Raw genomic sequence first — 144179 nt, 5'->3', positions numbered from 1 at the left:
AGTGGTAGTCTGCCGCACTGACCGCTACACCGCTGAAGCCAAACGCCAACTCGAGGACACCTCTTCCTACTGCCCCCTCGACCATGACCCCACCCCCCATCACCAAACCATCATCTCCCAGACCATACAGAACCTCATCACCTCAGGAGATCTCCCACCCACAGCTTCCAACCTCATAGTCCGGGAACCCCGCACTGCCCGGTTCTACCTCCTTCCCAAGATCCACAAGCCTGACCACCCTGGCCGACCCATTGTTTCAGCATGCTCCTGCCCCACTGAACTCCTGTCTACCTACCTCGACACTGTCCTATCCCCCCTAGTCCAGAAACTCCCCACATACGTTCGAAACACCACCCACACCCTCCACCTCCTCCAAGACTTCCATTTCCCTGGCCCCCAATGCCTCATCTTCACCATGGATATCCAATCCCTCTACACCTCCATTCGCCATGACCAGGGCCTCCAAGCCCTCCGTTTTTTCCTCTCCAGACGTCCCCAACAGTACCCTTCCACCAACACTCTCATTCGTTTGGCCGAACTGGTCCTCACCCTTAACAATTTCTCCTTTGAAGCCTCCCACTTCCTCCAGACCAAAGGGGTAGCCATGGGCACACGTATGGGCCCCAGCTATGCCTGTCTCTTTGTTGGCTACGTAGAGCAGTTGATCTTCCGTAATTACACCGGTACCACTCCCTACCTCTTCCTCCGCTACATTGATGACTGGATTGGCGCCACCTCATGCTCCCGCAAGGAGATTGAGCAATTCATCAACTTCACCAACACATTCCACCCTGACCTTAAATTTACCTGGACATTCTCTGACACCTCGCTCCCCTTCCTGGACCTCTCCATCTCCATTAGTGACGACCGACTTGACACTGACATTTTTTACAAACCCACCGACTCCCACAGCTACCTGGATTATACCTCTTCCCACCCTATCTCTTGCAAAAATGCCATCCCGTATTCCCAATTTCTCCGCCTCCGCCGTATCTGCTCCCAGGAGGACCAGTTCCACCATAGAACACACCAGATAGCCTCCTTCTTTAGAGACCGCAATTTCCCTTCCCACGTGGTTAAAGATGCCCTCCAACACATCTCGTCCACATCCTGCGCCTCCGCCCTCAGACCCCACCCCTCCAACCGTAACAAGGACAGAACGCCCCTGGTGCTTACCTTCCACCCTACAAACCTTCGCATAATCATCCACTGACATTTCCGCCACCTCCAAAAAGGCCCAACCACCAGGGATATATTTCCCTCCCCACCCATTTCCGCCTTCCGCTAAGACCGTTCCCTCCGTGATAACCTGGTCAGGTCCACACCCCCCTACGACCCACCCTCCTATTCTGGCACTTTCCCCTGCCACCACAGGAACTGTAAAACCTGTGCCCACACTTCCTCCCTCACCTCTATCCAAGGCCCTAAAGGAGCCTTCTACATCCATCAAAGTTTTACTTGCACATCCACTAATATCATTTATTGTATCCGTTGCTCCCGATGTGGTCTCCTCTACATTGGGGAGACTGGGTGCCTCCTAGCAGAGCGCTTTAGGGAACATCTCCGAGACACCCGCACCAATCAACCAAACCGCCCCGTGGCCCAACATTTCAACTCCCCCTCCCACTCTGCCGAGGACATGGAGGTCCTGGGCCTCCTTCACCGCCACTCCCTCACTACCAGAGGCCTGGAGGAAGAATGCCTCATCTTCCGCCTCAGAACACTTCAACCCCAGGGCATCAATGTGGACTTCAACAGCTTCCTCATTTCACCTTCCCCCACCTCATCCTAGTTTCAAACTTCCAGCTCAGCACTGTCTCCTTGACTTGCCCGGACTTGTCCGACCTGCCTATCTCCTTTTCCACCTATCCACTCCACCCTCTCCTCCTTGACCTATCACCTTCATCTCCTCCCCCACTCACCCTTTGTACTCTATGTTACTCTCTCCCCACCCCCACCCTCCTCTAGCTTATCTCTCCATGCTTCAGGCTCACTGCCTTTATTCCTGATGAAGGGCTTTTGCCCGAAACGTCGATTTCGCTGCTCGTTGGATGCTGCCTGAACTGCTGTGCTCTTCCAGCACCACTAATCCAGTATTTGCTTTCCAGCATCTGCAGTTATTGTTTTTACCTCATTTATTTCATTAGAGGACTTTGGTTATGTAAACCTTAGCGATGTTAAAGTGACCACAAGTCTCAAACTAATTGAGGAACAGCAGATTTGCATTTGAAGAAACAATCTGTTTCAGTGTTTTTGCAAATTGCAAATATAACCCTTCACAATCGCACCTACCCAGGGGCAGGTAAACTTACAAATTCATTCAAAGATGAGTTGTGTGGGTGATAGTTCAATGTTTTACTTACTTTTCACTTTCTTTGAGGAAGTGGAATTGAAGTAATTAATACACAAAGAAAATATTTTCAGGAAAATGTTAATCTGTTTTAAATATTTGGTAAATAAAAATTACAATTTGTTATTTGAGTGGGGCTCCACTCCACACACTCCAACATTTCTAGATTTTACTCCTTTATGTACAGTGGGTTGTATTATGAGATTGTGAATGTATATTTTTAAGCCAGTGGGTCAGGAAGAACTTTCAAATCCATGGAATTTTGTCTTCTCAAAGTTCAAATTCAATAGCTGATCCATTGAAGTGATTCCAATTACTTTTCTCTTTATTATTTGATGGGATGTGGGCACCACTGGCAAAGCCAGATTTGATGCCCATCCCGAGATACCATTGAACTCAATGGTTTGTTAGGCTATTTCAATGAGAGTTAAGAATCAAATATGTTGCTGTAGACCTGGTGTCAAATGTAGGCCAGACTAGTTAATGGCAGCAGGTTTCCTTTCCTAAAGGACATTTTTGAATCAGGTGGCTTTTACAATAATTGGTGATCTTATCATACACCTAATATTTGAAGCAGTAGTATCCATATGCAGCAAGATCTGGACTACATCCAGGCTTGAGGTAAGAAGTGGCAAGTAATATTCTTTCCACACAAGTAGCAGGCAATAACCATTTTCAATAAGAGACAACATAATCATTGCTTCTTGTTGTTCAACGCCATTCACTGAATTCGCCGCAAACAACATCCTGAGGTTGTCATTTAACTTTTCCAGATGGGTTACACTGAAAAGATTAATGCCATCCAGGACAAAGCAATCCGTTTGTTTGGAACCCACTCACTACATTCAACATTCATTCCCTTCACTATGTATGAACAATAGCAGCAGTGAGAGTTATTATAGTACATTGTGTGGATGTCTCACCAACTCTCCATCCAAATCTGTGACCTCTACCAACCAGAAGGACAAGAGCAGCAGATGCATTAGAATATCATTATCTGCATTTTCGATTCCAAGCCAAACACTATCCCGAGTTGAACTATATTGCCATTCCTCCTGTGCCACTGGGTCAAAATCCTGAAACTCCCTTCCTAACTGGGGGAGCCCCTTCATCCCAAGGGCTTCAGTGGTTCAAGAAAGCAGCTTACTACCACCATCTCCAGGGCAATCAAAAATAAGCAATAAATGCTGACCTAGCCAGTTTGCCGACACACCACAAACCCATAAATGTTTTAAAGAATTATTTAATTGCAAGATGGGGTGTATTTTAATCAATCTGTAAAAGTACCTTCATATGCTTACCTGGTTAGCCATTTGCAATATCTGAAGTGCTTGGTTATGTTCCAATCTACAACTTGCTACCAAAATTGCATGGAGAAATCGTTGGAAGGTCATAAGTCAGCAAACACTTCTTTATGCAAAAGGGAGTGAAAACACTGGAACCCACTTCCCTTATAAAGCTGTTGATGTTTTATAATCTGGAACTGATATTGCAGGAATTTTCTAAGATTTTTTGTTGAGGAATATGCAACCAACGATGGTGTTCAGATATACTTAATTCAGGCTCTAATCAAATGGTGAGAACAGTTTGTGGGCTGAAGGGCCACCTTATGATTTATGAAAGTGATTGAGGTATTTATCATGCTGGATTTTCTTTCATTAAGAATTTAATTATTTTTTAAGGTTTTTAGATATTTTCTCAATCACACCATCGGAGCACATGGGACTTGAATCTGTGTCTCTTGGCTCAAAATTAGGAACAATATTATTGAACCACAAGAACTCTTTAAAGTTTTTATTGATCCTGTGTTGACCATAGTCAGCTGACCCTTTCATTGGACAGTATATTGAATCTGGTATTAGCTGTGGAACATTGGAACAGAAGCTTGTCAGGTAGCCCTGCAAGACTGTTCTGCTTTTCAGATGATTGATCTTGAAACGGGAAACAAAGAGTAGTGATAAATGGCTCCCTTTAGGAATGGCAGGTGGTGACCAGTGGTGTGCTGCAGGGAACAGTGCTGAGACTGCAGCTTTTTACAATGTACATTAATGATATAGATGAAGGTATTAAAAGTAATATTAGCAAATTTGCTGATGGCACAAAGCTGGGTGGTAGGATGAAATGTGAGGAGGATGTTAGGAGAATACAGGGTGACCTGGACAGGTTAGGTGAGTGGACGGATGCATGGCAGATGCAGTTTAATGTGGATAAATGTGTGGTTATCCACTATGGTGGCAAGAACAGGAAGGCAGAATACTACCTAAATGGAGTCAAGTTAGGTAAAGGGGCAGTACAATGAGATCTAGGTGTTCTTGTACATCAGTCAATGAAAGCAAGCATGCAGGTACAGCAGTCAGTGAAGAAAGCTAATAGCATGCTGGCCTTCATAACAAGATGAATTGAGTATAGAAGCAAAGAGGTTCTTCTGCAGCTGTACAGGGCCCTGGTGAGACCGCACCTGGAATATTGTGCGCAGTTTTGATCTCCAAGTTTGAGGAAAGACATTCTGGCTATAGAGGGAGTGCAGCGTAGGTTCACGAGGTCAACTACCGGAATTGGGGGCATATCTTACGCTGAAAGATTGGTGCGACTGGGCTTGTATACGCTTGAGTTTAGAAGACTGAGAGGGGATCTGATTGAGATGTATAAGATTATTAAAGGATTGGACACTCTGGAGGCAGGAAGCATGTTTCCGCTGATGGATGAGTCCCAAACCAGAGGACACAGTTTAAAAATAAAGGGTAGGTCACTTGGAACGGAGTTGAGGAGAAACTTGTTCACCCAGAGAGTGGTGAGTGTATGGAATGCTCAGCCCCAGAAGGCTGTGGAGGCCAAGTCTCTGGATACTTTCAAGAAAGAGTTGGATAGAGCTCTTAAGGATAGTGGAATCAAGAGTAATGGGGATAAGGCTGGAACAGGATACTGATTTGAGGATGAGCAGCCATGATCATAACGAATGGTGGTGCTGGCTCAAAGGGCAGAATGGCCTACTCCTGCACCTATTGTCTATTGGTTGATTCGTAACCCAAAGTCATCTATCCATTCTTCAGACTCCTTAAAACTTTTTGTTAATAAAATGCTGACAATTTCAGTTTTAAAAATAGGTGTGTTGGAGTTGTCAGATATTCGTATTCAGAGAGTTTCTATAGGAACCAATCTGTCAGAACTCAGTAACATAGTACAAACTTGCTTTGAAGGTTCAATATTCTGCCGCCAGAAGCAATGGATTCAATGCTCAGACACCAAGAACTGATTCACAGGCAGAATCTGGTTAGATGAGTACAGGCTTGCAATCATAGAAGTGGTGCATTGGCTGTTTGATCTTATGAATGCTGACCTTTCTCTACATCTAGTCAAAAAACAATTTACTGCATAGATTCTATATATAAGAAAAGAGCTACGATCATAATCAACTTCACAGTTTTTATCTGATTGTGTTTTCAAATCCCTCCAATGACTCACCATTTTCTATCACTTCCAGACCTACAGCACACCATGATCTCTGCAATCCTCCAACTCTGGCCCCTCACTGATTTTAAGCAATGGCACCCATGGATTTCGAGGCTGAGACACTTAAACACTGGACATCCTTTTTGAAAAATACCCACATTTCTAGTTTTCCAAGAGATAATCTAAAAACATTTAATAATACAAATTTGAGCAGAAGCAGTCCAGTTGGCCCCTTGAGTCTGTTCCGCAATTTGATAAGATCATGCTTTATCTGGTTGTGGCCTGAACTCCACTTTCCTGTCAACCACCATGCATTCTGATGTCCTTGTTAGTCGAGAGTCTATCTAACTCTCACTTGAAAATATCCAAGGACCTGGGTAGGTAATTCGAAAGGAAGCCTGGCTAAATTGTATAGAACACTAGTTAGGCCACACCTAGAACACTAAACAGGTTTGTGCCCTTATCTAAGGAAAGATATATCGGCATTGGAGGTAGCCCAGTAAAGATTCACTCGGCTGATCCCAGGTATGGAGGGATTTTCTTATGAGGACAGATTGATTAGGTTGGATCTGTACTCATTGAAGTTTAGAAGAAAGAAAGGTGACCTTACTGAAACATTGAGATTCATAGGGGGTTTGACAGAGTAGATGTGGAGAGGTCATCTTCCTTTGCAGCAGGACTCCGAATACATAATTGCCTATTTAATTCTTTACCACAGTGAACTGTCGAGAATGGGTCATTTGTTATATTAAAGTCTGAGAGAGACAGATTGTTAATCAATAACAGCATCAAGGGTTGTGGGCAAAAAGCAAGAAGGTGGAGTTCAGGATTGTCAGATTGGTCATGATCTCAGTGAATGGTATAACTGATGCAATGGGCCAGATGGTCCATTTCTGCTCCCTCATCTTATGGTCCTCTGTGCTTGCCCACTGCTCCAGTTAGCTAACCAATCCTCTTTCTATGCTAACATATTACCCCTACACTATGACTTCTTATTTTGATGTGTCACCTGTTCAAATGTCTTACTGACATCTGAACTCCCTTTATCCATGTTGTCTGTTACTTCCACAAAGAACTTTAATAAATCAGTCAAACACAATTTCCCTTTCACAAAACCATGTTGGGACATCCTGATTCTGCGAAGATTTTCTAAGTGTCCCGCTATAGCCTCCTTATTAAGGATTATGACATTTTTCTAAGATTGCCACTTTCAACTCTTCTGTTGTTTTGTCCAACATTCTTACACTGTCCCGCTCACTCTTCTTGCCTGTCACATTGTTCTGTCCTGCTGAAATAATTGCACAGAGGGCAGTATCCTGTCACCCTTTGTTTACTTGTGCACAGGGCTCGGGCTCAGGCCTGCTGACTCAGAGTCAGTCTCGTGAACTGAGAAGATTTTAAATCTCCTGTTAATATTGGTCAGCCAGAGTTTTCCTGATTGTGGTTGTTAATCTGGACCAATCAAGGACCTCATAGTTAATGAAGTCCAGCTGGTTCTAATCACTACATTCCTCCACCACCTCCCCAAGTCTGAATATGTAGGCCTGGTCATTCTCTTCTAGCTTTTCCTGTGACATTTTTGTCCCAGATCCAATTCCTTTGACTCAGACTCAGACTCTGTGTACCAGATTATACTCCATCTCTTGTGTCATGAGCATCTCAGGGGAGTTTCCCCCTCACTTTCCAGCATCAATGGTATGGAGGCTGCATCTGTCTTGGACTCTGAGGTTTCCTCACCACTAGATGGAAGGGGAGAACCTGTAGTTTCTTTCAGGCCTTCTGCTGTTCTGAAGGACCAGGTATATTTTGCCTTGCCACATTTTCATGTTAACAGCTTTCAGGTGATCCATATGTTTATTCAGGACTGTATCCTTTCAAACCCACCCATGCAGGGCCACTTCCATAGTACCAGCACAAAAATTATTCCCTTGAATTAAATTCTCTCTCTCTATCTCTCCCAGAGGATGCCTGTGTCAGCATTGGCATTCCTGCTGCCATTTCACACTCCGACCTTCCCCACATGTGTGGGTATATCAGGATTAACCTGGTGTGGAGTCTACTCCCCCTCAGCAATTCTGCTGGAGCTATACATGTTGTTGCATGCAGAGTGGTCCTATAATCAAGCAGGAACTGGAACAGGTTGGCATCAAGTGATGCTGTAGGCTGCTTCTTTAAGCCTGCCTTCATCATTTGGTCCAGTCTTTCTGCCAGACCATTGGACAATAGATGGAATGGAGCTGTCTTTATGTGCTGAATGCCATTCAACTTCAGGAAATACTCAAATTCTCTCCTGTTAAACGATGTCCCATTGTCTGTGACCAGTACATTCAGGAGTTTCAACTCAATCTCATTTAAATGCTGGAACAGGCTTTTAATTCTGTTTAAACATATGTTGGGCTTGTCACTATAAAAAAAAATATAAACAGGGAATTAAGGGCAGTGCTTGTCACTGGCCACTCGGGTGTTTTCCCTTTTGAGAATTGGAAAAAAAAAACATATGTTGGCCATTTTGTGTCTCCGCTATGGAAAGCCCTAACAACATGTAAAGTGCCTTTGGCCCCCTTTAATAATCACACTCATGTCACCACTGAAATAACTGCACAGAGGCCAGTATCCATCACCAAGCCACCCTTTACTTACTTGTGCATAGTACACTGTCTGTAGTCAGCCTCCTGAACAGAGGAATTTCTAAATTTCCTCTTAATATTGATGAGCCAGAGCTTTCCTAATTTGCCCAAATTAACAACCCAATCAAGTAGTCAATGCTGTCTACCTGGTTCCCTCCCCAAGTCAGAGTATGTAGGCCTCTAGCTGCCCTCTCACCTCTTAAGTTATCCTGTCCACCCATCTCAGGCCTTGCATGGGTTATCCACCTTTGTACCATTTCTTACCACCAGCAGTGTTTCTTGCACTGTTCTATCTACAACCCCTCTCCCTCCCCACCTTTTGCACTGTTCTGTCACTTCTTGGCTCCCATGCTATTCTTGTTAGCAGGCTGACTATGGGATTGGGGTCTATTCTCTACAATAACACAGTGAGAATGAAAATTTTGTTCTTTAATTTTCATGGTGCTTCGTGGAAAGCTTGGACGAATGCATAATGGAAGCAAATTAGCAGCTCATTTTACATTATATTGATTTCCTTTTCTTTTTATGCTGCTGAAGACTAAATTCAAGTTGTCCTTTCTCTCTTGTTATAGCATTTTCTGTTTGTCATTTTAATACACCAGCATTCCATTCCAATTCAAATTAAGATATTGAGCTTTGAACAACTGCTAATATTGTGACCAATCTTATAAAGTTAATATATTTCCCTGTCGGTAAAATATTTCAGATTTGAAGACATTTTCAAGGTACTCCAGGTCTATAAACATTCACTGTGGACAGGACATCCATTATTGAAACTATCTAATCTCACTTCCACTGATTTCTGTAATGGGCAACCAATTGAAAATTCCAGAATTTATGCATAGACAGCATGGGAAAAACAATGTGTGTGTTTATGTCAATTTACCCCTTGTCTTTATTCTATGTAGAGAGAATCAGAAGTAGTATTTTTTTAAAACATTATCTATTATGAGGCAGGAATCTTTAATCTAAAGTGATTGAATTCAATTCTAGGCTGGAAGTGGATGCATTACTCCATCAGAAGGTGCTGGAGAACACTCATCGAAAAGGCCCATTGAGAGTGGAAGTGCCTTTCCTTTGTCCTGTCATTTCAACAGATGCCAATGCATATCACAACAGATACAGGCTACCCAAAGGTCAACAAACCAGTGAAGCATTCCTCCATCAAAATGCATTGGGCAACATTAGTGTCGATAATAGCCTGTTGGTAACATCCAATCCATATCATCTGATTAATACATTGTGCAAAGATAGGAATCGGAGAGGCATAAAAAGAGTGGCCACTCAGAAGAAGGCAGATGATGATTATAGTAGATCCAAAGTCCAAATATAAGACAAGAAGCTGAACTGCACCTCAGTAACAGCAGTGGAAGGAAAGGAGATTGGATGCGAAAATGAGTCAAAGTTTTGTCTTTCAGCTAAACCAAACCAAAACAAAATGGACATAAACCTACTATGCCCTTTTGGATTAATTAATGGTTATAAAGAAAGTAAGCAAAGATTGAGAAAACATGGCAGTAGCAATGAGAAATTATTAGAGACTGACAATGGTAATACTTCTTACACTGGAACTGAGAAGATATGTTCAAAAGCTGTGCCACATAAGTATATATTTCCTTCATCATTGCCTCTGCCAGCAATACCTTGCTGATTTCAGATACAGGAAGAACAGTAATGAAATCAGGTAGGAACTTATTTTCCAATGCATTGAAGGTTTGTTATAACAACTGCCTTAATCTTGCTTTATGATCTACTATTTATGCTTATTGGTTATGATGAATGGACCTGTCTGTGTGCAGTACGTGCTCACATAACACTTAAAAATAAAATATGAATTGAGTTCCAGAGAACAATCATATTGCATTCAAAACGTTTCTTTTGTTTCTGTCCCCATAGATGTTTCCAGACTTGTTGCGTTTCTCCAGCAGTTTCTGTTTTTAATTGAAATTAATTCATTCTTAGGGCATCTCAGGAACATGAGAATCAAAACAAATATATATTAGAACCGTACACTGATTCAGCAGAGAGAGAGACTTTTTCTCCAGCATGTCTCTGCTGGCCCTCTTCAAGAGCAAATTGACTATCGCCTTTTCTCTGAAGCTCTGCAAACATTCACTCTTCAGTTAATTATCTAATTGTCTTTTGAAAGCCATGGCTGAATATGCCTACACCATGCCCTCATGCAGCTAATTCCAGATCCTAACCACTGTCTGTGTAAAGACATTTTCTTTGTCTCGCTTTCGGTAATTTTACCATTCACCTTAAATCAGTATCCTCTTGTTCTCAGTCCTTTCCTAATGTGAATGGTTTCTTCCTACCTACTCTGTCCAATCCCCACATGATGTTGAACAGCTCTATCACATTTAATATTAACCTTCCCTTTATCTAAGGAGAACAGACCAAGCTCCTCCAATCTTTCAATGTACCTGAATTTCCTTATCCATCCAATCATTCTTGTCAACCTTTTCTATGATCTCTCTAATGCTTAATTAGAGTCATAGAGATGTACAGCATGGAAACAGACCCTTCGGTCCAACCCGTCCATGCCGACCGGATATCCCAACCCAATCTAGTCCCACCTGCCAGCACATGGCCCATATCCCTCCAAACCCTTCCTATTCATATACCCATCCAAATGCCTCTTAAATGTTGCAATTGTGCCACTTCCTCTGGCAGCTCATTCCATACGTGTAACACCCTCTGCGTGAAAAAGTTATCCCTTAGGTCTCTTTTATATCTTTCCCCTCTCACCCTAAATCTATGCCCTCTAGTTCTGGACTCCCCGACCCCAGGGAAAAGACTTTGCCTATTTATCCTATCCATGCCCCTCATAATTTTGTAACCTCTATAAGTTCACCCCTCAGCCTCCAACGGTCCAGGGAAAACAGCCCTAGCCTCTTTATCTTCTCCCTATAGCTCAAACCTCCAACCCCAGCAACATCCTTGTGAATCTTTTCTGAACCCTTTCAAGTTTCACAACATCTTTCTGATAGGAAGGGGACCAGAATTACATGCAATATTCCAATAGTGGCCTAAACAATGTCCTGTACAGCCGCAACATGACCTCCCAACTCCTGTACTCAATACTCTGACCAATAAAGGAAAGCATACCAAACGTCACCTTCACTATCCTATCTACCTGCGACTCCACTTTCAAGGAGCTATGAATCTGCACTCCAAGGTCTCTTTGTTCAGCAACACTCCCTAGGACCTTACCATTAAGTGTATGAGTCCTGCTAAGACTTGCTTTCCCAAAATGCAGCACCTTGCATTTATCTGAATTAAACTCCATCTGCCACTTCTCAGCCCATTTTCCCATCTGGTCCAGATCCTGTTATAATCTGAGGTAACCCTCTTCGCTAGGAGACAGTGAGGACTGCAGATGCTGGAGATTAGAACTTAAAAATGTGTTCCTGAAGAAGGGCTTATGCCCAAATCGTCGATTCTCCTGTTCCTTTGATGCTGCCTGACTTGCTGCGCTTTTCCAGCAACACACGTTTAAGCTCTAACCCTCTTCTCTGTCCACTACACCTCCAATTTTGGTGTCATCTACAAACCTACTAACTGTACCTCTTATGCTCGCATCCAAATCATTTATGTAAATGACAAAAAGTAGAGGACCCAGGACCGATCCTTGTGGCACTCCACAGGTCACAGGCTTCCAGTCTGAAAATCAACCCTCTACCACCACCCTCTGTCTTCTACCTTTGAGCCAGTTCTGTATCCAAATGGCTAGTTCCCCCTGTATTCCATTAGATCTAACCTTGCTAATCAGTCTCCCATGGGGAACCTTGCCGAACGCCTTACTGAAGTCCATATAGATCACATCTACTGCTCTGCCCTCATCAATCTTCTTTGTTCCTTCTTCAAAAAACTCAATCAAGTTTGTGAGACATGATTTCCCGCGCACAAAGCCATGTTGACTATCACGAATCAGTCCTTGCCTTTCCAAATACATATACATCCTGTCCCTCAGGATTCCCTCCAACAACTTGCCCACCACCGAGGTCAGGCTCACCGGTCTATAGTTCCCTGGTTTGTCTTTACCACCCTTCTTAAACAGTGGAACCACGTTTGCCAACCTCCAGTGTTCTGGCACCTCACCTGTGACTATCGATGATACAAATACCTCAGCAAGAGGCCCAGCAATAATTTCTCTAGCTTCCCACAGAGTTCTCTGGTATACCAGATCAGGTTGTGGGGATTTATCCACCTTCACCCATTTCAAGGCATCCAGCACTTCCTCTTCTGTAATCTGGACATTTTGTAAGATGTCACCATTTATTTCCCTACAGTCTATGTCTTCCATATCCTTTTTATTTCTAACCAAAGCAATAGAGACAAGTTAAATGAGTCAAAGTGAGATGGACAGGTTAAGTGAATGGGAAACATGGTGGTAGATGGCGTGTAATGAGGGAAATGTGAGGAAAGATGAACAATCATTTAGGACTGAAATGACAAGAAATTGCTTCACTCCAAGGTTTATGAATCTTTGGCATTCCCTCACCCAGGGTGTTGTGGATGCCCATTTTGAATATTTTTAAGGCTGAGACGGACAGAATTTTGGTCCCTCGGAGAATCGAGGTCATGGATAGCAAGTGAGAAAGTGGAGTTGAAACCAAAGATCAGCTAAAATCATATTAAATGATGGAGCAGGTTTGATGAGCCACGTGGACAATTCCTGGTTCTATTCCTTATGTTTTATTTTTACATACTTAAATTTTTATATCTTTGCACTCTTCCTAAAGTGATGTGCTCAGATTTGAACACAATCTTTCAGTGGAGACCAACACAAAATTCAATAAAAGTTCATCTTAATTCCTTTACTTCTTTACTTTATGCCTTCATTCTTAAAAGCCCAAGACCCTTATTAACCTCTTCTTCAGCCTATCACCTTCAAAAGTTTGTGCTCCTATAGCCCCAGGGTTCTCCTCCTTTAGAAATTGTACCATTTAGTTTATATTGACTTAATAAACATTGAAAGGACTGCAGATGTTGGAAATCAGAAACAAAAGCAGAAATGGCTGGAACAGCTCAGCAGGTATCTGAGGAGAGAAATCAGAGTTAAGGTTTCAGGTCCAGTGACCCTTCCTCAGTGTTTAATTTCTCTCCACAGATGCTGCCAGACATACTGAGCCTTTCCAGCAATTTCTGTTTTTGTTTCATATTGAGTTTCCTTGCTCTGTCTCCCAAAATGTATCACTTCACCCTTTTAAATGTATAATCTGTTCTAATTCAATATGTTTCTTTAAATATTAATTAAATATATAAATTCTTGTTTCAACTGCTTAACAACCATGTTAATTCTTTTAAAAGGAACCGCTTAATTTCATCATTAATCAATAACTAGATTTTGGAATAGTACATCAATTTCCTCCTATAATATCATCTTACATAAATTCGTTCATGACATATATCGAGAGTGGTTATAAATTCTGACAGAGGCTTTCAATAAATTACTGACACATTTCATGTCTTCTCGACCTCCAATTCCCACAAGGGCAAAATGACAACTTACTATCTTTTCTTCAGCGGGACTCCATACTGTCGTCTTACCAGAAGAAGATGAAAACATTCAGAAGTGGACAGTGGATGATGTTTACAAGTTTGTCAGCCTCTTGCCAAGTTGCTCAGATTATGCTCAAGTAAATGTTTTCCTTTTCAATTCCATGATGGCTTATTTTGTCGCTTTACATGATTTATTTATTGAATGCTTCAGTGGAGGCAAATATAGCAACCAGCATGGCCTCACAAACAGAAAATGAGAGAAATGGCTAATTTGCCTTTGGCATGAGGGATAAAAGTTGGCCAGGACTTGGGGGGAATTCCATATTGTGGGTGAAGTACCAACACAGGAAATTTTACCTCCATGTAAATATCTAAAAGTGCTGCTCTAGGTTACAGCAGATTTGATGGAAACAGAAACTTAGTTAATATTTTATGTCAATGACCTCTTATTTTGCTCAAATGAAAGGTAATTGATGCAGAACACAGGGCTCAATCTTACTGTGGGCCATGAAGCCGCTACAGCACTGTTTTAGTCAGTTGCAGGATTCTGACTGTATTTCTCAAAGTTCCAGCAATTAATTAGCTGTCATCAAATCTTCTGTCCCTTTAAAAGAAGTCTGTTTGGCCCAAAAGCTGACAACCAGAGCGTGGAGAACCTGCAGTCTCAGCAGTGCCATTGTAACCAGTGGCAATTGATGGGACAGCATCTGCTATAAGAGGTCTTATGGAAGGACAAATAGGTAAGTGTGATCTGGAAGAACCAAGGTGAGAGGTGGGGAAGGAATGGACGGTCAGCAAAGTCGGCTCTAGCAAGAGGATGAAAGATGGTGGATGGAATGGGGAGGCAGCACCCTAACCATGGACCCCCCCCCACCCAGATTGCCCATGCAATACTCCAACAGGATGGTCCATGCCACCACCCCAAGGTCATCTCTGCCCACTGCAGAAAACCTAGCACTACTGACAATGTCAGTGGAGAAGAAACATATCAATTGCCAATTCTAATGGCTAACTTAGCCTCTGTGCAGGAGGCACACATTCCAACCTCCCCACCCTTAGTAAAATGGCAGTGGAGTAGAGCTTTTGAGCACAGGGCTTATCTGCTCCATCCGCTTTTCTTTTTATTTCATTTCTTTTTTGTTCTCTCTTACCTTTTCTTTCCTCTTCTGTTTTATTTTACTTACCTCTTGGTGAAAAACTCAGTTGTGGTGACAGCATCGGCGGTGGCAAGTGAGCCCAGCACCACAGCCTCAAGTAGGCCCAGCTGCGCAGCCTTGAGTAGACCCAGCAGTGCAGACTCGTGGGTGGCAGCTGCAGAGAGAGTTTGGATTCCTGGTGGCTTCTGCATCATCAAGGTGGTCGAAGCACTGACTCATGGTTGCTACAGAGGCACGTTTGGATGCCCAGTGGCACCTGTGTCTAGTGCAGATTCATAAAAGTGGCAGCAGAGGCAAGTTTGGGCCCATAATATAGTATCAGCAGCAGCTGCATCGGCAAGGTGGGCCCAAAGCAGACTCATGGCAGCAGCAGAATCGAATTTGGGCCAGTGCCATACCTGGAGGCATTGGTGGCCTCTGCATTGGCAAGGTCCAGCGAGGGCTCAGTAGCAGGGGTGTTAGTGGAGGTGAGATGACACCAAAGAGTGACAACTTTTGTTCCTGTGACATGCAAGAGGGATCCGTGCCTCACCACCAGGCCCATAACCCTTTATATTCTATGTTTTGGTTTATTTTTCTGAGTTTTAAGTTGGTACCAAAGCGTGGTGTCACTATACAACACTTTTCACTGTACTTTGTAACAAGATGCACATGACAATAAATAAACCAAATAAAAATGGAAAAGCAATTGGAAGACAACAGAACTTCCAGCACCCACCTTCCCTCACCATTTCATGGTCTCATCAGCCTCGCAACCACACTCCCCACACGGTGAAATCCAGCTGATAACTCGACTGCTCTGTCCACAGAAAGTGCCCACCCTGCTAGCTAACCCTGTCTTTTTATGGCTTTATTACAGATACCCAATATCTGTGATACTTTGCTTCTGCCCTCAGTTTAATGTCCTTAATAATAGATCTGCCAAAGGCAGAACTCCTTACATAACAAATGCTTGGAAAGAACAAGATCTCAGTATTTGCTCCAACATGCACCTTCATTTTCATTAAAATCAACAATTCAGTAGACATGGATGAATGAATGGAAGCAGCATCTGTTCTGAAACAAAGAATAAGCGGCACACATAACCAGGAGACAGTGAGGTCTGCAGATGCTGGAGATCAGAGTTCAGAGTGTGTTGCTGGAAAAGTGCAGCAGGTCAGGCAGCATCCAAGGAGCAGGAGAATCGATGTTTTGGGCTGGAGCCCTTCATCAGGCACACGTAACCAGATACAGCCTGAAGAAGCAACCACTCATTTTATTTTTCAAAGCCACCATTAGGCAAGGACAAGCAAAATAAATCAATAAAAAGAATTACTGAATCCTTCATTTAATAACCATGACCTAGATTTTATTCCAGTGGTGCCACACCACCCACACAGTCAGTGGAGAATGCATTGACAATGATATTGATGGTCTCTCAACCATTTAACCCAATAAGAGGCATTAATTGGCTGGAGATAGGATGTCAGCCCCGTAACTGGAAGAAATATCAACTAAGAGAGCTGCCAGCATATCTGACCCGCTCATCCCAGGAGCCCTCGATAGAATGATTAGATTAGATTAGATTAGATTACTTACAGTGTGGAAACAGGCCCTTCGGCCCAACAAGTCCACACCGCCCCGCCGAAGCGCAACCCACCCATACCCCTACATCTACCCCTTACCTAACACTACGGGCAATTTAGCATGGCCAATTCACCTGACCTGCACATCTTTGGACTGTGGGAGGAAACCGGAGCACCCGGAGGAAACCCACACAGACACGGGGAGAATGTGCAAACTCCACACAGTCAGTCGCCTGAGGCAGGAATTGAACCCAGGTCTCTGGCGCTGTGAGGCAGCAGTGCTAACCACTGTGCCACCGTGGGAGAGAGAGTATGTGACAGTGAGTGAGTGTGAGAGTGAATCAATGTGGAAGTGTGAGAGTATGAAAGTGATTCTGAGAGTGACTGTGATAGTGAGTGAGTGAGTCAGTCAGTCTTTGAGGCAGGCAGAAAATAGCCCTTTAAGTGCTTAGTTGAAAGTAATGGATGCTGAAGACATGAAATAAAATTAAAGGTGCTATAGCAACTTAGCAGGTCTGGCAGCATCTGTAAGAGAGATAAACAGCTGATGTTTTGGATTCAATCTTCTGAACCAAATCTACTTATCTCTATTCAGATGTTGCTGGTACTGTTGAATTTCTCTCACACTTTCTGCTCTTATTACTTAAAGGCTAATTAATTGGCCAGTTATTTTGCCAATCAATGCATTTTCTTGGTTCTGACTATAGTGAATCTGGAGGGGGCATTGGTTTAGGGGCTTGGTCAATATTCATACTTTTCATTCTCCTAACCCCTAGACCTTCAAAAATCATACTATTGACGGGGTGACTCTTCTTCTTCTCACTGTAGGACATCTTCTGGATACAATGGGTCTGAAGCTGGGTCCAGCTTTGAAAATCCAATCACAGGTACATTCCAGGCTGTCAGATGGCCACAGCTCCAATATTCACCATCTCCATTAACAACTTTAAGGCAGAGGTAGATTTTTCTTGATTATCAAGTGGATGAAAAGTTATTTGGGGTATGTAGAAATATTGAGTTGAGTTTAATATCATATCAGCTATAATCTTAATGAATGGCAGAGGAGGTTCGAAAGGCTAAATGGCCTACTCTTGTGGTATGTTTGTTAGTTCATGGCTCAGATAGACATGTTCAAATTCATCATAAAATCAGCAATTGGCATTTCAAATGAATTTTTTTTGTGACACCAAACTAGCAAATACACTACCACCTTGTGGGAAAATTGTAAATAATCTGTTACTATTATAGAGTCATAGAGTCATAGAGATATACAGCATGAAAACAGACCCTTTGGTCCAACCCGTCCATGCTGACCAGATATCCCAACCCAGTCTAGTCCCACCTGCCAGCACCCAGCCCATATCCCTCCAAAACCTTCCTATTCATATACCCATCCAAATGCCTCTTAAATGTTGCAATTGTACTAGTATTAGAACAGATGGAATCACATCTGATGAATATGTATACATTTCTGAATGGCAATGGTTCCAACCTCATCAGCTGTTTTCAAAATTCAAGAGTGAAGATAAAAGTGTTAATTCACTGGGATTGAGTGTTTGTAAAGAATATTGCTGGGATAAAGGATGTTTTTGCAATTTATGATAAAATCTTTCCAAATTGTGTGGTGTATGTTTTTCTTTTCTTTTGTGGACTATATTTATGTTATTTGCTGTAAGTGCATCTTCTGAATGTTTTCAGTGACTGACCACCACAATAAAAAAATTGCAAAAATAAAACTTATGGTTTATCAAACAGATTTCATTCTGGGATCTGACTTGTCAGCATAATCATCAATTGGGTTCATAACACTATCACCCTAACTTCCTTAGACTTAAAAGTTGATTTGAGGACATAAAACTAGACTGTTACAATTCTTACAAAGGTTAATTGCAGAAAAGCATTTCAATGACTGTAGAGAATTTTAGAAGATTCTTAAACTGTGAAAACAGTGTTGAGGATTCTGCCAATTATAAGAATATGATATTTGCATTTTCACTGGCCTGTTTATAGGCAAAAACTCAACAGAAATCTGACAAAACAAAAGCATAAATTGCTGGAGAAACTCAGCAGGTCTGGCAGCATCTGTGGAGAGTAAGAAGAGTTAACATTTCAGATCCAGTGACCCTTCTTCAAAACAGTTCTTTGTTTTATAGAAGCAAGATAAATACTGGCTCTGACTATATGTTAAATATTTTAATTGAAAGCAAATAATTTAATTGTAAAGTTCTAAGTAATGACAAGCACTAATACTTTTTTTTTATTCATTCTCATTCCAAGTGTCTCAACGTGTAGGGAATGCATTGTATGTGATGAACTCTGCAGTCTCTGCACCCTTGCAAAGTGCTTTTGGTGAAACAGTCAATCAGACGTCAGATGGAATTTCACCCATAGCATCTGCTGGAGGTGATGACCTGTGGAGAAGTCCAGGTGGACGAGAGCAGGAGAAATTCAACAGAGTACAGTGGAAACACTAGACAAAACACCTGATGAGCAATGTCATTTACAGGCTTCTGAAACCATCTTGGTTGAATTGTTTGATCTGGATTCAATGTGTATATCTCTTGAGTTTTGTGATACTTGAGTCAGAAAGCAATATTAATCTTAAATTGTAAATAAGCTACCTATACGTGTGATTCGGTGAGTAACAGCTTTTGGACCCCAGAAGTTTAATGCCCTTTCATTTGAAAAATTGCAAATAATTTCACATGGTACAGAAATTGATCCAAATTAACAGATAAATATGTAACAGCTGGGGAATTTGTCGAACATATGAAGAAAGTAACAAAGTTCATTCTTAACTATAATTCTCTCCTCTCATTTAATTTTTTTCTTCTCTCATTTAATATATATTTATTCTTTCTTGCTTTTTTTTATTCCCATTGTTTTCTTTGCATTGTATTTTTCCCTATTTTCTCGTTTCATTCTTGTCTTTCACTTTATTTCTGGTTTTATAACTTTCTTTTCAAATATTGGGTTCCTCCAAATAATTATATCTTTTATTATACAGTGTTTCCAAATAATCAAATCAATTTCTCCAAGTTTTTATTCTACTAATTGACACAACCCAGACAATATCAACAAATAAAAGTCCAGGGACACTGTAGAGTAAAAGAATCATCCTCATTGGCTCTAAAGCATCACAAAATTTAAAGAATCCAATTTTTTTTTCCAAAACAGTGCCTTCATTCATGACTGACAGGGAATGTATTCTAGCTTCCTTTGAGAAGTTGGTGGTGAACTGTCTTCTTGAAATACTTCTGTCCAAGAGGTGAATTTCCATAGTGCTGGCAGGGAGGAAGTTTCAGAATGTTGACATAAAGATGACAAAGGAGCTAACAATATAGGTGTAAGTCAGAGTGTCATGTTGGTTGGACAGCAATTTGCTGGTGGTGGAGCCATAATGAGCCTGTTGCCCTTGTCCTTCCAGCTGTAGATGCCATAGATTTGAAAGCTGCTTTCAAAGGTCATATAGCAAGTTGCTGCTGTCCTTGATGACACATACAGGATGTTAGCAACAGAGGGAGTGAATGTTCAAGGCGTGAATTAGAGGTGGATACTCTGGGAAAAGGCAGATGGCCTGAAAAGGTTCTCTCAGAAGCTTTGGAAATATTTCTACTCAGTGATATATAAATGACTATCACTGGGAGGAACTGCTCTAAGCTTAGACTATAAGACCATAAGACATAGGAGTGGAAGTAAGGCCATTTGCCCCATTGAGTCCACTCCACCATTTAATCATGCTGATGGGCATTTTAACTCCACTTACCCACACTCTCCTTGTAACCCTTAATTCCTTGCGAGGTCAAGAATGTATAATTCTCTGCCCTGAAGACATTTAATACCCCGACCTCCACTGCACTCCATGGTGCTGAATTCCACAGGCCCACCACTCTCTAGCTGAAGAAATGTCTTCTCATGTCCATTTTAAATTGACGCCCTCTAATTCTAAGGCTGTGCCCATGGGTCCTAGCCTAATGGAAACAAAGTCCCAGCGTCCATCCTTACTAAGCAATGCACTATCTGTAAGCTTCTATTAGATCTCCCCTCAACCTTCTAAACTCTAATGAATACAATCCCAGGATCCTCAGCCATTCATCATATTTTAGGCCTACCATTCCAGGAATCATCCGTGTGAATCTCTGTTGGACACGATACAGTGCCAGTATGTCCTTCCTGAGGTGTGGAGCCCAACATTGGACACAATATTCCAAATGGGGCCTAACTAGAGCCTTATAAAGTCTCAGAAGCATATCGCTGCTTTTATATTCCAACCCTCTTGAGATAAATTGTCAGTTTGTTGTTAGATATTAGTCAGTTCCACTGTCAACAGTCATGTAGCACTGACCTAGTTACTATTTCTTAGGAGATAACAATGTCTCTTACCTAACGTTAACATAATTAACCAGTCTTAAGCTAATGAGGGAGTGTATGAGTGAATTAGACTTTTTAATTCATAGTATTATATACTGATAGTTTATAATTGGTCATGTAGCTCGAATCTAACTACATGTAATGAATAGTTATTCTTGTTCAGTACAGAAACCTGGTCTGTGTTTTCTATCAACCTGGGTCTGAAGGCATGTAAATTGGGGAACTTTGCATAATTTTAAAAAATCTTTAACTTTTGTGATGACTCCAGAGTAGCGAGGCTCAATTTTCAGCACATGACCCTTGTGAGTTATAACAAAGGGAATCTGCAATCCATTACTGGATTGGATTATGTTCGGCCAAACAAGTCCACACTGACCCTCCGAAGAGTAACCCACCCAGATCCATTCCCCTGCCCTATTACTCTACATTTCCCCCTGACTAATGCGCCTAACCTACGCATCCCTGAGCACTGTGAGCAATTTAGCATGGGCAATTCACATAGTCTGCACATCTTTGGATTGGAAACTGAACCTGTTACTCTTGATCCTCTTCTCCTTTTTCAATTTAACCTATCCTTTTCTTTACTTTGTGACCCTTGTCCTATTGTATTGCTACCTTTCCCCTCCAGTTTCAGATACTCTGCCCTTCCAAATGTTTTGAGATGTGATCAGATGCTGTACACATGAAAATGTATAGTTATTTTTATATCCTTTTTTTGGATAACATTGAAGTGTAAGAAAAAAATGAAATGGCAAAAGACTAGTTAGATTCAACACTTGTATGAATGGTAGCCCACTGCTTCATTGATTTCAGTAAAAGTCTTTACATTTTCTGACAAAAGTTTATAAAAATACTAATGATCTTCAAAGACCAGAACATCCAACATTAATTTTTTTTTCAGTTATTCACTCATTGTTGTTGGGGGGTCAGTTCCAAGATTACTAAAAATACGTTGGGAGGAAATCTGCATTTATATAGTTCTTTTCACAACTTCATGATATCTCAGTGTGCTTTATAGCCAATGAGAAGTATAGCCACTGTGGAAATGCTGGGAATTACAGAAAATGTGTGCACAAGATCCAGCAATTAGAAATCAAATTGGTAAGTAGATAATCTGTTTTAGTGCTTTCGGTTGAGGAGGGTTTCAAGAGAACTGGCTGATTGTCTGTGAATACCATCTTCATCCTTCATACTGCCTCCCAGATAAGCCAATACCACCTGGTAACTTATCGAAGTGAACATTATTTGCCCTGAAAGGGAAGTGATAACAGAACATTTTGTGCAGAATAATGGGATTATCATGTTTCCTTTTGGCATCCATATCCTTCTGCTTTGGGAGGTAATGTCGAGCGAGGTTTTGAATTATACAATTTTTCACTAATCTTTATTCCTGTGTTATTGAAGCGAATTGCCCCCATCTCCTCCTGCTCCATGTCTCAATTATCTGAATCCGTGATTTGACTAGGATTTACCTGCTTTTCTCAGTCCTGAAAAATAATAAAGCTTTCATTGAACCTCACTTGTAAGACAGGACTGCATCACATTTAGTGACATTGTGGGGATATTTTGAGGAGAAGACATGGATACTACCATTACACGTGGGAACACCATTCCCCCATGTACATAGCAGGTACTCATGTGACTCAGCCAAAGTTATCTATTTCATATGCTGCAGGCAAGGATGACCTCTCTAATTAGTTTGTACAGTTTTGGATTACTTATTACACTCTCTCACACTCACACAGACCTCTCACAAACACACACATTCACACTCACCTGCACACATGGTCTCACATTCACACAGTCTCTCAAGCACATACACACATACATCTACATAAATCTATGGGGTAAATCATTTCATTGAGGATTTTTGTTTATTTGTAGGTACATTCTATGTTGTTCAAAAGACACACAATTTGTAGTCACAGTCAGTCAGTGCGGCATTTTATAAATTCCCGCTTTTGGAACAAGATTGGCCTGATTTAAAACTCAGAGACAGATTCTGAATGAGGCCTCACAACTACAATTCAGTGTCTGACCTAAGATATCTTCTTTTTTTATCTCTGCCTGACTGAAGTTTAGAAAGTTAGGCAGACACTGATAAAACCTTTAGTTATCTGGGGCAGTGACTTGAAACAGATTCTGAATTTGCATCTTAATCAATCAAAACTGGAATCTTCTTTCTAACAGAGTTCTCCATTGACTATTTTTGGTTTGTTCACTCCACTTACACCAATTGTATGATCCGCCTAAATTGGTGTGCCCTCTCTCAATGCATCTGACAAAGAAGTGTTGTTTCAAAAGCTTGTGATTTCAAAGAGCAGATACGACGTGTCCATTATATGTATGTACCTATCAGGCAGGAAAGAAATGGTCGTGTGAGGGAGCCTTGGTTGATGAGGGAGGTTGAATGTCTAGTAAAGAGGAAGAAGGAGGCTTACATAAGGTTGAGGAAACAGGGTTCAGACAGAGCAGTGGAGGGATACAGGATAGCCAGAAGGGACCTGAAGAAAGGGATTAGGAGAGCTAAGAGAGGGCATGAAAAATGGATTTGGTACTCGGTAATGAACCGGGACAAGTGGTGGGCTTGTTAGTGGGTGAACATTTTGGTGATGGTGACCACAATTCTGTGACTGTCACCTTGGTTATGGAGAGAGATAGGTGCGCACAACAAGGTAGATTTTACAATTGGGGGAAGGGAAATTACGATGCTGTAAGACAGGATTTGAGGAGCATACGTTGGGAGCATAGGCTGTCAGGGAAGGATGTGGTGGAAATGTGGAACTTTTTCAAAGAGCAGATACGACGTGTCCATGATATGTATGTACCTATCAGGCAGGAAAGAAATGGTCGTGTGAGGGAGCCTTGGTTGACGAGGGAGGTTGAATGTCTAGTAAAGAGGAAGAAGGAGGCTTACATAAGGTTGAGGAAACAGGGTTCAGACAGAGCAGTGGAGGGATACAGGATAGCCAGAAGGGACCTGAAGAAAGGGATTAGGAGAGCTAAGAGAGGGCATGAAAAATCCTTGGCGGATAGGATCAAGGATAACCCCAAGGCATTTTATGCATATGTGAGAAACCTGAGAATGACGAGAACAAGGGTAGGTCCGATCAAGGACAGTAGTGGGAGACTGTGTATTGAGTCGGAAGAGATAGGAGAGGTCTTGAACAAGTACTTCTCTTCAGTATTTACGAATGAGAGGGACCGTATTGTTGAAGAGGAGAATGTGAAACGGACTGTTAAGCTAGAAGAGATATCTGTTAGGAAGGAAGATGTGTTGGACATTTTGAACAACTTGAGGATAGACAAGTCCCCCGGGCCTGACGGGATATATCCTAGGATTATGTGGGAAGCAAGAGAGGAAATTGCAGTAACGTTGGCAATGATCTTCTCGTCTTCACTGGCAACGGGGGTGGTACCAGGGGGCTGGAGAGTAGCGAATGTTGTGCCCCTGTTCAAAAAAGGGAATAGGGATAACCCCGGGAATTACAGGCCAGTTAGTCTTACTTCTGTGGTAGGCAAAGTAATGGAAAGGGTACTGAGGGATAGGATTTACGAGTATCTGGAAAGAACTGCTTGATTAGGGACAGCCAGCACGGATTTGTGAAGGGTAGGTCTTGCCTTACAAGTCTTATTAAATTCTTCGAGGAGGTGACCAAGCATGTGGATGAGGGTAGAGCAGTGGATGTAGTGTACATGGATTTTAGTAAGGCATTTGATAAGGTTCCCCATGGTAGGTTTATGCGGAAAGTCAGGAGGCATGGGATAGAGGGAAATTTGGCCAATTGGATAGAAAACTGGCTAACCGGTCGAAGGCAGAGAGTGGTGGTAGATGGTAAATATTCAGCCTGGAGCCCAGTTACAAGTGGAGTTCCGCAGGGATCATTTCTGGGTCCTCTGCTGTTCGTAATTTTTATTAATGACTTAGATGAGGGAGTCGAAGGGTGGGTCAGTAAATTTGCAGATGATACGAAGATAGGTGGAGTTGTGGACAGTGAGGAGGGCTGTTGTCGGCTGCAGAGGGACTTAGATATGATGCAGAGCTGGGCTGAGGAGTGGCAGATGGAGTTCAACCCTGCCAAGTGTGAGGTTGTCCATTTTGGAAGAACAAATAAGAATGCGGAATACAGGGTTAATGGTAGGGTTCTTAGTCAGGTGGAGGAACAGAGGGATCTTGGGGTCTATGTACATAGATCTTTGAAGCTTGCCACTCAGGTGGATAGAGTTTGTAAGAAGGCCTATGGAGTATTATCGTTCATTAGCAGAGGGATTGAATTCAAGAGTCGTGAAGTGATGTTGCAGCTGTACAGGACTTTGGTTAGGCCACAGTTGGAGTACTGTGTGCAGTTCTGGTCGCCTCACTTTAGGAAAGATGTGGAAGCTTTGGAGAGGGTGCAGAGAAGATTTACCAGGATGTTGCCTGGAATGGAGAGTAGGTCGTACGAGGATAGGTTGAGAGTTTTCGGCCTTTTCTCATTGGAATGGCGAAGGATGAGGGGTGACTTGATAGAGGTTTATAAGATGATCAGAGGAATAGATAGAGTAGACAGTCAGAAACTTTTTCCCCGGGTACAACAGAGTGTTACAAGGGGACATAAATTTAAGGTGAAGGGTGGAAGGTATAGGGGAGATGTCAGGGGTGGGTTCTTTACCCAGAGAGTGGTGGGGGCATGGAATGCGCTGCCTGTGGGAGTGGTAGAGTCAGAATCATTGGCGACCTTTAAGCGGCATTTCGATAGGTACATGGATGGGTGCTTAATCTAGGTTAGAAGTTCGGCACAACATCGTGGGCCGAAGGGCCTGTTCTGTGCTGTATTGTTCTATGTTCTATGTTCTATGTTCTAAATAAACCTGATGGACTATAATCTGGTTGTGTGTGAGATTTCTGACTGTCTACACCAGCACTTCCACTTTGTTTTGGTGAAAGAGGAGTCAGTGTGAAGGGGGTGGAGCATTTCCGTGTGTTGGCGGGGGAAGTACCACGGGGATCGTGTTGCGAGTCGTCGGAGCTGCTGGAGACCATTGCTGGATCGTGATTGGACATTGGAGGATCGTTTGGTTGTGCTGACCTGCTCTTGGTGGATCTTCATGCTGGCTTCGGCCGAACGCCAATTCAGGGACCAGCCAACCTCTGAGCTATGGCCTCAGCAGCTGCCCGCAGCCCTGGGCAGGGGGTTCGAAACACAGTCAGGGTGACTGTGAAGAAGATTGAGGATCATACACCACTCGACCGCACCCTGTTTATCAAGAAGGTACTGTTGGGATGCTGTGGGTTTGCTGCTGCGGATGTCCTGAAGGTGCTGGGTATTTGGTTCGGGGGGGGCCTGGGGCGTGCACCAAGACCTGGGAGGAGCGGATCAGGAAGATGAGACAGAAACTAGGCAGATGGGGGCAACGGTCGCTCTCCATCGCGGGAAAAAACCTGGTCATCAGGTGTGAGGTACTCTCAGTATTGCTATATGTGGCACAGGTCTGGCCTATCCCCAGGACCTGTGCCGCCGCAGTCACCCGGGCCATCTTCCAATTCATTTGGAGATCAAAGATGGACTGGGTCCGAAGAGACTCTATGTACAAAGACCGGTGCAATGGGGGAAAAAACACGCCCAGTGCCACCCTCACCCTGATGGCCACCTTTGTGTGTGGCTGCATCAAGCTGTGCGTGGATCCCCGGTACGCAAACACCAAGTGTCACTACGTACTGAGGTTCTACCTGTCCCCGGTGTTGCGAAGGATGGGCCTGGCCTCGCTGCCGCGGAACGCTCCGAGTAGTTGGACCGTTCCGTATCACCTGTCCTTCGTGGAGAAATTTATGAGAAAAAACACCTTTGACCACAAGTCCATCAAGAAGTGGTCAGCACGTAGCGTCCTTGAGACCCTTCGGGAAAAGGAGAGGGCGGATCCTGTCGAGCGGTTCCCTGAGCAGACTGTCAAAGCCATTTGGCAGAATGCCTCATCGCCAGAACTTTCCAACAAGCACCAAGACGTGGCTTGGCTGGTGGTGAGAAGGGCTCTGCCTGTGAGATCCTTTATGCACGCCCGGACTCTCTGCCGCACCGCACGCTGCCCTCGAAGTGGCTGCGGGGGGGAGGAGACTGTCACACACCTCCTTCTGGAATGTGCGTATGCTGAGGAAGTCTGGAGAGGAATGCAGTGGTGCTTGTCGAGGTTCGTCTCGAGCAGCGCCGTGACGCAGGACTCTGTGCTCTACGGCCTGTTCCCCGGGACTCACACCGAGACGAACATTAACTGCGCCTGGAGGATCATCAACTCGGTGAAGGACGCTCTCTGGGCGGTCCGAAACCTGTTGATCTTCCAGCTGAAGGAGTTGACCCTGACTGAGTGTTGCAGACTGGCACATTCCAAGGTCCAAGAGTACGTGTTGAGGGACGCGCTGAAGCTTGGGGCAGCTGCCGCCAAGGCGCGGTGGGGAAAGACCACCGTGTAAGATCGGCCTGCCTAAAGAAGAACAGGGGGCCCATACGGACGTTTGTTTGGGCTCTGCTGATGCCTCAGCCAAATATATGTATATGTACAAGATTGAAAAATGCACAGGATTGTAAATGACATTGATAAATTCGAATCTGTGTTTGTAAATGTGGACATATGTATGGCATGATCAAATGTACAGACCATAAAATCCTTTTATGAATAAAGTATATTTTTGAAATAAAAAAAAGTATACTGCCTGCAGGATTTCCCTGGGGCAGGCTACTTTGATGTGACCTTCAGAAGCGTGAAGCAGTGCGAACAGCTCCTGAAGGTCTTCAAGGAGAAGGAAGGGGAGCTGCTGTTTTCCATCTTGTAAGCAACCCCATTGTGTGTGCTTCCTGTACAGAGGAATCGGGTTGTTACAATCCATATGTACAACCCTTACGTTCCAGCCGCTGATGTCCTGACCTTCCTGGGAAGGTACGTCCAAGTTGAGGGAGAAGCCACTGATGTGATTGACCCCTTTGGGATCTGGACCAGTAAGCGGCAGGTCAGGGTAACTCTGAGGGCTGATGATAGTGGGAACATCCTCCACCCACCCTCGAGCTTCGCAATTGGAGGGAGCAGAGGCTACCTGACATATGCAGGGCAGCCGAAAGTGTGCCGAACCTGCGGAAAGTCGGGACACGTGGCGGCGGATTGCAAAGTGACCATCTGCAGGAACTGCAAACAGGAGGGTCACTTGACTAAGGACTGTCAGGAAGAAAAGAGCTGCAACCTGTGTGGAGAGGCGGGCCATATGTATAAGACCTGCCCAAGACGGGGGGGGGGGCGCCACTTACGCACAGATGGCGGGAGGTGGCAATGTGAGCTGTTGACCCCCAAAGACCAGTAAGGTCCACCCAGACAGCAGGGAAACGGAGTCTGGTGACACCCAGAAAGAAGACCAGGCTGGAGTGGAGGAGGCGGCAGCCAGCGGAGAGACACAGCAGCTGATCCTAGCTCTAGACGGGCAGATGGAAGAAATGGAGGAGGAGGAGGTAATCAAGCAGGCAGAGGAGTGGATACCTGTTAAAAACAGGAAGAGGAAATCTTGCCAAGCCCCCAAAGCCTCCCAGCAAAAGGGGAAAAGACAGCTGCATGAGGGAGGGACGGCCAGCTCTTCGGAGGGGGAAGATGGACGCAAAGAAGGCCATCACCACCAGAAGAAGAGACAGAGCGCCATCGGTAAAGAGGAGGGCATTTCCTCCCAACCAGGAAACAGCGGACCCCCCGAAGTCCATCCTCCACCCAGTGAGAACCAGGAGGTACCCACTGCCCCACAACTATAGGCAACCGAGAGCTGTGATCCTCTGACAGTCCCATTGTCAGACACAGAACTGGACAGGGAGGACCCTTGCCTTGGCTCAATGACACCAGAGCGGGTAAATGACCCCAGTGAGGAGCTGGATAGCTACCTCAGCCCAGCGAAGGTCCAGCAGTTCGTGCTTACGATGGGGATGTAGACAAGCTACCCCAGAGACAGGACAGTCAAATGGACAATGGTAACCCCATAAACTGGAGGTTAAAGAAGTTTCATTTGCTTTCATATAACAGGGCACCCACTCAGTAGGTGGGTTCCGCTGAAGCCACAGCCAAATACCAAGAGACTGGATAGTTAATAAAGGTAACTGTTAATAGGATAACTGTGAATTTGATTAATTCAATTTGTTCTTTGTAATGTGAAGACATGCAATGTGTATAACTATGAACAACATGGAAAATTGTACAAGTACCAAAGATTTATTTACATGAATAAAGTATAATTTGAAATTAAAAAAAGCACTTCCACATCAAGGACTGGTCGACTGCAGCTCCCCCTCCTGGGAGGACGTGATCTTGTGCCTGCAGTCCCCCATTTTGGGCAGCAGGGAGCAGTGTGACTGCAGTTGACTCTTTCTGGGCAGGAAGTGGCAGCGGGACCAAAGCAGCCAGGCTACTGCCATTCAGATGAACTGCAGAAATTTACTAAGGTTCCTTAAACAACCTGCAAGTACTTCCACCTAGAAGGACAAAGATAACAGATACATGGGAAAACCACTACCAGCAAGTTCCCGCCAATCAACTCAACATTCGGGTTTGGAAATCGTTTGCTGTTCCTTTAGCATCGCTGAGTTAAAAGCTTGGAATTTCCTCCAGAACAGCTATGTCGGTCTACCTAAAGCACATGGATTGCAGCAGTTCACCACCACTATCTGAAGGCCAACGAGGAACGAGAAATGACCAGCGAGGCCCTTTTCTCATGATTAAATAAGACTCTATATCTGCCAATGGCACAGGAGAGGCCACTCTTACTGCAGTTCCTTCTGCGGGCAGCAGGGGCGGTGTCACTGCAGTTTCACTCCCCGGGTTAGCAGGTGGCAGGGAAACCGTAATTCCTCTTACTGGCCGGCAGGGGGAAGTTAGTCCAGTTCCACCTCCTCGGCGACAGGGGACGCTGTAGTTTGCAGTTTCTCCTCGAATATGACGTGGTGCCTGAATTCCTTCTCTTTGGTTCCTCCTCCTGGGCGGTAGTGGACTGTTGCAGTTCCTCCTCCTCCTGGGCGGGAAGTTGCAGTGTTGGTGTAATTCCTCCTCCTGGCCGGCAGGAGACGTTGTTGGTGCAGTTCCTCCTCCTGGGCGGTAGGGGAGATTGTGTTGTTGCAGTTGTTCCTCCTTCTAGGCAGCACGGGGCTGTGTTTGTGGTAGTTCCACCTCCAGGCCGGCAGGGGACGCTTATGATGCCAGGCCTTGACTCTCGCGATGTTTGGTTGCCCCGTTACACGTCACTTGGGGCCGGGGAGATGGCGGAGCGGCGCAAACAGAAGAAGCGGAGTCAGGTAGCGGGAGCCGGGAACTGGATGAGGCTGAGAGCCCGGGGTAGAGAGGAAATTCAGGCAGGGACATGACAGAATGGATGGGATTAGGGATATAGGGGAAACGATGGACTGGCCAGGGGCGAGAAAGGAGTGGGGGTCCGGTGGATGCAGGATGGGATGGGGGGGGGGGGGGGGGGGGTTGGTGAGTGTGGGATGGGGGGGTGGTGTTGGTGAGTGTGGGATGGGGGGGGTGGTGTTGGTGAGTGTGGGATGGGGGGGGGTGTCGGTGAGTGTGGGATGGGGGGGGTGGTGTCGGTGAGTGTGGGATGGGGGGGTGGTGTCGGTGAGTGTGGGATGGGGGGGGTGGTGTCGGTGAGTGTGGGATGGGGGGGGTGGTGTCGGTGAGTGTGGGATGGGGGGGGTGGTGTCGGTGAGTGTGGGATGGGGGGGGTGGTGTCGGTGAGTGTGGGATGGGGGGGGTGGTGTCGGTGAGTGTGGGATGGGGGGGGTGGTGTCGGTGAGTGTGGGATGGGGGGGGTGGTGTCGGTGAGTGTGGGATGGGGGGGGTGGTGTCGGTGAGTGTGGGATGGGGGGGGTGGTGTCGGTGAGTGTGGGATGGGGGGGGTGGTGTCGGTGAGTGTGGGATGGGGGGGGTGGTGTCGGTGAGTGTGGGATGGGGGGGGTGGTGTCGGTGAGTGTGGGATGGGGGGGTGGTGTCGGTGAATGGGGGGGGTGGTGTCGGTGAATGGGGGGGGTGGTGTCGGTGAATGGGGGGGTGGTGTTGGGGGATGGGGGGGGGTGGTGTTGGTGAGTGTGGGATGGGGGGGTGGTGTCGGTGAATGGGGGGGTGGTGTCGGTGAATGGGGGGGTGGTGTCGGTGAATGGGGGGGGTGGTGTTGGTGAGTGTGGGATGGGGGGGGGTGGTGTTGGTGAGTGTGGGATGGGGGGGGTGGTGTTGGTGAGTGTGGGATACGGGAAGGGGGTTGGGAGTGTGTTGTGCAGAAGCAAGTGTGGTGGGAGTGAGTGAATGTGGTGGTGGGAGGAAAGAGTGAGTATGGGGAGGACCAGAAGTGTGTGAGTTTGAGGGGAGACGGGGTGAGGCTTCAGGAGAAATGGAGAGTAGGTGTAGAGTGGGGCATTCCTGATGAAGGGCTTTTGTCCGAAATGTCGACTTTCCTGCTCCTCGGATGCTGCCTGACCTGCTGTGCTTTTCCAGCACCACTCTAATATTGACTCTGATCTCCAGTATCTGCAGTCCTCACTTTTGTCCAGTAGAGTGGGGCATGTTGAGGTGAACATGGAGCATGGGGAGAGTGAGCTAAAGAAAGGAGGACTGGAAGAGAGGTGATGAAATTTGTGGTTAAAGTATAGGTAGGGGGAGAAAACAGGAGACTGGTATGTGAAATTGCAGCGAGGACAATGGGGAGCAATGATAGAATGGGAACGAAGGGGAAACGATAGGAGGGTTGGTGGATATTTTCCGATCAATTTGTCCAGGGATGTCATCACTGGAGCAAGAGGTACTTGAAACTGGGCCTCCTGACCCAGAGGCAGGGACACTATCACTGCACCAGAAGAGCCCTTAGGAGGATTGGTGGAAAATGGGGCAAAGCAGATGGTGGTGAGAAGGAATAGCAGAGGTCTAAAGTGTAGGGATATACAAGCTAAGAGGAGCAGGAAGGAGTGATAACCAGGGATAGGAAATGGGATGAGAGAGAGGGATGCAGAGGAGTTGGGTGAAGAAGAGAGTAGATTAGAACAAGGAAGGAAGTGATTTCTGCAGAGAGAGTAGCAGTGGAGAAGGGGAGACAAGAGCAGGGCAATATGAAGTATTAATTTGTGGTGGATCACAAGCTGTGGTTGTTAAATACTATATCTCGTTAATTTTTAAATTCCATTTGCCTCTGATGTATGTGCTGATTTTGGCACCAGTTCATGTGCAATGAGGTAATGGTGACAGGTATTTCTCTCCTGGGATACTGTAACCAGCTGACTGAGACTGTGTTGAAAGCTCCCAGTCTATACAGTTACAGCATATAACAGATGATGAGATGGTGAATAAATTACACACCCTGCATACAACAGTCTGTTAGTTGATTGCACACAGGTTGAACTTTTATTTATAACTGTGACGCAACCACTTCATTTTGTGAACTCTCTTAACGTCTGAAATTGAAAGGTGTGGAGTGGGAGGAAGCAATTCTCCAGGTTCCTCATCAAGGCAGTTCAATCTACTGTAAATAGTTTATCCTCATGCTTCTGTTTATTAATGCTCTCTGCTAGCTTTGTCCTAACCTGTTTCATCACCCACCAACAACATGTTTGTCCATTCATGCCTCTCTGCTGTGTTTAACCAGTTTCAGTAACACAACTTTAATTTTTATGATGCCTTTAGTATAATAAAATATCCAAGCATTGTGGTCAAACAATATTTGATACTGAATTACATACAGAGCTATTAGGACAGCTTGGTCAAATGGATAGGTTTTTAGGAACGTCTTGAAGGAGAAGAGAGAGGGACATGAGTTTGTCGTAGGGAGTTTCAGACCTTAACAGTTTCTCCTCATGAAACTCTAATATTTCTCAAAATGTTTCATACTCTTTTACCACTCTGTAGCTAACAATTCTCCTAAGCTCTTTTTGAACTTATTTGTGATGATTTTGTTGACAAAGGGCTCTGTTTTTGGACTCTTCCCACCACGAGTGAAAATGATTTGCAGAAACTGTGCAATAGCCAAAGCTGTTTAAGCTAAAAGATGTTTTAGCAATGCAAGCCTTTTGCTTCTGTCTGTCCCATTGCAGCCCTTGATTTGTGCTGTCTATTTTGTATCCCCAAATTTGTTTAATTTCAACCATCTTTTTTCAATCACTTGCTTCAACTCCGTAATCTTATGCAGCCTTAGAAATTCACGCCATAGATTTAATGCAGGCATTTTCTGCGTTCTTCATTCTGTCTCACTTTTGTGGAAAATTTCCACCTACTACTTTTCATAATCTTTCAACTTCCTATCTAATCTTTCTGGTTGCATGAGCATGATTTTTCTGACTGCTAATGTAGATCCCTGGTGCGTTCTTTACATTTCAGGTGCTGTATAAATAAAAGTTGTTTACCACAGAAATCGGTATGCATTTGTGTGGTGTCAGCCAATGGGTAGCAGTCTTGGTTTTGAGTCTGATGATTAGTTTGTGTCCCAAAAAATAATGTAGGCTGACAGTTTCAATACAACACATGGTGAGGTCCCAGCTTTCAGATGAGTTATTAAACTAAGGCTCTTTCCTCCCACTTGGGTCAGTTTGAAAAGGTCTTAAGGTGCTATTTGATAATGACCAGGGAAGTTCTCCCCGAGTATCTGCTCAGTACTCATCCTACAGCCAAGAGTTAAAACAGGTTTTCTTGTGTTCGCTGCATTGCTATTTCTTTGTGTTTACTGTGTACAAATTGGTTATTAGGTTACCAGAATAACTACCCTTCAGAAATACTCCATTGGTTGGAAAGCACTTTTGGATGTTCTGTGATTGTGAAAAGTGATTTGAAGATCATAGTTGACCTTAATTTAGAGATTAATGAAATATTTCCTTTTTCGAGCTGTTTATTTTTCCAGCAACAAAACTAACACTACTGTCATGTGACTTCATTTGCACCAGTTCGTATGTTAGGACTTCTTCGAATATGCAAACTAAAAATATGCATCTTATATTTTCATTTTATTTGCATGAAAACAAGCAGTGTTGACAGATCTTATTTTACAGCGGCACTGTTCCAGTGCACCATGAGAATGAGGGGCTTAATGTGGTGAGGGACAATTGAGACAGTATTTGGCAGCCATTCTGTTGGTCTTAGTCCTTTTCAATCATTGATCAAGAGCTTTCTTCGGCTTCATTCCCTGTCCCACACAGTAAGGAGTGAATAAGGTACTGCTGTCAACTTGGATATTGCTTCACTGTTCGATATGATTAAATGGTGATTGGATCAATTTAGGGTGGTGAATTTGACGTAGTGGATTCTTAGCTTTTCTTGTTAATAACCTTGTGCCAGTGTTGGTGATATTCTTCTATCCACCTAAATAGTATTGTCTGTTATTTGGGTAACGTTGGCAATTGTGACAAGTGAGGGAGGTGGAAGTGGGACCATACAAGCACACTTTAAAATAATCTTCAGCATTTATCTGGATGTCTAAACTACATGGGAGGTTCGAAAGGGCCCGGTGCCATCAGTACATTAATGTGATTGTAGTAGTTAATTGCGGCCAATGTAGCTAGAGTACTTGAGTGACTTAAGTATGCATGCAAAAAATAAGCCTGGAGCAGGATTGTGACTGACACTTGGATCTCAAAAACAATGACTGCAATAGATGCAATTAAATAGCATCATTAACATAGTAAAATATTAGAAGAAACGTAACGACTAGGAACAGGAGGAGATAATTCAGCCCCTCAAGCCTGCTGTGCCATTTGATATAATCATGGTTGATTTTATCTTGACCTTGACTCCACTTACCTGCCTGCTCTCCATAACCCTTCAAACCATTACTAATTGAAAATCTGTCCAACTGTCCTTTAAATTTACCGGCAGATACCACGCTCCAAACGAGTGATTTATGACCCCTTGAGAAAAGTAATTTCTCCTTGTCTCTATTTTGCCTTCTGACCTTTACCCTGAAACCATGACTCTCATCCGAGATTGCCCCACAGGAGGAAACATCTTTTCTCCTCCTACTTTGTCAATCTGCTTCAGCATCTTAACTACCTCAATTAGATCGCCCCTCATACTTCTAAACCCCAGAGAGTATAGTCCTAAATTGCTCAAGCTGTCTTCATAAGACAAGCCTGTCATCTCTGGAATTTATCCTGTGAACCTCTTCTGAACAGCCTTCAATACAACTACATCCCTCCTCAAGTAAGGTGCTTAAATTTATCTACTAATATACCAGGTGCAGAAACATTGCCAAGCTTCAGAACAATTATATTGGGATGGGTAGCAAAAGCTTCGGTCAATGAGGTGATTTTAAAAGAAGTATTCAAGTGGAGGAGAGAGGGGCAAGGACGTTAAGGAAGAAAATCCTAGAGTTTAAGGCCCAGAAATCTGGGATGCACAGGCATTAAAATTGAAGGAGCAAAGCGCCCTCAGAAGATTGTAAGAGTGCTGAAGGTTACAAGTGGGGAGGGTGAGGAAAATGACAGTTTCAAGTGTGAAGTCATTGCCAAATTAGGGACATTGTAGTTTGGTGTATAAGACAAATAAGCATACAGGACAACTAAGGTCATAGATGGTATGTTTTCACTTGCTAAGTTGCAAGTACTTAACTGATCTATAATGCAAATTTGGTCTTAATCAAAAGAGGAGAAAGTGAGGACTGGAGATCAGAGCTGAAAATGTTTTGCTGGAAAAGTGCAGCAGGTCAGGCAGCATCCAAGGAGCAGGAGAATTGACGTTTTGGGAAGGCTCATGCCCGAAACGTCGATTCTCCTGCTCCTTGAATGCTGCCTGACCTGCTGCACTTTTCCAGCAAAACATTTTCAGCTCTTACTCAAAAGAACTGAGAACTGCAACAGCTGAGTGATTTGTAAAGGCAGCCAACGGACGCTTCCTGTTGCTTAAACTCATTATGCTGATCTGGTTGTCTGAAGGATGTCTGTGGCTTCTGAGAAAATGTTGTTGTTTCCTAACACACCCAGTTCCATTCACCCATCGTTCCTTTACTCACTGGCCTAAATAAGTTGCCTCAATTTTAAACTTTTCATTGTATTTAAATCCATTGGTGGCCTCTCCCCTTTCCATTTGATTAACCTTCTCAAGCCCTATAATCCTCAGGTCTGTGCATTTCAAATCTGGCCCTTTGCTCATACCTGACTTCATGCTTTCAAATGCCACGGCTATAAGTTCTAGAATTCCCTGTTTATGACTCCCAACCTTACATTTCTCCATTAAGATGCTGTCCTGAAATTCTTAATTTTAGATCAAACTGTTGGTTAGCTATCCAAATATCTCCTAACTTAGTTTGGTGTTAAATTTTGTTTGAGAACCCCTACCATGAACTGCTTTGACTATTTTCTTATGTTACATCAATTGAAGTTGTTTGCAAGAGGCTAAGCTGTGAAACTAGGGACATGCCCAACAGATCTACAGAATTATTCAAAATTGTAAAATGTGGAGGTATCACAATCATCCCGATGAATTGAAATGCCCAATATCAGGCTTTGTCCTTACAAACTCTGTGTTATGAGAGAGAGAGGGTAACGTTAAAGTATTGTGAAAATTAAGAGTTTTTATCCATGCAAGAGAGAGCTGAAAGTGATGAAAATGATTGCTCCTGTAACCATTTTGGTGTTGCTGTACTTCGGCAGGTGTTCTTTTGCTTTAAAGATCGTGCTAAAAACCCCATTGTGTTTTTGACTATCATAATTCTAGTTTTGAAATTACTGTTAAATGGGTATCATATTAAAATGAGTCAACCGCACAGGGGCAATACTGTTTCTGGAGATTTGAGCATGTGACAGTGTCCGTGAAATGAATGTGTTAATAAAATCACTTCAATATGTTAAAGTCCTCTTGAGACAGCGACTCTCTGTACTTGATTAGCAAGTATATTTCTACACCACCTGAATGACGCAGCGGGTTACGTTTCCAATTGCATTGACCACTTCAACTTGTTCTCACTCTTACAGTGGTTTGAGATTTGCATCAGTAGTAAGTAGTGATGCGCAATTTGAAATCCTTATCGTGTGAATGATATGAATTCACACATAATAATTGTAATCGATCTGTTCACCTCTATGACCATCCGAATCTGAAGTGGGAGCTGAAGCCAAACCTCCTGGCTCAGCGGTGTGGAGGTTACCACTGCCTCAGTGAGAACAGTGCAGATTCTGTGGATATTTTCTAATCAATCTTTTCAGAGATTTTGTCTCACACCTCTAGAACAGGTGAGGCTTGAATCCGGATTTCTGATAGTCTATGGTGGCATATTCTGTACCATTAATCCTTCAGTAGCCACAAGATGAAACAACAGCAGAAATGTGTTATTGACAAAGAACCTTTCCAAAGTACTACGTACTGGTACAGATGGCAAATAGTACCAATGACCAAGTATGGTCACTGGGAAAATACATAGTGTAAGTAGTATAGGTTAAAATTCTTGAATATGGTAGTAGCTTGATGTTTTAAGTACAGTAGTGGTTATGGTTAAGGTAATTTGGAGATTGATGAGCAAAATGTGTACGTTGCCTTTTTATTATGAAATTCAAATTTGGCATTCCATCCAAGTTTGATCTGTTCATTGTTCCAATTGCAAACTGGTTTAGCCATCTGTAGCACTCTGAACTCTTAGACTACTCTGCATAAACATTAAATGTAGCTTTAGCAGTATTACCCTCATCCCAGACATACATACATCTCTCCCTGCTGGTTTAGTAACTGTTATCCTGTTTTTTTTCTGGTTGAGTAATTTCTTCCCCCACACAAACGGTTTATGAACAGTTAATGGTAATTTTGCTCACAGATGATACTTGGTGATTTCTTAACAATGTCTCCAGCCATCATCATCTGGACACTTGTTGCTAGTGCATTTAGTCCTCAGTATCATTCCTCCTCCCGTGTCTAACATACTAAGTGTATGTGCTGTTGCAGAAACAGTTTGGAAAACAACCTGAACTTCAGAATGGAGGCTGCATGTTTTACATCTTTATGGGCATTTACTCCCCTTCAGGATTGTAATCTTGTCGCTAGTCACTATCTGGATTGTCATTAAGACTTTAAGCATTCAAGGGATGCACATGGCTATAACAGCGTTGTTGCACATCCCTAACTGCTCTTGAGAAGAACACGTGGAGGGTGGCAAGGACACATAATGTACTCTGGTGGGGGGAGACTTCAATGTCCACTACAAAGAGTGGCTCAGCAGCACCACTACTGTCTGAGCCAGTCCTTAGCTGTTGCACTGATTCAGCAGCAAGTGGTAGTGGAACCAACAAGAGGGAAAAGCATACTTGACTCAATCTTTCCAAATCTGCTTGCCACAGATACATCTGTCCATGACAGAATCGATAAGGGCTCTCCCATTTTAGACAGATGAAAAGGATTGTATTTTCTCAGTGGGTCATCAGCATTTGAATGTGTCTCCCTCAGTGAGCAGTGGAGACTGGGACACTGAATATATTCAAACTAAGTTAGTCAGATATTTGCTTAACAGTGGAGATGAGGTTTTGATTAGATTCCCTACAGTGTGGAAACAGGCCTTCGGCCCAACCGACCCTCGGAAGAACAACACACCCAGACCTATTCCCCTACATTTACCCCTGACTAATGCACTTAACACTGCGGACAATTTAGCATGGCCAATTCATCTAACCTGCACTTCTTTGGACTGTGGGAGGAAACCGGAGCACCCGGAAGAAACCCACACAGACATGGGGAGAATGTGCAAACTCCACACAGAGATGGGAATTGAATGCAGGTCCCTGGCGCTTTGAGGCAGCAGTGCTTACCACTGAGCCACTGTGCCGCCCTCATGGTTATGGATATACTGGCAGGAAGGTGAAGTTAAGGCTGGATCAGATCAACCATGATCTTATTGATGACTGCTACTGTTTCTTACAAAATTAATGGGCATACAATGTTTTGTATGTTTGGAACTTGGATAGTGACATGTCAGTTATGTTTGCCCCAGGATAATCACAGATTCAGTACAAGCTGGATGGCCTCTTTGCTGTCATCTGGCAATGAGCATCCGCTCATTTCGCACAGAACCCATACAGCAAGTAGAGCAAAGTGACTAATTGGGGCAGAAGTCCACTGCATGTATCACACTTAAAAATGGGGTTAAAATTTGTATCTCAGCTTGCATTTTGGATTTTCATATGGTTTTTCTTTTTAATTAAAAAAAACTAATCCAGGACTGTGAGCTCGATGTAATGCTGGTCCAGAGTCCTAATTTATTACTTTTTGGTGTATATAAATTTTGAGACAAGGAAACCTTGGTAATTTTTATCAAAATCTCTCCAGGCATATTTAGACTTAGTTGCACTAAGATTTGTAGAGTTGATGGGTCTTTGTCTGCCTGCTCCTGAATTGCACTAAGTGCAAGTTCTACACTCTTGTTTGTTAATATTGCATACAAAACTGACAAGATTGCAGGATTAGTTTGTTTACTGCACATTTTCCATTATCCTGCTGGACACAAACTGTGAGCTGAAATATTTTCTGAAATACCAATCTGTCGCAACCAAAGGCTTTTGCAATTTAACCTAATCAAGTCTGGTCAATTGCTATGAAAGATTGACAGGCTGTAAGAGGTAACTAAAATTGGAGAGAGAGAAAAATGGGGAGAGTAAATCTATCCTTCTACTTGTGCAAGCTGTAGGTTCCTCCAGCGTAGAGGTGTCTCCAGGAACTACAAGAGAGACAATTTGAATGATGTAATACGAAGACTGGATCCTGTTAGTTCATGTCAACACTTATTATTCTAGAAAACTTTGTCTGGGAAGATAATTTAAAATTTGATTCAGTCGTCATTAGAACATTTTATGGATGCTATATAGTCAGATAGCACTGCAGAGCATCTGGCTGCTGACTCAAAGACTCTCTTGTCAATTTATGTTTAAATTCAACTTCTTGCTATCAGGAACCCTCATCACCTGTTGCTCCTGATGCAGTACCTTCTGCCAGAAAGTCCTTCTCCTTCCGAGTGCGTACTTGCTACCAGGGGAATCCTTGGCCTGCATCTCTCATCTGTAATAAGTTACCAAAAACTAGCTTGCTACCAACAGCATTTTATATAGTTGATGACTTCAGTTGTAGTATCTCCAAATCGTTTTCCCTAAGTGTTGGCACGTTATATTTGTCAGTCAATTGCCTCCTGTTGTAATCCTTACTAAGTCTGCCATTACCAGCCAACTATTTCTCATGCAATTATAATGTCTGAAATCTAATGGAATTTGGAATTGCAATTCATTCCACACTATTTTCTGTACACAAAGCATTCTCTGCAGTAAATTGTGAATCGCACACTGGATTACATTGTCTCAAGTCTTGGAGTTAGATTCTCATGACTTGGAAGCGAGAGTATTGTCCATTAGTCATGTTTTTTGTAGTGCAGAGTGTCAATGTCTGAGTCAGGTCACAAAGTTTGAGGTTTATTGCCTAAGGATAGATATTAATGCCATTGTTAAAGCACCTACAATCACCTAAAACACACTGGTATGTAAATAATATAAAAGGTAGGTTTTAAACTGGGAGACATCAGAAATACTAATTATTTTCAAACTAAAATTTCTTTCATATATAAATGTTAGGGATATAAATTTATCACCAAGTATCTCCCAACCCAATTTCAAGTATTCATGCCATAAGCAACATGATTAAGATAAGATGTAATAATTCAATTCAATTGCCATTATGATTAAATAGCCTCAGGTCTTTTCGCTTTTCGTTCCCAGTCCACTAGTTATGTGGAATTCTCAGTGGCAGTGCAGAGCCTTTGTTAATCATTATCCTATCTGGTCTGTAATGAACGGCATGTTGACAGTAAGGGTTATTAAATTGTAAGAATTTTTTTTATGTGTAGTCCTTAGTGTTCAAACTTTGTCAAACTCTGAAAAGTCTTACTTGCATATCCTTTAGCTAATTCCTCAGACTTCAGTCCAATTAAGTACATTTGAACTGTAATAAAATTCGCCATAGTTCTACCAGACTATGAGGCTGGTGTCAATACAAAGAGACAATTGATGGTGGTTTAACCAGAGGGTCATCATGCTTCAAGTGAGGAGAGAGGTTGTGAAGGAGAGTCCTTCATGATAACCTCACAGGTGCTCGAAATGATCCCACATTGGCATCACTGATTCACAACCAATTAAAGTATGATTGTAATATAATGAAGAAAACATGTCAGTTTGCATCTGGCAAGCTTCCACATATAGCTAAATGTTGCTCATGATTAACTCATTTGTTTCCTTAAGTGAAAATTGTTTTATAAAGTGGAGTGCTCTCAGAATTCCTTACATGTTTTGGGGATTTTTAGCTGGTACAATCAGGTTGCCAAATTTTAATACCTAAAGGATGCACACTTAAACCACTAGTAAACTCAGCATAGGATTTTATTTTCTTCTAAATGAAGGATCTTGGATGTTTGAAATGTGATTCTCAGAACAGCCTTTAAATTACGGACTGTGGGTTGAAATGAGCAAGTCATGGCTTCTCAAATTCCCAAATGATTACATCAAGTGCAGAGAAAGAAGCAGCTTTGAAGCAGTTTTTTGTAGTGAGACATTGCTGTTCTGAGCTCACCAATGTATGTTGCAGCTATTGGAAGCCAATAGGGGGAAAATGTCACAATTTGTTCCAGAAATCCATCAGCCATCTCCTTGACAATAATACGTGCAATATAAGTGTGCTGGAATTAAATGAACAGTGGAGGCCAAAGACTCAATTTTAACTGAACTGAACAGAACTTGTCATCTTCTGGCTGTATCAATCTATTAAATTGGTTCATTCTTCCTGTGGAAAACTATCACTTTCTAAGTTGTTCTCAAGTGCATCAATTGGTTGAAAGTTGCTGCCTGGATGAAAAAGATACAAAAAATGTTCAAATAGGAATTAGATTTCTTTCATGGGTCATTAGACACTTGAGAACAAAACTGTTTCTCATTGAGGGAGACTCCATTCCTGTATTTAGATACTTCTATTCATTTGGTTTTATTCAAAGTCACTTATTGCATTTTTAAAAATGTAATTTGTACTGTAAACATTAGAGACTTTGAATATGCACATAATAGAAACAGATTGTACTTTGGAACTACAGGAAGCCTGGAATTTATTGCTTTAAAAAATTGCCAGGTGATTTGAATGCATCTGCTGACTGCAATCCTGTGCCTCCAATCAACACATTTGCTACCAGTCATTTTGAGCCTCATTGTTAGGATTTAGCACACCCAGAAAACATCCTTTATTAGCAGGTGGAAAAGTAACCAGCAAGGAGCAAGTTAACTGTCAGTCACATTTACAAATATTATATATTCCATGGCCCTATCTGGGAGTATTATTGACAGTGATATGCAAGTTTCATGTCCGGTCTCCTGAACTAATATCATTAAAGGATAACTGAGTAAATCATCAGCTTCAAATATCATTTTAGTTAATTACAGCCTAATAATTTGATTTTTTTCAGGAAAAGATGGACTTTGAAACATTGTTCAGTTTAAATAATGTCCAATTTAAATACTGTGTTAGTGTGGCCGGTTGGTCTAAGGCACTGGAATTAGGTTCCAGTCTCTATTGAGTCGTGTGTTCGAATGCCACCGCTACCAGAGTCATGGGTGATATAGGTCCAGTGGATAGGGTGACACGGTGGCTCAGTGGTTACTACTGCTGCCTCGCAGTGGCAGGACCCAGGTTCGAATCCAGCCTCGGGTGACTGACTGCGTGGAATTTGTACATTCTCCCCGTGTATGCGTGGGTTTCCTCCCACAATCCAAAGATGTGCAGGTTAGGTGAATAGGCCGGCACCCCCGTCCAACACCGCTTTCCAAACCCGTCCAATCCTGTTCCCCGACCCCTCTCCAGGGCAGCCGGACTGGACACCAACAGCTGCTGCTGCTGCCTTTGTGGGCTAAGTCTCCAAATTGCGGTGCGCACAGACAGACAGACAGACACATACACACACACACACACACACACCTTATTACTGCAGCGTTTTGACAGGTTCCACCTTCACCCGGTACAGGACAATGTTGGAGAGATTATCTGGGTAAGGGGGGTTTAGAGTACACCCCTCTGGGAAAGTGTGGGGAGAGAGGGAGGGCGGGAGGTCAGTCATTTGGAGACGGTGCCTGTTTAATCACTGTAAACAAGAGACGCGATCACTGTTGGAAACACGTCTTTGATGAAATGTTTCTATCAGGACCTCTACATCTCCTTCAGATAATCCGATATTCCAAAATCAAGGTTCCTCTGTAATTGGGGAATGGGAATGGGTAGATTACTCTTTGGATGGTCTGTGTGGACTTGATGGGCCAAAGGGCCTCTTTCCACACTGTAGGAATTCTAATTCTAATTCTGTAGAAATTCCATTGAAAATGTCAGAGTTGATGAATTTCTAACAATTCTTTTCTTGAAAAAGTCATTTCAGGGAGTGACTCAAATAGTATGCTTTTGTAGACTTATGACCATGCTTTTTAACTTAATTTGTCTTTATTCTATCAAACTCTTCCATGCTTTTAGATCCTTCCATTTTTAGTGGTATTCATAACAAGGGACCATAAATAAGATAGTCAATTAAGGAATGCAAGCAGAAATTCAGGAGAAAGTTCTTTATCCTGATAGTGGTGAGAATGTGGAGCATGTGACCACGTGACAAGTTGAAAAGCATAAATGCCTGCTTGGACCAGGACCTGGAGCTAAATGTTCCTTGGCAGAATACAGAATGGACATCAGTGAGCAGGTTGTTATTGAGTAGCTGCTAATGACATTTTCAATCACTTTGTAGCCTGATTGGATGTGTGCATGCTATCAACAGGTCAACCTGCACAATTTTCTACCATAAAGGTCACTAACTAAATATTTTATTTAGTCCCATATTGCTCAGTTTATGACCGCTACAATCTTAGTGAAAATTCTTGAAATACCGAGCAATTACTCCATAGCCTCCGTTAAAATATCTCTCTTAAAGAACTAAATTAGACTGTTACAGTGTGTGCTGCACTGACCTTACGCTGCTCAGGCCCTGTATTGAGTTGTACATATTATTCAGTGAATTTGTTGGTTAGGGTCCATTTTAATCTCTACTCTGATGCTTGTAGTGATCAGTACTTGGAAGGAGCAGTTCCAATTTAAAAACTGTATTGTGTTTGAATGCACTTATTGTGTGCCATTGTCTTTTGTATTTCAGGAGGTTGGAGAACCAACTAAAGAGGAGAAAGCAGTGGCCAAGTACTTGCGCTTCAATTGCCCAACTAAGTCGACCACCATGATGGGCCACAGAGTTGATTATTTCATTGGTAAGATCACGGTGCCAAAATTAAAATAATTTCTGCAAGTACCAAATGCATGTATGTATATTTGTACATATGCTTGTGTTGTGCCTATGTTGGTTCATATGCATGCGCATGTGTGTGCATATTAGATAAAAATTAACGATGAGTGCATCCGGACAGCTGCTCCAAGGATCAAGTGATTTGCATGCCAATATTGTTACCAGCATTAGCTTCAGGTTTCAGAAATCGTTACCCCGCACAGATCCCGGAGGTCCACACAGATTAGAGGTAATGTAGCCTCTTAGTGCCTATGTTTGCACCCAGAATATCTGGTCAAAGTTACTCAATTGATATCTATTTAAAATTATCCACCCTAGCTCCTGGTACCTTTGCCAAACCAAAATCTTTTGATCTCGGTCTTGAAAACTTCAGCCTCTTTTAAGGACAATTGTGGATAAGGTATTCCAGCACTTGGGGGGAAGAAAAAAGCTGTACCCCGAAGCAAAGTCTGTGCATTCTCTTGAATGTTACTTTACCTTTCTAACGTTTCACTATATCCCTCAATCCCACACTCTTCTTCTTAGCCCATCTCCACTTGTCTCGTGCATCACCAGTTCTTCACAAGTTTATGACATTTTGCAGAAAATAATTCCATTTGAAAACCTTTCTTTTTTTGTGAATATCTAATGTTTAATTTGTAGTCTGTCAAATTTAAACTTATTGCCATGTGGAGATTTTGACAGGAACAAGCATTTGACCACATGAAATGCACACAGAAGTAGACCTTTTGGCACTTGGTCAGTTGCACCATTCAGTAAGTTCATGGCTGACCTGTTTGTGTTTCAAGTTCCACATTCTCAATGACCCTGATAACCTTTTGGTTCCCTTGCCTAACTAGAATCTATCTAAGTCTGTCTAAAACCTATTTACTGACCCTTGCTGCCTCCACCTTCTGAGGCAGTGTGTTCCAAAATCTCTCAACCCTCAGAAAATTTCTCCTAATCTCTGTCCTAAAAGGGCAATCCCTAACTTCAATCATTGCCCCTTAGTTCTGGATTGACCCACAAGAGGAAACATCTTTTCCACATTCAATTTGTCAAGGCCATCCATAAAAACATAGAAAATAGAGCAGGAGTAGGCAAATTGGCCCATCAAGCCCACTCTGTCATTCAACATGATCATGACTAATATTCTAATCTTAAAGCCATACACCTGTCCTCTCCCCATTTATCTTGACATCTCATTTATAGCTACTACTGGAATGTTTTTTGCGTCCTTTATAATTAAGGCAGAACAAAACCTTTTACCATTTCTTCAGCAACATTCCTTATCTATTGTTAATTACATGAGGGAGAAAGGAAAGAAGAAAAGGGATAGGAGGACACTCCTATCACCAGCATGAACTTCTTAGACTGAATGGCTTGTTTCTTTGCTATAAGTACAGTGTTAATGTTGTCATCGCTTTTCAGCTTCCAAAGCAGTGGACTGCTTGCTGGATTCAAAATGGGCAAAATCAAAGAAAGGAGAGGAAGCAGTCTTTACAACTAGAGAATCAGTAGTTGACTACTGCAACAGGTGAGTGGAAGTTTGTAAGTGCTAAATTTGTAAACTCTGTTTTCCTCTTGTTCATATCATTGCGCCTCCTTAAATCAGCAGGCGATATTGAAATGTGGTTGGAATTATAAAAGCCTTTGGCTCATTGAGTCTGCATCCAGTCAAAAACAACCACCCAACTATTCTGATCCAATTGTCTAGCACTTGGCTTTGTCTGCCATATTAGCAAGCAGAGTCACTTCGAGCATTGTAGCTCCATGATTACTGATAAAAGAGTAGAACCAGTGGTAAGCTTGGCAACTCAATATTTGAACAAGGCTGGCCTTCAATACTGCTGGCTTATAATTAGAATAATTAGAACCATTGCCATAATGGTTAAGATGATCCTGGTTGGACTCTCCAGCAGTGTGCTTTCCAGTCTGTTTCCACTTATGCATTTTTATTTAACATCTTATCGTATAAATGGTTAAATATTTATTCATGTATATTAAGTAACAATATATAATTGCATCCATAACACAGAGTGACAAAACCATTTCTCAGCTTGATAAAAATGGCCACAGAAATAGCAGCATGATTCCAGGATTTCTCTGAAAGAATTTTGCAGTGGACATTTAGTAATGAGAAGGCTTTTATATGTATGCTACCTATCCTAAGCTCATGATGGCCCAGAATGTTTTACAACCAGTGAATTCTAAGGTCTGGTCACTGTTAGAATGTGTGAAATACAGCAAGTAATTTGCTGACAAGTTTCCACAAACAGCAATGGGATAATGACCAGATTAATTTGTTTTTGTGTCATTGGTTGAGGGGTATGTTAATCAGCAAATTGAGTTGCCAGATGGCAGTAGGTATGTCCACAACCTTTCCTGGGCAAGAGTAAGCATCACCAGAGAAAAGGAGGAAAATAGATATTTTTGCAATGACCACAATATATATTTTTATTCTCTGATGTCGATAGGCTTCTGAAGAAACAGTTCTTCCACCGTGCATTGAAAGTGATGAAAAAGAAGTCTGAGAAGGAGATCAAAAAAGAGAAAGGGAAAAACGACAGCAGTAAGGACGAGGAAAAGAAGAGCAAGAAAGAAGTCTCAAAAGATGAGAAGAGTAAGAAAGAGAAGAAAAAAGACAGTGAAAAGGAAGAAACTAAGAAGGAGAAAAAGGTAAGAGACTTGATTGCTGAGTGAAATGTACAAAGCGTCTTTTGCCACATGAGTATATTTGTATTGCACCTCAACTTAATAAAGCATTTCAAAATGTTTCACGGCAGCATTGTCACGCAAAATTTGACACAACCATATTTAAGAAATATTATGACAATTGATCATCTTGATCAAAAACATTTTAGGAACAGATTAAAACTGGAAAAGTGAGATAGAGAAGTTTGAGAGAATTCCCACCCTTAAGAACAGAGTAGGTCATTGAGCCTGCCCTGCCATTCAATATGATTATGGCAGATAGAACATTTCATTACCTTTTCACCTACCTCACCCCTGTTACATTGTATACCACTGGTCGTCAGAAATATGTCAATGTCAACTTAAACATACATAAACATACTCAGTCTGAACTTCCACAGTCTTCCAGTTGAGAATTTCAAAGGTTCACAATCCTCTGAATAAAAAAAAATCTTAATCACAGACCTAAGTGACAACCCTCTTATTTTTAAATTGTGTTCTGTGGTTCAAGACTCACCAACCAAATGAAATCTCTTACAGGCACTAACCCTGTCTCTCTCTTTTAAGTATTTCGTAAATTTTAGTTAGATCACCCATGATTGTTCAAAACCAGAGGATGCAGGCTCAGTTTGTCCATTGTGTCTTCGTGAGACAGTTCCACCATCCCAGGAACAAGTCTGGTGAAACTTCATTGCACTGCTTGTATGGCAATAAAATCTTTTCTGAGGTAGAGACCAAAACTGTGCATAGTACTTCCAGGTGCAACCTAACCAAGCCACTATACAACTAGACCATTTGGCACTTCGTCTGCTGCACCATTCAATAAGTTCATGGCTGACCTGTTTGTGTTTCAAGTTCCACATTCTCAGCTACCCCTGATAACCTTAGGTTCTTGTTAGGCAAGGGAATCAATCTAAATCTGTCTTAAAATTATTTACTGACCACTGCCACCTCCACCTTCTGAGGCAGTGTGTTTCAAAATTTCTCCACCCTAAGAAAATTTCTCCTAATCTCTGTCCTAAAAGGACAACCCCCTAATTTCAATCATTGTCCCTTAGTTCTGGATTGACCCACAAGAGGAAACAAATTTTCCACATCTAATTGATAAGGTTCCCCATGGTAGGCTTATGCGGAAAGTCAGGAGGCATGGGATAGAGGGAAATTTGGCCAATTGGATAGAAAACTGGCTAACCGGTCGAAGTCAGAGAGTGGTGGTAGATGGTAAATATTCAGCATGGAGTCCAGTTACAAGTGGAGTTCCGCAGGGATCAGTTCTGGGCCCTCTGCTGTTTGTAATTTTTATTAATGACTTAGATGAGGGAGTCGAAGGGTGGGTCAGTAAATTTGCAGATGATACAAAGATAGGTGGAGTTGTGGACAGTGAGGAGGGCTGTTGTCGGCTGCAGAGGGACTTAGATATGATGCAGAGCTGGGCTGAGGAGTGGCAGATGGAGTTCAACCCTGCCAAGTGTGAAGTTGTCCATTTTGGAAGAACAAATAAGAATGCGGAATACAGGGTTAATGGTAGGGTTCTTGGTCAGGTGGAGGAACAGAGGGATCTTGGGGTCTATGTACATAGATCTTTGAAGGTTGCCACTCAGGTGGATAGAGTTTGTAAGAAGGCCTATGGAGTATTATCGTTCATTAGCAGAGGGATTGAATTCAAGAGTCGTGAGGTGATGTTGCAGCTGTACAGGACTTTGGTTAGGCCACATTTGGAGTACTGTGTGCAGTTCTGGTCGCCTCACTTTAGGAAAGATGTGGAAGCTTTGGAGAGGGTGCAGAGAAGATTTACCAGGATGTTGCCTGGAATGGAGAGTAGGTCATACGAGGATAGGTTGAGAGTTCTCGGCCTTTTCTCGTTGGAACGGCGAAGGATGAGGGGTGACTTGATAGAGGTTTATAAGATGATCAGAGGAATAGATAGAGTAGACAGTCAGAAACTTTTTCCACGGGTACAACAGAGTGTTACAAGGGGACATAAATTTAAGGTGAAGGGTGGAAGGTATAGGGGAGATGTCAGGGGTGGGTTCTTCACCCAGAGAGTGGTGGGGGCATGGAATGTGCTGCCCGTGGGAGTGGTAGAGTCAGATTCATTGGCGACCTTTAAGCGGCATTTGGATAGGTACATGGATGGGTGCTTAATCTAGGATAGAAGTTCGGCACAACATCGTGGGCCGAAGGGCCTGTTCTGTGCTGTATTGTTCTATGTTCTATGTTCTATGTTCTAATTTGTCAAGGCTACCCTTGACAAATCCTCTTGCAATAAAGCTTCACTGGCCTTTCTTTAAGGGTTTTATAGCTAGGATGTGGGTTGATTCTTAACTGCCCTCTGAAGTAACCTAATCCACTTAGTTAAACAAAACCACGATAGAAATGTTAAAAGAAAACTGATGGACCATCCAATGTAAACATAGCAATGGAAACAACGAAGGAACCTGCTCAAGGTCTTCTCACTAACATGACATGAGAAAAAATTGTGAAAGCTGTCCTGTAGTCTAGTCAAGCAATAACTTGACATAATCATATTCTCAGAATAATAGCACTCAGCCTTAGATTCCACCATCCAATTGCACCAGAAACAGACCCACTAGAGCTGGTAGCTCAAAGATATGCAGCTGAAAAACTCTGGCAATTCTCAGAATCGACTCCAGACGCCATTAGGTCAAATGAGGTCAAGGAAACCTTGTGGATTACCACTTATCGCTCTCGCTCAGTGGATGAACCAGTGTTCTTACATGTTAAATTTGGAAGAAACACTGTAGATAAGTGCAAAATATACTGCAGCTGAATGGGATCGCAATTCAATAGCACCACCATCAGTTGAGATTGCTGAGTCCTAAAGGGCATAACTGGCAGACAGTCTGCAGAGTATCGTGGGGGAATCAACAGGAGGAAAAGCATACTTGATCACACTGTCACCAATCTGCCTGTCACAGATGTTTCTGTTCATGAGGTATTGGGAGGAGTGACCACTGTACAGTTGTTGTGAAGACAAAGGATACCTTCTACCATGTTGTGTGGCATTACCACCACACTGAAGATATTTGATTTTAAACAGATCCAGCAACTCAAAACTCGTTATCCATGAGGTGCTTTCGGCCATCGGCAGCAGATCTGCGTTCAGCCACAATCTGCAAACTCCTCTCTTAGCATACCTTCCACTCTGCTGTTACCATCAAGTAGTTCAATCCTGAGTCAATGAAGAATGCAGGATTATGTGCCAAGAGCAGTGTCTTTCTTAACCAAAATAACATACCAACCTGGAGAAGTTATAGCACAGTATCACGTGCAAACTGATAACAGAATGACTGTGATAGAACAAAGTCATCTCTCAATTAACAAATTTGTCTGAGCTGTACAGTCCTGTCAAATGCAGGTATGCATGGTGATGAGGAATTAAATAATTAACCAAGTGGGAGGCTTCACAAGTATTCTCTCCCACAATGATGGGGGAGTCCACATCACTGCAAAAGACAGACTGGAGCACTTGCAACTACCTTTAACCAATTCAATTCACTCAGCATGATATGAAAGAAGTGGTTGAAAGCATTGGATACAAGAAATGCTTTAGGCCCTGACAACATCCAGCCTGTGGATTTTTGCATATGGTGTTGAGTTTGAAAGAGTTATTTTTGGAGATTGCATTTGGTTCCACCTAATCTGATGACATCAAATTGTCCTGAGTGCAGAACAAAGAGTACGTCTCTGGCTCTTGATGGTGGTCAGGTATATAATTTCGAACAAGTAGCTATGACTTTTTCTTATCGATATCCTGCAATAAGCTACATCTTTAAGACATTCCTCCTCTTAAGATTCACAAGTGGTTCATCCTCTGTCACTTTTAAGCAAACAGGCCCTTAGACCCAGTAAGTAAACAAGGATTGGTGTTAGATTCTCAAACTGAACCACAAGCTGCCATTTGTTAGTTCGACAGACATGCAACATGGTGATCAACAGTTGGGATTACTGCTTAAGTAATTCAATGTAACAGCAGTGGAAAACTACAATAAAAACAGAATTTGTTGGAGAAACTCTGCAAGTCTGTGGAGAAAAAATTGTTAATGTCTCAAGTCCAGTGACAAGTGAGTTTACTGCTTTAAGAACACACAGTCAGCAGCTGGAAGCAGTTGAGCAGAGGAAACAGACAACCCATGGAAGAAATGGCAATAGTTCAGGCTAAAGTCTTAATTTCTGATGTGGTGAGAGGCAAAGGAAAGATAATGTGGGTAACAGTGCAGTGTTTTGTTTAAAAAAAAGCTAGTCACTTTTCTCAGAGAATCATTAGAGTAAAAGGATCTGCAGGTCCATTCCTAATTTAAGCTCTGATTGAGGAGCAACAGTTTTAGTGTTTCAGGAATAAAGTTCAACATTTCTGTGGGGACGTGGGGGGGAATATTTTCACTTTTGCAGTGCAATGGACTTAGTTGGGAAAGATAGGGACCAAAAAATGTCACCACTATATCAAACCCCTATTATGAGGCAAGACTGTTAGAGTGAAGTAAAAACCAGAAAATGTATGTGTCAAGACTGCAACTACAAGAATATCAGATTTTAGGTTAATAAAAGAGCAACTTGAAATTTAGAAGACTTGTGAGAAAGTTAGAAGAATTTCAGGATTTTGACAAAATCAGGAAAGAAATAAACAGATTTGAAAGGAAGATTTATTAAGACCACAGCCGTAACATTATGTAAAAATTGGGAACAGAGACTTGTTTTGAGTATTAGGCCATGAAAGATGAGAGAGCATAAACTTACCTGGAAAGAAGGGGAATAATCCATCCAAGCTGCAAGACAGCCTCCATTTTGTCAGCAGAAAACCTCTATTTTAATCACAAAAAGGCATCAAAATCCACAGCAAATAATAGAGACTATTTGCTGTTTTAAGAAACTGAAATATTATTGGAATGAACGTAATATAGCATTGGTATTATAAAATTTAGGAGCTTAAACTTATAAAACAATTTTTAAAATGGAGACACTGCAGGTTTAAAATCTTCAAGGCATTACTAAAGAGTCATATATCTGGCTGAAAACATGAACTGTTTCCCTCTCCACCAATACTGCAAGACCTACTGAGTTTCTTTAGCATTTTCTGTGTTGGTTTCAGCTCTGGATCTTAATGGGTCATCTCTGTCTCACCTTTGATTTTTGATAGGATATTGTAATTATGTTTAACTTCACTAAGTTAAATTTAAAAAGTGTGATAATGAGAATTCAGAGTCATTATGTTCCTAGCAGAGTGAAAGGTAAAGCTAGTCCAATAGGGGAACAATGGATAAATAATGATATTGAGGTTCTAGTCAAGAATAAAAAAATCATATATTCGATATAGATAACTTGGTTCAAATGAATCTGTTGACCATTATAAAGAGTACAGGGGCATTCTTAAGAGGGCAATCAGGAAGGCAAAGAGGGGATATGAGATATCTTGGCAGAAAAGGTTGAGGAAGTTCAAGAGCATTTCTGCAAGTACATTCAGAGCTGGAGAACAACGAGAGAGAGAGGGGAGAGTATGACCTCTTAAAGAGACAAATGGGGGCTAGAGAATTCATATATTAATATTGATGTTTTGAAAACAGTACACATTACAGAGGTAGTAATGCTGGAGGTCTTAGAAAACACAAAGGTGGATAAATCTCTGGGACCTGATCTAGTGTATCTGAGGGTGTTGTGGGAAGTTGAGGAGAAAATTCTGGAGCCCCTTACAGAAACATTGGTATCATCTACAACTTCGGGTGAGGTTTCAGATAACCAGAGAGTGGCTAATGTTGTGCCTTTGTTTAAGAAAGGATGTAAGGAGAAGCATGGGAACTATTGACCTGTGAGCCTGACTTTAGTGGTAGGTTGTTGGAGGTGAGTCTGAAAGATAGATAGAATTTATATACACTTGGAAAGACAAGGAATGATTAGGGATAGTCAGTAACGTTAAGTGTGAGTGAAAAAAATCATGTCTCTCAAACTTGATTGAGTCTTTTGAGGAAGTAACCTAAAAAATAGATGTGGGCAGAGTGGTAGGCATTGTTTATTTGGACTAAAGCCTTTGACAAAGTTTCACACGGTCGACTAATTTAGTAAAGTTCACGGTGAGCTTGCCAATTCGGTGCAACATTGGCTTAACGGCAGGAAACAGCATGATAGTGGTAAGTGTTCAGCCTGGAGGCCTGTTACCAGTGGTGTTCCACAGGGATTGGTGCTTGGTCCACTTTTGTTTGTCATTTATGTGAATAATTTAGATGACAATATTGAAGACATGGTTAGTAAGTTTGCAGATGACACCAAAATTGGTAGTATGGTGGACGGTGAACAAAGTTATCTAGGATTGCAAGCGGATTTTGATTAATTAGGGAGTTATTTGTTCAGCCCTTTCCTAGTTGTCCCTGGAAAGCTGATGGTGAGCTGCCTCATTGAACTGCAGCAGTCCGTGTGCTGTAGGTAGATCCACAATATGCTTCGGGACGGAATTCCAAGATTTTGATACATTGATATGACACTGAAGGAACGGCAGTATGTTTTCAAGTCAGGATTGTGAATGGTTTGGAGGGAAACCTGCAGGTTGTGGTGTTCATATATATCTGTTGCCCTTCTCCTGCTTGATGGTAGTCTCGTGGGTTTGGAAGGTGTTGTCTGAGAATCTTGGTAAATTTCTGTAGAACATCTTGTAGATGGTATACACTTCTATTACAGAACATCGATGGATGTTTGTGGATGTGCTGCCAATCAAGTGGGCTGCTTTGTCCCAGATTTGCTTGAGTGTTGTTGGAGCTGCACTCATTCAGGCAAGTAGGTAGTTGTACATCACACTCCTGACTTGTGCCTTATAGGTAGTGGACAGACTTTGATGCAATACTCCTAGTTCGACAACACATTTAATGTTTGTTTGAGTTCAATTACTGGTCAGTTGTAACCTTATGTTGATATGGATATTCAGTTATAACGCAACTGTATGCCGAGGTGTTATGGTTAGATTGTCTCTTATTGGAGATGTTTTTTGCCTGACATTTGTTTGGTGCAAATGGTACTTGCCACTTCTCATCTCAAGCCTGACTGTTGGGAAGGTTAGTGAGTGCTATTTAAGTACTTATCTCGAAGCCAGTGGTCTTTTTTGCAGCAGAGAGCAGCGGAAGTGGGGTCTGAGCACAGAGGCTGTTGGGAAGGTTAGTGAGTGCTATTTAAGTAGGTGTGGCTAGGCCCCAGGTCCTACACAGCAGGGCCTCCCTCCCACTCTCCTCCTCTAACTTAATTAAGAGTCCACAGACTCTCAGCAAAAACAAAAGGGTCGAGGAAAGTGCCTGGTGAGAAAAATGCGAGCCTTTGGCTTACGCCACAGTTTGAAGAGAGTGAAGACATGGCTGTCAGGCTGATTCAGTGTGCTGCGTGCATGATGTGGGAAGTCAGGGACACTGGTGGTGTCTCTGGCTCCTATAGCTATGGAAAGTGTGTACACATTCAGCTTCTGAAGGAGCATGTTGCAGCACTGAAGTAAAAACTAGATGACTTCAGGCTCATCCAAGAGAACGAGAACTTTCTGGACAAGACCTTCAGCGAGGTCATTACACCAAGCATACCAGAGGTGAAAAGGGAGATGACGATGAGGAAGGAAGAGATGATTCAAGTACAAGAGATCCCAGGGGAAGTACCTCTTGTGAACAGGTTGACTGTCTTGGAAACTGTCGAGACAGACAGCACTGCCAGTCTGAGAGACGGATAGGTCGGCCAATGGAAAATTGGCATGGAGGCAGAGCCGAGGAGTCAGACATCATGCGGAGCCGTGGTAATAGGGGAGTCCATAGTGAGAGGGATGAAAGAGGTTTCTGCGGCAACAGGCGGGATTTGAGGATGGTGTGTTGCCTTCCTGGTGCCAGGATCCAGGGCGTCACCAACAGAGTGCAGGGAATCCTCAAGAGCGAAGGTAAAGAGCCAGAGGTGGTGGTGCATGTTGGCACAAATGACATTAGGAAGAAGAGGAGGGACATTCTACGGCGGGACTTCAGAGAGCTCGAAAGAAGGCCGAAAATCAGGACTTCCAGGGTGGTTCTCTCCAGTTGGTTCAAGTTCCTTGGGCTGGAGAGGGCAGGAACAGGGCGATAATGGACTTGCATGTGTGGCTGAGGAACTGGTGCAGGAAGCAAGAATTTAAATTCTTGGATCGCTGGGGTATGTTTTGTATTAAGGATAAATTATATAAGAGGGACAGGTCCCACCCTAATAGGTGGGGGACCAGCATTCTGGCAGGCAGGTTTGCCACTGCAACACAGGTGTGTTTAAACTAAGTAGGGGAGGGGACAAATTGGAAATTCAAGAAGGAAATTAAAGGGAAAATGAGAATGAGAGAAGTTAAAGACAACAGAATCAACGGAGCAGATAACTCAAGAAGGATAGGGATTGATAGGAAGGGTGAGGGGAGTAACCAATTGAAAATATCACATGAATGCACAAAGCATAAGAAATAAGGTGGATGAGCTTGCGGCTCAGTTGGAAATTGGCAAGTACGATGTTGCGGGGATAACTGAGACGTGGCTTCAAGTGAACAGGGCCTGGGAAATGAATAATAAAAGGCTATACATGCTATTCAAAGGACAGACTGACAGACAGAGGGTGTGGCGTGGCTGTGTTATGAGGAATGATATTCAGTCCCTTGCGAGGGGGGTCATAGTATCAGGAGATGTAGAGTTAGTATGGATAGAACTGAGAAATTCTTAGGGTAGAAAGACCCTAGTAGGAGTTATCTACAGGCCCCCAAACAGTAGTCTAGATGTAGGGTGTAAGTTGAATAAGGAGTTGAAATTGACCTGTCACAAAGGTATTACGACAATTGTGATGGGGAATTTCAACATGCAGATAGACTAGGAGAATCAGGATGGTACTGAACCCCAAGAAAGGGAGTTTGTGGACTGCTTCCGAGATGGATTCTTAGAACAGCTTGTACTGGATGGCAATTCTGGATCTGTGCAATGAACTGGATTTGATAGGGTCCTTGAAGTAAAAGAGCCATGAGGAGGTAGTGACCATAATATGATAAATTTTAATCTGCAATTTGAGGGAGAGACGGGAGAATCGGAAGTATTGCAGTTGAACAAAGGGAACTGTGGAGCTATGAGGGAGGAGCTGGCCAAAGTTCAATGGTTTAATACCCTAGCAGAGATGGCAGTTGAACAACAATGGCAGGTATTTCTGGATAAAATGCAAAAGGAGCAGGATCAGTTCACTCTAAAGAGCAAGAAAGATCCGAAGGGGAGGCAGGAACGGCCATGGCTGACGAGGAAAGTTAAGGACTGTATAAAGATAAAAGAGAAGTATAACATAGCAAAGATGAGCAGGAAGCTGGAGGATTGGGAAACATTTAAAGTGCAACAAAGGGGAACTAAAAAGGCAATACGCGGAGAAAAATGAGGTACAATGGGAAACTGGCCTAAATTATAAAGGAGGATAGTAAAAGCTTCTTTAGCTATGTGAAAAGAAAAAATAACAGTTAAGACTAAAATTCAGCCCAGAATTGGACCCAACAGCTTCCTTTGGAAGAGAATTCCATAACTGAGTAAAGAAATTCTTCCTCATCTCAGTCATAAATGGCTTACCCCTCATTCTTAGACTGTAACCCCTAATTGTTGTGGTTCTGTTCGCCTAGCTGGGAATTTGTGTTGCAGACATTTCGTCCCCTGTCTAGGTGACATCCTCAGTGCTTGCGAGCCTGCTAGGAGGCTCCCAAGCACTGAGGATGTCACCTAGACAGGGGACGAAACGTCTGCAACACAAATTCCCAGCTCGGCGAACAGAACCACAACAACGAGCACCCGAGCTACAAATCTTTTCACAAACTTGTAACTCCTAGTTTTGAACTTCCCCAACATCGGGAACATTCTTCCTGCATTTAGCCTGTCCAGTCCCATCATCACTATTCACCACCACCAACATCTTGGGGTTATTATTGACCAGAAACCTAACTGGACCAGCTCTCCAAATACATGGTTACAAAATGCTGCATCATGTTCAGGGTAAAACAGCTCATTTAACTGGTACCTTATCCTCCATCTTTAAACATTCACTTCCTCCTCCACCTTTTCACAACACTGCAGTGTGTAACATCGAGAGATGCACTGCAGCAGCCTTATGAGCCACCTTTGACAGCAGCTTGTAAATTTGTGACTGAGTGACATAGAAGTAGAATTAGGCCATTTAGCATGTCAAGTCTGTTCTTCCATTTGATCATGGCTGATGTTTCTCAGCCCCCATTCTCTGCCTTCTCCCCGTAACCCTTGATCCCCTTAATAATCAAGAACTAATCTATCTCACTCTTGAACAGACTCAGTGACGTGGCCTCCATAGCTCCCTGCAACAATGAGTTTCATGGATTCAGCACCTCTGCCTGTAGAAATTCCTTCTCGTCTCAGTTCTGTAGTCCCTTCACTATGAGGCTGTGCTCTTGGATCCAAGTCTCTCCGAGTGGAAACATTTTCTCTACATCCACTCAGTCCAGGCCTCTCAATATTCTGTAAGTTTCACTGAGATCCCCCCTCATCTGCTCAGCCTTCTAAACCACATCAACTACCAACAGAGTCCTCAATTGCTCCCCATGACAAACCCTTCATCTCTGAAATTATTCTTGCAAACCTCCTGTGGACCCCCCTCCAATGTCAGCACATCCATCCTTCGATACGAGACACAAAGCTGCTCATAGTATTGCAAATGTGGTCCGACCATAGCCTTATACAGCCTGAGCAGTTCATCCCTGCTGTTGTATTTTAGCCTAATCAAAATTAATGCTAACATTGCATTTGGCTTCCTAACTGCCAACTGAACCTACGTGTTTACCTTTAGAGAATCCTAACTAAGATTCCGAAATCCCTTTGTGCTTCAGATTTCTGGAACCTTTCTCCATTTAGAAAATAGTCTGTTCTTCTGTTCTTCTTCATACTTTCCCACATTGTATTCCATCTGCCCTTCTTTGCCCATTCTCCTTGCCTGTCCAAGTACAACTATGGCCTCACTGTCTCCTCAGTGTCACATATCTCTCCACTTGTCATTGTGTCATCTATAAACTTAGGAACAATGCCGCTGGTTCCTTCATTCAGATCATTAATGTAGAGCATAAATAGTTGTGGGCCCAATACTGACTCCTGTGGAACTCCACTAGTTACTGGCTACCATTCTGGAAAAGACCTTACTGTCTTCTGACAATTAGCCAATCCTCTAACCGTGTCTGTACCTTGCCCCTAACACCATGCGCTCTTGTCTTTCTTAGCAGCCTCCTGCGTGGCATCTTGACAAAGGCCATCTGGGAATCCAAATAGATCATGTCCACTTGCTCATCACCTCCACAAAGAATTCTAATGGATTTTTCAGGCATGATCATGCCTGACGATGTCATGTTGACTTGGCCCTATTTTACAAGGCACTTTCATTGAATATCTACAGTGTGAAAACAGGCCCTTCGGCCCAACAAGTCCACACCAACCTTCTGAAAAGTAACCCACCCAGACCCATTCCCATACCCTATTTTCCTATATTTACCCCTGGCTGATGCACTTAACCTACACATCCCTGAACACTGGCCAATTTAGCGTGGCCAATTTACCTAACCTGCACATCTTTGGATTGTGGGAGGAAACCAGAGCAGCTAGGGGAAATTCACGCAGACAGTGTGTAGAACATAGAACAATCCAGCGCAGAACAGGCCCTTCAGCCCTTGATATTTTGCTGACCTGTGAACATCATCCATATACTTATCCAAGGACTGTATAAATGCCCCTTATGAGGCTGAGGTAACTACATTGGCAGGAAGGGCATTCCACACCCTTAACAAGCTCTGAGTAAAGAACTTGCCTCTGACATCTGTCTTAAATCTATCACCCCTCAATTTGCAGCTATGCCCCCTCGTACAAGCAGACATCATCTTCCTACAAAAAAGACTCTCACTCTCCACCCTATCTAATCCTCTGATCATCTTGTATGTCTCTGTCAAATCCCCTCTTAGCCGCCTTCTCTCCAGTGAAAACAGACCCATTCCCTCAGCCTTTCCTCCAGACCAGACAACATCCTGGTAAAACTCCTCTTCACCGTTTCCAATGCTTCCACATCCTTCCTGTAGTGAGGCAACCAGAACTGCACACAATACGCCAAGTGATGCCGCACTAGTGTTTTGTATAGTTGCAGTATGACATCACGGCTCTGGAACTCAATCCCTCTACCAATAAAACCGAACACACTGTCCGCCGACTTAACAGCACTATCAACCTGGATGGCAACTTTCAGGGATCTATGTACATGGACACCAAGATCCCTCTGCACATCCACACCACGAACAATCTTTCCATCGACCCAGTACTCTGACTTCCTGTTAATCTTCCCAAAGTGCATCACCTCACATTTATCTGCATTGAATTCAATTTGCCACCTTTCAGCCCAATTCTGCAGTTTATCCATGTCCCCCTGCAACTTGCAACATTCTTTCACACTGTCCACCACTCCACCGACTTTAATATCATCTGCAAACTTACTAACCCATCCACCTATGCCTATGTCCAAGTCATTTATAAAAATGACAAACCGCAGTGGTCCCAAAACAGATCCTGGTGGCACACCACTAGTAACCAGGCTCCAGGCAGAATATTTTCTATCAACCACCACTCATTGTCTTCTTAAAGAAAGCCAGTTTCTAATCCAAACTGCTAAATCACCTTCAATCCCATGCCTCTGCGTTTTCTCCAATAGCCTACTATGTGGAACCTTATCAAAGGCTTCACAAAAGTCCATGTATACCACGTCAACTGCCCTACCCTCATCCATATGCTTGGTCACCTTCTCAAAAAACTCAATGTGGTTTGTGAGACACAACCTGCCTTTCATGAATCCATGTTGACTATTTCCAATCAAATTGTTGCTTGCTAGATGATTATAAATCCTATCTTTTATAATCCTTTCCAAAACTTTTCGTACAACAAACATAAGGCTCAATGGTCTGTAATGACCTGGTCGTCTCTACTGCCCTCCTTGAACAAGGGCACAACCGTTGCAAACTTCCAGTCCTCTGGTACTAAACCTGTAGACAATGACAACTCCGAGATCAAGGCCAAATGCTCTGCCATCTCTTCCCTAGCTTCCCAGAGAATTCTCAGAAAAATACCATCTGGCCCAGGGGACTTACCTACTTTCACACCTTCTAGAATTGATAGCACTTCCTCCTGACTAATCTCAATCATTTCAAGTCTAATAGCCTGTACCTCAGTTTTCTCCTCTCCAATATTCTCCTTTTCCTGAGTGAAAACAGATGAGAAATGTTTGTTTAACACCTCTCCGATCTCCACAGGGTCCACACACAACTTCCCATTTCTGTCTTTGACAGGCCCTATTCCTACCCTAGTCATCCTTTTATTTCTCACATATCTATTGAAAGCTTTAGTGTTCTCCTTTATTCTACCTGCTAAAGACTGTTCAGGTCCCCTCCTTGCTGTTCTTAACTCTCTCTCTAAATCCTTCTTGGCTACTCTGTAACTCTCCATCACCTCATCTGAATATGCAAACTCCACACAGACAGTCATCCGAGGCTGGAATCGAACCCAGGTCCCTGACGCTATGAGGCAGCAGTGTTAACCACTGAGCCACCCTGCCACCTCAAAGTATTATGCAATCTCATCCTTAATAATGGACTCTCAAATCTTACAAATGACTGAGGTCAGGCTAACTGGCCTGTGATTTCTTTCCCTTAACAGGGGTGTTATTACGTTATCCATTTTCCAGTGTTCTGGGACTCTCTTTTACTCCAGTGATTCCTGCAAGATCACCACCAATGCCTCCAATATCTTCATCAGAACCTTGGGGTGTAGTCATCCAGTCTGGTAATTTATCGACCTTTAGAACTTTCAGCTTCCCAGCACCACCTTAGTGGTGGCTGACACTCATCTCTGTCCCCCAACTCTCTTCAAGTTCTGATATGCTACCGGTGTCTTCCACTGTAAAGGCAGATGCAGTTCCTCCACAATTTCTTTGTTCCTCATTACTACTTCTCCATGCTTAATTTCTATGGACCAGTGTTCCATCTGGCCTCTCTTTTTATAAATCTTGCAATCTTTTATATTGCTAGTTAATTTACCCACATTTTTATTCATATTCCCCCTTACCACTGCTGTAGTTATTCTCTGGTTTTTGAAGGCTTTCCAATCCTCTGGCTTCCCACTAATCTTCCCATCATTGTAAGGTTTTTTTTCTTCTGCTTTTATGAAGTCCCTGACTTCCCTTGTCAGCTATGGTTGCCTCATCCTCCCTTTGGTATGGTAGTTCTTCCTTGAAATGAATCTCTACTATGCCTCTTGAATACCCCTAGAAACTCCTGGCAGTGCTGCTCCATTTTCCCTGCTCAGTTCCCCTTTTGATCAACTCTAATCAGCTCCTTTTCGTGTCTTTGCAGTTACTTTTACTCAATTGTAATACTATTACATCTGATTCCAATTTCTCCCCCTCAAACTGCAGGGTCATTTCTATTATATTGTGGTTTCTGCCCCCTCTGGGTCCTTTACCTTAAACTGTCTAATCAAGCCTGCCTCATCACATGTTTACCAAATCTAGAACTGCCTGTTCCCTAGTGGGCTGTACCACACACTGCTGCAAAAAAACCCATCTTGTAGACATTGAATAATCCCTTTTGTTGTAATCAGCTACCAGCTGAATTTTCCCAGTTCAGCTGCATATTGAAGTCCCTCCATAATAATTGTAGTAATGCCTTTCATACGTAACTTTTCTATCTCTGTTTATGTTCTGCCCCACATTCTGACCGCTGCTAAGGGACCTATACACTCCGGTTCAGAAGAATGAGAGATCTATTTGAGCTATATACAATGCTAAAGTGAATTAATAAAGCTGACGTGGAGCATCAAAAGGTCTTTGTTTTCGGTTTAGAGGTGATAGATGTAAAACAGAGATGAGGAAAAATTGCTTCTTTCAAAAGGTTGTGAATCTGTGGAATTCACTACCCCAGAGTGTGGTGGATACCAGGGCTGTGAAGAAATTTGAGGAGGAGATAGATGGACTTTAGTGAGGTGTTGGAGGGTTATGAGCAATGAACAAGAAGGGTAGGGTTTAGCATGGGATTAGATTATCCATGATTGTGATAATTGTCATAGCAGGATCAAAACACTGAGTTGCCTATTCCTGCTTGTTCTTAGGCTCTTAAGACAATTAGTCACCTTCTTCCCCTGTAAAGAGGATACTCCTCAGTTACGTGTTGCATTGTTTGTGTCTCTCCATAAATGTAAAGTGGGTTTAAACTGTGGCTCTAGCTGTGGATATCGGTAGTGTAGTGGTCACTGCTTGACCTGAACAAGGAAGCTTGTGAACATAGACTTTTTGAGGTAGTCCTATGCTGAAAATTTTGTAATGCTTTGAATGCCAAAGTCATAGGATATTCTCATTTGATCTTTATCTGTCAATAGCTTCCTTTCTGATTGTTTTGACAGGATGAAGCTCCAGGAACACCAAAGAAAAAGAAAGAGACAAAAAGAAAATTCAAGTTGGAACCACACAATGATCAGCTTTTCCTTGATGGAAATGAGGTAAAGAAACTCCATTGAGCTTTTGGCCTGGAGGATCACTCTTTGGTTAATCCTATCTGACAGCTTCTTGTTAGCACAACACAAAACTATTTCTACTCCTGTACTATCTCCTGTACTTCTGTGCTTTTATACACCCATCTTTAAAAGTAGCAGTCATCTCTGCCTTATTCACTTGTAGTAGTGGAGCATTCCATGCTCCAGCATTGTCACCTAAAGGGTAGCATGGAAGCTCAGTGCTAGGAACCCGGGTTTGATTCCAGCCATGGGTGACTGTTGAGTGACATTTATAAGTTCAATATAAACTCATTGCAATTGTGTTGTCCCTGTTAATGTAACCTAGGTTTTTGGATGCTTTATTAACTTCTGTCAATCTTTCTTAACATATGCATAGATATATCCAAAGTTCCCCTCCTTCTGCAGCATGTGAATTGTTGCCTTTATCTTGTATTGTGTCTCTATGTTCTCCCTACTAACATGAATCAGCAGACAATTCTCTCCACTGAACTTGTCACCTGTCTGCTGGTGTGTTCTTTCATGTTTGCTACATGTCAAAAGAAAAATCCTGTCCCTCAGCAAGCTCTCCCCCACCTTTCAAGTTCTACACCATCTTGCCTTGAATCCACATCAACGTGGCATCACTGTCATTTGGTCAATATTCTAGAACCCCCAAAATGTAGTGTTCGTGTTCCTACGCTTCAAGAATTAGTGGTTCAAGAGACGGTTTGTATCACTTTTCCAGGGCAATTAGGGATGGGCAATAAATGCTGGTCTAGCCAGCAATGCCTGCATCCCATGGATGAATGACAAAAAACTGTCCAATTTAAAATATTTTACATTTGTTAGATTCCTACATTCATTTTATTTTAAAAGCTACTTATTTTACCAATTTAAAAATGTGCAAGAAAAATGCAACTTGCTCCTCCTTGCCAGTGATACTGTTTACCAAACCTCCTAATTGATGATCCTCTGAGTTGCTCCCTCCCTTCCTGATCATCAACCCTTGATGACTCCTCCCCACTCTCTGACTCCTGTGTGGTGGCCTCTTCTTCACTTCCCACCTACGAGTTATGGCCTCTCCTAGCTTCCAACATCTAAGTTGCAGCTTATTCCTTTCCTACCTATCTCGCCACTTCCCTCTCTGAGGTTGGTATTCCCATTCAATGTCGAGGGTCAATCCAGAGATGGTGCTGTGATACAGAGGAAGTGAAAATTCATGATGTGCTGAGACTCATTCAATCTGTTTTTCTTTCAATGGTTTTGCTTCCCTTTCCCTCCCTGCTTTGAGGTGGGGCTTTAGAGAAGAGCAGGGTGGTAGAAATCACCAGCACATCTGAACCATCAAAACTCTCACATTTCCACAGCATCTGAATACGAGTCAAGGATTGGGAAATGATATGTGCGTGAGGTCATCAATCCGATATTAGGGCAGAGGAAAATGCCATAACTGGGAAATAGGGTGGTAATAGGCCTTAAGTCTTAAAGTGGAGAAAGGCCGTAAGTTGAAGTTCAGAGTGGAGAAGAGACCACAAGGAGGAGGTCGGGAGGAGAACAGGAAACTAAGTCAGAAGTGAGGTACAATTGAGATATGTATTTGGTATTAAAATGAATTGCAACACTCATCAAGATTATAAAGCCCCATTAACATACTGACATTTGAAGGGGGAAACCTTAAACAAAGACTTGCTGTGCTTGACATGGCAAAGCAAACGTGAAAATGGCGGTGCAAAATGTTCTAGGCTTCCAGCAGGAAATGTAAGTTATTCTGAAAAAGGTTATTGCTAATCTGTTCTCTATCTTTTGTGCCTATTATAAGTTTTAAAGGTATTGTCTCTGAATAGAATGAATGAGCAGCTTTTAAAAGTGATCTGTGTTTTCTCACCATCTCTACTTCCCTGCATAATAGGTCTGTCAGGCCTATGCAGAGACTTTGGAATGTGTTGCTTTACTGTCAAAAGGAATTCTCAGTTTGCCCTTTTCTTTGACTTTCTTTCTTTCTTTCTTTCTTTAAGGTATACGTGTGGATATATGATCCTGTTCATTTTAAGACATTTGCAATGGGACTAATATTAGGTACGTTGCTCAAATACCAGCATATTTAATTTGTATGTGTTATCCTGTATATGCTCCCTACATGTTTCTCTGTCTGTCCCTCTCCCTCCTCTTTGCCCATCCTATCTTTCTGTCAACAGGCAATGCAACTAACCATTTTTTGGTCATTTAACAGTCATTGCAGTGATAGCCGCTACACTGTTTCCCCTGTGGCCTGCAGAAATGCGAGTAGGTGTTTACTATCTTAGTGTTGCAGCAGGCTGTTTTGTTGCCAGTATCCTCCTCCTCGCTGTGGGTAAGTAACGATTCATGATTGAAGAATTTGTATCTTGCGTTTGATTCATTTTAAAGATTCTGAGAATGTGTAGATTTTACTGCATCCAAATGAAAACTGTCAAACAAATAAGAAAATTAAAGGAATGTCAAAGTTAATTACATCTCCTTTTAAAAAAATTACTGACTTGTATCCAGATCTCGGGTAATAACCAGCCTCCACCAAAAAAAGTGCCTATGCTCCTTCCCTTTTTACAATCTTGTACAACCTTCCAAGACATCTTTGTTCCTCCATTCCAATGTATTGGACTACCTTGGCCTTAATCACAGAACCATTGGTGATTGTGCCTGCAGGAGAAAGTGAGGACTGCAGATGCTGGAGATCAGAGCTGAAAATGTGTTGCTGGAAAAGCGCAGCAGGTCAGGCAGTATCCAAGGAACAGGAGAATCGACGTTTCAGGCATAAGCCCTTCATCAGGAATTGCTTATGCCCGAAACGTCAATTCTCCTGTTCCTTGAATGCTGCCTGACCTGATTGTGCCTGCAGCCAACTGACCTCTGGAAAAACAGGAATATCAACATTTCTATCATCCTTAAAAGAACTTTTTTTGACCTGGTCATTGCTAAGCTGTCTTAATACCTCAAGTTCCAAAAAAAAGTCCAATTAAACTTTAAAAAAATTTGTGTATCTCCACAGATGCTGCCAGGCTTGCCCTGAGTTTTTCCAGTGCTTTCTATTTTCATTATTATCTCCTTATGTGGCAGTCACCAAATTTTGTTTGATAGCAATCCAAGCAGCTTGAATTATTTCAATAAGCTGAGCACTACATGGATGCAATTTGTCAGTGTACTTCCCTATCCTTTTGTTGCCCTGGCATTGTGCTGGACTTAATCCAAGCTGCCTTCATGCTTTGTTTTGTTCAATTCCTTGCTGCCATGACATCTGGCGGTATCCACTCAGTACTTCATTTCACTCATGCACTGTTGTCTCATTGTACCCATTCCTGCCAGCGCGGCAACTTAAAGTTTCAGCTCTCACAATACTGCTGACCTCAGGGGAAGGTGTTGTCAATGGAGGACCATAACCTGAGGCTTAAGAGAACCTGTCAGAACTATGCATAATCTGGAAGAATTGTCGCAACTCATCGGGGTAGTGTGCTGGAAATCAAACCCCGCTATTGTCGAAGTCATCACACTATGAAGGGTTGGTTTCACAATCCTGGGTTTTTTTCCCTTAGGTTTTAGGATTATCTTTTACAGCATCCAAGATTTGAGTCTGCTTGCTCTTTCAACAGAAAACTGGAGAGAGCAACTTGACAAGGGAAGGTGGAAAGATATTGATATAGCCAACTTCTGGGAGCTTCCTTACTCAAGTTCATTTCACTCTGAGTCTGTGTTTCAAAAAGTGGTCGCAAAATGTACTATGGTCTCACATTATCATGTTAGCTTTCCTTGTTTCTCCAAGGTGTCAACAACTTTTTGACATCTCCTTTTCAAAAGTAGCCATTTTCTCATTTGCAGTCTTTAGTTCAAAAACAAAATGAGATCTCTTAACAGAAACTGAATTTTAATCAAGATATTAAATGGTTAGGGTGCGATGTGCTATCAAAAGCAGAGTTATTTCTCCAAATCAATGCAGTGAGTGCAGCATGGTTATGAGGCACAACAGCACAATCTTTGTGATCTTTAGGGAAGAAAATATTCTGTCGATATCTAGTCTGACCTAGCACTAATCAACCAAAGCAATGTGACTGCCTCTTAACTGCCCTCTGAAATAATTTATGCAAGCCACTACATTCAAATGCTAATCTCACCAGTTCTGCCTGCATCCCATTGGAAGTACAGACTAAGTTTATTACCAAATCCATTTGTGCTCTGTCTGGAATTTGTGTTGTTCGTATATGCTATTTTACAATTAAACAGCGAGACACCCCTTTCAAATGTACAGTAATCACTTGTCTGAGGTGAGAGTCAATAACTGATACTAACAAAATTTGAAATGGATGGCAGGCTTGATTTTAAATTTCCATTCAGTTCCAGTGTGAGTTTTGTGTTGAAAACGTTTTGGAAACTGGTCTGGAGACTCCATACAGTTTGTATGACTTTGGCCTTGATAACCATTCATAGAAGGCAGGTTGCATCTGGACCTGTGCCATATTTACAAGAGCTGGCGCCTACCTACATTTACATAGCTATTATTCTCTTTTTTTCTAAAAATATTATTGGCTTATTTGAAAGAAAAGAGATAAATTCGGTAGGACTGTAGGTAACATAAAGGGGGGGTTTGGACTGGGTCAGTAGTTATTGTGGAGACTTGGCATGGACACAATGGATTGAATGGCTTCCTTCTGTCCTATAACAATTCTATAATCATTAACTTTCATGTTTCTAAATGACGCAGCAGTTATACCTCGTAATATCACTCTTCGAAATAAATTTATTTATCGGTGATTGAGTTAGATGATTTTTTCATGCCGATGAAAAGAAGCCAGACAATTGTTCTGTGGATTACCACTGATCTTCCTGTAATCACATGCAATGTATAGTACTCTGATCAGACTACACCTTGGGTGTCACACTATCTCTAGTGCATAATTGAGGTTATTTGGTTCATCATGCCTTGAAAGAACTATCCAGTTAGTTCCATCCTTTAACTCCTTGTTTTCCCATACCCCTGCATATTTTTCCTGCAAAGATAGATGCAGAATTCCCTTATATGAAAGTTGCTAGCGAATGTGTTTCCTCAACCCTTTTGGGCAACTTATTTTAGGTCACTGCATATTTTTAAAAGTCCTCTCATCCATCTACGCTGCCTCTCTGCCATTTATTTTAACCATTTATCTAAAATTGTGTCCCAATAGTTATCTGACCATCCCTCATTCCACTTCTAAACCAGCTTTTCTTTACTTACTGCACCAAAATCCAAGAAATGTCTTTAGAAGGCAATTTTTGGAATAACAAATCAGATATTTTAAAAAAAATGCATCTTCTGACAATGATTTTAATCTGTCTGTTAATATTGATAACTATTTGATTTTCTTCGCAGCTCGTTGCATTCTCTTCCTATTAATCTGGCTCCTCACTGGTGGTCGACATCATTTCTGGTTCTTACCAAACCTGACGGCAGATGTTGGTTTCATTGACTCCTTCAGACCCCTGTACACACATGAGTACAAGGGGCCCAAATCGGACTCCAAGAAAACAGATGAGGAGACTGACCCCCAGAAACAGCCACAGCCTGAAGGTGATGAGGGAAAGGAGGTAGAAGAGGAAGAGACAAAAGTAGAAACAGCAACAGCAGAAGAGGCAGCAGGCAATTTGGTTAGGGAACGACAGTCAGATACAGACAGTGACCGAAGGGACGATGATGGTTCCCAGCATAGCAGCGGCAATGGAAATGACTTTGAAATGATCACTAGAGAGGAACTGGAACAGCCAACAGATGATGAAGAGGAGGAGGAGGAGGAGGAGGAGGACGAAGACGACGACGAAGAAGAGGCCCAGCCATTACACAGTAAGTCGTAAAACAGGATAATTCCATCTCCAGCAACCGAGCATGAGTAGCTGATGTTGAAAACAGTTCCACACTGGGATGGAGACATGTACCCGGCCCACTGTGGATGCCACGATGAGATATTGTGAAATGTTAAAACTGCATGATAATCATAATATTTTAAAACTCCCTCATCCCAGTCACAATGATCATAAGCCACAATATTTCGGCAGAGGAGTTAGAGATACACTAGGAAAACTTGTTAGCATCAGCAGATTTCTATGGCAAGATAAGTTATATTCCACACCACAGCACATACATCATGATCTTTCAAAATTCTAAGACAAAGCCAAACAATGCAGTGGTCCAGAGTTACATCTGCAATATCATGTCTGTGTATATTCTTACTCAGCTGAGACAGCAGGCCTTAAATTGGTGCTGGTTTTGCCACTGCTTGAGGTGTTTGTTGTATTGCACTCTGTTCCAGGCTCACATGCACCTGTACAAACCTGGTGTTGTGCACTGGAATCCTGTAGTTTTGGTACATTGGTGTGAAAAGATGAGGGACTTGCTGCATTCAGGCAATTGATACTTAACACCAAAAAAAATCCACTCAAGTTTGGAAAATGTGCAGATGAAAAGCCACTGCTTTCCACAACACACTTGACCAGAAATCAGGTACTAGTGGGAAACAGAGCCATATCCATTGCTGCCAAGCAAAATTTCTGGCATGTGGTAGCCTTTTAACAAAGCTTTTACCACCATAAATCAGAAAAAAATTATAAGTGACCCAGTCTGTGAAAAAGGATACAGCTGTTCCTTGAGCAGCTGGAATCTGAAAATAACCCATAAAAACATCTCAATACAGAATCAAGCACCAATGCTTTGTGTAATTGTGTAAAATTCCCTTGTTCAGTTCTGTCAATTTCAAGGCGACTGTCAAATATCATAGAATAAGTACAGATACATATTCTGGTAATGGACGGATCAAGTTCAGTGTATGAAGGTACAGTATTCAACAGAAGGAGGACCTTACTATGGGGCTTACAATAATGTGCCAATTTTATGCAGGCATGCACACAGGAAAATATGTAATAGTTTAGAAGTTGGCTTGTTAAGACTGCAGTTAAATTGCCTCCACCTCTTCCAATCTTAGATTTTGATATCATTACACTAGGACCTTGACTGTGTTACTGAGGAGAAGCAAAAAAAAAGGGTTGAGAGATACACATTCTTAGCTTTGTAAGGATCATACAGAAGTTACTTTGTAAAGGATCTGTTTCAATGGTATGAACATTAGCCTTAATATGATCTTTGCATTACATGTAATTGAGTGTACAACCAGAAAGATGCAGACGTTTCCATAAGTGTCACAGAATCTTTAGTCTCTTCGAATGGTTTGAAAAAACTAGAGAATTTAAGGCATGCAGACAGGAAGCTTGCTGCAGCTGTAAGTAACATTGTTTTATTATTCTATATCTTGCAAAACAATCCCTAATTTCACAGGTTTATTCACTGATCTCTCAATGCACAATGCATTTATTTTACAAGCTGAAATAATTTGTACCCCCTCATTAGAAATCTGTTGGAAAACGTTGAGTCAGATTCAAGCCTTCCTCATTAAACCTCTGCCGCATTATTGGTAGTCTGAAGGATCGAGTTAAATGTGGAATTTAATGGGTTTCCAGCATCTGCTCGTCGTGCAGTAATTAACCGATCTCTGACATTTCACAGAGTCACCTGAGTGTGGACCACAACTTTGTAGTTAACTGTTTAATTAACCTAATAGCACAGGAAAAAAAATACTTGGTAGTGTAGAACTTTTCTATATTCATATGCTTTTCCTAATGAGATGACAAAAGCATTTTTTTCTGTTATCACGTGTCTTTCTTGGAGAAAGATTTGCCAGTGTGCCGGTGGTTTTCTGGTAGTGAGTATCTCAACCTGCTCTCAAATGGTATTTTGAGTATTTGTACATCGTATAGTGTAGCTACAGGTCAATGCTACTTCACATTTCACCAGAGAGGGGGAGAGGAGTGGTGGAGGGAATGTTTGCTCCTTACTCTTGTTCAAACCCAGTTATGTCCATATTTGGATTGATACATAATTTAAAGACTTGTCTTTGATTACTGGAACATTATTTAAACAACTGTTTTAGCTATTTGAAGAAGTAAATGCAATTTAAAAACTAAACTGTGTTTATGTGTATTTTCCTTTTCAATCAGCGAATAGGTAAAGTGACATGTTTCTCACCTTTTAAAGCCATGGGATCGAGAGAAAACCTATTCCTCTCAAACAAGATTGTCCTTTAGCTTGAATGTGTTCCCACATATAGGAACTTCAGATAAAATTATATTAAAATATTTCAAAAGAACAAGGGATCAATTTGCATAGTTGACTTAAAGGTTGTTGGAAGCTGTTTTAGTAACTTTCAAGCTAAATACTTAGCCCTGCAAGGTTCTCCTTCCTTTGGGGAAATGAGTAAAGGAAATAGGACTAACTGAATAGCTTTCAAAAAGCCAGCAGTCACCAAATTGCTTAAGTGCTTTAATTCTGTTGCATAATTTCCTTTTCTTGGTGTAGCTGTTATGAGTTCCTTACCAAAGGTTACCACTGAGTCAGGTGCATTGTTTGATCAGTGTGGATGCAATGAGCTGAGGATCTTGTCTGTGTTATCTATCATTATACAATTATAGCTTTGTGAAGTAGGTTGTCTTAGCAGTTAAGAGATTACAGAATTAATTTATCTTGGCAATAGACACACTGAAGCCTCTTGCTCTGGATTGCAGCTGTGAAAGTAATGACTGTGACTGAGTCCCTTTAAATACTAAAGAAAAATTATTGAAAATAGTTGTCAAATGTGTTCTGTATATTACTGGAAATGTAACTTGTCTGCAATAAGTTCAACATCTTTCCTCATTGTAATGTCATTTGTCCAATAAGAGTATAGTTATATTGTTTGATACTTAATTTTATTAATGATGTCAAAATAATTCTAATTGGAAATCACTTGTAAGTCATCCTTCAAATTTCATGCAGTCAATGTTTGAAAGAAAATACTGAACTTTTTAATCGCCATCAACATAAGTAATCCAGATTAGGTCTAATATGCATCAACTTTAAGATAAAAACAATGGTAGGGTTAAAATATACAAGTTCCCTGCTACTCTTATCCGCGTATTCTGAATAATATTACCTAATGCACCAGTTTGGCCCTAAGATCTGCAACTGAGATTGTTCACAATACAAATAGTGCTAGCCCAAACTCAGTTCAGGTGTACCCTCTTGAATCACAGTGGATGGAACAATGCATTAGAACCTGGTGTCATCCCATTCTAAACAGCAGTTAAAATGGGAGGTGCAACTGACAATGGCCTGGCTTGATGATGGTTGATACATTCAGAACTTGGTTCTTTGGATGTATTTTTTGTACAGTTATTCAGAGATAAAAGTAACTATCAATGCAAAGTGTATAAAATGTTTTTTCCTGCAATAGTAAACACATTTGTCCTTGCAGGTGTTAACATTTGACTTGAGGTTACCAACTTTCTCTCCACATTCTTGGCACTGACCTCTAAGGTATAGTTGAGGTTCAGCAGATAAATGAAAGCCTGCTCCCAGCAAGGAATTAAACTTATCTTCAATGCCTGACTTTTCCATAAGGCTTAATAAATAACAGGCAAAGTCAGAGCATGGGCTTATTTGCTCTTCTGTAATGAAGGTCAACCCCAGCTATGAAAACTGATCAAAGGAAATGAAGCTACTTCATTTTACACCTGATCTGCAGCAAATAAATTGCAATGACAGATTCTACTGTACAAGTTTGATTATTGATAATGGTTAATTAAGGCACCTTTAAAAAAAGCAACATGAATTCAAGCTCACATTGAAAAGAGCTGGTGCATCTTCATTACTCTTTCCTCAACTTTGACACAAAGCCCAAGATAATTATGCTATCAGGAATCTGCTGGGCAGAGGGAGGCAGGAAGATCGTACCCGTAGGAATGTAAATGTACACTACAATCGGATACAAAATACTGTCTTCCATTTAACAATACAAATAGAAGAGATATTCCAATAAGAACAAAGTATTATCAAGTTTTGCTAAGGTGGCAGGGTTTGGGGAAAGGGATGCATCCATTATGGACTAACATTCCGTATCTGAAGAATCAGTGATTTCTTCGAACCGTGACTGCTTTTTCCGCACATTCCAGTGAAGGCACTCTGCCAAACTCTCAAACCAGTCGTACACGAGGTCATGGCAACAGATCGATGGCACTGGATAGCATGATGTTGTTACTGTTATGCTTAAAAACAAAACAACTTGAAGTTATCCCACTATTCACTACAACAGTCTGGCATACCAAGTATATTAAGTTTAATTAAGTCAATCATCTTTTAAAATAGGCATTTTAAAGCTTTTCAGTTTTGGGTAGGAAAAGACAATAAGTACAGCTAATGGTTCTGCTGTTATAATTTATAACTCAACTGGACTCTTTAGATTCCAAGGAGAGTTGACTTCAAGTACCTAAAGTGACAGTAAACTCAGGAAGGTTGTGGCAAAAAAGACCATGTATCACTTTTCTTACAGATTAGTCAGCTCAAACCACAGGGCATAAAGCTGCAAGTTAGATTCTCAACATGTTTCAAATGAAAATGTAAAAACCAGGACCTGTCTGCCACCTCAAGTGAATGTAAGAGTTTAAGACACAATTCAGACAGCAGGATTATTATCCAACATACTTCTAGGTATTACTGAACGCAAGTTCCTGTTCTCATGGCAATGCACCTTCCTCAACAAAATGATTTATTCACTTTATGCACAGATTTGTTGATAGTCAATTAATTAAGAGTGATTATACTTGAAGTAATTCATTATTTCCTTTGCCTGGGAGCTATCTGCAGCCAACTTGCCCAACTCTGACCATCAGACATCTTTTTTAAAAAAACATGTTCATGGGATGTCAGCAAGTCTGGCTGGGCCAGCATTTATTGTCTATTGTTTAATGTCTAATTACCTCGGAAAATGTGGTGGTGAGCTGTTTTCTTGAACTGCCACAGTTCTTGCTATGCCAGTTGGGTCTTCCACAGTATTGTTAAAAAGAGAGTGTTCCAGGATTTGAGCCAGCAACAGTAAAGGTATTGTGATATAATTTGAAGTCTTAATGGTATGTGGCTTCAAGGGACATGGTGCTATGCATCTGTTGTCCAAGTCAAATTTCAGTGCTAACTGTTATTCCCAGCTTCTACAAAGTAAGCATTGGTGATCCCTAACCCTCTAGGAGTTCCCTTTGAATGAGGAAGTACCGAGGCTCTATATGGCAGATGTCCTGGTGATCGAATTGAAACCAGCAGTTAACATGTAACTGTTACAGAATCAATATACTATGGTACAAAGTGTCTGGGATCATACACATTGTGGAAATGATCCCCAATATTAGATCCAGGCTGCTGTGCAATTTTACCATAGATCTCAATGAAAAATCAAAATGCTTTCACAAAGCAGTACTATTCTCCAAAAAGAATTTGCTCACAGTTCAGTAAAAAATTTCCCCGGTCCTTCTCTAAACTTTCCTCATTTCACCTTGAACCTGTGCCTTCTTGTAGTTGACCTTTCCAACCTGGGAAAAAGCCTCTGACTATCCACCTGCGTGGATGCGTCTCAATTTTGTAGACCTCTATTAGGCCACCCTTCAGTCTTTTAGTGAAAAAGAGAGTTTATCCGATCTCTTCTCATACCTAAAGCCCTCCAGATCAGGCAGCATCCTGGTAACCCTCCACTTCATGCTCTCCAAAGCATCCATGCCCTTCTGATATTGCATGCAGTTCTGGTCACTACACTATTTCAAATGTGGCCTAACTAAAGTTTTTCTACAATTGTAACATGATTTGCCAACTTTTACATTTGATGCCAAGCCCAATAAAGACAAGTGTGCGGGATGCCTTCTTGACCACCTAATCCATCTACGTTGCCATTTTCAGAGATCTGTGGACCTGTACACAGCGGTCCCTCTATATTAATGCCCTTAAGGGTTCTGCCATCTATTGTCATTCTCACTTGAATTTGATCTTCCGAAATGCATTTCCTCACATTTGTCCATTAAACTCCATCTGATATTTTGTTGCCCAAAGCTGCAATTTATATCCTGCTGTATCCTTCGACACCGCCAATCTTGGTATCATCTGTGAACTTATGAATCAGACACACCTACATTTTCCTCCAGATCATTTTTTAAAATACATATAAACAATAAAAAGGTCCTAACAATGACCCCTGTGGAACAGCAGTAGTTGCTGATTTCTGTTACAAAGAGCACCTTCCATCACTATGACCAAGCTAGTTCTGTATCCATCTAGTCAGCACACCCTGGATCCCGTGACACTTTACCTTTTGTACCAGCCAGACATGAGATACCTTATCAAATGCCTTAAATTGCATGTCAACAACATCCACTGCTTTTCCCTCAATCATTCTTGTCACCACCTCAAAAAAACTCCAATCAAATTGGTGAGACATGACCTTCCCCACTCAAACCCATGCTGCCTATCATTAACAAATCCAATTACTTCCAAAATGAAAAAAATCCTGTCTCTCAGTATCTTAGCAGCTTCCCCACCACTAACATCAGGCTCACCAGCCTGTAATTACCTGGATTACCTCAGTTTCATTTCTAAAATAAAGAATCACTGGCCATTCTTCAGTCCTCTGAAGCCTTGCCAGAAGCCAAAAAAGGATGCAAGGATGTCTGTTAAGGCCCTGGCTATTTCCTCCCTTGGTCTCCCACTGTATTCTTGGATAGATCCATCTGGCCCGTGGGGACTGGTCTACCTTAATCCATTTCAAGACACCAAACATTTCCTCCTTTATTATGTTGACCTACCCAAGGGAGTATTCACACACCTTTCCCCAATCTCAATCCCTCGTGTCCCTCTCATTAGTGAAAATGAATGTACTCTGAGAATCTCACCTATTTCCTCTGGCTCCACACATCACCTTACTCTTATCATGGAATGGTTCCTACTCTTTCCCTAGCTACTATCTACTCTTAATAAATGTAGAAAATGCCTCTAGATTCTCCTTAACCTTGCTGGCCAAGTACATTTCACAGCTCTTTTTAGCCGTCCTAACTCCTACTTGCTCTATATTCTTAAAGGACTTTGGCTGCTTTTAGTTGCCTGGTCCTTCGGTACACTTCCTTTTTTGTTTTGATTAAGCTGATAATTTCCCATCATCCAAGGTTCTTGAAACCTGCCATTCCTGTTCTTCATTTCCACAGGCACATGACTATCCTGCACACAAATCAACTAGTCTTCAAAAGACACCCACGTCAGATGAGGATTTACTCTCAAACATTCACTCCCAATGCAAGACTTTTATCCAAAAGGTCCACTTTTGTCCTTATCCATAAATATCTGAAAAAATAGGAAGTTATGGTCACTATTCTCCCTCCCCCCCCCTAAACTATTCACATGCTATTTAAAAACCCTCTTGGACACCTAAAAATTTGCTCCCCATCCAAAGCCCCAACACTAAGTGAATCCCAATCAATATGGGGGAAGTTAAAATCATTCACCACAACAACCCTGTTATTTTCACATGTTTGCAGAACTACCTCCCACTGGCAGTTCAGACATCTGTAATACAAGCCCAGGATTGTGATTGCATCCTTCCTATTCTTGTTCTACCCACAATGCCTCATTGCAGATCCCTCCAGGATATCATCAACATAGCTATGATATGCTCTCTAACCAGTAATGCAGCTTTCTTCTGGCTCATCTAAAATATTGAAATCCTGGAACATTAGGCTCCCAATCCTGTCCTCCTTTCAACCTCATCAAGAACATTATTACTGTATGCATTAATCCAGCCTCTACATTCACCAGTTTTAATACTTTTGCATTGAAAAAAATGCAGTCTGAGCTTCCAGTTCCTGGGAGTGGTCATCAACAAGCTTTCTTGGACTCTTCATATGGACACACTGGTTACAAAGGCCCAACATCTCTTCTTCCTCAGGCAGCTGAGAAAATTTGGCATGACCGTGAATACCCTTGCCAACTTTTATAGGTACACCAGAGAGCATTCTGTCTGGATGTATCACTAGCTGGTACAGCAACTGTACCATTCAAGATCAGAGACAGTTACAGAGAGTGGTGAACTCGGCCCGGACAATCACAAAGGCCAACCTCCCAGCTACAGAATCCATCTACCAGGCCCGCTGTCAAGAAAAGGTCACCAGCATTCTCAAAGGTCCATCCCACCCTGTCAATGCTTTTCTACAACTTCTACCATTGGGAAGAAGGTACAGAACCTGAACACCCGCACCAGCTGGTTTCAAAACAGTTTCTATCCTACTGTTGTTAGAATACTGAATGGACTCAAACTCCTTAGCATTTGACTATACCTGTGTTTTTGTTTTTGCCACTGATTACCTATTTAGGTATCTATGCTACTTCAGAATGTGATCTGCCTGTATTGCTCACAAGACAAAGCTTTTCACAGTGCCTCCGTACACGTGACAATAAATTCAATTCAGTGCTGAGCTCAGCAGTCTCTCCCCAACTGCTCTTCTTTAAAGCTATACATGCATTAGTCTCAAGACTTAGACATGCTGCTCCAATCATCCACCTCCATCACCACCCCCTCCCCAGATTGCCTGCCACTAATTAAACCCTCCCATGAGCTTCTCCAGAAAGGCTGGAAAAGCCAGTGAAATTGAACATAGGGCCTTCCTACTATGAATGCTTTTGATGTTCACTGAACAACAAATTTACGTTTGCGGACCCTGTGGACGACGGATATTATTAAATTGGGAGGGGTGAGAAGAGATTTCAGATTTGCTTAACTGGAGGATTCAAGTTAAAAAGGATAGGCTGAATCAGCTAGGACTCTTTCGGTGGAGCGTAGGTGGTTGAGAGGTGACTGCCAGAGGAAGTGGTAGATGCAGGTAAAATTACTTTATTTAACAGGTACTTTATTTGGACAGGTACATGAATAGGAAAGGTTCAAAGGGATATATGCCAAAGGCAGGCAAGTGGGACTAGCTTAGTTTGGAAAACTTGGTCAGCATAGACAAGTTGGACCAAGGGGCTGTTTCTGTGTTGTGAGACTCTGACTAAACTACAAAATGTGCCTCATCGTATCAAGGGACTACATTTCCTTGAAAGCACAAACTAAATAAAGCGCAAAGAACAGTTTCTCTTTAGTTTACCAGAAAATTGTTACATCATGCAGCTGCACAGAAATACACATTTCAGGTCCTAAGAACTACTTCTAAAGTGAGCATCTGTGCTGTCACCCCTCAGTTATTGAGTATATAAACAGTAATAAAATGAGAAGTGCATATTGAGCAATGAGATGTTTAGGTAACGTGACCAGAAGTTATATGGTTAAACAGGCAGTTGCTCAGGTAGCTCTTACAGGAAGAGAGTATGTAAAACAATAGAAGCGATTCAGAAAGGAAGTTCAGATAATAACACGGAGGCAACCAAAGGCCCTGAATATTTGAACCGGAACAAATGGGAGATTTAACCCACAAGGTAAAATTCAGTGACACTGAAAGGTATAGACAGGCAGAGCCAATAAAGGAGTTGCAGAGCTGATGGAGTGAAGCTATGGCAGAGTTTATAAAACAGGCAACTTATTGAACTGGAGAATGGGGAACAATTGGAAGTAAGTGGGATTTGACAAAATGCAGTACCCCACTGTGTCAGATTTGCCCAGTTGAAGCCAATGCAAGTTTGATCTCTAAATTATGATTGAAGACCAAGATTAGTTGCATATGTCCTTGTTTCAACATAATTTTAAAAATGCTCTAGACCAAAGCAAACGCTGTAATCTTAAAGTGGGGGACGGAATATTAATTGGCCCACCATGTTAGTTAGTAAACAGGCCAGCAATTTGAAATTGCCATATCCCTTGTTCAAGTGATCTTGCCTACATGGTATATTCAATAACTACCAGTATAAAATAAACTTTTTGCAAGGAAGGGAGGAAGATGATAGCCATTGTGCTATACTTGCCTGTCAGTATGTTGAATTTCCTGTCTTCTCCTACCATCAAATGAGACCCATGCTGCATTCCTGGTATCAGGTGACAACATTATCTTCAGAAAGCAAACAAAGTGTAGATTGTAAACTTACAATTTTTCTCATCATCCTAGACAAGTTCACTTGCACTTTCTAGAAACTGACATTTTACATTTTTGGCTATTAAGATATTCGAACATCTTTTCTTAGAAAAGAATGTAATGGGTTACATGCAGGTAACTTGATAATAAGCATCAGACCAAAAAATAGAGTTGATTCCGCAATCATAGTTTTGAACCTACTGAAGGATGGAGCAGGCTCAAAAAAGATTAAATGGAATATTCCTGCTCAAGTCCTATATTCTTACATAACAAGTTCAGATTCACAAAAAAATCTGATGTTTGAGGACAAGGCAACTTTAGTGGATTTATATACTTTCTTCCCTACTCTCGCATGGCCAGAAGTAGCTGGAAAGTATGACTGTCCTACTGAGGCCTATTGTAGGGCCCAACCATCTATGAACAGCTTGGTCAGCACAAATCAAAGATCAAACTGGATATCATTCTCTACAGCACATCTACAAACTTGAGCTCATAATCCAGGCTGTCAGTCCACTTCATATTGAGGAATTCCTGTACAGCGTCATTCATAAAACATCTTAAACAGTAGCTCCTTCTTCACCAGAGGTGAACATTTATCCCTCAACCAATAACAAAACAGAATCATAAAGAAGTTGCTAGAAAAGCTCAACAGGTCTGGCAGTATCTGTGAAGAGAAATCAGAATTAATGTTTCAGGTCTGGGAACCCTTCCTCAGTTCTAGACATGGGGAAGAAAATAAATCAGATATAAATGGCATGTAAGAAAGGTATTATAACAATAATCATGGGAGACTTCATTATACAAACCAACCGGGAAAATCAGAAGCACATCTGAAGGAATTCCTGGACTGTCTACCAGATTTTTTTTTGGAGCAACTTGTAATACTGCCCACTGCAGAACAGGCAACTTTGGATTTGATGATGTGTACTGAGGCAGATTTGACTAGGGAACTTAACATGAAGAACCACTTAGAGGGCAGTGACCATAACATGATACAATTCAATCAATCAGTTTGAGGGGGAGAAGCTAGAATCAGATGTAACGGCATTACAAATTAATAAAGGTAATTACAAAGACAGTGTCATAGAGTTGCACTGCACAGAAACAGACCCTTTGGTCCAACTCGTCCATGCCAACCAGATATCCTAAAATTTATCTAGTCCAATTTGTCAGCATTTGACCCACATCTCTAAACCTTTTCTATACATATACCTATCCAGATGTCTTAAAATGTTGTAACTGTACCAGCGTCCACCAATTCCTCTGGCAGTCTATTCCATACAGTGTGAAAAAGTTGCCCCTTTGGTCTCTTTCAAATCATTCCCTTCTCACTTTAAACCAATGTTCTCTAGTTTTGGACTCCCCCACCCTGGGATAAAGAGACCTTGGTTATTCATCCTATCCATGCTCGTCATGATTTTATAAACCTTTATAAACCCCTCAGCCTCCAGTCCTCCAGGAAATATAGCCCCACCCTATTCATTATCTCCCTTGTAAATCATCTCCAAAGCAAGGAGACAAGAACTGAATGCAGTATTCCAACAGTGGCACATCCACAACATGACCTCCCAATTCCTATACTCCATGCACTGACCAATAAAGATAAGCATACCAAACGCCTTCATCATTATCTTGTTTACCTGCGACTCCATTTTCAAGGAACTATGAACCTGCAATCCAAGGTCTCTTTGGTCACCAGGACCTTACTGTTAAATGTATAAATTCTGCTCCCATTTGCCTTTCCAAGATGTAGCACCTCACATTTATCTAAATTAAAGTCCATCTGCCACTACTCGACCCATCTGATCAAGGTCTCATTGTACTTCAAGGTAACCTTCTTTGCTGTCCACTACACAACCATGGCAAAATGAAACAAATCAATATATCTTGTCAGGTGTGGCTGAGTTCAAAGTCCAAATTGTCCTGAGGTGGACTTAACATTACAGCAAAGAGGAGCTAGGAATGCTGACCAGTGGTATGCTAGAACAACATCACAAAAAACTATACATCTGGTTTTATGGCTGATTGTGGGAGTTTGCAGTGCACAAATTGCCTGCCATACCAAATACACTTCAATACTTCTTCACAAGACTTTCAATGAGCCCAAGATCATGAAAGATGCTGCATCTAGGATATGCACTCATTCATATCTATGCATTTAGAAAGTTCAGCAATTGGGAAACTTTTTTGTATGATTCCTCTGGTGATGCTACAGGATTAAAAAGTGAAAAGTGATGGTAACTTGACTGGGCAACTTCTGTTCAATGTCCTTACCAAGTCAATCTTAAGCTGGGATATGTTGCCCAACACCATGAATAGCCCTTGTTTTTCACTGAGCTATAACACAACACAACCTTTGATAGAAGTAGATGGAATTAAAACGCAGCAGTGGCAAGTAGGGGCCGGTGCTAATCAACAACTGCGCTGGCTTGTTTATCCTGAATGGAATTTCTCATTTAATTACTGTTGGGGAGGGCAAGTAATTCTTGAGGAACTGGTGCTAAAAGAAATGCAATTCAAAGGGTTGATGGTTGCAGAGCCAGGATGAATTTTAGGCCAAGTAGGATTCTCATTTAACAATGCTTTCTTTTCATTATCCTAATTTAAATGGTCACATAATTATTACTTCCAAGACATTTTTCTGCCTATGCAACTGCCCAATTTATTCACAGATAATTTTGTTGTATGAACTGATATTTAAGCTATTATGTCACTTTGTATTCAAAGAAATCTGAAAGAAAATCAACAAGCAGATGAGATGGGTTCAATTTTGTAATAGCCCTACTTTTATAAAGTGCAGAATAGGCATTATTAGAAAGCTGGGCTGAGGGAGGAATGCTGGAAAATGAGGCTAGAGAAGTAGTAATGGGGAACAAAAAAAAAGGCAGAGGTACTGAATAGGTACTTTGCATCGGTTTTCACTGTAGAAGTCACCAGCAACATAACAGAGAGCGGAGGTAAGTGTGATGGCCATCACATGGAGAAGGTGCTGGGGAAGGTTAAAGTCTGAAGGTGGGTAAATCACCCAGACCAAATGAACGACTTCCCAGAATTCTGAAGGAGATAGCTGATGATACTGTAGAGGCATTGGTGATCTTTTAGAAAGCACTGGAATCAGGGTAGGTCCCAGAGGACTGGAACATGGCTAACACAGCGATTTAAGGAGGGAGAGAAGCAGGAAATTGGAAAATATAGGGCAGTTAACCTGACCTTGGTAATCGGTAAGATTTGAGAGTCATTATTGAGAAGAAGAACTGCAGAGTATTTAAGTGCATGGTAAAATAGGGCTGAGGGGAGGTGATGACTGACGAATGTGTCAGAATTGCAATGGCCTACATCTCCTTGGTTTTTGGGAGGAGAAATCCAAAGGTTCACACATCTCAAGTTCTACACCTCCAAATGACTATTCACAAATTTCCAAATAGAGAAATTGCTCTTCTTGATCCAAAATGGCTAACTGTTTATCCAAGATCGTCCATGGAAGCAGCATCTTAGCATTAACACACCCAAGTCCTGATGTAGGTCTGCTCACTGAGCTGAAAGGTTCATTTTCAGATGTTTTGTCACCATACTAGGTAACATCTTCAGTGAGCCTCCAGACGAAGCACTGCTGATGGTTCCTGCTTTCTATTTGTTTGGGTTGGTGATGTAATTTCCTGTTCTTTTTCTCAGGGGGTGGTAAATGGGGTCAAAGTAATGGGTTTGTTGATAGAGTTCCAGTTGGACTGCCACGTTTCTATGAATTCTCATATATGTCTTTGTTTGGCTTGTCCTAGGATGGATATGTTGTCCCAGTCGAAGTGATGCCCTTCCTTGTCTGTATGTAAGAATACTAGTGACAGCGGGTCATGTCGTTTTGTGGCCAGTTGATGCTCATGTATCCTGGTGGCTAGTTTTCTACCCGTTTGTCCAATGTAGTGTTTGTGACAGTTCTTGCACAGTATTTGATTACCACCATTTTCTCAGGGGGTGGTAAAAGAACAGGAAATGCCATCGCCAACCTTCAGAAACTCAAACATATAACAAAGCAGGCTACATCACCAGTGCTTCATCCAGAGGCTCACTGAAGATGTTACCTCATATGGTGACAAAATGTCTAAAAACTAACCTGCCAGCTCAGCGAGCACACCTACATCCAAAACCTCAACCTGAGCTACAAGTCTTCTCAAAACTCGCTAACACCCAAGTCCACCAAATGTTTTATGCATTTCAATTAGATCAGCATTAATTCTTTTCAACTCAAGAAATATTGGCCCATTTTATTCAATATCTCATGAAACAGTCCTCTCATTCCTTGAATTAATCTTGTTAAATAAAAGTTAATTTAGAAGACGTTGCTTTAGACTGACTGCAATATCCTCAAACTCTGTCCCTGACCATGCATGTAGATCATGTTTACACAGGTTTACCTTTAGCTCCATTCCTGCTGGTACTACAATAGGCCGGAATGAGAGCGAGTGAGGACAGATCGGTGTGATCATGATAGCTGGTACATTTGGGTGCATCATTGAAGCTCCTGCTGCTGCAGCATACGCGGTACTACCAGTTGGGGTGGACACGATGACACCTAAGAAATAAGTCAAGTAACTATTCAATAAATATGGTGTATCCACACAAGACATCAACACCATTCACATTCAGAAAACCATAGAAATCATACAACCTCTCAACCCAGAGAGAGAGTGGCACCACAGGGTGTAGATGAAGCAAGCAGCACAGACAAATCACATTTAAGGGGAAAATGGGTTAAGTGCAGAAGGAAGAAAAATGTAGGGAATATATAAAGACACATGGGAGATGGCGCATTTAGAAGATAAACATCGGCACCGATCAACTAGACTAAACTGCCAATCCATAAGGCACAGAAGCAGAATTAAGCCAATCAGGCTAAAGGGTCTGCTCTCCATTCAATCTTTGCTGATGTATTTATCAACCCCATGCTCCTGCCTTCTCCTCAAACTCTTGATCCATTTACCAATAAGTTAAAAGCAGGGATGACGTCCTAAAAGCTAAATATAGAGAATATAGGAAGAAAGTAGAAATGTCAGACTTCAAAAGTTATCACAGAATTACTACCATGCCATGAACTAGTCAGAGTAAAAACAACAGGATATATAGGGTGGGCACAAGGCTGAAAAAGGTGTGAAGTGGAGAGAGTGTCAGATTCATGGGACAGTACAAAGTGGACAGGTTACACCTGGGCAGAACGGGGAAGGATGTCCTTCGGGTGGTTTTGGTGGGGCAGGCAGCATGGTGATGGCAGTAGTACTCGGTAGAGGGTTCAGGACGGTTTAAACTTGTGTGGCAGTGGGATGGGAACCAGAGGAGTAGGGCTGTATATGCAGAAATTGAGCAAAAGGTAGAAACCAAGGCAAACATGACGAAGAACAAGAACAGGCAGGTAAATGCTGCTGAAAAAAAAAGAAAGAGGGGAGGCAAGTGGTCTGAAATGCAGGTGTTTCAATACAAGAAGTCTAATCAACAAGGTAGATGAACTTAGTTCCAAGTACTAATCAAAGCTCTCTGACATTATTGCAATTAAGGAGTTGGCTGAAGGAGGGACAGGACTGACAGCAGAATGTCTCAGGGTTTAGATGTTTTAGGTGTGGTAGAAGGGGATCTAAAAGGGATGGGGGAAGTTGCATTATGGTAAAGGAGGATCTTAAGCTGTCTGAGGGAGATACATCACAGGATAGTGCAGCAAGGCATTATGGATAGAAGTCAGGAATAGGAAAGGTGAAATCAATGCTGGGAGTATACAACAGGCAGCAGGAGATAGTTGAGAATACGTCGGCAGATTAAGTAAAGATGTAAACATGTCAGGGTTGCAGTGCGTGATTTTAACTTCCCCTTTCTTGACTGGGGCTCACTACCTGCTAGGGGCTTGGATGGGGCATAATCTCTAAGGACCATTCAGGAGGGTTCCTTGACAGTATAATGTAAACAATCCAACCAGGGAAGGGGTTACACAGATCCTGGTTTTAAGAAATGAGCCCGGCCAGGTGAGAGAACTTTCAGTGGAGGAGCATTTTAGAAATAGTGACAATAATAAGGCATGTTTTGCAATACTGACTGATAGGGATAACAGCATTCCTTGGATGGAAGTGTTAAATTGGGGAAGGAGAACTACAACAGTGGCTCAGTGGTAAGCACTGCTGCCTCAAAGCGCTAGGGACCCAGGTTCGATTCCTGCCATGGGTGACTTTGTGTGGAGTTTGCACATTCTCCCCATGTCTGCGTGGGGGCCCCCCCAGATGCTCTGGTTTCATCCCACAGTCCAAAGATGTGCAGGTCAGATGAATTAGCCATTTTAAACTGCCCATAGTGTTAGGTGCTTTAGTCAGAGGGAAAGGGGTCTGGGTGGGTTTCTCTTTGGAGGGTCGGTGTGGAGACAGTGGGATTCTGTCTCCTCCATCGCCAGACCATGGCAACACGACGCCTGGAGGAAGACCACCTCATCTTCCACCTAGGAACCCTCCAACCACAAGGGATGAATGCAGATTTCTCCAGCTTTCTCATTTCCACCACCACCCCCCCCCTCACCACTTTTCTCAGTCCCAACCCTCAGACCCAGCACCGCCTTCTTGATCTGCAATCTTCTTCCCAATCTATCCTTAACCTTCTTCCACCTATCGTATTCCCAACATCCCTCCTCCCTACCTTTTATTTTAGCCTGCTTGGCACACCCTCATTCCTGAAGGGCGTATGCCCAAAACGTCGATTCTCCTGTTCCTTTGATGCTGCCTGACCTGCTGCGCTTTTCTAGCAACACATTTTTAAGCTCTCATCTCCAGCATCTGCAGTCCTAACTTTCTCCTTCCATGAGATCTAACCTTGCTAACCAGTCTCCCATGGGGAACCCTGTCAAATGCCTTACTGAGGTCCATATAGATCACATCCACTGCTCTGCCCTCATCAAACCTCTTACTTCAAAAAACTCAATCAAGTTCATAAGACACAACTTCCCATGCACAAAGCCATGTTGACTATCCCTAATCAGACTTGCCTTTCCAAATACGCTTACATCCTGTCCCTCAGGATTCCCTCGAACAACTTGTCCACCATAGATGTCAGGTTCACAGTTCTATAGTTCCCTGGCTTGTCCTTACCACCTTTCTTAAATAGTAGTACCACATTAGCCAACCTCCAGTCTTCCGATAACTCACTTGTGACTATCGATGATACAAATATCTCAGCGAGGGGTCCACCAATTGCTTCCCAGAGTTCAATAGTACACCTGATCAGGTCCTGGGGATTTATCCACATTTATGCATTTCAAGACAGTGTGGGTTTCTTTCTCTTCCTCTCCTGCATTGACATCATGTGATTCCTTTGTCTGTTCCTTTCCCTTTTAAAAGTGCCATTGTTTTGACTTTTGTTTCCTCCAAAAGTTCCAAAGAAAAACGCAACAGCATATAAAATAATAATTGTTGCTCCTGGAATTCGAGGAAATCACCTCCAACACCCAAAATACCTTAATAAAAAAGGAGCAGCCTGATACAGCCAAAAATATTTCCCGTCCTCCAGCTTGGTGGAAACATCATCTCCATGCCCACTGTATCTAGGCCTCTCAGTATCCTGCAAGTTTCAATTAGATTCTGCTCGTCTTTCAAAACTCCATACACTACGGACTAAGAATCCTCAGCTGTTCCTTTCGTGACAAGCCCTTCATCCCCATGATCATTCTTATAAATCTCTCCTGGGCCCCATCCAATGGCAACACGTCTTTCCTTTGATACACAGAACACTACAGTGCAGTACAGGCCATTTAGCCCTCTATGTTGCACCAACCTGTGAAACCAATCTGAAGCCCATCTAACATACATTATTCCATTCTCATCCATATGCCTATCCAATGAACATTTAAACGCACTTAAAGTTGGCAAGTCTACTACTGTTGCAGACAGGGCATTCCACGCCCTCAACTCGGAGTAAAGAAACTACCTCCGACCTGTCCTATATCTATCGCCTCTCAATTTAAAGTTATGCCCTCTCGTGCTAGCCATCACCATCCGAGGAAAAGGGCTCTCACTGTCTACCCTATCTAATAGGGGCCAAAACAGCGCACGACATTCCAAATGCAGTCTAACCAGTGTCTTATACAGTGTCAGCAATATATTTCTGTTCTTGTATTCTAGCCCTCTTGAAATTAATTCCAACATTGCATTTGCCTTCCTAATAGCCAAATAAACCTTAAGAGAATCCTGAACTAGGATGCCCAAGTCGCTTTGTGCTTCAGATTTCCAAAGCCTTTCCCCCATTTAGAAAAGTCTATGCATCTATGCTCCTACCAAAAGTGTATAAACTCTCACTTTGCCTCATTGTATTTTATCTGCCACCTACTGGCCCACCCATCTTTGTGTCACGAACAGACTTAGTTACAATGCCCTCAGTTCCTCATCCAGATTGTTAATGTATAAAGCAAATAGTTGTGGTCCTGACATTGACCCCTGTGGAATTCAGGTTCAACACCTTTTCCTTAAAAAATTGCCACACCACTCATCTCTGCCCTCCGACTCTCCTGAAATTCCACTATGTGGTTAGCGTCTTCCACTGTAGAAACTAATGCAAAGTACTATTCAGTTCCTCCATTTCTTCACTCCCTGCTGCTGCTACTACTACTTCAGCAATCCTTGCCCACCTTATCTTTCGGATATCCAAAACAATTCTTGCAATCTTCTATGTTACTAGGTAGCTTACTCTCATTTCATCTTCGTCCCACTTATTACATTTTTAGTTATTCTCTACTAGTTTTTAAAGACTTCTCAATCCTATAACTACTCACTAATCTTCACTATATTGTGGGCAGCTTCTTCTCTTTTATGCTATCCCTTACTTCCCTCGTCAACCATGGTTGCCCCATCCTGCCCTTGAAATGTTTCGTTTTCCTTGGGATGAACTTCTACTGTGACTCCTGAATTACCCTATTACACATGCAATTGCTGCACTGCCATCATCCCTGCTAGGCTCCTCTTCTAATTAACACTGGCCACCACTCCCTCATGTATTTACTCAACTGTAATATCATTACATCTGATTAAATCTTCTTTCTCTCTCAAACTGCAGGGTGATTTTCTCATATTATGGTCAATGTCCCTTCAGGGTTCACCTTAAGCTCCCTAATCAAGTCTGCCTCATTACACATCACTAAATCCAGAAGTGCCTGTTCTCCAGCACGCTCTACCACAAGCTGCTCCAAAGAAACATCTGGTCAACATTCCACAAGTTCCTTTTCTGGAGATCAACTACCAACCTGATGATTTTCCCTGTCCACCTGCATACTGATGTCACCATGATTATCGTCGTAGTGCCCTTCTGACATGTCCTTTCTATCTTCGGATTAATTTTCTTTCCCACATCATGACTACTGATAATCCTGACAATCGAAGCAATTCTGAGTGTGTGTATATTAGAGGGGAATGGTCGGACTATGGACATAAATTTAGAATGTTATTTCTATTTTGAGAAAAGCACTGTCAACTGAAACTAACTGAACAGGGCATGAGTTAATTACCTGCAGTCTGCCAGGTAAGCTCAGGGAGAATGATATTTTTAGTTACTGTGGTCACGTTTTAGGTAGACTGGTATAAAACGGATTCATCCATTGTCTCTCTTCTGGAACCAGATCTTGTGGCTTTAAGTGCTAGAGATATTTTTATGTTGTTATCATTTATATTTATTTGTGGGATGAGAGTGTTACTAGCATCTAAAACAGCCCTTGAAAAGATGATAACAAGTTATCTTCTTGAAACATAGTCCAGTTAGGGGGATAGTCATAATCCAGAACTCCAGATTCATATTTTCATAGAGTCATAGAATCACTACAGTGTGGAAGGCAGCCATTTGACCCAGAGTCCACACCGACCCTCCGACAAGCATCCCATCCAGCCCCTGGGCCTACCCAATCCCTGTAGCCCTGCTTTTCCCCATGGCTAATCAATCTAACTTGCACATCCCTGGACACTATGGGCTGTGTAGCATGGCCAATCTACCTAACCTGCATTTCTTTAAATGTTTTTGATAAATGGGGCTGGAATCTCATCATTACATGGTGAAATTTGCATCGAATAAAACAAATCTAATGGCCAATTAACCAGTGTAAATTATCAAAAGAAAACCCTTTTGGTTCATTAATGCCAAGTAAATCCATTATCCTTACTGGTCTGGCCTACATGCAACTCCAAACCCTCAGCAATGTGACTGACTCTCTGGGGCATTAGGGTAAGGGAATAAATGCTGACCTAGCCTACAATGCCTATATCGCATGAACGAATAGAAACATGTTATTGCACTGTTACAAGGATAGTGCAGTAAATTAATCCACAAGTGAAGGAGCAGCGATAGTTCTAATTCAGGACTGTGCATGATTTAGGGGTTGGGGAGGTAAAGTGCAAGTTGTAGGGCTCTCACATCTCCAGCCCTTGTTCTTCTGGATGGAAAAGAACATAGGTTTGGAAATTGCTACTGAGGCATCCTTGGCTTGATGCTGTGTATCTTGTGGATTATGCACACTGCACACAACATGCACCAGCAGGGGAAATGAAAAATGCTTAAGGTGGTTGATGGGCTGCTTTATCCTGGATGGTGTCAAGCTTCTTGAGTTGTTGGAGCTGTAATAATACAGGTAATTGGAGAGTATTTTGTCACATTTCTGACTTGTGCCTTGTTGAGGCTGGACAAGGTTGACAGTCAGAAACTAGGTTAATCCCAACCACTGACCTGCTCTCATAGTATTGTGGTTAGCCCAGTTCAATGGTAACCTGCAAGATGGTGTCAGTAAAAGATGAAGGTCATGGGGGAGAATTTTAAATGCTCTCTTGTTGGGTATGGTACTTGTCAACTGGCATTTGAGAGATTTGAACATAAAACTTACCAATTATCAGCCCAAATCTTGAATTTTGTTCAGTTTTTGCAGCATCCATGGACAGATTATTTAAGATAATATTGTGAGATATCTAACCCATACAATCACCAAGCAGAGAAAGGGCGATAGAGGCAACGGGTACAGAAAAAGTAACCTCAAAAATACTAGTTCACCGTCTATTTCTAAAAACTTATAACCAGCAAATGAATAAGTTACAAAAACTATAGTGTTCATCTTACCATCTCCCTGCACAGATGTAATGAGTCTCCCATCCAGATACAAATCCACATTTGAAAGATAGGAGGATGGGCCGCGATCCACCACCACTTCATTCAGCACCTGTAATATCCATTTGGAAGAATCAATTTCCAGGGGAATGTCATATGATGCATTTAGACTAGAGGAAATTCAATCACATGAAACAAAATCCCAATGCCCCCAAACAAAAATAATTCACATCAAATTACTAGTGTCACTTCTACGGAAATCTAAGTGGACAACAGAGGGTACAAGGGTAGATCAGAAGTGGGAGATTCTGCAGCAAGTGACCCTGCTGACTATTATTCCCACCAATTATGAGGCACTAGTGAAAAATAAATGGAATACACTCCATTTACCCAGATGAGTGTGGCTCCAGTAATAGTCAAGAAGCTCAGGACCATTCAGGGTAAAGCAGACAGCTTCAATCAGCACCCCACCACTGTCACCTTAAACATTCACTCCCTCCACTACTGGTGCAGAATGGCACCCATGTCCATTATTTACAAGATGCATTGCAGCAAACTGCCAAGCCTCTTTCCATAGCACATTTCCAAACAGGTGACCTCTACCACCTAAGGAACATGAGCAGCAGATAATACTATCACCAGCGAATTCCTCTCCAAATCACACATCCCCTGACTTGGAACTCTATTGCCAGTCCTTCAGTGTCATTGGGTGAAAACAATGGAACTCTTTCGTGAGCAGAACTGCGGAATTCCCACCACCATATGGACCACAACACTAAGATGCCAGCTCACCACCCTTCTCAAGAACAATCAGGGACGGCCATAAAAGCTTACATCCAAAGAATTAGTACAGGATTACAATATAGTACAGGTAGAAGATCCTTTATCCGAAATGCTCGGGACCAGCTGTTTTTCAGAATTCAGAATTTTTCTATTTTCAGAATAGTGACAGTTTCATGGTGAAATTTTTAAAAATCTTATCGGAGGAGCAGACATCAGAGTAAAAACGTGCTTTGCCATGCCCCCCCACGTCACATCTGAGTGACGTGCATGGAGTGGGTGTTGACTTTGGGGGGGGGGGGGGGGCACGGGTTCACAGAAATCCCAGGCCTGTTGGTGCTTGGCCATGCTCCCTCACGTCACAGAGTGGGGCGCATTGAGTGGGTGTTGACTTGGGTTAACTGTTTGCTTGCCAAACAACCTGGTTAAATGAGAAAAAAAACTTCCAAATTTCGGAGCTTTTCAGTTTTTGGATATTCGGATAAAGGATCTTCTACCTCTATACCCATATATAAAAATATACACCTCAAATACAAGTGCGCTTCCAATCATAGCATTATGTTTTCCTCTATTGCACATGTTGCTTCAGAAGGCAAAATTATTATTTCAATAGTGCCTTAATTATTTTCAGTTTTGAAAGAACAGCCCAAACCTATTGGCACTGAAATAAGATTAAGGAAAAGTAAATAAAGATCTGAGACAGTCAAAAGGGAATACAGCATAAAGCTACCACGATGGAACTTTTACAAGACATATGGCTAGGTCACAGTTGTACACAATTCTGGGCAAATATCAGGTGAATGCTGAGGTAAGTGATCTTGTCCAAGGCAACCATTCATATGCTTCAGTTGGTGTGTACTACTGATTTTAGACAGAATAGCAGTCGGTGTCCTCACTCTTATTCATTATCTAACAGCTCCTACAGGAAAGTAGGAGTGCACAATAATGGGAACGGAAGATCTGCCAGCAGAAATTACAATCATTTTCCAATTTGTAAAGCTCAGTGACAAACCAATAAATAAATGTTGGATGTTATGAACATAGCTGAAAATGTGTTGCTGGAAAAGCACAGCAGGTCAGGCAGCATCCAAGGAACAGGAGAAATCGACGTTTTGCGCGTGAGCCCTCCTTCAGGAAATTTCCAGCAACCCATCTTCAGCTCGGATCGCCAGCATCTGCAGTCCTCACTTTCTCCTGTTCTGAACATATTACTTTCTCTGTACACAGTTCCATTTTAATATCTGGACAAATTGCAGGAAGGAGCAGAGGAACTTAGGGGCACAGAAGTGCTATGAAAAGTTGACAGATGTGTTAAAGAGGAAAAATGCAATTTCAAATGGTTTTAAAAACATACAATTGGAGTATAAAAACAAAACTGGAAAATCTATACAATCATTGATGTATAGAGAAAACTGGGTCATATACTAGGAGACTTATTGAGTGGGGATGACAGTACTGAAGAGATTCACAGTTCAAAATGACTGTTCCAAGGATCAACTGAAAGGATCTGCTTTCGTCAAGTAGATAGACATGCAATGGGCTGGCTTCACTAGCTGCTTCTGGTTGGCACTGTTGTAATGCACACACAGTTCTATAAGTGTAAAGAGCCTGACATAACAATATGCTAAAAAGACATTATCCTCCAGTCATATTATTAGGTTATTAACACATTCAAATAGAGACACTGAAAAATAGTCAGAAGCTCTCCAACTCCACCTAGTGGCTACAATTTACACTGCCTCAATCAGTGCTACACTTATCCTGGAAATTTGCTCCCATCTTTCATCTGTGCATGTGGACTCCCACAAAGATTGAGCAACACAATAAGTGACACATATTATCATTCCTTATGTAATGAGATGGTGATGCTTTTGTGCTGTATAAACGCAGGCCATAGTTCATCACCTAAATGGGAAAAGTGAGGTGTTGGTGGCATAGTGGTAATATCATTGAACTAGTAATCCAAAGCCACATATAAATGATCTGGGAACACAGGTTGCAATCTCACCACAGCAGAAGGTGAATGTTGAATTCAATTTTTAAAAGTCTGGAACTTTTTAAAACAAAAAGTGAGCCTAATGGTGACTATGTGAACCAGAATAACTCACTTTGCACTCAGATAAACCCATCTGGTTTGTTAATTCCTTTAGAAAAGGATATCTTTCATTCATACCTGATCTGGCTTACATGTGACTCCAAACCACAGCAACGTAGTTGACTCTACTGAAAGTGATATCGGCACCAAAAGATAAAAAGCAGATCAAAGATGCTGCATAATTTTGTTAGTATTAATGCAATACCATTTTCATTTCCAACTATTCAATTTCCAATCGAAGCATCCTTTTCTCTTTGCAACGATTACCCTCTGGACAGGACTTCCAACTTATCAAACATAATTTTTTCATTTGCTTTTAACCTTAAAAAATATTTATGACACCCTAGTGTATGAGTAGCAATCAGGAATTTTTAAAAACTGCTTTCTTCAAAGAATGGTGAAAATTTGAAACTTGCTACCAAAGAGAGTACACATTGCAATATCTTACAACATTTATTTTCTAATTTTCCCCTCAAATTTGCTGCTTCAGCCTCATTTTCCCCTCCTACATTCCATTAAGGGTAGGAGTTCGCACAAGAATTTATGGTCTTGTCTACACATACATGTAGTACTTGCATGAAGACTTTTCCTGCCTCGTTGTCAATATGACTCTGTGGGGCCAGTCCGTTATCCTGCACTTGGTATTGCCTCTCCACTTCTGCTGTTTTTAATTCCTTAACCACCTTCACCTTCAGGCGACTCCTCAGAATTATCCTGGCATCTCCTGATCAAAGACAAGGTTCCAAAATAAGCTGCATTCACTGAGATTTCCAGCAGTGGTCACTCTCCTACCAGTTAAAATAGCAAGATAAATATAGATTAGGAAGCAACAGGTTACCTTAGCTCATCTATCTGAAATAAGCAAGTTTTTGAACCAACTGCTTATCACAGAATCCTAGTGTTCCTAACACTAGTACTGTACCCAGAGGTTTATCCCAACAGTATGTGCTCAGTGTGTTAAGAACATCCAGAGCCCTGAATCTGTCACCTTAAAATTCCCTCTTGTTCTAATTTCATCGCATATTTGAAGCAAAGCACATGTCTTAGAATATCATTTTGTCAACTTACTACCTCTCTTCCAAGTCCCCTCACAGTTGCTTCTTTTCAAGATAAAAGGAGGCCAAACTTCTCCTGTGGCACAGTGCTGATTGTAATCAGCTTTGTGACTTTGCTCTCTACTTGCAGAGACCTTAATATTTTTCTGTATCAATGACTAAATGTGGACACAATAACTGTAGCCAACATACTCACTACATGTACCAAAGCATACTACTGATACAGAAATAAATGCTGTGATTAGTCGTCTCAAATGCGGAGAGAGTGAAAGGGAGGAAGTGATATTTGAGTTGACAAGTCTTGCTCAGATATGTATTTGATTTAGGTTACCACTCTTCAGGAGACTATACTAGCCTTGGAATGAAGATAGCACACATTCACAAGAACTATCCTCGGATTTAAGTTGTGAAGACCATGAGAAACAGGAACAGAAGTAGGCCATTCAGCAGGATCATAGATGATTTGATAATCCTCAATTCCACTTTCCTGCCTTTTTTTCCCCCCACATAACCCTCAAATCCTTTACTGATTAAATATATTAGAGGCTGAGATATAGAGTTTTAATGATCCAGTCTCGACAGCCCTCTGTGGTAACATTATGGAGAAGGTCAAAAGATTATCTCATTGAGAAGTTTAAAAATGGCAGGATACAGCAAGATAAAAAATTTCCTCTACTGAGGAAATCCTGAACAAGGCAGCGGGCTCTTGAAACTAAAACAGAGTCATTCAAGAATGAAATCATAAAGGATGATAAGTAAAATTTCCAACTACAAGTTTGTTGATGTTGAGGGTCAACTGAAATGATTAGATTAGATTCCCTACAGTATGGAAATGGGCCCTTAAGCCAAACAAGTCCACACCAACCCTCCAAAGAATAATCCATCCAGACCCATTGCCCTACCCTATATTTAATCCTGACTAATGTACCTAACACTATGGGCAATTTAGCATGGCCAATTCACCTTACCTGCACATTTTTGGATTGAGAGGGGAAACCAGAGCACCCACGGGAAACCCACAGACACAGGGAGAATGTGTCTGTGTGAAGTTTGCACACAGTCACCCAAGGCGGGAATTGAACCCAGGTCCCTGGTGCTGTGAGGCAGCAGTGCTAACCACTGAACCACCGTGCCACCCAGTTGAAATGCTTTTCAACTGGGAGGGACAGATTTTTTTTATTAGGCAAGTCCCACAGGACTTGGTGCAGGAAAAAGTGGGACTCAACCAATTTGTGGGCGGCACAGTGGCACAGTGGTTAGCACTGCTGCCTCACAGCGCCAGAGACCCGGGTTCAATTCACACCTCAGGCGACTGAGTGTGGAGTTTGCACATTCTCTGCGTGGGTTTCCTCCGGGTGCTCCAGTTTCCTCCCACAATCCAAAGATGTGCAGGTCAGGTGAATTGGCCATGCTAAATTGCCCGTAGTGTTAGGTAAGGGGTAGATGTAGGGGTATGGGTGGGTTGCGCTTCGGCGGGGCAGTGTGGACTTGTTGGGCCGAAGGGCCTGTTTCCACACTAAGTAATCTAATCTAAGTAATCTAATCTAAAAAACCATCAGTGATACAGGTAAAAAGAGCAAGGTGTTGGAGTTGAAGTACCAATCAGCTATGCTTCTCATGGTACAATAAAAACACTAAAAATAATCCATACCGGCGCCTGTGTCCTTTGGGAGGTAAATGTGAGCATTGACACTGCCCACTATCCCCAATTTAAAAGCATATTTTATGTAACAAGCTGCAATATTTGCAGTATATGTGCACAATATGCAGTCATTTGTCTCCCTTTCACTACATCACCCACCCATATAAATGATTATTAATTTTACCATTCATACTAATTAAGTGAATGAATCACACAAAAAGAAACAAACAGTCCTTTGTGGTTGACAAATACAGAGGAACTTAGATAATCTGAAGGACACAGGCAGGGAGTATTTCATTTCATTCAGTTAATCTAATTCCGGATAATCAAATGCCGGATAACAGTTTAGCCAAGCATCGGAACCTTGCGGTCTTGATGGATAATCCGATATTTGAATAGTCGGATGCCAGATAATTGAGGTCCCACTGTATTGAGTTGAGGTGTAAGAGGAATGGTGCAGGAAAAAGTGGGACTCAACCAAATGGGAGGAAAGACAGTGACACAGACCTGAAGGGCCAGGTAATCAGTTCCTGAGCGGAAACTGCAATCTACCAATCTTTTATTTCATTGCAACTTTGCAATATCTTTAATGCCTACATTAGCCAAGTTAATCAATCACTCACTCTGCACTATTTGCACAGCCCCAAAATGCAAACTACAATTCTACCACAATTTGGCAAAAGTCATTCTGCTATGACAAGTGTTTCATTAGTGCAAATTCACTATAATGTGATTGACGAATTGGAGACAGTGTTTCTAAACTGTGAACTTTTAAAGCATTTATTGGTTATAACACAATTCCAGCCCCTTTAGTTTAAGTGGTGCTGCTATTACATGATTTTCTTACAACATGGAATTGCAAGAGAACAGAACTATTGAGTTATAGCAGAATTGACTGTAATAAAAGTTGGCAAAAGGGAGCACTGCTTTAATTGTAATGGCCTGCCTCAAGTGGCCCAATCCAGGTCATCAGCAGGTATATTGAAGGTCAAGAAAGCAAATCAATGTTTCGGTGATCAGAAAGACAGAACCCATAACTGTATTGCTGGCTATCTTTCAAAATAATTGGACATTATACTAGAGTGTATGTACACTAATTTACTGAGATAGTTTTAATAACCGAAGTTAATTTAACCCCAAATAAAGATCAGATGAACCTTAAATGTATCATTTAACACAGCCCACAGCATTTCATAAAGATAAAAAGGTTCCAAAAAAGTATTTCTTTCATACCTTCAATCACATTGGTCACTTCTTTTCGGTAAGATTCAAATTTGAAAGGTGTGAGAAATCCAAGTGAACCAAGATGAAATGCCATTACAGGCGGAACACTGGTCTAGAAAAAAAAACAACAGCAAAGTTAGCCACACAAATCAAGCTGCTATATCCATACTGATACAACAAAAACAAAGACTTTCTACATATTAAATGATGGAAGAGTCCTCAGCATATTGTAAAACGTTCTATTCCCTTATTGACTTTACCATCTTCCTCTGTTATAATTAATATCAATATAATTAATTTCCTCATGATTAATTTTTAATACTTTTATTCTATAACTTAAGGCAGTACAATAAGGATCAATACATCAGGTTTTCAGAAAACATTTCTAAGCTCAGCCAGCATCCAGTGATAACAGTAGCAAACTTCACAAATTTCAGGATGTCAGGGAAGGAAAGGATGAAACTCAACTATATGAACATACATCACAGTCAAATGGCTTACAACTACATCCTGCCAAAAACATACCCAGCTGATAAAGCACTTATTTGACTAAAATGAATGAAGGACAACTGATGGGAATACCTTTTTAAAAGGACATTATAGAAAACTAGAAAATACAAAACTCGGTGCTTTTCCTGTGTTGAAAAAGTAAACCATGTGGTTTACTAAAAATGACATCAGCTGTCTAATATGTGCAATGACTTACCTGCCATTTATAGAAAAGCAAGTGCCTGGCTTCAGTACTATTCTTTACCAACTGGCTATCCAGAGATGAACTGTGCAGAGTTAACATTTTTGAAAATCACGTCCAACAATATAGAAGTGAATCTCAACTCATTTATTGAGATCAGGTGGTATTTAGAATGTGTAAACCCCTCAGCCTGTTCATTTCCATTAAAAGCCAGCCAGGGATAATATACAAATTAGGAACAGAGAAGACATCTCCACCGCTTGAGGGTACTCTGCCATTCAATATCATGACTTTGACCTCAACTTCTTTCTAATGGATCTTTCACCAATGTCCTTGTAAGCTGCATGCACAATGATTGGCATGATTCTGGAAGTTGATGCCGTGCATAGACTTCAGAGGTCCAGGCGAAAGAGAAAAACGTTAGGAACATTCTTTCATTCCTTTGCCTTAAAAATATTGAAAGGTTTTACCACCATCACCTTTTGAGGAAGGCAACTCCAAAAACACTCAATCTTCAAAGAAAAAAAAATGTCCTTATCTATCCTAAACAGGCAATCCATTATTCTTTTTTTTTAAAAGCAGTGTCCATTAGCTCTAAATTCTCCATTTAAGTAAATATCCTTTCTACATCCGCCCATCATGTCTCTTCAGGATCTTACATGCATCTTGGACAGATGTTCCAGCACCAAAGACGACATCTTGCTCCTGCCCCAATACTATCTTTCTGATCTGACATTGTTTCCTTTACACTCTCCACAATATCAAATTCATTATTTAAGAAAAGGGGCGAGAGAGAAAACAGGAAATTATAGACCAGTTAGTCTGTCCTCAGTGGTGGGAAAGATGCTGGAGTCTATTATAAAGGATGAAATTACAACACATCTGGATAGCAGTAACAGGATAGGTCAGAGTCAGCATGGATTTAAGAAGGGGAGATCATGCTTGAATAATCTTCTGGAATTTTTTGAGGATGTAACTCTGAAGATGGACAAGGCAGATCCAGTGGATGTAGTGTACCTGGACTTTTCTGAAAGCCTTTGATAAAGTCCCACAGAGGAGGTTAGTGAGCAAAATTAGGGCATATGGTATTGGGGGCAAAGTACTGATTTGGGTTGAAAATTGGTTGGCTGACAGGAAACAAAGATAAACGGCTCCCTTTCAGAATGGCAGGAAGTGACCAGTGGGGTACCGCAGGGTTCAGTGCTGGGACCGCAGCTTTTTACAATATATATTAATGATATAGAAGATGATATTAATTATAACGTTAGCAAATTTGCTGATGATACAAAGCTGGGTGGCAGGGTGAAATGTGAGGAGGATGTTAGGAGATTACAGGGTGACCTGGAGAGGTTAGGTGAGTGGACAGATGTATGGTTATCCATTTTGGTGGCAAGAACAGGAAGGCAGATTACTACCTAAAATGGAGTCAAGTTAGGTAAGGGGGCAGGACAAAGATATCTGGGTGTTCTTGTACACCAGTCAACGAAGGCAAGCATGCAGGTACAGCAGGTAGTGAAGGCGGCTAATAGCATGCTGGCCTTCATAACAAGAGAGATTGAGTATAGAAGCAAAGAGGTTCTTCTGCAGCTGTACAGGGCCCTGGTGAGACCACACCTGGAATATTGTGTGCAGTTCTGGTCTCCAAATTTGAGGAAAGACATTCTGGCTATTGAGGGAGTGCAGCATAGGTTCACAAGGTCAATTCCTGGAATGGCGGGACTATCTTATGTTGAAAGATTGGAGTGACTGGGCTTGTATACCCTTGAGTTTAGAAGGCTGAGAGGGGAACTGATTGAGACGTATAAGATTATTGAAGGATTGGACACTTTGGAGGCAGGAAACATGTTTCCGCTGATGGGTGAGTCCCAAACCAGAGGACACAGCTTAAAAAATAAGGGGTAGGCCATTTAGGACGGAGATGAGGAGAAACTTTTTCACCCAGAGAGTGGCGGGTGTGTGGAATGCTCTGCCCCAGAAGGCAGTGGAGGCCCAGTCTCTGGATTCATTTAAGAAAGAGTTGGATAGAGCTCTAAAGGATAGTGGAATCAAGGGTTATGGAGATAAGGCAGGAACAGGATACTGATTGAGGATGATCAGCCATGATCATAAATGAATGGTGGTGCAGGCTCAAGGGGCAGAATGGCCTACTCCTGCACCTATTGTCTATTGTCATTACGATATAATGGCATAACATGGAACAGTCAACAAAAATTAAATTCAAACTTTTTAACTTCTCTGGGGAGTGAACTAAGCTTCTATATAAGTGGGTCCTTTCTGCTGCAGTCTTTGGGTACAATTTTGGGTAGTTCAACTGTTAATCACTTCAGCTGCATATTAGACACAATGCACACCAATTGACCAGACTGCAAACACATGCTTTCACAGTTGCTGTAGCAAGTTTCTGACTGTTTAGCATATATCAGTAGAGGTCCTTGCTCTTTAATCTAGCTTTTCAGAGCCTTGTGATAAAATATTAAAACAAACACGACAAACATATCAGGAGTTCGACTTAATACCTGGAAGAGAGAGGAGGCATATAGCAGTGTGCCGTCACCACCTAGACAAATGATTAGATCTATGTAGCCAGACAATTCATCGTAACCTGAGATTTAAAGAAGAGGTAAGCTTATTTTACACATTCCAGCTCTTATTTCAAGAAGAAATATTTTACTACCCAAAAAACATCCAGACAAGCAAACAGTCAGGACTATTTCTTGTCTCTCAATTACATTTTTAGGACAAAATCAGATGAATAATCAAAAGTAGATGAGAACACCACATGCAGTATAAATTAAAAGCCCTTTGCTTCTTGTTACACAACATACAGGCAAATAGAGAAGTTACACACTATGTTCACTGGCAGCTAAGAAGAAAAAAAGTAACACTGGGTCTTCAGAAAGGGTTTCCACACAGAACTTCTCTTCTCAGGTGGGCTCTTCCTCACATTTCAATCCCCAAGCTTTTATTTTCTAATGGAATGACTGACTTGGTGTGCAGTTCCAGCATTTATAGATCTGATCATCACGTAGTATTCTATTAGCAAGAAAGTCTCCCCTCCCCATCTTACCTTCGCGGAAAGGACTGAGCTGCTGCCGGATGGGCTCAAACTTTACATCTTTAGCAAGTGCTGCGTCATCCACCACTTTTTTCTCAACAAATACAATCAAGTGTTTCTCCTGCAAAGAGAGAGGAAAAAGAAACAGAAAATTTAATTCAGTTGAAAGGCCAACAATTACCCCTAGTTCACTCGCTGTTACCAAACATTGCCAAAGGAATACTGTACTGAACGTTGCAGGTATTCTCATCCTAATCAACAGTGTGAGGAGGAGGAAAATGAGTATACTATTTAAACCTATATACAACAGGTGTTATTCGTTCGAATGCAACTCCTCTGTCTTGCTTCCAACACAGTAATGCCGTTGTGTCATTTGGGATCCAATTTACTTACGGAGGTAGATTTAGAGACATTAGGGACTGATAAGATCTCTGGAGTGCTTCATCATTTTTGCCTTTACAAGTAACATTCCAGTTTCCCTGGTAGCATTACAAAAAGAACAAAATCATTTTGTATTCACATGGCCAGAGGAAATCATTGAAAAATAGACGTAGTCTTCAAATGAAGTTTGCATTCATGAAAGAAACACTCTTATTGATAGAAGGACAGAGTCCTCTGTGTAATGATTTTCTACAAGCTGTCAGAGGGTAAATTGTTTGAAGGATCTCGAGGATCAAAGCATAGAGAGGAGACAGATAAATGGAGTTGAGTATCAAATAGGCCATGACTTTGGTGAACGTACAACAGGCTGGAAAGGACGAACAGACTGCTCATAGGCTTAGAATGAGAAGAGAATCAAAACTGACAAATACTAAAAAAAACTTTTCAAAGATTTCAAATGACTGCCTTATTAGAATTTTTGAAGTGCGTCCAATTAAACAAAAATTATTATTTCGATCCTTGAAAGATGTTCACTGAAACCATTTTGAATTTTTGTACAGCTGACCACTCAAATCACATGCAAAATGAATCAGAGGGTATCACTTTGATTTATGAAGCCAACAGTCATTGAAATCCATGACAACAAGCTTGCTCACCGTAGGAATCTGAACCATGATTTTTGCCTGGTGTACTGTCCAAAGATGAGATTCAAAAAGGCACCAACCAAAATGAGATAAAGGTATCTAGTTTTCACCATAACCCTGCAATTGAATTTTCATTTAAAAGCAGTGCTCCTATTGCTGTAAACAGATCAATAAACAAATGTTCATATTAAATTACTATCAACAGGCTAGTGAAATATAGTGTTGCACACTAATGAGCCAAGAAAATAGTTATCCACATTAACCCAACACTATAAACAGGACAGTAAAATAATCTTCTGTTTCATCTTACTTTCCATCACAAGCAATTTCAAACTAAATGTAATGCAAATTCTACTATCTTTTTGGCTCCACACCTACCTCATTGGCCAGGAATCCTGCACAACAGACCTTTTCCCCAACTTCATAATTGCATTCCATTTGGATCCCTCCACCAGACTCCTTTCATTGTGAACTATCAATATGACATTAGTTGTCTCAATTTCTCTGCTCCTCATTTACTCGGATTTATATCCATTGTTCAAGTTTCAAATCCCAACATCTACATTGTCATTAAAGCTGATGTCAAGACTGGTACTGTAATTGCCTGGTGGATCAAACTACCTTTTGAGGTCTGCACCCAGCTCTCTGGCATTTCCTAATTACCCTGGAATCATAACCACACCAGTGAACCATTCCTGTGGTGGTCAATGATCTAATCTCCACTGGAGAACTTGCCTTCACACCTTTCTACCCCTCAGCCACCAAACCCAATGGAGTCTATTTCAATCTTTTTCCAAAGACTGTCCTGGGGCAATCATTTTAGCCCAAACCACAGAACTGATTTCTTCCAATCTTAGATTTTTTTTCTTCCCACCTGAATCCACAACTCTTCATATTCACTTCATTTTAATTTTTTTAAAAAAAGGAACATAACAGAAAATAGTCAATTAAGTTCCCTCCATCTATATGGCTGTTTCCAATTTTCAGGCTTTAAATATCTTTTTTTCCACCACAGGTGTTCAAACTCTTAAATTTATCTTCAACTTGGAGAAACTAAGAACTCCATGCTTCTTTCCTGAAAAGGAGGTGGAAGGAGTCCTTATCAGCTCACCATTTTATTTCAGTCAATGTTCTCTCAAGCTGAAATAACCTGACAGCCACAGTACAGATCAGTTGCAAGTTAGCCCCTTTTTACATATACACAATCGCATATATATAAAAAAAAGAGGCTAAGGGAAAAACAAACTGTTTGTTAAGGGCTTAAGGTCTGGAAACAAAAGGATAGCATATGATGAACTCACATTCACTGGGCTCCTCGCCAATGAAGAGGAGTTACCTACACCTATATATCAATGATAATGTCCAGTTATTATAATTAGCGTGAACGAGCCTTTGGGAATTGATCAGTCTACTTTCAGTTTTACCAAGTAAACAGAAACATTGGTATTTAGGAAGTCTACAAGGCTTCCGCTGAGAGAAAAGATTGAGAGAGACACTTGTAGTTTCTTGGATCTTCTCCACAGTCTACAAAATAGAATTTCAAGTCCAAAAAGGGTTGCTGGGAATCATTAGTTTAGAGGGCCACTGGTCCTTTCAAAGCCAAGTTAGTCAATACTTCAGATAATAATACCATTTATCATTTCCCTGAAAACGTTACTTCCTTTTCTCACCAAAGTCAGTTGATTGCTAGTAAACAGCAGTGAAACAACACTTTAAACACCTAAAGAATGTACAAATAATTAAAAACCTTTCAGTTTTTATGACATAGTATTTAAGTGTAAATATGTATTCCCAACAACTTCGTCAAATTTCATACTCCAAGCAGTCTATCTTAGGAACACAGGAGCAGATGACAATTCAGCCCACCTAGTCCAGCCTGCCATTCAATACAAACACAGCTGATCATCCACTTCAATGTCTTTTCCCGACACCATCCCCATTTCCCTTTATGTCAGTAGTATTTAGAAATCTGTCAATCCCTACTTTTAAGTATATTTTACGACTGACCTTCCACAGTCCAATGGGGTCGAGAATTCTGAAGATTTGCAACCCTTTTTAAAAACATCTTCACCTTGGTCCCAAGTAGGCTCCTCCTGATTTTGAAATAGTTTACCATGGTTTATGGATTACACAGCCAGGGGAAATATCTTACCTGTACCTGCGTGGCCTAAGTATTTTATAGGTTTCAGTCAAATCATCTCTCATTTATAGTTAAGGAATTTAGTTGCTGATTTCTTGAACAAACATTGACTGGTTATGTAACATCATTCCTTTTAACGCATTTTTGAAATCCCCCTCAGCCAATTCGCCCATCATAACTTCATAAAATCCTTTACCCAAATTTAAAACGCTGGCTTCAGAACAACCTTACCTTCAAAGTAAAATTCATTCATATTATGGTCACTCAGCCCAAAAACATTTGTGTTTGAACAATTAGTCTTCTCTCATTACATAGAGCCACAAAAATATTTCAGTGCAGAAAGGCCATTTAGCCCATCATGTCTGCACTGGCTGAATAAAACTAGCAAATTGCAGGCACTCATCTTCTCTGGCTCAAGTGCTCCACTCAGAACTCTACAATGCGAAGTAGGAAAGAGGAAATGTTACAAGGCAAGCCTGAAAGCCTCCCCAGACAAATGCAACATCAACAACAATTGGAAATCATTTGCCTTAGAATACAAACTGGAAAAACAGCACCAGCAAAAGTGCTAACCGCTTAAAGTCTCAATGGGTGGAACTCATGGAAGGCAAGTACAAGCAGTGGAAAGAATGCACAGAATAAATTGCCCCCCAGCTACTCACCACATCAAACACTATCTGTCCCCTGCAGCAGAGTTTGCAGCTCCAGACGAGACTATTCAGCCACCACAGAATCCACACCCTTACCCCTGCAGTGGAAACAATTCATCCTCGTCTTAGGAACTGCCAAAGATAACGGTCACTTGGGAGTAATTCTGAAAATACTGATCAAGCTTTTGCAATTTAATTTCCTTCCTAATGCCTGCAATATTTGCTTTCAGATCCATAGGACAAAATAGTAAGGAACAGGCCCTTCAACCCTCGATGTTGCGCCGACCTGTGAACTAAATCGAAGCTCATCCCATCATCATCCATGTGCTTACCCAAGGATTGTTTAAATGTCCCTAATGTGGCTGAGTTAACTACATTGGCAGGCAGGGCATTCCACACCCTTATCACTCTGAGTAAAGAGCCTGCCTCTGACATCTGTCTTAAATCTATCACCCCTCAATTTTCATCATGCCCCCTGGACAAGCTGACATCATCATAGGAAAAAGACTTTCACTGTCTACAGGAAGTACAGGAAGATAGAAAATCAGCTATAATCTTGTTAAATGGCAGATCTGTCACAGAGCCAAATGGCCTCTCTTGCTCCTATATCCCATGTAGTCCTAGCTGTTTATTCCTCAGATGCTGCCTGGCCTGCTGTCCTTTCCCAGCACCACACAACTCTTATCTCCAGCATCTGCAGTCCTCACTTTTTCCATGTTTCAGCAAGAACAGATGATGGTAAAATAGGTGGGGACGGGATGGGGTGGGGTTGGCATGTGGCATTGTTAATCAAGGGTAGAATTACAACAGCTGAGATAACATTTGAGGGCTCATCCACTGAGGTAGTTTGGGCTGAGGTTAGAAACAGGAAAGGAGAGGTCACCCTGTTGGGAGTTTTCTATACTTCCTACTTCTTCATTGGTAGGAATGTAAATGATACTGCTAGCCGTTCACCCTCTCAGAGAAGATATCCTGCAGCTACTCCATGATATTCTTGATCCTGACTATAGGGAAGCAATCTTGCAATCACAAGTACTGCTGCAGAAATGCTGATCTGTTCCACAGACTATAGAATCACTTATCACTCTTCTTCCTCTCCTCAATAACTGAGTCACCCATGATGTCACAGACTTGATTCTGACTGCACTCCGCTGAGGAACCACAGCGCTCATCAAGATCAAAAACTCAAACGATTAGCAAGCAAGATAGACGGAGGGATTCCAACACATATCAAATCCCTCAGACTGCCTGGTAGTCACTCATTCTTTCTGCGCTAGTGTGTTGTAGTCTGTGGTGAAACCACCTCCCTAAATAAGTTATCCACATATTTTTCTGCCTCACACATCAGTGACTCCAGCTATCACTCAACTACAGAAATCTGGAGCTCAAGCTTCAGCAACCAGTGTCACTTCCTGCAGATGTGTTCATCCAGAGAACTTGGACAGGGAGGCTGGTGCTGGATTCAACTCCATATTTTTTGCAGTAAACAGTAACCTCTTAAATGTGCTAGAGAAATTCCATGGTCAGCCAGGGGAATGAGAACAAAGGACCACACGGAGCTACTCGCAGTTGGTCTCAAAAGGATGGACACTGTTGCACAGCTTGAATCAAACAACTATTAACTAGTTAGAATAGTTTACCATTTACTCACCAACCAGGTTCTTCCCCTAAACCAAAGAAAGAGGCAATTACTGGAGGTTGAACAAGGTACAGAAAGAAAGGAACACCTTTCCCTCTCCACTGAACCCTCTCACTCAGCAAAACCAAAATTTAAAACTCCTTGCACTCAGAACACCACTCAATGCAAACAAAGCAATACAGAGGACAGCCTCTTTCTATGCTTAATGACAACTTCTGAAAACAAGTTTAAACTGGCCAGATTATTAACAATCTGCAGCTGTGCTCACCAGTGTTTTAAGGCTGCAAAGAAATGTTAGTGAATAAGTTGAGAAGTTATTTTAGTTAATTGCTAAATTACAGAATAAACTGGAATTTACATAGAAATCACAAAACACCCACTCACCAGTCCTCAGCATCGATTTATACTTCTGAAAACTCACCGGCTCCCACAGCCACTTTGACAGCACTTCACACTGCTTCGTTAAAAGTAAAACCAATCAAAGTAAGATCCAACATGCCAGGTTCCTATCTGGGATCTGACTTGTTTGGCAATAACATTATCTGAGATGATAAGTCTACATAGTATCAAGTGTCCTGGCTCACCTCAATGAGAAAAGTACATAGTTCTTTGAAGGGCTCCAGAAGGGCTTCATCCTTTACTTTTTTGATGACCAGTACATTTGTTGGCGGTTTGTCCCAGGTCAGCCTCTGACTAGTTGGATCTTGAATGTGCCTGAACAGAATTAGAACTAAATAATTAAAGTCTTGCAACAAAAAAAAATTAGAAGAAGATGCCACCACTTTACTACAAATAAATAACAAGTGTATTAACAAACAACATTTGACACTTAGTTACATGAGGAAATATGAGGGCAGGTAACTAAACAGTTTAGAAGGATCTCTTAAAGAGGATCTTTAAAAGAGAGCAGAATGAACAGCAGTGGTTTTAAGGAGGGAAATCCAAGTAGTATAGTTGCAATCTACTGGTAGGGGGAAATAGGGAAGCTGTGAGTGAGGATGGGAAGGTGGGGAATCACCGAAAGAACAAGAAGTCAAGGGGGAAAAGAATGAAGCTGCTGGCAGGTAAGAAAGTTGCTGCAAGAGACTGCAAAGGGAGTAGGGGGTGAGGGAGCAACTGCAAGAGTTAGAGATAAAGCAGGGAAGGCCACAGAGGGTGCAAGCAAGAGGCAGGGGAGGAAAGAAACAGCAAGGCAGAAAAGGTGTTGGGGGTGGGGGAGAAGAGGGTAGCTGTAAAAGGAGAGAGAACAATTTAAATCTGTCAACAAAGAAATACATCAAGGAGATTAACTTCTTGCAAACAAACATGAAATCTCTAGTGCAAGGCTACATATATTCTGGATCAACTATATAAGAAATATTATAGATGCTTCTATTTCAGCATTAGCAAAGACCTTACCTGTCAGTGGAAGGTTTGTTTAGGGTTGTGTAGGGTTAAGGTGTCTAGTGGTTATTTTGACAACAAAACCTTTTGTTAAACTGGCACAAGTCATGCATAAGTTAGATATCTAAGAAATTCATGCCCGACTCACAACAACAGAACAGTAGGCCATTTCAGCTCCTCAAGCCTGTTCCACCATACAGTTAGATCATAGCCAACTTAGACAATTGGTGCAGAAGTAGGCCATTCTGCCCTCGAGCCTGCACCACCATTCATTATGATCATGGCTGATCATCCTCAATCAGTATCCTGTTCCTGCCTTATCTCCATAACCCTTGATTCCACTATCCTTTAGAGCTCTATCCAACTCTTTCTTAAATGAATCCAGAGACTGGGCCTCCACTGCCCTCTGGGGCAGAGCATTCCACACACCCGCCATTCTCTGGGTGAAGAGGTTTCTCCTCATCTCTGTCCTAAATGGCCTACCCCTTATTTTTAAGCTGTGTCCTCTGGTTCGGGACTCACCCATCAGCGGAAACATGTTTCCTGCCTCCAGAGCGTCCAATCCTTCAATAATCTTATACGTCTCAATCAGATCTACTCTCCGTCTTCTAAACTCAAGGGTATACAAGCCCAGTCGCTCCAATCTTTCAACATAAGATAGTCCTGCCATTCCAGGAATTGACCTCGTGAACCTACGCTGCACTCCCTCAATAGCCAGAATGTCTTTCCTCAAATTTGGAGACCAGAACTGCACACAATATTCCAGGTGTGGTCTCATCAGGGCCCTGTACAGCTGCAGAAGAACCTCTTTGCTTCTATACTCAATCCCTCTTGTTATGAAGGCCAGCATGCTATTAGCCTTCTTCACTACCTGCTGTACCTGCATGCTTGCCTTCGTTGACTGGTGTACAAGAACACCCAGATATCTTTGTACTGTCCCCTTACCCAACTTGACTCCATTTTAGGTAGTAATCTGCCTTCCTGTTCTTGTCATCAAAATGGATAACCATACATTTATCCACATTAAACTGCATCTGCCCACTCACCTAACTGTCCAAATCACCTTGTAATCTCCTAACATCCTCCTCACATTTCACCCTCTCACCCAGCTTTGTATTATTAGCAAATTTGCTAATGTTACTATTAATATCATCTTCTATATCATTAATATATATTGTAAAAAGCTGCGGTCCCAGCACGGATCCCTGCAGTATCCCACTGGTCACCTCCTGCCATTCTGAAAGGGAGCGATTTATCACTACTCTTTGTTTCCTGTCAGCCAACCAACTTTTAATCCAAGTCAGTACTTAGCCCCCAATACCATACGCCCTAATTTTGCTCACTAACCTCCTACGTTGGACTTTATCAAAGACTTTCAGAAAAGTCCAGGTAGATTACATCTACTGGATCTCCCTTGTCCATCTTCAGAGTTACATCCTCAAAAGATTCCAGAAGATTATTCAAGCATGATTTTCCCTTCGTAAATCCATGCTGACTCTCTGACCTATCCTGTTACTACTATCCAGATGTGTTGTAATTTCATCCTTTATAATAGACTCCAGCATTTTTCCTCACCACTGAGGTCAGACTAACTGGTCTACAATTTCCTGTTTTCTCTCTCCCACCTTTCTTAAATAGTTGTACAACATTAGCCACCCTCCAATCCGCAGGAACTGATCCCGAATCTATCGGACTCTGGAAATAATCACCAATGCATCCACGATTTCTCGAGCCACCTCCTTCAGTACCCTGGGAAGTAGACCATCAGGCCCCGGGGACTTATCAACCTTCAGACCTAACGGTCTCTCTAACACCAATTCCTGGCAAATATAAATTCCCTTAAGTTCAGGTCCTTCAGCCACTGTTACTTCTGGGAGATTGCTTGCATCTTCCCCAGTGAACACAGATCTGAAGTACCAATTCAACTCTTCTGCCATTTCTTTGTTCCCCATAGTATATTCCCCTGTTTCTGTCTTGAAGGGTCCAATTTTAGTCTGAACCATTTTTTTCCCTTTCACATACCCAAAAAAAGCTTTTACTATCCTCCCTTATATTTTTGTGGCCTAACTCCATGTACCTGCATTTTGCCCATATCCTTTACTTGACAAAAAAAAACCCAATTTAAAAATTTTGAACAACTGATCCTATATCCACTGCCATTTGGGAGAGAACATCAAACATCTACCAACGTTTGCATGTGGTAATATCTCTTCTGAATGTCTAGTCTCAATTCTCAGACAATGCCTCAAAGCACTAGAATCCAAAACTAGTGGAAATAATTTACCTTTACCTTCACTGTCTATTCCTGATAACACCTTGAGGATTTTGATTAGATCGCCCTATAACCTACTAAGTTCTAGAGAAAGCAGGCCTTAACGCCTGAAGTCCAGGTATCATTCTTGTAAACCTACGTTGTACTCTCTCCAAGGCCAATATATCCTTCCTAAGGCGTGCTAACCAGATCTGCTCACAGTACTCCAAGTGGAGTCTAACCAGGGCTTTACTTAACAGCAGCACAATTTCTACAGTCTTGCATTCCAGTCCTCCAGATTAAAATGCCAGATCTTGCTTTAAATTTGAGCTCAGGAAAAGTGCACAAGTGCTTGTTTCTTTGCATTAGAATTCAGTCCATATGTTCTTGTTATGTATACGTTATCACTTTCAGTACTCTAGATTTCCTCTAATTGTAAGGCCAATCACGCCATTCCAGGCTGAGGTTTGCCAATTTCATACAGACCAATCCATGAAGCTGATGGTCTTCTTTCTATAGCTGGAGCCATGCTATTTAGTACAGCTCCTCATTCCCTGTGCATTATTAGCTGTAGATCAATACCACCATCACCTTTACTCCACAATCAGGGTTTTCAGGAAATCCTGGGTTTTCTCGGCCAGAATGGCCAGCTGGAACACAGTATGTACACATGAACAGGGAGAAAACCAAAGTAAAGACAATAAATATAAAAAGTATGATTAGATTAGATTACTTAGAGTGTGGAAACAGGCCCTTCGGCTCATCAAGTTCACACCAACCCTCCGAAGAGCAACCCACCCACATCCATTCCCCTACACCTAACACTATGGGCAATTTAGCATGGCCAATTCACCTAACATTTTTTGGACTATGGGAGGAAACCGGAGCACCCGGAGGAAACCCAGGCAGACACAGGGAGAATGTGCAAACTCCAGTGAGGTGTGAATTGAACCCGGGTCTCTGGCGTTGTGAGGCAGCCGTGCTAACCACTGTGCTACCCATAAATAGGAGTTACTATTTCGATCCTCATCAGTTTCCAGCACCTGTAATGTTAACTGCGATGAAGCAGTCGATTTTAGAGATCACCAGGTCGAAAAACAAAATGGCATAATCATCTACGAACGCAAACATATAATAGTCAATAACCCTTTCATACTCAAAAATATCTTATAGCCCATTTGCGGCTTCCCTAGTTGAAGGTGAAAGTCACAAAGTAACATTTTTGTAAAAACAGCAGGTAATTCTCAGTAATACAAAAACCAGAATACGACAGACATTGCAAGCTTGAAATAAACTCAGGATGCATTGAAAATTGTCAGCAGGTCAGACAGCATCCAGAGAGAAAAACAGAAAATATTTCCAATGAATATCTCTTTTTAGTAGAAGCTCAAGTTGATTAAGTTTCAAATATGAGTGAACAATTATTGTTGAATAGCAGAATCAACCTGGGACACATCATCTAACAAGTGGATCTTCAATTTTCCAGCGACTGGAAATAAAAAGAGCATTGACAAAAAGTCCTTGAACAGACATTGAAAGCTATCTTTTGTCTTGGGTGTCTTGAGTGCTTCCTGCATTTTCTTAGCCCAACTATTTAGATGTTGTTGCATAAACAATTTGGAGATAATTCTGTCAGTTCCTCAATTTTAAAAAAATTAAGTGCATTAATAAAGAATTAAGCTGCAGTGGGTTCAGAAGAGATTTTCCAGCATGTTACAGGGAATGGAAGGCTTGAGATAAAGGATAAAAGGAATAGGCTGGGACTTCTTTCACTGGAACGTAGGAGGTTGCGAGGTGATCTGATAGACGTTTACAAAATCATGACAGGTATGGATAAGGGGAATGGCAGGTATTGTTTCCCTAGGGTAAGGGATTTCGTGACTACCTGGTCAGGTCCACGCCCCCCCAACAACCTACCCTCCCCTGCCACCACAGGAATTGCAAAACCTGCACCCATACCTCCCCCCTCACCTCCATCCAAGCCCTAAAAAGAGCCTTCCACATCCAAAGTTTCACCTGCATATCCACAAATGTCATTTATTGTATCCGTTGCTCCAGATGTGGTCTCCTTTACATTGTGGAAACTGGACACATTCTCACAGACCGCTTTCGAGAATATCTCTAGGACACCCGCACCAATCAATCCCACCGCCCCGTGGCCAAACATTTCAATCCCGCCTCCCACTCAGCTGAGGACATGCAGGTCCTGGGCCTCCTCCACCGGCACTCCGTCACCACCTGACACCTGGAGGAAGAACGCCTCATCTTTCACCTCAGAACACTTCAACCCCAAGGCATCAATGCGGACTTCACCAGTTTCCTTATTTCCCCTCCCCCTACCTTACCCCAGTTCCAACCTGCCAGCTCAGCACAATCCTCATGACCTGTCCCACCTATCCACTCCACCCTCCCACCTTCACCCCCACCTCCAGTCACCCACTGCACTCTTGGCTACCTTCTCCCCAGCCCCACCCCCCTCCCATTTATCTCTCCACCCTGGGAGGCTCCCTGCCTCATTCCTGATGATGGGCTTTTGCCTGAAATGTCAGTCAGTTTTCCTGGTCCTCAAATGCTGCCTGACCAGCTGTACTTTTTCCAGCACCACTCTAACCTAGACTAAGGGATTTCAAGAGGAGGGGAGAGGCAAAAGATTTGGAAAAAAACATGAGGGGAAATTTATTTTTAAAAAACAGTGTTGTTGTGTGGAACAAACTTCCCAGAGGATGTGGTGAATGCAGGTCAGTTACAATGTTCAATAGAGAACTTTACTCTCAATCTAACCCCATTCTGAACCTGCTCACAGCTGACTCAAGGTTCTCCAGAGTACAAAATTAAAAATCACAACACTGGGTTATAGTCCAACAGGTTTATTTGGAAGCACTAGTTTTCAGAGCACTGCTCCTTCATCAGGTGGTTGTGGAGAATAAGATTGTAAGACACAGAATTTATAGCAAAAGTTTACAGTATGATGTAACTGAAATAATATGTTGAAAAAACCTGGATTGTTTGTTAAGTCTCTCATATCTTTTAGAATGACATGTTGGTTTTCAGTTCTTTCATATGTAAAATCGCAAAACGTTTTTTTAAAAAAGTTACACTCTCAAGTGAACTTTAACAACTGCAGGAGTTGGGAAGTCATGTTGCGGCTGTACAGGACATTCGTTAGGCCACTGTTATAATATTGCATGCAATTCTGGTCTCCTGCCTATCGGAAAGATGTTGTGAAACTTGAAAGGGTTCAGAAAAGATTTACAATGATGTTGCCAGGGTTGGAGGATTTGAGCTATAGGGAGAGGCTGAATAGGCTGGGGCTGTTTTCCCTGGAGCATCGGAGGCTGAGGGGTGACCTTATAGAGGTTTACATAATTATGAGGGGCATGGATAGGGTAAATAGGCAAAGTCTTTTCCCTGGGGTGGGGAAGAGTCCAGAACTAGAGGGCATAGGTTTAGGTTGAGAGGGGAAAGATATAAAAAGAGACCTAAGGGGCAACTTTTTCACACAGAGGGTGGTACATGTATGGAATGAGCTGCCAGAGGAAGTGGTGGAGGCTGGTACTATTGCAACATTTAAAAGGCATTTTGATGGGTATATGAATAGGAAGGGTTTGGAGGGATATGGGCCAGGTGCTGGCAGGTGGGTCTAGATTGGGTTGGGATATCTGGTCAGCATGATAGGTTGGACTAAAGGGTCTGTTTCCATCCTGTACATCTAAGACTATATTTTGATAAGTACATGAATAAGAAATGTTTGGAGGGATACCAGCCAAGCGCAGTGAGGTGGAACTTAATTTAGTATTATGGTCAGCATTGACTGGTTCGACTGAAGGGACTGTTTCCATCCTTTATGATTCTAAACCTCTCACCCATAGCACAACAGTTCAGATATAAAGACAATATGATAATAAATTTCAATGTACAGACACTTTCATTGGTCTTGTTTCCCATAAATCTTGGGTGTGGAATGAATGCATTCTGTTTATATATACAGAATGTCATCACATTATAAAGGAGGATGTGGAAGCTTTGGAAAGGGTGCAGAGAGATTTATTAGGATGTTGCCTGGTATGGAAGGAATGTCTTACGAGGAAAGGCTGAGGCTATTCTCGTTAGAGAGAAGGTGGTTGAGAGGTGACTTAATAGAGACATACCAGATAATCAGAGGGTTAGATAGGGTGGACAGGGAGAGCCTTTTTCCAAGTATGGGGACGGCAAACACGAGGGGACACAACTTTAAAGTGAGGGGAGATAGGTATAAGACAGAGGTCAGAGCTAATTTCTTTCCTCAGTAGTAAGGGTATGGAATGCTTTGCCTGCAACGGTAGTAGATTCGCCAAGTTTAAGTGCATTTAAGTTGTCATTGGACAGGCATATGGACATTTTACCTCTATGGACATACATGGAATAGTGTCGATGGGATGGGCTTCAGATTAGTATGACAGGGCGGCACAACATCGAGGGCTGAAAGGCCTGTACTGCACTGTAATGTTCAATGTTCCATACATGCACAAGCACAGAACTTGCACACAGAGGTTACTTGTTCAACAGCTGCAAATATGATGGTGATCCAGACCAAGAATATTTCCTAGATGAGAAGGCACACATCCAGAAGAGTAAGCAGTACATTTACTCAGGATAATAAGATAAATAGGCAAAGAGATATCAAGTGAAGTCAGTGCTTGCCATTTACCCCATCTGATGCTTGCTTAAGAATGACCATACTCCTTAAGGTAATGGCCTTAACCTTTGTAAACATCACTCAAGATCCACAAACCCTTTGAAACTTGCTTTACACTGAGCTGGCAAGCATAAACCCTCAAGCAACTTTTTAGATCTGACAAATTCAATATTCCACAATTCACACTCAGAATTACTTCTAACGATAAAGATATCATGCTCACAGACTTCAAATTCCCCAACAGTATAATGCTGCTTTAAACTTGTATGTGTACATTAAGAAAGCAACCCTGAAAACATTTGATGAAACTCATTTATCGGCAACTTTTTTCAATGTTTTAAGACAGAAAAAGAATGTACTTTTACTTACATGATACTAGTGGCGTTTTGCAGAATGGAGGCTTTAGGTCCAAAGTGTATATCAGGAGATGGGCCATGGAGAAAGTGTGCTTGTCTGAAAGGGGAGAAAAGTTATGTTAATTTGCTTCCTTTTTAAATTTATCAGTATCACTTCTCATTGGTGGCTGCTTTTTTTATCCCAAGGCTTCTCTTCCTCCCTCTCCAACATCTATAAAGATTCAAGAAATATCATTCAGAATAAGAGGTACGAACCAAAAATGCACAAACAGTACACTGGTTAATAAGTCAAGGGTGAAATGAACAGCTGCAAACAAAACAGAGTTAAGCCCGTAAATTTTTTGATAAGACAGCAGCTGCACCATTAATGTTGAAGGTCACACATACAATAATCTAGCCAGTTTTATTTAGACTATAAAGGGATTCTGCAAAAATATGCTGGAAATTAAGGATGCTCAAACTTACTTGTGCACAGTAGCTTCTAATTCTGCATTTCCTACCAAAAACTGGTAAATTCTTTCACAGAAATTATTGAACCAAAGCAGGTTGTTCAGTCCAATTGATCAAAGCTTATAGTCCACAGAAGTCTTATTCTACATGACTTCACCTCATCTACCAGTCTTTCCATAATTTTCTCCCTCTCTCCCTTTTTACATTTCCCCTTAAGTTTATGCTATTCAACCTCCTCAGCACATTTTCAGAGTTCCACAGTCAAACATTTCTCTGGGTTTGTATTAAGAATTTAGGATAAACTAAAATTCATCCAAACACTGTCTTAAGTCCACTAGAGTGCAGATCATTTTCAGCTGCATTGTGGTACTGAAGGAATGCTACATTCAGGGTGAGACTTTACACTCAAACTACTGTCTCCAGTGGACGTAGAAGATTCCACAGCGTGGGTAAACAGCAAGGACGTTCTCCCTGGTATCCTGGTTAATCATGGATTTTACACACTGAAACTGGCCTAAATGGCTTCAAGAAACAGAGCGATCTTGAGGTTAAAAAAAAATCGATACAAGTTAATAAGGCCTTAAAAAATCCAAAACAAGTTAATTTATATCGCGATAAAATTGAAAAACACAGAAGTTAAATAAACCAGATGCAAGATTACTTTGCAGAGTTCTGGTCTCCATATTATGAAAAGGTCACACACAGAACTACTGGAGGAATTGCAAAACAGATTTATTGGGAAGATGCCAGAACTGAGGTGACAATCAACCGGGCAAGTTTGAACAGGTTTAAACTCTTTCCTCCAGCAAATAAACCAAGGGATAACCAGATACAGATCTTTCAGATTATTTAAAGGGTTTGATCAAGTAGATGTGGAATTGTTGTTTTCATTTATGTGGGAGACCAAGACTAGGAACCACCCACACAAGATTAGTCACAAATGAACCAATTATGAACTCAAAAAAACAGCTAAATGATTAGAATCTGGTATGTGAAAGGCAAAAAAATGGTTAAGACTAAAATTGGGCCCTTGAAGACAGAAACAGGGGAATATATTATAGGGAACAAAGAAATGGCAGAAGAATTGAATTGGTACTTCAGATCTGTGTTCACTGAGGAAGACACAAGCAATCTCCCTGAGGTAACAGTGGATGAAGGACCTGAACTGAAGGGAATTTATATTTGCCAGGAATTGGTGTTAGAGAGACCGTTAGGTCTGAAGGTTGATAAGTCCCCGGGGCCTGATAGTACCCTGGGATGTAGACCGAAGGAGGTGGCTCGAGAAATCGTGGATGCATTGGTGATTATTTCCAGAGTTCGATAGATTCGGGATCAGTTCCTGCGGATTGGAGGGTGGCTAATGTTGTACAACTATTTAAGAAAGGTGGGAGAGAGAAAACAGGAAATTGTAGACCAGTTAGTCTGACCTCCGTGGTGGGGAAAAATGCTGGAGTCTATTATAAAGGATGAAATTACAACACATCTGGATAGTAGTAACAGGATAGGTCAGAGAGTCAGCATGGATTTACGAAGGGAAAATCATGCTTGAATAATCTTCTGGAATCTTTTGAGGATGTAACTCTGAAGATGGACAAGGGAGATCCAGTAGATGTAGTGTACCTGGACTTTCAGAAAGCTTTTGATAAGGTCCCACATAGGAGGTTAGTGAGCAAAATTAGGGCGCATGGGGCAAAGTACTAACTTGGATTGAAAGTTGGTTGGCTTACAGGAAGCAAAGAGTAGTGATAAACGGCTCCATTTTGGAATGGCAGGAAGTGACCAGTGGGGTACTGCAGGGATCAGTACTGGGACTGCAGCTTTTTACAATATATGTTAATGACATAGAAGATGATATTAGCAATAACATTAGCAAATTTGCTGATGATACTAAGCTGGGTGGCAGAGTGAAATGTGATGAAGATGTTAGATTACAGAGTGACCTGGACAAGTTAGGTGAGTGGTCAGATGCATGGCAGATGCAGTTTAATGTGGATAAATGTATGGTTATCCATTTTGGTGGCAAGAACAGGAAGGCAGATTACGACCTAAATGGATTCAATTTAGATAAAAGGGGCAGTACAGAGATATCTGGGTGTTCTTGTACACCAGTCAATGAAGGCAAGCATGCAGGTACAGCAGGCAGTGAAGAAAGCTAATAGCATGCTGGCCTTCATAACAAGAGAGATTGAGTATAGAAGCAAAGAGGTTCTTCTGCAGCTGGACAGGGTCCTGGTGAGACCACACCTAGAGTACTGTGTGCAGTTCTGGTCTCCAAAATTTGAGGGAGTGCAGCGTACGTTCACGAGGTCAACTCCTGGAATGGCAGGATTACCTTACACAAAGATTGGAGCAACCGGGCTTGTATATCCTTGAGTTTAGAAGAAGGAGAGTGGATCTGATTGAGACGTATAAGATTATTGAAGGATTGGACTCTCTGGAGGCAGGAAACATGTTTCCACTAATGGGTGAGTGCTGAACCAGAGGACACAGCTTAAAAATACGGGGTAGACCATTTAGGACAGAGATGAGGAGAAACCTCTTCACCCAGAGAGTGGTGGCTGTGTAGAATGCTCTGCCCCGGAGGGCAGTGGAGGCCCAGTCTCTGGATTTGTTTAAAAAAGAGTTGGATAGAGCTCTCAAGGATAGTGGAATCAAGGGTTATGGAGATAAGGCAGGAACAGGATACGGATTGAGGATGATCAGCCATGATCATATTGAATGGTGGCGCAGGCTCGAAGGGCAGAATGGCCTACTCCTGCACCAATTGTCTATTGGAACCTGCTACCTCAAGGAGTTGGTGAGGAAAATACTGCAGTTGCTACAGAGAGGAAGCTAGTTAAGAACAACAGATGGGAATACTTGTAATGTGTGTAATTTTTTAAACACTCAGACTGTAAGTAGGATTGCAAAAGAAAAAAACAAAACCGCAATCCTGACATTAATGCTGGATACTCATAGAACTATCAAGCTGTATAGCACAAACAGACTCTTCATTCCAATTTGTCCATGCTGACCAGATATCCTAAATTAATCCTAAATTAATAAATTAATCCAGATGGATGGATAATGTTTTAACTGTACCAGTCTCAACTACTTCAGCAGCAACCTCATTCCATACATGCACCAATGAAAACATTGTCCACCAGGTTGCCATCCAAACACCCAACCCTGCCCCCCACCCTCCAATCCCAGATTTCCACGAGGTAGGCGAGTCCAGAATAAGACCCTGGTCATTCACTCCACCCATGCCACTGAGGATTTCACAAACCTTTAAATCACCCCTCAGCCTCCAATGTCAAAAGTGAACTTGCATTTAAAAAGCAGGAAACAAACTTCAGAATCACAGAGCTGTTATGGTGGAGAACGAGGCCACCTGGCCCTTTGTGCATTAGCCTACTCAAACAAGAATCATTAAATAGCGCCAATATCCTGCACTTACACAACATTTCTATCCAAATTATCATCCATATCTCAATTCAGCCATGACAAGACCACATTCTCAAGCATTGCATTCTCTACTCAAACTATTGCTTCTTCCTCACATTACCTTGCTTCTTTTGAAGGACACTTTACATCTGTGCCCGCTCATTCAATCCAGCTGGCTCATGATTTTGAAAACCTCTACCAATCTCAGTTGAGCATTGTTCTCCCTAGAGAACAATCTCAAATTTCTTCATTCTATCATCAAAACTGAAGTTTCTTACTCCTTGTACCATTTTTATAAATTGCTTCTAAACTTTCCCCATGCTTTCATACCTTTCCTGTAATGAAGCACTCAAAACCATACAAAACACACCAGCTGAGATCTAACAAGTGTCTTATACAAATTAAAGATCTATAATACAGTAAGACAGCATAAATAGGCTATTTAGCCCATCAAATCTGCTCCATCATTCAATGAGATGATGGCTGATCTGATCATCCACTCCATTTTCCTGCCTTTTCTCCTTGACTCACTTACTAATTAAAAATCTCTCTCAGCCTTGAATATACTTAAATGACCCAGCCACAACAGTCCACTGTGGTAAAGAATTCTAGATTTACCATGCACAGAAGACATTCCTCTTAATCTTTACCCTAAATGTGCAACCTCTCAGGTCCTAGACCCTGCCACAAGGGGAAAGAAACTGTCTGCATCTGTACGGTCAAATGTTCCAAGAATCTCAAGAGTCAGCGATGTACAGCATGGACATGCAATTCAGGTCCATGCCGACCAGATATCCCAACCCAATCTAGTCCCACATGCCAGCACATGGCCCATATCCCTCCAAACCCTTCCTATTCATATACCCATCCAAATGCCTTTTAAAATGTTGCAATTGTACCAGCCTCCACCACTTCCTCTGGCAGCTCATTCCATACACGTACCACTCTGAAAAAGTTGCCCCTTAGGTCTCTTTTATATCTTTCCCCTCTCACCATAAACCTATGCCCTCTAGTTCTGGACTCCCTGACCCCAGGGAAAAGAGTTTGTCTATTTATCCTATCCATGCCCCTCAATTTTGTAAACCTCTATAAGGTCACGTCTCAGCCTCCGACGCTCCAGGGAAAACAGCCCCAGCCTGTTCAGCCTCTCCCTATAGCTCAAATCATCCAACCCAGGCAACAATATGGAGTATAGTCCCAGTCTACTCAACCTCCCTACATATGACAGTCTCTCCACACCAGGTGAACCTTCTCTGGGCTGCCTCAAATGGCAGTATATCTTTCTTTAGAGAAAGGGCCAAACATTGCTCAATCTTCCAACTGGACTGACCAGAGCCTTGAAACGTTTTCACAAAGCATCCCTACTTACATTCTGTATTCCCTTTGAAATAAATGCTAACATTCCATTTGCCTTCCCCATTACTCATCCCCCAACTGGAGGTTGGCTAACATGGTGCCACTGTTCAAGAAAGGCAGTAAGGACAAGCCAGGGAACTACAGATCACTGAGCCTGATCTCAGTGGTGGGCAAGTTGTTGGAGGGAATCCTGAGGGACAGGATGTACATGTATTTGGAAAGGCAAGGACTGATTAGGGATAGTCAACATGGCTTTGTGCGTGGGAAATCATGTCTCACAAACTTGATTGAGATTTTTGAAGTAACAAAGAGGATTGATGAAGGCAGAACGGTAGATGTGATCTATATGGACATCAGCAAGGCGTTTGGCAAGGTTCCCCATGGGAAACTGGTTAGCAAAGTTAGATCTCATGGAATACAGTGAGAACTAGCCATTTGGATACAGAACTGGCTCAAAAGGTAGAAGACAGAGGGTGGTGGTGGAGGGTTGTTTTTCAGACTGGAGGCCTGTGACCAATGGAGTGCCACAAGGATCAGTGCTGGATCCGCTATTTTTCATTTATATAAATGATTTGGATGGGAGCACAAGAGGTACAGTTAGTAAGTTTGCAGATGACACCAAAACTGGAGGTGTAGAGGACAGCGAAGGTTATCTCAGGTTACAATGGGATCTTGATCAGATGGGCCAATGGGCTGAGAAGTGGCAGATGGAGTGTGAGGTGTTGCATTTTTGGAAAGCAAATCTTAAGCAGGACTTATACACTTAATGGCAAGGTCCTAGGGAGTGTTGCTGAACAAAAAGACTCCTTGGGTGCAGGTTCATAGCTCCTTCAAAGTGGAGTCGCAGGTAGATAGGATAGTGAAGGCAGCATTTGGTATGCTTTCCTTTATTGGTCAGAGGATAGAGTACAGGAGTTGGGAAGTCATGTTTCGGCTGTACAGGACATTCGTTAGGCCACTGTTATAATATTGCATGCAATTCTGGTCTCCTTCCTATCTGAGAGATGTTGTGAAACTTGAAAGGGTTCAGAAAAGATTTACAAGGATGTTGCCAGGGTTGGAGGATTTGAGCTATAGGGAGAGGCTGAATAGGCTGGGGCTGTTTTCCATGCAACGGAGGCTGAGGGGTGACCTTATAGAGGTTTATAAAATCATAAGGGGCATGGATAGGACAGACAGACAAAGTCTTTTTCCATCTAGTCCAGAACTAGATGGCATAGGTTTAGGGCGAGAGGGGAAAGATATAAAAGAGACCCAAGAGCAACTTTTTCACGCAGAGGGTGGTACGTGTATGGAATGAGCTGCCAGAGGATGTGGAGGAGGCTGGTACAATCGCAACAGTTAAAAGGCATCTGGATGGGAATACGAAGAGTTTTGAGGGATATGGGCCGGGTGCTGGCAGGTGGGACTAGATTGGGTTGGGATATCTGGTCTGCATGGACGAGTTGGACCAAAGGGTCTGTTTCCATGCTGTACATCTCTGACTCTACTCACTGAATGTGGATGCTAGCTTTTTGTGTTTCATGAATAAGCTCTCAAATCCCTTTATTCTGTTTTTGGCACTTTCTTCATTTAAGTAATATTTAGTTCCTCTATTCTTCCTGCCAAAGTGTATAAACTCATTTCTTATACTATATTCCAAAATTCTGCCCACTCAGTTAACCCATCTCTATCCATCCGTACACTCTAAGTCATCCTCACCATTTGCCTCCCCACCTTTTTTTTGTCATCTGCAAACTTAACTATGGCACACTTTCCTCATCCAAGTCATTCATCTATATTGTAAATAACTGTGGCCCCAGTACTGATCCCTCTGTCACACCACTAGTTACACATTGCCATTCTGAAGATGCCAGCCATTCCACCTCCACATCTTCTAATAGTTAGCCAATCCTCTATTCATGCTAATAGAGCATCACCAACAGCATGCTAATCTCCTTGCTCTTGTACTCTACACTCTAATTATAAAGACAAAAACACCACGTTTTAGTAACTGCTGTTTCCACCAGTCATCCTTGGTCTAGGTACATATATACTCAGGGTGCTCTGCTCCAGCATCCCCTTTGGAATTGTGCCCATTTTATATGATCTCTCAATATTCTTCCTACCGTAGAACAAAACTTCATACTTCTCTGCATTGAACTTCATCTGCCATCTACCTACCCACTCCACCAACTTGTCAATGTCCTTCTGGAGTTCCACGCTGACCTCTCAGTTTACAATTCTTCCAAGATTTGCAAAATCTACAAACTTTGAAATTATTCCCTGCATGTCAAGATGCAGTCATTAATATATTATCAGGAAAAGCAAGCATCCCACAATTGTGTCCAGGAGAACTCCACTGTATACCTTCCTCCAGCCTGAAAATCAGTTTCCTATCAATCAGCCAATTTTTTAATCCACCTTTCTACTTTTTAGCATGGCCTATAACGTTTCTCATAAGTCTGTTGTGTGTCAAATGCCTTCTGGAAATCCACATATACCACATCAATACTACTACTCTCATCAATCCCTTCTGTTTTCTTTCTATAAAACTCCAAGTTAGTTAAACACAACTGTCCTTTAGAAAGCGATGCTGACTCTTCCTTATCAACTTGATTTTTACCATGTGACTATTAATTCTATCCAGAATAACAGTTTCCAGAAGCTTCCCCAACACTCAAATTAAACCAACTGGTTTGTAATTGCAAAGATTATCTCTCAACTCTTCCTGAATAAGACCATAATGTTAGTAACTCTCCAGTCTTCTGGCACCTCCTCCAAATCCAGAGAAGATTGAATGATTTTCACCAGTTAACCTGTAATTTTGACTCACTTCTTTCAAAATCTTGAATATTTTTAAACTTTTAGATATTAATCAAGTTAAATTTTATATTACTTCAGCTATGGTGGATGCAAATGAACCAAACACAAAAGCATTACAGTACAAATTAGCAGCAAATCAGACCTCTACTTCTGCTTATTTATGGCCAATCTTATTTCACCATTTCAAAATATCACCAAATCCTATAGCTGATTACCTATTTCTAAAGTTATGTTATGAAATTTAAGGAGTGTACTGTACCTTTAAGAGAGCATAAATGCTGTTCTGCACTACGAGCTTATAAACACCTGTGTATATGACTAGATAACAGTCTCTGTACTAAAAAATTGAAAACATGTAACATTTGGCTGTGAAATAGATACCAGAGTTGGTTGCTGTTTGGAGAACAATTCTATTTTAACCAGTTTAAAATTATGCCCCAGGATACTAAACATCGAACTGAATTTTAATTTGTTTTTACCAACATCGAACCAATGAGACAATCCAATGTTGGGGATAAAAAGGCAGGCATTTTGAAAATTAGACTCAGCAACTGCCATCAAGAGAGAGACCCAAGACAATGAAACACTCTCTCGCAGAGGGAACTTTTCATATGAAACATCTTCACCGTAAAAAGAAAGACGACAACCCAGAGAATTCTTCAGATGCAAGACAAAAGACACCGAAGACTACAGCCGCTGTATGGTATTAAAATTACATCAACTTAATATTTAAAAGTGTTTTATTGGAACAGTATATTATTGAGTTGAAGGCAGGTAATAAGCAGTTAAGAGAAGGGGGGGGAGTTTAGACTTGTGAATAGCTGTTGTTTAATGCTCACTTTTAGAATTAAAGAAAATAACAATACATTCTTTAAATATGTTGTAACTATACCAGCCTATGCAACTTTCCGTCAGCTCCACCTTCTGCGTGAAGAGGTTGCCCTTTCAGTCTCTTTTAAATTGCTCCCCTCTCAACTTAGACCTATGCTCTCTAGGTTTGGACTCCTCTACCTTGGGGAAACTACCTTAGCTATTCACCCTTTCCATGCACCTCGTGATTTTATAAATCTGTTTAAGGTCACTCCTCAAACGCAGACGCTCTAGGGAAACTAACCCCAACCTATTCAGCCTCTCCTTAGAGCTCAAACCCTCCAACCCCAGCAACATCCTTGTAAGTCTTTACTGAACCCTTTCAACTTTAACAACATCCTTTATCAGAGTTCAATATTCACAGATTGGAATTTTTAAAAAAGAAAACATGCAACAGTGAATCAGATGTTGTTATCCATTTACATTACCTTAAAAATAATCAATATTTCTGCTTCCATCACTCTTTGGGGAATAGTTCCAAAGAATCACAAAACTCCAAAAACAATTTTTACACCTCTTCTTAACTGGGAAAACTTTTTTTTAAAACTAAGTCTCGAAGCTCCAGTCTCTCCTAAGAGGAAAGATCCTTCCAGTATCTCCACTCTAGTTCTTTTATCAATTACCTCAAGTTACAATTTACACAACACCAGGTTATAATGCAACAGGTTTAATTGGAAGCACTAACTTTCAGAGCACCACTCCTTCATCAGGTGGCTGTGGAGTGCACAATTGTAAGACCCAATTTATAGCAAAAGTTTACAGAGTGCACTTTACAACTGTAAACTTTTGCAATAGATTCTATGTCTTACAATTATGCACTCCACAACCACCTGAAGAAGGAGCGGCACTCTGAAAGCTAGTGCTTTCAATTAAATCTGTTGGACAAAAACCTGGTGTTGTGTGATTTGTAACTTGGTACATTCCAGTCCAACACTGGCATCTCCAAATCATGACCTAAAATGTAGGTCCTCATAAAAACTATTCCAGCAAAATACCTGGTATCTTTGAACATTTACTGAACTTCCACTTCTCTGCTCCCAAAAACAATCCCAATTTCAAATCTCTTCATATAAAGAGGTCATCTCAGTAATTCCAGTAACGCTTCTCTGCGCCATTTTCAAAGCCAAAGCACTGGTTGTTCCAGGTGGGTGATATTATTTCCACAGGATATCAATATATTGACTGTTCCTAAAGGGCGAGGGTGCTGACCATGTCTGCAGAGAGTGAAGAGTTAAGTACCATTACTGTACCTGTGTCCAACCTTTCGATGGGTCTTACTTTTCCGTGGAGATTTTTCTACCTGCTCCCGTCTCTTGGGTGACAGTTGGTCCCGTTTCTTCAATGAGACAGATTCCTGTTTTTCATCAGTTGGCATGGATGCTTGTGCTCCCTTCTTGTATGATCGCCCACATCGGCTACGTTCCCACACCTCTTCACCCGGACAGGCCTTGAGTTCAGGCTGGGATTGGGGTTGAGGCTGAGACCTAGTCTCTGAGGGGTTTTGGGGCATTTCTGCCCCATTCAGAGCACTGCCATTATCTGCTGCATCCATCATAAAACTATTGAGGAAGAAAAAAATACAAAATACAAAATACAAAAGAAAAATGACTGACAAATAAATGAAAATAATTTAGATCAATACTTGCACTACACAAAAATATGCAATTCAAATTGAATACATCACAACTAACATTAGTCTGGTGATAATATTGCTGCCCCTACATCAGAAGGTCAACCAGAGTGAAAATATCCAAATGAATGAGGTAAGAATCTGACCTTTACCAGGATATTTGCGCTTGTGATATTTGGCTACTGGTTCAGTTGCTGTGATCTTGCCTCAGTTCAACCTCAATAGCCCAGCATGTAGAGAGCATAGCATCAGCTGTTAGTTGATTCCTGTTCTGCCTGCATGATGACTACAAGTAGCAAGATCTAAAGTGTAAGGGTAGCTGGGGTTCCTACACAATGTTAAAGACCACATGGAGAAAAAAAAATTAAAGATTAGAAAATCAGAGTGGCATAGTGGATCAGTAGTTAGCACTACTGCCTCACAGCTGCAAGGACCCGGGTTCAAATCCGGCTTCAGGCAACTGTCCGTGTAGAGGTTACGCATTCTCCCCACATTTGCATGGGTTTCTTCCGGGTGCTCCGGTTTACTCCAACAGTCCAAAGATGCGCAGGTTAGGTGGATTGACCATGCTAAAATTGTCCCATATAGTGTTCAGGGGAGTGTAGGTTAGATGCATTAGTCAGGAGTAAAAAGAGAGTAGGGGAATGGATCTGAGTGGGTTACTCTTCGGAGGGTCTGTGTGGACATGTTGGGCTGAAGGGCCTGTTTCTACACTGTAGGGATTCTATTCTTTAAAAAAGGTAATAAAAGGAAACCACGTATACTACATCACAACACTAAGATATAGGAACAGAAATAGACTATTCACAATCCTTCAAATCTGCTTCACCAAATCATTGCTGACAGGTCTCTCAACACTATTCTCTTGCCATTGCCCAATAATCCTTGATCCCCTTCCTATCAATAATTTATCTATCACGGTATTAAATACACAGTAGCGTGGCTTCACTACCTTCTACAGCAATGAGTTGCACAGATTCACATCTTCATCTGTTTTAAACGTTTCTCCCTTCATTGAGATTGTGCCCCAAAGTACTCTCTTACTACTGGCCCCTGTGGAACTCTACTAAATCACTGATGACCATCCTGAAAAAAGACCCCTTTATCCTCACTTTGTCTCCTGCAAGTCAGCCAACCCCCATTCCATATTAGTACCTTGCCTCCAACATCATGGACTCCTAGAGTGTGGTTCGAGAAACATATGCAAGTGAGCCAAGTTATGAATTAGACTGTGATAGAAGTTTTTAATTGATTGATTGGTTGGGGGCAAGACAGATGTTTATTATCCCTATCAAAGTATTCTGATGGATATGATGTTAAGCCACTTAATACACTGTAGTTCCTGTGGTGAATATACTCTCAGTGTTGTTAGCGAGAGGAACTCCAGATTTATGAAGCAAAGGAGCAGTAATATATTTCCCCACCAGAATACTATGGCTTAGAAGTGGAATTGTAGGGGTCACATCCCATGCAAAAAAAAAAGTGCCAGAGTAGTTGAGCCTGATATTTCACATATGATCCCAGCTAACAAATCTCAATTCTACATTCCTGCCCTGTCCACTTACCACCTCCAATGATCCCATGAAAGGATCAAATACCTATCTCTCTTGAAGACGTTTAAAAACAAAGGATGCAATTAAAAAGCTTTGTAAGCCTTTTCTGAATCTAGAAATTTCTCCTCACATCAGTGCTTCGTGACTGACCTCATGCCTGGCGACTGTGTCCTGGTTCAAAAATCCACAGCCAGAGGAAAGGTAACCTGACTCTATTGTCATGTCCCTTCAGAATCAACTAAATCACATCTCATTTTTCTGAACTCAGAATTGGAGACCCAATTTACTGAATCTCACCTTCTCATTCCGAGAGCAGCTTGCTGTCCCCGATTCTCCATTCAGGTAGTTCAGATTGTGGCTTTTCAGCTGGTCTCGAACAAGACTAAGCTCACTGCTGCAGTATCACTTACAAAAGTTATATACACACTGCAGCCATGATGCACTGGTGAGTCATGCGAACACATGAATGGGAAACCAAAACAAGCACGCTACTTTGTCCTGGAAGGTGAATTGCTTCAGATTTTTTGATATTCTCTCAGTTTGGTCAGTTTTCCACTTTGTCTGGTAGGTGGCAGTGTTGCGACTATACTGGGACAGTTTAGTCTAGATACAGCTAGCTCTGGGGAGCACATTATCAGCACTACCAGTTGTTTTTTCCCCCACAGCCTTTGCTTTGAGTGATCCATTTAGGGTGATAAGATTAGGTTGAAGACTGGCTTCTGTAATGATGGTACTTTAGAAGGAAGAAATTGGATCACTTTTTCAAAACTTCCACCAAAAAGATTGTGTGTTTGTTTTTGGTGCTATTTTGCTTGGCTGTGCTATTAGAGCTTTGAGATGCTTATAGAACTTCTAGTTAGTTATTTAACTGTCTATAAGTAAACAAAATTCACTGCAGAAACTTTGATCAGCACCATGATTGTAAGAATACTTAGCTATGACTAAGGAGAGCTATGAGGATGTTGCTACAGTTATTGAACATCCATGTAGTCTTGCTCAGTAGCTTCACAAGGTTGGTTGTGCTTAGGTAGATACACGAAGAAAGTGTGGACTGCAGATGTTGGAGATCAGAGTTGAGACAAGCGTATGGTGCTGAAAAAGCACAGCAGGTCATGCAGTATCAGAGGAGCAGGAGAAATCGATGTTTCAGGCAGGAGCCCTTCATTCCTGGATTAGTGCTGGATTTATCCCCTTTGCATGCTGGTATTGCCACAAAACACAATCTTCCCAAGTCTTGTGCAGTGGTCATTCCTACCAAGTTCATCATGGACTGATGCACCTGCAATAACGGTGTGACACACTGTCTCCCTTTGCACTGTTCTGCAGTTGATGATATTTTGGTTTGTGCTTTATCTGCATCGCCCCATGGTAGCCCTATGAGGAGCAAGGAGCTCCTCGTAACATTGATCAAGTGATCATTGGAGCACTCCAGCTTCTCCTCATATCGAGCAAGACAAGGCACACCCAGTCCTCACTGGTTCTGTTTCTAGCTAATATTTTGGGACATGTCAAGGTTGGGACACCATTCAACAACAAGTCATATCTGCACTCAAATCTTCCACTTCACAGCTAATCCCCAGGAATTACATTGGAGATGTCCTGTCCCACCAGATATCATAATAGTTGGCACAATGATGTACAATTGGGAAGGACTGGCCCCGGGAGTCATTTATGAAGTCTCATCAGATAAAATTTCAAAGGAAACCTGTGGATTAGCATCCACCATCCTCCCTCAGCTAAATAATGTTGAACATACTTGGTATATTGAATGTCACAAAAGGTAGGGGAATTCAGTGTGACAAAGTAACATTATAGCATTACTCTTGACTGAGCTGACGAAGTCCTCAAAGTCACAGCTGATCGGTGATGTGGGGGCAAAAATCAAGGGAAGAACCCTCCTAACCTCATCTTCATTTGTACAATGCAACAATCAGCAACAGACATTCCCACATCAGACCTTATGGTGCAGTGAAGATGGAAGGTGCTTGCAGCAGCAGGATGGTTCTAGTCATTGTGGCTCAACACATTAGAATTCTAATCTGCCACCCAGTAAAGATATGTCACACCCAGGGGTATTCGTCAAATCCACACAGAAAAAAATAAAACCAGAGTCAAAACAGCAACATATGCAAAAATGATCACTGTCGTCCCGTTTCCCTATCTCATATCAGACGAAGCAAACACTCAGAGAGAGAGAGAGACAGACTGCAAGAGGGAGAGAGACCAAATTATTTGACTCAATCATATGGCTTTGATGACTGTGCTTCAAATATTTGGATATTCAAGAAATATAAATACATTTCAATTTAATCATGATAACATATCTGAAACTGTCACAAGTGGGTGACTGAAACAAGATGCCTTCAACCCAGACAAGTGTTAAGGTCGCCAGATGGCCCCATACCATGTACAATCTACCTCAATAGTCAATTGCCTTTTGAATGGTTTTTAATATTTGTACCAAACAAAAAAAAACTCTAACCTAAAGTTGACTCTGCACAAAAAAAATGAACTAGGCAAAAGCGAGGACTGCAGATGCTAGAAATCAGAGTCTAGATTAGAGTGTTGCTGGAAAAGCACAGCTGGTCAGACAGCATCAGAGGAGCAGGAAAATTGACGTTTCGGGCCAAAGCCCTTAATCAGAAACTGACCAATAGAACACTACAGTGCAGTACAGGCCCTTTGGCCCTCTGTTGTGCTGACCTGTGAAACCAATCTGAAGCCCATCTGACCTACACAATTCCATTTTCATCCAAATGGCTATCCAATGGCAATTTAAATGCCCTTAAAGTTGGCGACTCTACTACTGTTGCAGGCAGTGCATCCCATGCCCCTACTACTGAGTAAAGAAACTACCTCTGACATCTGTCCTACGTCTATCACCCCTCAATTTAAAGCTATGTCGTCTCATGCTCGTCATCACCATCAAAAGGGCTCTCACTAGCCACCCTATCTAACCCTCTGATTATCTTGTACGTCTCAATTAAGTCACCTCAACCTTCTTCTCTCCAAGGAAGACAGCCTTTCCTCATATGACCTTCCCTCCATAACAGGCAAGATCCTAGTAAAGCTCCTCTGAACACATTCCAAAACTTCCACATCCTTCTTATAATGCAGTGACCAGAACTGTATGCAATACTCCAAGCACCAGAGTTCAGTACAGCTGCAGCATTACCTCATGGTTCCAAAACTCAATCCCTCGACTAACAAAAGGTAACACATTGGTAGAGTTGTTAAGATGGCCTACAATCTGGGTGGCAACTTTCAGGGATGTGCATGGACACTAAGATTTCTCTGCTCATCTACACTACTAAGAATCTTACCATTAGCCCAGTACTCTGCATTCCTGTTGCTCCTTCCAAAGTGAATTACTTCACGCTGTTCTGCATTAAACTCCATTTACCACCTCTCAGCCCAGCATACTGCACTATCGACAATTCTACCAACCTTAAATGTCATCTGCAAATTTACTAACCCATCCTTCTATGCCCTCATCCAGGTAGTTTATAAAAAATGACAAATAGCAGTGAATCCAAAACAGATCCTTCTAGTACCCCATTAGTTACTGGACTCCAGGATAAACATTTCCCAATCGCCACAGTCCTCTTTTAGCTAGCTAATTTCTGATCCAAACTGCTGAATCACTCAATCCATGCCTCCGTATTTGTTCAATAGCCTACCATGGGGAACCTTATCAAATGCCTTACTGAAATCCAAATACCATTAAACTCATCTACCTGTTTGATTACCTTCTCAAAGTCCTCTAAAGTTTGTGAGGCATGACCAACCCTTCACAAAACAGGACTGACTATCCCTAATCAACTTTGTCCTTTCTGGATGATTATAAAAGATTATAAATCTTTTCCAACACACTAACCACAACCGAAGTAAGGTTCACTAGTTTGTGATTACCAGTGTTGTCACGACTCCTTTTCTTGGAGAACAATACGATCCTCAATTTGGAGATGACTGCAGGGTTGCTGCCTATTCTGCAAGTCACTCCCAATCTCTTCAATTCTGCAGCCAAGAAACTCAACCTGTCCTTGAATGTTGCCAAAACAAAATTCATATCAACCCAGTCCTGTTCAGCTAAATATTCCACATTCCAAACAAAATGTTCAAGGAGACACCCTGGACTATGTTGACCACTTCCTGTATCTTGGCAGCAACATCGCTGAAAATGTCAGCATTGATAAGATCCAACTACCAGATCAAGCATTGCCAATCCAGCTTTCTACAAGCTACAACAGTAAGTGTTGACAGAGACAGAAAAATCCCAGTATTCAGCAGGTGTCATCATTGCACTCCAGTACCATAATGATGGTGCATCAGCAACAAAAGCATTACAGAAATTCCACCAGCAATGCCTCCACTTTATCTCCCAGATTCAAATGATCCTTTTAACAAACACTCACACCCTTTTGATATAACTTCACAAATATTCAGAACAAAACACTCCTGAAAAATCAACTAAAATGAACAGAACATTTGGACTCACTCACCAAGTGATGAGTCCTGCCCTCTAGATAACAAGGCCCATTTTGAAGAAAGACCAAAGTGAAGCATAGCTGTTTTTACTTCTCTCTCTCTCTCGATGCTACTAAAATACTGCATATGTGTTCCAACACCCAAGGAATTAAACAAGTACGGCAAATGTTAGAGATCTGAAGTAATATCCCATAGAAGATTCATAAGAGACTTAATGTTTACTTTGCCTCTCTTTAGAGGCTGCCAGAGCTGAAAATGTGTTGGTGGAAAAGCACAGCAGGTCAGGCAGCATCCAAGGAGCAGGAGAATCGATGTTTCGGGCATGAGCCCTTCTTCAGGAATGAAGAAAGTGTGCCAAGCAGGCCAAGATAAAAGGTAGGGAGGAGGGACTTGGGGGAGGGGCATTGGAAATGCGATAAGTAGAAGGAGGTTAAGGTGAGGGCAATAGGCTGGAGTGGGGTGGGACAGAGGGGTCAGGAAGAAGATTGCAGGTTAGGAAGGCGGTGCTGAGTTTGAGGGTTGAGTCTCAGACAAGATGGGGGGAGGAGAATGCGGAAACTGGAGAAATCTGAGTTCATCCCTTGTGGTTGGAGGGTTCCTAGGTGGAAGATGAGGTTCTCTTCCTCCAGCCGCTGTGTTGCTATGGTCTGGCGATGGAAGAGTCCTTGGTGGAGTGGGAGGGGGAGTTGAAGTGTTGAGCCACAGGGTGGTTGGGTTGGTTGGTCCAGGTGTCCCAGAGGTTTTCTCTGAAACATTCCGCAAGTAGGCGGCCTATCTCCCCAATATAGAGAAGGCCACATCAGGTGCAGCGGATGCAGTAAATGGTGTGTGGAGGAGCAGGTGAATTTGTGGCGGATATGGAAGGATCCCTTGGGGCCTTGGAGGGAAGTAAGGGGGAAGGTGCGGGCGCAAGTTTTGCATTTCTTGCAGTTGCAGGGAAAGGTGCCAGGAGTGGAGGTTGAGTTGGTGGAGGGTGTAGACCTGACGAGGGAGTCACGGAGGGAGTGGTCTTTTCGGAACGCTGATCAGGGAGGGGAGGGAAATATATCCGTGGTGGGGTCCGTTTGGAGGTGGTGGAAATGACGACAAATGATACGATGTATATGGAGGTTGGTGGGGTGGTCGGTGAGGACCAATGGGGTTCTGTCCTGGTGGTGATTGGAGGGGTGGGGCTCAAGGGCGGAGGAGCAGGAAGTGGAGGAGATGCGGTGGAGAGAATCGACGATCACGTCTGGGGGGAAATTGCAGTCTTTGAAGAAGGAGGCCATCTGGGTTGTACGGTTTTGGAACTGGTCCTCCTGGGAGCAGATGCGGCGGAGACGAAGGAATTGGGAATATGGGATGGCGTTTTTACAGGGAGCAGGGTGGGAGGAGGTGTAGTCTGCGTAGCTTTGGGAGTCAGTTGGTTTATAGTAAATGTCCATGTTGATTCGGTCGCCCAAGATAGAAATGGAGAGGTCTAGAAAGGGGAGGGAGTCGTCTGAGACGGTCCAGGTAAATTTGAGGTCAGGATGGAAGGTGTTGGTAAAGTGGATGAACTGTTCAACCTCCTCGTGGGAGCACGAGACAGCGCCGATACAGTCATCGATGTAGCGGAGGAAAAGGTGGGGGGTGGTGCCAGTGTAGCTGCGGAAGATGGACTGTTCCACATATCCTACGAAGAGGCAGGCATAGATGGGGCCCATGCAGGTGCCCATGTCTACTCCTTTGGTTTGGAGGAAGTGAGAGGATTGGAAAGAAGTTGTTCAGAGTGAGGACCAGTTAAGTCAGTCGAAGGACAGTGTCAGTGGAAAGGTACTGGTTGTATGGCGGGAAAGGAAGAAGCAGAGGTCTTTGAGTCCTTCGTGATGGGGGATGGAGGTGTACAGGGACTGGATGTCCATGGTGAAGATAAGGCGTTGGGGACCAGGGAAGTGAAAATCATGGAGGAGGTGGAGAGCGTGGTTGGTGTCCCAAACGTAGGTGGGGAGTTCTTGGACTAAAGGGGGACAGGACCATGTTGAGGTATGCAGAGATGAGTTCGGTGGGGCAGGAGCAGGCTGAGACAATGGGTCGGCCGGGGCAGTCAGGTTTGTGGATTTTGGGTAGGAGGTAGAAACTGGCGGTGCGGGGTTGTGGGACTATGAGATCCCCTGAGGTGATGAGGTTATGGATGGTCCGGGAGATGATGGTTTGGTGGTGGGAGGTGGGGTCATGGTCAAGGGGGCAGTAGGAGGAGGGGTCCACGAGCTGGCAGTTAGCCTCAGCAGTGTAAAGGTCGGTGCGCCAAACTACTACCGCGCCTCCCTTGTCTGCCAGTTTGATAGTGAGGTTGGAACAGAGGGAGTGGAGTGCTGCACGTTCCAAGGGCGAGAGGTTGGAGTGGATGAGAGGTGTGGAGAGGTTGAGGCAGTTAATGTCACGGTGGCAGTTGGCTATGAAGAGATCAAGGGCAGGTAAGAGGCCAGCACGGGGTGTCCAGGTGGATGGGGTGTGTTGGAGGCAGGAGAAAGGGTCGTCAGAGGGTGGGCGAGAATCCTGGTTGAAATAGTAAGCGCGGAGGCGAAGGCGGCGGAAGAATTGTTTGATGCCTTGCTGCGTGTTGAACTCATCAATGCGAGAGCGTAGGGGAATGAAGGTGAGGCCTCTGCAGAGGACTGATCTTTCATCTTCAGAGAGGGGGTAGTTCTGGAGGGATGGTGAAAACACAGCAAAGCTGGGAGCTAGGACCTGGTGTGGGGCTGGAGCTTCCTCCCTCCCCTTCCTACACCTCTCCATTTCTATCTTGGGCGACCGAATCAATATGAACATTTACCATAAACCAACCGACTCCCACAGCTACCCGGACTACACCTCCTCCCATCCTGCTCCTTGTAAAAACACCATCCCATATTCCCAATTCCTTCGTCTCTGCCGCATCTGCTCCCAGGAGGACCAGTTCCAATACCGAACAACCCAGATGGCCTCCTTCTTCAAAGGCCGCAATTTCCCCCCAAAGGTGATTGACGATGCTCTTCACCGCATCTCCTCCACTTCCCGCTCCTCCGCCCTTGAGCCCCACACCTCCAATCGCCACCAGGACAGAACCCCACTGGTCCTCACCTACCACCCCACCAACATTGTATCATCCGTCGTCATTTCCGCCAACTCCAAACAGACCCCACCACCAGGGATATATTTCCCTTCCCTATCAGTGTTCCAAAAAGACCACTCCCTCTGTGACTCCCTTGTCCACATCCCCCACCAAACCAACCTCCACTCCCAGCACCTTCCCCTGCAACTGCAAGAAATGCAAAACTTGTGCCCACATCCCTCCCACCCCCCTTACTTCACTCCTAGGCCCCAAGGAATCCTTCCATATCCGTCACAAATTCATCTGCACCTCCACATACATCATTTACTGCATCCGCTGCACCCGATGTGGCCTCCTCTATATTGGGGAGGCAGGCCGCCTACTTGCTGAACATTTCAGAGAACACCTCTGGGACACCCGGACCAACCAACCCAACCACCCCGTGGCTCAACCCTTCAAGTCCCCTTCCCATTCCACCAAGGACATGCAGGTCCATGGACTCCTCCATCGCCAGACCATAGCAACACGACGGCTGGAGGAAGAGTACCTCATCTTCTGCCTAGGAACCCTCCAACTACAAGGGATGAACTCAGATTTCTCCAGTTTCCTCATTTCCCCTCCCTCCATCTTGTCTGAATCCCAACCCTCGAACTCAGCACCACCTTCCTAACCTGCAATCTTCTTCCTGACCTCTCCGCCCCACACCCACTCCAGCCTATCACCCTCACCTTAACCTCCTTCCACCTATCGCATTTCCAACACCCCTCCCCCAAGTCCCTCCTCCCTACCTTTTATCTTAGTCTGCTTGGCACACTTTCCTCATTCCTGAAGAAGGGCTCATGCCCAAAATGTCAATTTTCCTGCTCCTTGGATGCTGCCTGACCTGCTGCACTTTTCCAGCAACACATTTTCAGCTCTGATCTCCAGCATCTACAGTCCTCACTTTCTCTTAGAGGCTGCCAGACCAAGTTTCTCATATAATTTTATTATTACAGGATATTACAAAGCATTAATAATACATGCAATTGTACCTAGATATGAAAATACTATTAACATTTAAATTTAAAATAAGTATTTTAATTAAAATGAAATTAACATTGTTTCTATTAAGATTATAGGTCAAACAATAACACTAACCACAAATTATAACGTATTCTATAATATTGGAAGTATATTGTATTGGAATATCAATGATTGATAAAATTAAACCTTCTTGACCATTATTTGTTAACATTCATATTAATACATTTCCTGAGCCAGGGGTGAAGGCCTGGTGAAGCCTGTGAAATAAGGAGGGGAAGAGGGAAACTTTCTCCTTCGCTTTACCTGCAGAGCGAGGAGCAGCCAAAGCCGGAAAGCCTGAAACGCGAGAGGAAGGCGAGCCAACCCCGGCTTCACCTTACACCACCCTCCCAGCACCGCAGGCTGTTACTCAGTCCCAGAGAGCGTCACTCCGCCTATTTTAGCGCTCGCCACCCACCCGCCAGTAACGACATCTCTCATTCGCCGCTGTCTCTCCAGTTACAGGATTGGCCAACGTAACCGAGGACGCTGGTTGGTTCATCCAATCCTTTCCTCTGATTGGTTCATCCAATCCTTTCCTCTGATTGGTTCATCCAATTCTTTCCTTTGATTGGTTGAGCGTGCTGAATCCCGAATGGTTCCCGCGCATATGTCGAGCGGACGACTTGGAATGTTTGGTGACGCTAAGTGAGTTTGGGCTTAAACAAGGCGCTGGTGGTTACAAATTACTAACTTATTGCAATTTGGGCATTGAAAATTGCGTGTATTAAAGAAAGTCTGGACAAAGTTAAAAATTATGTAAAAGCAATGACTACAGATGGAAACCTGATTCTGGATCAGAGTGGTGCTGGAAAAGCTCAGCAGTTCAGGCAGCATCTGAGAAGCAGGAAAATCAATGTTGGATGAAACGTCGATTTTCTTGCTCTTCGGATGCTGCCTGAACTGCTGTGCTTTTCCAGCACCACTCTAATCCAAAGTTAAAAATTATTTGGAATTACTAGCTTTCAGAGCGCTGCTCCTTCATCAGGTGGTTGTGGAGGATAAGCTCATGCTCACAGAATTTATCGCCAAAGGAGTCCAATGTCTTGGAGATGGGTTACAGTCAGCAATCTTAGATTGAATTGTTTTTATTTTATTATGGTACATGCTGGTTTCTGTTGGTAGATTTAATCGGGACATTCAAGAAGGCATTAGATTAATCATTGAATCGAAATAACACATGAAGATGCAGGGCAAAGACAAAAAAATTCAATCAGCTGAATGATTATGAAGCAAGTTGCAAATCAACGCCTTTACATTGAGTGAACATTCCCATCTTCTTTCCTGAATCAAATACATGAATGTGGCTCATCATGGATCACAAGAAAGTTTTATTTTCAGCACGTCTCAGAATTTTATAGTGCCACCATGCTTTTTAGTACAGACTCATAGAAATGGACAGCACAGAAAACAATATTTTGGCCCATTGCCAGGCAAAAACAAAGACCAAACTATTCTAGCACTTGGCTTATAGCCGTGTGAGCTTTGGTGTCATAAGTGCACATCTAAATACTTTTTTTTCATTCATTAATGGTGTCACTGACTAGTTCAGCATTTATTGCCCAGATGGCAGTTAAGAGTCACATGTAGACCAGACTAGGGAAGGATGGCAATTATCTTTCCTGAAGGAAATTAGTGAACCAGATGGGTTTTTTCTGGCAATCAACAATGGATTCCCTGGAGTGTCGGAGGCTGAGCGGTGACCTTATAGAGGTTTACAAAATTATGAGGGGCATGGATAGGATGAATAGACAAAGTCTTTTCCCTGGAATTGGAGAGTCCAGAACTAGAGGGCATAGGTTTATGGTGAGAGGGGAAAGATATAAAAGAGACCTAAGGGGCAACTTTTTCACGCAGAGGGCAGTACGTGTGTGGAATGAGCTGCCAGAGGAAGTGGTGGAGGCTGGTACAATTGCAACATTTAAGAGGCATTTAGATAGGTATATGAATAGGAAGGGTTTGGAGGGATATGGGCCGGATGCTGGCAGGTGGGACTAGATTGGGTTGGGATATCTGGTCGGCGTGGACAGGTTGGACCGACGGGTCTGTTTCGAAGGTCAGAATATCTTGAGACTGAATTCCTCTTAGATCATTAAATATTCACAAGCAGGTAAAATGCCCATATGCAATGGGTGGGCAGAAACTTCCGAAGCCCAGTGAGACCCTCTGAGCTCCAACTTCAGGATGCCATATTTAAAATGCATCCAGATGGCTAGAGGAATATCAAAACTTCTGATCATCACCTCCATCACCCCACGGTCAGAGATAAGGCGTAAGTTAGCATCACACTTTAGGGATCCTGCTCTCCTGAAGGCTGTCCAGGAGAGAAGGGAAGAGCTTTTCCCCACAGACAGCAGCAGGAGGTCATTCCAACAGGCAAAGAAAGCTTGAATAGAAGTCGCTGAAGAGGGCAACACCCGTGCGGGGCTGAAGAGCACCTGGCTCCAGTGCCACAAGAGGTTGAATGATTTGCTGCACTCTGTTAGGGTATATACTCAGTGCTTCATGTTCCGATGAATGTGAGTTCACATTGTAAGAGTGTCGCTAACAGGACAGTCACATCCAAAACTGGCTGCCAGCCATCTTCATTTGATGCCTCGTGTGTAATCAATGTCTGTCACTTCATTCTACTGACCAATGCAGTACTACTGACACACACACACACACTCACACTGAAAACATAAAAGATTCTGCAATACTCAGAGGCTAGGCATCCTGCAATCTTTAGCCTGTGCATCAACAGTAAGACATAAGTCAGGAGTGTGTTGGAATACTACCTATTTGCCTGGATGTACACTGCTGCAATATAAGGAGATTATCAGCTAAATTGCATACAACAGATCTTATAAATAGCCAAAATAAAATGAGCTGATAATCAATTTTAATAATGTTAAGTGAGGGTTAAATATTATCCCAGGAAAGTGAAGAGAACTCCTCTGTTTTTCTTAAAATCAGGACAATGGGATCTTCTTTGTCCATATCAGAAGGCATGTGCCTCAATTTAAAGTCTCAAGCAGTACAACAGTCCCTCAATACTGTGCTAGATTGGAAGTGTCAGCCTAGGTTATGTACTCAACACTCTGGAATAGGAGTTAAACCCACATACTTTTGGCTTAAAGCTGCTACTCATTGAACCATGCTTATGAACCACTTTACTTAAGCATCCAGATTCACTAAAAAGCAAGTATCTATGATAGTGTGAACAACTACTGTATTTTCTAAAAAAAAATCATTGATTTCATTAATGATATCTAGAGAATTAAATCTGCTGTTCCTACTTGGTCTGACATCAGACACATAACAAGGTTTTTGACAGTCGGGAATAGCCTAACAAGCTATTCAATTGTCAAGAAGACTTAGTGCAATTAGGGATGGGCAATTAATGCTGACCTTGCCAGGGACACATCCTGAATGAACATAAAATAAACTCTTAGTATCGTACAAAAAGAAAAAATGCAGTTTGTTTTAGTTGGTATGACCACTCGTTATAACGTCTTGAAAGGATCTGGAAGGATAATATAATCTGTTGTAATATGCTGTGATACCCAGAATTGCCAGCATGTCATATCCTGGTGTCTGGGCACCGTAGGTAGAAATCTACTACAGATCTTTCTTTCTGGGTTAGTCCAGAGGCTTTGAAGCAAGCTACGATGAAGAATGGATCTGGTCGCCCAGTGAAAGGAATGATATTATCAAGCTGGAGAGGTTCAGAAGAGAAATACCAGGATGTTGCCGGGTATGGAAAGTTTGAGTTTTAGTCAAAGGCTGGATAGGCTGGGACTTTTTTCACTGTAGAATAGGAGGTTGAGAGGTGACCTGATAGAAGTTCATAAAACAACAAAAGGTATAGATGGAGTTGATAGTAGTTGTCTCCCAGCAGTTGTCTTCTCCCTACAATGGGGAATTTCAAGACTAGAGGGCACATTTTTAAGGTGGGGGGGGAGAGATTTAAAAAAAAATATAAGAGACAAATCTTTTATACAGAGAGTGGTTAAAGTGTGGAATGAACCTCCTGAGGAAGTAGTGGATGTGGGTACAATTACAATTACAATGTTTAAAAGACATTTGGATAGATACATGAATAGGAAAGATTTGGAGGGATATGGGCCAGGAGCAGGCAGGTGGGACTAGTTTAGTTTGGGATTTTGTTTAGCGTGGACCTGTTGGACTGAAGGGTCTGTGCCCAAGCTCAGTGACTCTATGAATCTATGAATAAATCTTGTCTTTCACAACAAGATGTAATTTGTCACATAACAGTAACTATATACAGATGATGTTACATGCACCGCCACTTAAAGGAAATCGCTGCATAGATTGATGTTGAAAAACAATGGCCAAATACTGTGAATGTTTGGACGATAAAAGGAGAAGACATGAAATCTTTGAGAGAATCTTCAGTCTGGCATCCATGCACATTTGGACAGATGTCATTGCGGTTATCATTTGGATCTTCAACAGAAGCAGTACTTTCAGGAAATACTTCTCAGGGAGAATAGCTGTATGAGTTTTCTAACTCTTATTTGGGATCCTGAAGAAAGTTCTTCAGGAAAGTGGTTATAGCTGATCTGAGGGTTTTACCTCTTTACAGGTTACAGCACAACCAAACTCCAAACAATAATAAAATGACTACAAACTCATATAAGATTAGATTAGATTCCCTACAGTGTGGAAACAGGCCCTTTGGCCCAACAAGTCCACACAGATCCTCCAAAGAGCAACCCACCCAGACCCATTTCCCTCTGACTAATGCACCTAACACTATGGGCATTTTAACATGGCTAATTCACCTGCCCTGCACCAGGAGGAAACCCACGCAGACACGGGGAGAATGTGCAAACTCCACACAGACAGTCGCCTGAGGCTGAGAATTGAACCTGGAACCCTGGTGCTGTGAGGCAGCAGTGCTAACCACTGAGCCACCGCTATAAGTTCCAAAACGTCCAAGCAGTTCCACAGTCTCTCAGGCTTGGTTGTTTAGTAAGCTTAAAACATGCAAACTCCAACAAATGGTTTTGAAAAGAAACAAATGCCGCAGTATAATTTCAGTGCCTAGTTGTTAATCATTTATTCATGGAGGTGAGCATCTCTGGCTGGTCTCGAGAAGCTGGTGGTTAGATGCCTTCTTGAACCACTACAGTCCATTTGCTGTACATAGACCTACAATGCCATTAAGGAGGAAGTTCCAGAACACTGAAGGAGCAATGATATATTTTCAAGTCAGGATGCTGAGCGGCTTGGAGAGGATCTCACACATCATGGTGTTCTCACGTATCTGCCGTTTTTGTCCTTCAAAATGCTGGAGAACGAGGGTTTGGAAGGTGCTGTTTAAGGACCCTTGGAGAAATTATGCACAGTACCTTGTTGATGACACACACAGCTGGTACTGAACTTCAGTGTTGGAGGGAGAGAATGTTTCTGGATGTGGTGCCAATCAAGTGGGCTACTTTGTCCTGGATGATATCAAGCTTCTGAAGCTGCACTTTCCTTGGCAAGTGCAGCACATTGCAACATATTTTGGACTTGTACCGGCAGATGCCTGAGGGGTTTTGGAGAGTCAGGAACTGAGTTAAGTATTTCAGAATTCCAAGCCCCTGTTATTTGCTGTTATAGACACATACTTATAGGTGTATTTCCATTCAGTGTCTGGTTAATGATAACCCAGAGGATGTTGATAGTGGGGGATTCAATGTTGGTAATTCAGTGTTGGTTGACGATTAAAGATTGATAGTTAAATTTTCCTTCATAGGAGGTAACCATTGCCTTGGGTGGCATGCATATTACTTGGATATTATCTCGGACTTGCTGCATTTGGACATGGACTGCTTCAGTATTTGAAGAGTCACAGCTGGTGCTGAATATTATGCAGTCATCAGTTGAAACATCCCCATTTCTGAGTTTATCATAGAGATAAGGTCCTTGATGGAGCAACTGAAACTGTTGCACTAAGGTCACTACTCTGAGGAACATCTGCAGATATGTCCTGGAGCTGTGACCACTAACAAATACAAACATCTTCATTTGTGCCAGGTATGACTCTAACAAGCAGAAAGTTTTTTTCCCCCTGATTCCCATTGACAGCAGATTTGCTCAGACATCTTGATACCATACAGTCAATTACAGCTTTGATGTCAGGGTAGTCACTCTCACCTCAATTCTGGAATTTGCTTCTTTATCCATTTGGGGCAAGCTTGTAATGAAGTCAGGAGCCAAGTGCCAATGAGTAAGTCATTACTCAACATGTCTGCTACATAGCACTTTGATGACATATTCATCATTTTACAGATGATCAAGAGTACACTGATAGGGCAGTACGTAGCCATGTTAGATTTGTTCTGTTGGTTTATGTGCTGGATGTACCTGGATAATTTTTCACGTTATTGGGTAGATACTAGTTTTGTAGATGCACTGGGACAGCTTAGTAAGGGTTGTTACAAGTTCTGGAGCACAAGTCTGAAGTACTTTTGCTGGAATATTGTCAGAACCCATAGCATTGCAGTCTTCCGTGCCTCCAACCATTCCTTGACATCACATGCAATTAATTGAATTACCTGAAAACAGACATCTGTAGTGCTGAGAACTTCAGAAGGAGACCTAGACGTTAAAGCATAAGTCCAGGTATCTCCTCAGTGCTTTGTACGAACCAATTTTACAATCCTCCAGTCATAAATCCTCAATAGATATTAACAATTGAAGTGCTTTCATAGAAGTTGAACCATGAATGGTGCAACATTAACAGCAATTTGCAATTATACTCTGTTTTTAATTTAGTAAAACCTTTGGAAGTACTTCACAGGAGCATTCATCAGACAAAATTTTAAACTGAGAAACATAATTCCCCAAGGCTAGTCAAACAACATCAAAGCAATGGCTACATCTCTGATTGACAAGGAGGGAAGATCTTCTGTTATGAAACAAGCTGCAGTGAGGTAACCTGTTAGTAAACTTCTCCCATCTGACTTCTATCATTATATCTAAGTGTATAATTAGATTTGTACACACAAATGGCCTCAGAATTATAGAGCAAGGATTATTTATTCCAGGTCATTGCACAAAGGAAAGAAAATTAAAGATAAACAAACAACTATTTATATTACATGTATGAAATGACCAAATGGGTTATACTGGGTTGATGAATTGATTTTTCTCAATAGTGTGGTGCTGGAAAAGCACAGCAAGCCAGGCAGCCAGTGAAGAGCAAGAAAATCAACGTTTCGGGCAAAAGCCCTTCATCAGGAATGGGCCGTGAGCCGAGGGGTTGATGAGATAAATAGTAGAAGTGTGGGGCTGGGTGAAGTGTGATAGGTAGATGGAGGAGGGAGTGATGGTGATAGGTCAGAGAGGAGGGTGGAGCGGATAGGTGGGTTGGGAGATGGATAGGTAGGACAGGTCAAGTGAGCAGTACCGAGTTGGAAGGTGGGAACTGGGATAAGGTGGGGGCAGAGGAAATGGTAAAACTGGTGAAATCCACATTGATGCGATGGTGTTGGAGGGTGCTGAGGCAGAAAATGAGGCTTTCTTCCTCCAGGTGTCGGGTGATAATAAAGTGGTGATGGAGGAGGCCCAGGATCTGCATGTCCTTGGTGGAGTGGGAGGGGGAGTTGAAGTGTTCGGCCAGGGGGCGGTGGGGTTGGTTGGTGCGGGTGTCCCAGAGATCTTCTATGAAGTGCTCTGCGAATAGGCGTCCTGTCCCCCCAATGTAGAAGAGACCGCATTGGGAGCAACAGATACAGTAAATGACATGTGGAAGTGCAGAGAAAACTCTGATGGATGTGGAAGTCTCCTTTGGGGCCTTGGACGGAGGTGAGGGGTGAGTCACGGATGGAATGGTCTTTATGGAAAGTGGATAGGGTTAGGGATGGAAATATATCTCTGGTGGTGAGGTCCGTTTGTAGGTGGCAGAAATGGCGAGGATGATGCGATGTATATGGATGTTGGTGGGGTGGAAGATGAGAACCATAGAGTCGGAGAGTCATAGAGCTGTACAGCATGGAAACAGACCCTTTGGTCCAACTTGTCCATGCCAACCAGATATCACAACCCAACCTAGTCCCACCTGCCTGCACCCGGCCCATATCCCGCCAAACCCTTCCTGTTCATATACCCATCCAGAAGCCTTTTAAATCTTGCAATTGTACCAACCTCCACCATTTCCTCTGGCAGCTCATTTCATAGATGTACCATCCTCTGCGTGAAAAAGTTGCCCCTTAGATCTCTTTTATATCTTTCCCCTCTCACCCTAAACCTATGCCCTCTAATTCTGGACTCCCCCACCCTAGGGAAGAGACTTTGTCTATTTATCTTATCCATGCCCCTCATGATTTTATAAACCTCTATAACGTCACTCCGCAGCTTCCGATGCTCCAGGGAAAACAGCCCCAGCTTATTCAACATCTCCTTATAGCTCCTGGCAACATCCTTGTAAATCTTTTGAACCCTTTCAAGTTTCACAACACCTTTCAGATAGGAAGGAGACCAGAATTGCACGCAATATTCCAAAAGTGGCCTAACCAATGTCCTGTACGGCAGCAACATGACCTCCCAACTCCTGCATTTGATCCTCTGACCAATAAAGGAAAGCATACCAAATGCCTTCTTCACTATCCTATCTTCCTGCGACTCCACTTTCAAGGAGCTATGAACCTGCACTCAAGGGGTCTCTTTGTTTAGCAACACTCCCTAGGACCTTACCATTAAGTGTATAAGTCCTGCTAAGATTTGCTTTCCCAAAATGCAGAACATCGCATTTATTGCAATTAAAAGGGCAGTTCTGTCCTTGTTGCAGTTGGAGGGGTGGGATTCGAGGGCAGAGTTGCGAGAAGTGGATGAGAAATGCTGGAGGACATCATAACCATGTGGGAGGGGAAATTGCAGTCTTTAAAGAAAGAGGCCATCTGGTGTGTTCTGTGGTGGAACTGGTCCTCCTGGGACCAGATGAGGTGGAGGCGGAGAAATTGGGAATAAGGGATAGCATTTTTAGAGGAGGCAGGATGGGAGGAGGTGTAGTCCAGGTAGATGTGGGAGTTAGTAGGTTTGTAGAAGATGTCAGTGTTCAGTTGGTCACCGTTGATGGAGATATAGAGGTCCAGGAAGGGGAGGGAGATAGATGAGATGGTCTAGGTGAACTTAAGGTTTGGGGTGGAATGTGGTGGTGTAGTTGATGAACTGTTCAACCTTGTCATGGGAGCACAAGGTGGCGTTGATACAGTCATCAATGTACCATGAGGAAGAGGTGTGGAATGGTACCAGTGTAACTGTGG

General features: G+C 42.2%; 2 protein-coding genes across 5 annotated transcripts; one reads left to right on the top strand and one right to left on the bottom strand.

The window, feature by feature from the left end:
* The first annotated feature begins 29431 nt into the window (after positions 1-29431).
* sec62 (SEC62 homolog, preprotein translocation factor) lies at positions 29432-70544 on the top strand. Of its 3 annotated transcripts, none has more exons than XM_072572112.1 (8): positions 29432-29573; positions 44175-44283; positions 45729-45834; positions 46775-46976; positions 62441-62536; positions 64546-64606; positions 64761-64880; positions 67905-70544. In XM_072572112.1, exons 2-8 carry the CDS (start codon positions 44253-44255, stop codon positions 68381-68383), a joined length of 1095 nt encoding a protein of 364 aa, XP_072428213.1. In that variant the 5' UTR covers positions 29432-29573; positions 44175-44252; the 3' UTR covers positions 68384-70544. The 3 variants fall into 3 exon arrangements, with proteins under 3 accessions (XP_072428213.1, XP_072428210.1, XP_072428212.1); XM_072572109.1 differs by lacking the exon at positions 29432-29573 and adding an exon at positions 30024-30315; XM_072572111.1 differs by lacking the exon at positions 29432-29573 and adding an exon at positions 43336-43727.
* Positions 70545-71396: 852 nt separating this feature from the next.
* LOC140478762 (NAD kinase-like) lies at positions 71397-135326 on the bottom strand. 2 transcript variants are annotated; one of them, XM_072572107.1, is made up of 12 exons: positions 135187-135326; positions 124388-124696; positions 114244-114327; positions 106150-106279; positions 100124-100232; positions 99573-99658; positions 96375-96477; positions 93008-93168; positions 89582-89681; positions 82888-83045; positions 78372-78454; positions 71397-72658 (listed from the first exon to the last, which is right to left on the bottom strand). In XM_072572107.1, the coding sequence occupies exons 2-12, from the start codon at positions 124690-124692 to the stop codon at positions 72499-72501; spliced, it is 1479 nt and encodes a 492-aa protein (XP_072428208.1). In that variant the 5' UTR covers positions 124693-124696; positions 135187-135326; the 3' UTR covers positions 71397-72498. The 2 variants fall into 2 exon arrangements, with proteins under 2 accessions (XP_072428208.1, XP_072428209.1); XM_072572108.1 differs by having other exon boundaries at positions 71397-72650.
* Positions 135327-144179: the final 8853 nt, after the last annotated feature.

The sequence above is a fragment of the Chiloscyllium punctatum genome, chromosome 6 (genome assembly GCF_047496795.1).
Source record: "Chiloscyllium punctatum isolate Juve2018m chromosome 6, sChiPun1.3, whole genome shotgun sequence".
Taxonomy (NCBI): Eukaryota; Metazoa; Chordata; class Chondrichthyes; order Orectolobiformes; family Hemiscylliidae; genus Chiloscyllium; species Chiloscyllium punctatum.
Note: the sequence above shows the minus strand (reverse complement) of the source record. Positions and strands in the feature narration are given on the sequence as shown.

Excerpts from the sequence above, each read along its gene's own strand:
- sec62 (XM_072572109.1), top strand. The coding sequence starts at position 30,214 with ATGATGCCAGGCCTTGACTCTCGCGATGTTTGGTTGCCCCGTTACACG. Across the intron at positions 44,284-45,728 it reads CAGAGTTGATTATTTCATTG|CTTCCAAAGCAGTGGACTGC; the intron begins GTAAGATCACGG and ends ATCGCTTTTCAG. Across the intron at positions 45,835-46,774 it reads GTAGTTGACTACTGCAACAG|GCTTCTGAAGAAACAGTTCT; the intron begins GTGAGTGGAAGT and ends TGATGTCGATAG.
- LOC140478762 (XM_072572107.1), bottom strand. The coding sequence starts at position 124,692 with ATGATGGATGCAGCAGATAATGGCAGTGCTCTGAATGGGGCAGAAATG. Across the intron at positions 89,682-93,007 it reads TCTTCATGCAAGTACTACAT|GTGCTGAATGAAGTGGTGGT; the intron begins GTATGTGTAGAC and ends TGGATATTACAG. Across the intron at positions 83,046-89,581 it reads TACATCTGTGCAGGGAGATG|GTGTCATCGTGTCCACCCCA; the intron begins GTAAGATGAACA and ends CTTATTTCTTAG.